Genomic DNA, 124520 nt, shown 5'->3' with positions numbered 1-124520 from the left:
GCCACCAGTCTTAATTTCTCCATCGCCAGATCTGCATACTTCGCGATTATCGAGTCGCACCTTCGATATGGAATTTGCTTTTGGGGCTTTTAGTTCAGTGTTTATACTCCAGAAAAGGGCCATTAGATATCTATGTGGGGCCAAGCCTCGTGACTCATGTCGCCCGCTTTTTGTAAGTCATAATATTTTAACCCTGTGTTGTATTTTTATTTTGGAAACAGTTTGCTTAGTTTTTAGAAAATATAAACAGGAACTCCACTTAGGAAGCCACTATAATACGCGACAAAATTATTTGCTGAGGCTAACCATTCCTCATTTTGAACTTGTCCGTAGCTCTATCATATAATGGAGGTAGAAAGCTGTTTAATAAACTTCCACTAGAAATAAGACAACTTAAGACTGAAAAAAGCCTACGTACGAAAATATTTCTTGCTAGTAAAACGTACTATAGTTTAGGTAAATTTTTTAATGAATAGCATTTCAAAGTTTTATATAATTTTATTTTATTTTAAATTAGTTTCTCGTTTTTATTCCTTTAATGTACAGTCTATTGGCTTTGTCTACAACTTCTATATTTATATTGACAATAAAGCATTTTTGAGTTTGAGTTTGAGATTAAAAAACTTTCATTTACCTTTAATTATTTCCAAGATAAAAAAAACAACAATGAATAAAGTGTCACGAAACTTCGTCGCGAATTGATCCTAACTAGTTAACCTAAACTTAGTTTTAACTTAGTTTAAGGCTAAGTTAAGACTAAGTTTAAACTTAGTTAAGTTCAAAACAATATAAAACTATTCAAATATTAACATTTTACAGTTTTATAGAAATGTTAATAATAGTAGCTTTTTCCATTCAGTAATAATTTAATTTGCATTTCAGGTCACATATCACCGATATCTTAGTATCGAATGAAGTTAAATATCGTAATATCGAACCCATCTGCGGAGTAAAACTATCCATCATGGAGTAACTGCGACTGAATATTATCCCTTAAATCCCTGTATTATGTAGTGTTACATGGTGAAGCGTACACGATACCATCATTAAGGGAGAAAGTGTATGTATACTTTTTCTAGTCCTAATATTAGATTATATATGGGACCGTTTGTGGAGTCACCACCTTTTCTACTGTTCTTCCATCTCATTTTTATTTAACGCTATATCTGAATGGTTTGACCATATATTGCTTACCGCGTAGTATGTAATATTACTTACTGAACATAACTATTTGACACCGACAAATACATGGTGTTTAGAAGGGATAGAAACTATAAAACCCTCAATTGTGAACGAGGTGGTGGCGCCCTTCTCGCAGTTAATTCTTGCTACTCGACCAAGGTTGTAGAGGGTAGTTCTACAAATGTCTTCGAGGATCTGTGGGTGCACTGTTCGACTCATGGTGGTAATTTACTAATTAGTGTCGTCTACTTTCCACCTCAGTCTAGTTTTGAAGCCTATAAGATCTTCTGTGCGACTGCCGAAAAAGTTCGGCGAAACAATCGAAATGCCAACATCATAATATTTGAAGACTTCAATTTACCCAATATACCATGGGAAATTGACAATGAAGATATGGTTCCGAAGAACTTTAACTCTGCAGAGGATGAGCTGCTCTTAAATACAACTTTAGATTTGGAAATGATTCAGGTCAACTTTATCAAGAACCATATGGGTAAACTTTTGGATCTGATCTTTACAGACACGGCCCACAACACCAAGGTATCTCTTGTCGATCAAGCATTGTGTAGGCTTGATTGCTATCATCCAGCTTTGGAAGTGCAGGTTATCATGGAAAATATTCCCACATGTAAAAATAAAGCTAAGACCAAAATCGATTTATTTGAGCGTGCAAATTATCAGTAAGTTACTCAATATTTTGCTTCAGTCGATTGGGATCAAGTGTTTCATCGTAATACTGTTGATGAATTTTATAAGCATATAACATTTGTTGTTGATAAGTTTGTGCCCAGCAAGACTATTGAGCAAGAAAAGTTTCCATTATGGTACAGTCAAGAACTAAAAAACAATTGCTTATAAGAACAGGCTTCATAGAAAATATAAAAGGTCAGGTCTACAAGAGGACTACGATAATTATTCTGTGGTTAGATTACAGACAAAGTATCTCATGGATTTGTGTTACCTTCTCTTTGTCACTAATACAGAACAAATGATACCAGCTAATATGAAGTATTTTTGGTCATATGTTAACAATCTGCGTAAAGATAAAGGAATACCAAAATCTATGGAATACAAGGGGATGACTATGGAGACTCCCGAAGACGTATCTGAGGGTTTTGCTGAAGTGGATCGATTTATATTTGAATAGTCGTACTCAACAATTCAAGCTAAGGGGAGCAATTTCAAGGCAAATTCGAGTGACTTCTGGAGTGCCTCAGGGATCACATCTTGGGCCAATTTTGTTCATTTTATATATAAATGAAGCTGTATCTGTTTTTTAAACACTGTGAATGTCTTTTATATGCTGACGATCTAAAATTTTTTCGAACTATTGACTGTGATGAAGACTGTTCCTTAGTGCAACTAGATTTAAATAATTTTAATCAAGTGGTGTGTAGAACATTTTTTGAACCTTAATGTTAAAAAATGTAAAGTTATGTCCTTTCACCGGAAGAAAGTTCCTTATAGTTTTACATATACATTAGACGAATGTTTTCTGGAAAGTGTAGACACTTTTAATGATTTAGGCGTTATTTTTGACCATCAATTGACTTTTAATGCTCATGTTGATAACATCAGGATGAAGGGTTTTAGAATGCTAGGTTTTATTAGGAGACATTGTGATCAAATCAGTGATATTAGAACCATAAAATGTTTATACAATAGTTTAGTTCGTAGTGTTTTAGAATACAAATGTATTGTCTGGTCACCATTTTATAACATAAATATTAATCGTATAGAAAGAGTTCAAAATAGGTTTTGCAAATTTTTACTTTATAAACATAGGTTCCCTTACGAAACTATTTGTTATAACATTAGATGTCAGCTAGTTGGGCTGCAAACTTTGGAAATTAGAAGAAATAATGCCAGAATCTTAAAATAGGATATTATTAAAAGTCCCAAATAGGGTTACGCGTCAAAGGATCCTTTTCTATGAACGATCTCACCGTACCAATTATGGATTTAGAGGGGTAACAGACCAACTCATAAAATTGTATAATACGCACTATAGTTCGTAATACTTTTAAAAATAAGGTTATAAGAGGAACAGGGGGATAAGTTAGATAATATATGTATACTTTTTATATGTTACTTTATTTTCTTGCTTTTTTGTTTGATTTGTGTATGTTGATTTATAAGCTTATTGCATATTACCTGTTAAGGTGTTTGTAATTGAATATATAAATAAATATAAATACATTTTTCCCTTCATGTATAATACATTGTGGCAAAAGGTGTCGCGATTATAAAAGCCTCGTATTATGCTGGTAACTGGATCTAAGGAATAGATCTGGATTGGGATAAATATCGGGGCTTTAGAATATTGAAAATAAAATTGTACATCTGATATTTTCTACTATTACTCATCTTTAATATCTGATGCTTACTTAAAAATTGGGTTATATGTGACCTGATATGATATTATAAGAAAATCTCATACAACTGCTTTGTAGTTTTTGAATTTTTCAGAAATATCAGAAGTTAAACTGTCAGAATAAAGTATATCGCTGTAATCAAGTAGAGAGAGAAGAATATGGTTACACAAGTAGTATTTTGCTCTATTAGGTAATATGTGTTCTAATTAATTAACTATTTTTTAGGTTTAGTTAGTATTTTAATTATAATTTTTTTAATCGCATGTAATTTATTTTTAAATTGTTATCTCTATAAAATAAAGCAATTCTCTTAATATTAGAATTTGACCTAGTATATCCCGCATATCCGACAATGACAATGGAATATGCGTTTGAGAGTCATCAGTATATTATATAATAATACAGTATAATATATGATAAAACAGTTTTTTATGCCTCATTTGGAAGCTATTGATCTTGACGTTATGTGGTCCTGCTGAAGGACGGTGCCACATGTCATACCGCCCGTGAAACATTTATCTTGCACGAGTTTGCTCCTGGTCCTGTCGTGTGGGGCTTCTGCTGTGGGGTTATCTGACGTTATAGGTAAAATCCACCATATGTATATAATAACGTTATTAAAAATTTCGTAAAAGGGGACGCAAATGCCAGAAAAGCAGTGGCGGCTCTTATTGAAACACCCTTTGGAACCCGAGAATATCAAAGCAGCTTTTGTGAGTGAAGATTTTATCCAGTTAGGTGTTCTATTAATGGCCCACAGTTCGGCCGAACATATGGAATATCTATTCGGAATTTTCTCTTGTATCCCTTCTGAATGACTCTGTATAAACACTAAAACAGAGGTGTCAGCGGCGATCCCTTGGTAAACCTGTGTTGATTTCTTGTCTCTGAGGAAGATATGTTTAACATTAAAAATAAAACACAAATAAGCTACTTTATGAGAGCTTTTCGTTCTTACCAAATGTTAATTTAAAAGGTATCGAACGTCAAGTAAAGACATAAGGATAAATTTCTTTTTAGTATTCAAACAAAAAGTTTCGGAAGAATGCTTTGTTAGTAGCTACTACGATCGTTTTTCGAAAATATACCGTTTGACTTTTCCCGCTTGTAAATGATGCACTTATATTGAAATAATTCCAAGTTAAAATTTTCCAGTTCTTTGGAAGGCTTATGGCGTGTTTTTGTACAATTTTTAGTCCGATTATCTGTCGTGAATGGTAACGATTTCCTTGTTCCGTTTCCTTTTAGAAGGTGGATGATCTGTTGTTTTGAATTAATCTTGTTTTTCAGTAAGTGGAGATGGTTTACTGCCCAGGACTGGCTTTTCTTGTGCTTAAAGTTTTTTTGAAATTCTCTTTTTCTAGAAATTCTATAAATCCACTAATCTTTGCACCAATCTTATTTTTTTCTTGATTTCCATCTTTCTTCTGCACGGCAGCAGCAGTTTTAGTATCTTTTCTGATTAAATTTAACATTTTCGGTTTGGATTTAAGCGCAAAAAATATTTAGTTTTTAATACTGTTTAATAGTTCCCTTTTAGAAGAAAAACATATTTCTTTTGGAGAGGAGATCTTTTTATAGTGGCTATCATTTACTAATAAATTCATATTGTCTAGAACAGTGTTACTCAAACTTTTTCGTGGCGGAAACCTTTCAAAAAACTAAATTTTTAACGGAACCCTAAATTCTAAACTAAAAGCAAAAGCAGTTATATGTGAATAGTTTATTAATAATCATACAAAAAAAGACAGATACAGTAAATAGTGAGTTAGTAAGCAAATGATAACACTAACTTCATTTAATGCGAGGCATGTAATTGTTTTTTATTCCTCATCAACTGGGTAATGTCAGGCTTGATTGAAGAAAGTTGAATTCTCATGTCTGGTTCGGCATCCAGTCTATTGCGGTATTTTGTTTTTGTAGCTGTATGCTGAAAATCCCGTTTCACACAAATACGTTGTTGGGAACGGCAGAAGAACATTCAAAGCTTCTGTGGCAAGTTGTGGATATTCATCACGAACCCTGTACCAAAAATCATTTAGTGAAATTGTTTTGAACAATGATTCCATGCTTGTATCCGATGTCATTTCTATAAATGATTCATAGATCTGATTTGACATATTTTCAGGCTTCTGCAATTTAGATGAAAAAGGGTTTTGAATCCATGAGTTTATTTTCAGTTTTGTATTCTGTTCTTCAGGAAAGTAAGATTCAAAAGTCCCTTGCAGATCATTGAGATATTGCACCAATTCAACAAATATTTCATTTTTAAATATTTCTGTATCACTAAGACTATGGTGACTAAGGAACTCACTTAGCAATGAAAAGCTTTCGATTACTCTCTTACCAAAACAAGTAATCCAAAAATCTAATTTTCTTTTAAAGGCAGTTATTTTGTTGTTAGCATTAAAAACTGTTGTATGTTTTCTTTGTAGTGACAGGTTTAATTCTTTAAGTTTTCCAAACATGTCTGCTAAAAATGCTAGTCTAAATAACCAGCTTTTATCGGATAAACGGTCTTTTAAATTAAAAGGAACATCTGTAAGAAAAGCTTCTAATTCTGTTCTTAGTTCAAAAAGCCTTGTCAAAGTTTTACCTCAAGACAACCATCTCACTTCAGTATGGAGGAATAGTGTTTTATGATCGCTATCATAATCTTCACATAATAAGAGAATTGAGAATAATCGGGATTGTAGTGGACGTGACTTGACAAAATTAATTATTTTTACTGACTCATCAAGAATCAATTTTAGATTCGGTGGCATTTTCTTAACCGCGAGTGATTCTCTATGCAGGATACAGTGGCTGAAACTACAATTTGGCGCTTTCATTTTTATTCGTGATTTTGCTCCTGCTGTTCTACCTGTCATTGCCTTGGCTCTATCGGTACAAATATCAATGCAATCATTCCAATCGAGTTGGTTTTCTTAAAAAATATGTTAATCGTGTTAAAAATTTCCGGTTGTGTTAGTAGGCAGAGCACATAAGCAAGTCTTCTTCGAGTGAATGTTTATATGGATATCGCACAATTACTAGCAAGATGGCCAGTCCAGCAACATCAGTCGACTCATCCATTGGCAAGACGAATTTGTTATTTTGAAGCCATGAAACCAGTTCTTGTTTTGTTTGCTGCGATATCCCCAATTCGGCGCGTAACTGTATCGTTCGAAAGCGGCACTGTAGAAAGATGCTATACAGATTTTTCGTCGAGCATACATTTTGTTATGTCTACCACACATGGTTTTATTAGCTTTTCAGCAATAGTGTGCGCTTCTCCTGCTTAGGCAATGCGGTAACTAACCAAATACGATGCCTCCGTGGCTTTTTCATTTACAGTCTGAAAAAACTCTTTACTTTTGTTTTTAAAATCGGAATGTACATTATGTACAGTTTCTAAATGTCGGCGCATCTTAGTAGGTACCATCGAACTATTAGGAAGGAGTTTGCTGCACAACATACAAAGGAAAACTAACCGTTCCAACTAAGCCGTTGGAATCAACAAATCCGAGATTAATGTATGATTCGTCATACTTCCGTTTTTTCACCTTCAGTGTGTCATTAGATGTTTTACTACTTGAACTTGAAACCATAAAACTAGAACTTCTAGAAAACTAGAAGCCGTCATATCACCTTGATCTGAATTTGACGCATCATCCAAGCGAACCACATTTTTTACAAAACCTTTAAGCCAGCGCTCCATTCTTCTTTAACACTAATTTGATTTGGTCAATTTTAAGACAAATAGTATCTATTAACGCACGAAATACAAGATTTTACAACCACTACGAACAACAACAAGACAAGCGAACATAAAATACTGAGCGCGGTGTGAGTAAATTTTGCGGTACGTTGCTTGATTAATAAATTCTCCGCGCCAAACAATCCTCCTTTATATTATATCAGCAACCATCGAATCATGTCGAATTCCTCAGAAACTTCGGAGAGCCAGACGATTTTCTCCGAAATACGCGTCGACGCACGAGCACGAGAAACAGCGGGACGAACCAAGGTCATTCGATTGTTTATAGTCCGGGGGCAAATGGCGGCGTACGAGTAATCGATGTAATAGGTCGGGCCACCGTCTATAGATTACAACAAGTCAGACCACTCGAGCGGCCCTGAAATCGATTGCCCCACCCCCCGTTCCTCACCTCGCCATGCATCGGCTGGGTAGAACCCAGGTTTAGTTTTCGCAAGTACGTTAACTTGTGTGCATCCGTTTCGCGAGAGAGTTTTTGCTTGTAGCGTTTTAGACAATGATTACATACTGCTTGTATAAATATAATTACCCAATAATAAAGTAGTATGTATTTCATCCCTATATGTTAAATATTTTGTTCTGTATTTTGTGTTTTACATAAAAGCATTACAATCTTAAAAAATAGTTTATTATTTATTTTCTCCCCCTAATGTTACTGGAATAGTTTTAGCCGATTTTACAACCTATTATCCCAAACCAACACACCCCACTTCTTTTTGTCGGCCACCAATGTCGGCGTTTAAGACCCGGTAAATTTTGATATTTTAACATATTTTATATAAACTCCTGGACAAAATTATCGCACCACTTGATTTTTAGAGATTTTTTTTTAATAAAGATAAAAAAATAAGCAAACTTATAAACTTAAGCATTGTTAACTATGCATTATTAATTAACAAAAACAATTATATTCTATTTAACAAAACGAGATTTAAGTAACTAAATTCAATACAAGGAAAAGCATCGATTTTCACTAACTTCAATTTTGATACAAAAATAAAACAATAGACCCATAATGAATTCTTAATAACGTGTATTGCCACCTCTAGCTGCAATGACCGCTTGAAGTCTTCGCAGCATTCCTCGTATCAATTTATGAAAACTTTCCTGCGGATGTATTCTCACTCCTCACGAGCAGCATGTTCCATGATAAAGCATAAACATAGTTTTTGTCCAGTTCTGCTTTTTATACGAGAAAAGATATTATAACTGTTTTAACTGATATTTATTTTTATTTAAATTTTCTTGACAAAATAATTAGTGGTGCGATAATTTTGTCCAGGAGTTTATTTAAAACCATTTTTTACTTTTTCATGTCATTTATTGGAAAAACAATAATAATCCCATCTTAAGCAGTTAAAAAACAATGGTTTTAATTTTCCAATGCAGCTAAGAAAAATTTGAAATGAATCGTTGGGTAGTTGATATATTTTTGGACTATTTTAATTCAGGTCATATTTCAGTACCAAATTTCCAAGCAATAAAAAAGGGAGATATATTTTAGGAATTTTCTTAAATAAGTTGAACAAAAAACACGAAAAAAAAATCAGTCGAGAAACAAGAGGATAGTTTTAAATAATAATATTAAAAAAATATATTTATTTTATTTTTTACTTTTTGTCCAAGAAAAGTTATTGTCAAAAATTGCCTTGACTGTCTGAAAGAAATGGAAAGAAACGCTATGTAGTGTAATTTTTTAACTTTAAAAAAATTGTTTGGACTGCCTAAAATTATGATTATAAACTACTTCATAAACTAATGCTTGCAATAACTTAAATTGCCTGCAATAATTAAGAAATGACTTTTTAACTATCTAAAGTAAAAACCAACAAAAATTCAGGCAGGAATAATTTCTTACTTTTTCCAAGCAATTGCATCAATTTTATCTAAGAAAAAAAGTGATTTTTATAAATTGACCAGACTGCTTGAAAGAAATAAAAATTTCACCAAAAATTTACTTTAAACTGCCTGAAGACTGTTTTTCCTATGTGACTTTTTTAAAATCGAATTTGCAAGAAAACTGACTTCAAGTGCCTAAAATAAAAACAAATCAGGTAAGTCAAAGTAATTTTTCATTTTTTCTAGGCAATTGCAGTGGTTTTTTCCATGAGAAAAATTATTTAAAAAGTTACCTTGGCTACCTGAAAAACTAAAAAATTAGTGCCTGGAAAAAAAATTACACTGAACTAAAAATTACGTTTCTTTACTTCTGACCGTAATTTTCAATAAAAAATAGCTTCTACTGCCTGAGATTAAATTTATTTTCTATGAAGCCATTACACTCTGAACATGTTTTTTTTCCTTCCAAATTGCTCAGTTTTAAACTCAATTGTGCAAAAACAAACTTGAACCTCAATTGCCTGAAATAAATAAAAGTGGCACGTATTTCAAAGTCATTTCTTACTTTTTCCAGGCAATCGAAGCAGTTTTATCTTTAAAAAAAAGAGATTTTCAAAAACTGCCTTGGTAGTCTAAAAGAAACAAGAAATTCCACTAAATTGCCTGAAAATAGCTTCAAGTGCCTGGAAAAAAATAAAAATTATCACTCTTATGAGATCCTATATGAAAAAATGACTTTAAGTGCCTTTAAGAAAAAAAAAATTAAAAAAGACTGTTTTTTTCCCTCGAGATATATTTTTTTAAGTAAATTTTACAAGAAAAAACTCACTTCAAATGCCTGGAATTAAAAAAAAGTTTCAGGTAGGTCAAAATATTTTTTTTATTTGTTCCAGGCAATTGCACCAATTATAACTGTTTTAACTGATATTTATTTTTATTTAAATTTTTTTGACAAAATAATTAGTGGTGCGATAATTTTGTCCAGGAGTTTATATTTACTAGGTATATCCACAAATGAATACAAAGTATATAATTTACAAAACTACTTATTTAGCGCTTATTATAATAATTGTTTGTTATTCTTTTGCGCTTTTGTATTTTTAAAACGACTTAATTTAAAAATTAAAATAACCCATGCCGTATTAAAATTATTTTATATTTTTTAGTGCGTTTAAATGTGTTTTTTAATTGTTTATTTATTTTAACTTTAGATTTATTTTTTGAATATTTATCTCTAAAATTTCAACAAATATTAAGCAAAAACTTGTATTTTTTGATAAGACTCCTAAAAATGTAGCAAATTTAAACAATTCAACAAGTAAGGTTTTTTCAAATTCACTTTTTATATATTATATTTGACTTAAAAGGCAGCCATTTTGAATCCGCCATATTAAACGCTTCCAATTTATTTAAAAGTTCAAATTCATTGAACTGATCAAAACTTCTAGATACACCAATTTTAGAAAAGGGAAACTCAAAAACATTTTAAAAACTGTCCTTGTTATCGAAAGACAAGCACCTACAAAATTTGAAAACAATCTGACAAGTAGAAGTTATAGTTTAAATAGAATTCTTAGATTTGTTATATACATACATATAAACATTGCTACATAAAGGCAAAGAAGTGAAGCTAATATAAAAAATGTGTAAAAACGTTAATAATTAGGAAACACTGTCATATAAACACATTCTATTCCAGTCCTATAAAAAAAATGCTTTTTTTATGACTTAAAATACTTCTTATGAATACTCCTCGTATAAAAATAATCAGCGCGCCTCAGAATTTGCTTTCATCGATATTTACGATAAACCCTGGTAAACGCTCGTACGCAGCAAATAGCGGGATTCAAGGTCAATTTTGCTTTAACACGGGCGGTATAGGAAGTGGTCTGACTTGTTGTAATCTATAGACGGTGGTCGGGCATTTACTCAATAATACATATATTTAATTTTCGTATACATATATGATCATTCTAACTTCGTCTATAGGACTTATATATCGCGGTAGGTCTGGCAACGTTGTGACAACATACTCGAAGCAGCGGACCCCGCCGAAGCCCGAAACCGAAACCTCTTTTATCTATGCCTTTCAGTATTCTTAAGGCGTTCAAGTAGGGATGCACTGTTCTGTAGTAAATTTTAAAAAAAATTGTTTCGTTTGAGTCTTTGCTGCTGCCTGTCCTAACAGCGAAAAATAAACTAAAAACCGACTGCAACAATGTTGTAAACATAAATTAACTAAATATTGGACAGGAAATAAAAAAATTAATTCAAAATAAAGCAAAAAATTAAGTTAATTTGATAATATTAAATAAAAATTAAAATTATCTTATGTCAGGTTCAAAAAGGCCACCCTGTTTAGCAGTGCAGTACGTCAATCGATCATAAAACGACCTTCTCGTGTTCGACAACATTTCAATGGAGATACTATTAAATGCTTGCCTAATTTTAACACAAAGCTCTTCTAAATTAGTAGCCCGTTCATTTTCGTGCCTATTAATTTGTTCTTTTAGGTATTCCCAAAGAAAAAAATCATTGGGGGCTAAATAGGAGCTTCTGGCGGGCCATTTAATAGTACCGTTTCCACTGATTATTCGATCAGGGAAAGACGTTTCGAGAAATTGACGTACCACTAATTCGTTATGAGCGGGACAACCATCCTGTTGAAACCAAACTTGTTCTAAATTCATATTGAGCCCTCGAATAGAAGGCAGAACTTCATCCCTCAAAAGATTAAGGTATTTGTTGGTATTAAGGTTTCCATCGATAAAAAAGGGCCTGTAATTGAATCACCTAAAATGCCAGCCCATACATTAATCTTTTGAGGGTATTATGTACGTGTTGGTATGCTTATGTGCTTATTTTCCCTCGAATAACCCACTGTAATGGACGGATTATGTTTACCACAAATAGAGAAAGAGGACTCATCTGAAAACAAAATGTTACTAATAAACATTTCGTCCCGATTTGCCCTTTCCAATACGTCATGGCAAAATTCCATTCGCCTCTCATGGTCCTGTGGGAAAATTTCTTGAGTTTTTTGCAACTTATAGCACTTGTACTTATTTCTTTTTAAAATTCTTCTAACCCTTAAAGGCTCAATACCCGTTTCTTTGGCAATGGTTGTACTGTTGCAAGGAAAGTTCATTTCAGCAACAGCACAAACATTAACCTCTCGAAGCTCCTTTTCTTCGCCTAGCGGTCTAACAATAGGTGGTTGCTCATTTGCGTAGCATTTCCAGCAATTTTGCAAGCACCCAAAGGTCTCAAACCTATGGATAATTGCAAAAATTGTGCTGCGTACGGGAATGGGTCGATTTTCGAACGTGAATGCAATTCTGCCTGATATTTCATCGACAGAACTGCCGGCATAATACCACTTAATAATTTGCTTTTTTCCTCAAGAGAACACATTTTAACAAGAAAATGGCGAGCGGTTTTAAATTTAATCTTTGCTGATTAAGCAGGAAGCTAGGAATAAAAATAACGTTAAACGTTTAAAATGCAATCTCATATTGGCGGTGCAGTGTGGTGGGGATAAGAATAGTCTCGTTTTTCGATGAACCAGCGGAGAGCCGTGCGGCAGAAATATGACGGCAATGGCAATGACAAAAACGGCATGTATTGTGCCCTCTGTTTGTCTCATGCGGACTCCATATGTCCCCTCTCGCTTACGCTCATAGACTATTTTCTATAGGCGAGGTTTGAATGATTATATCTGCGTTTTTAAGCGTTTCATTTTGGTTGTTTATTTTTATTTTAGGTAACTTTATTCTTATAGGGTCCACTTTAATGCATGCATTCATTTATTATGACTGCTGGCGGAGCCCTACCGGAGGTTTCGCGAAGCAACGGGGCTCCGCGGAGCACACTTTAAGTAACGCTGGTCTAGAGCGTTTAGACGTCCATAAAACGATAGGAAACTCACGGCCGCTTAAAGTTGCACTTTTCATTTTCGCTTAAGCACACTGACCGGTTGCATCTTGTCTTGCTATTAAATCGAAATTTTGGAGGATAGACTTTTTTGGAATAGAATTTCTTAAAGCGATAGATGCTTATGCATTTTCAGCAAAACAATGGTTTTTATTAAGAGCATAAAATTAGATAATAAAAAATCTTTTAAAATTAACTAAAAAACTTATTTTTTTTAATCGAAAGTACCTACTTTTCAAAAAAATATGTTCTCTAGAGCTAAAAGTTATTTCCAGTATTTCTCATGGTCGCCCCCAAATTAATAGATAGATTAAGTAAACATGTAGTTGCTGACCTATATAATAATAGACAAAAGTTTATAAAAAATATGTATTACTCTATCTATACTTACTCAATAGATATTTTCTATCTTCGTCCAACCCCTTTCAAATTTTCTTTCATTAGCATGAGACATACATATACTTATACATATACTTATGTATATACTCCTAGATGATATGTATCGAGAAAATAATACAATACTGTAAAGCTACATTTTTTAAGGCATTACAGTGTTTACTCCGGAAAAAATAACCGATATTAATAAAAAAAAGTCATCAAATTAATTCAATTTGTACACAATATATGATATATTTAATGTAGAGCAATCATTGCACTAAAAAATGTAATCTAATTAACTTTAAAATAGTATAGTCAGTAAAAGTCTTGTGTTGATCATACACATCTTACAAAATATCACTTTCACAAGTCTTTGATCCCATTTTATTTCAAATAATTTTAAAATGTTCGTTAAAAAATTTTAAAAAATCGTCATTTAAATATCTATCCTAGGTCTATACTGTAGAGTCAAAGGTGGATTTTGAAATCTCCAGCGAGTAACATAAACAAATTTTAAAGTATGATCTTTACCAAGCAACTCATCATTGCACAATATATCAATGTCTCTATACTTGTCCATGCCATTTAGCACTTTCATTGCAACAAATTTCTTCAAATGGAGAATAGTAGCTTGAGCAGAACATCTTATAAACCTCCTTTTTAAAGTTTTTAGACTTGAACTAATACATTCAAGGCACACGTTCACTTGTTCATCCTGTCTGTGATAATCCGATTCTGCATGAGGATCTGGTTCATGATCTCCATTATTATCACCATTAGTGAGGGGTATGTCTTTTGGATTGGGTAACCTTCTCAATCTGTAGAATTCTCTTTCACTTTCTAATTCATCTATTAAAATATAAAACTTGTTTGCAAATACTTTAAACATAAAACATTTTTATTATTTTTGAAATAATTCTTAGTTTAGCTAGAGAAAATTCATTTACACATCCAGTTTTTAAACTAAGTTAGCTTTAACGCTAACAAAATGTTACCTACTATAAATGTTATCTACCTAAATCCGATTTAAACAAACAACATGATTTTGTAGTTTATAAATGTGTTGTTACTATGGGACAAAACTTAAGCTGTATACATTTTAAATTTCGGTGATTTATAAAATTCTAATACTTATAGTAATTTTTTATAAAAATATTTATGAATTTTTATGTTACTTCTAGCAGGAAATATTAATTTTCAATTATATTACTTTTATCTTTGACGCTAGAGCAACTTATAACTAAGATGTCAAATTTTTTAATTCACAAAGATATCAATTTATCTTTTAGCATGTACCGCAGACAAACATGTTTTCATCTATACATTTTGAAATTTATGCCTATTGACGAGAGAGCTATATTATTCTCTAGAGTTATATTATCTCATTTAAGTGATGTTTTCTTTTATTTGTGTTATGCAAGCTAACAGGATATTAGGTAGCAAAATGATTAGTAAAAAAAATCTAACAATACATATTGATTTGAAAGAAATAACACATGAGAATAACAACTATATTCGCCAATAAAATTATGGCCCGGATTTTAAAGACTCTGTGGGCTTAAGAAACATAAAATGTAGACTAATTATAAGTTAAAAGAGCAACTAAATTATTTACTGTACTACTAAGAAACAGATGAGGCATATTAAGCGTTGCGAAATTTAATAGGTACTTGTCAGAATAATTCATGAAATTTAATGTATTACTATATTATGAGTTACAAATTTTAAATGACGATATCACTGCCTTTAGTGTAATCTACGTAAATGGTTTTTAATAGTATCTTAGACGCCAAAGGACAATATCCTTTCACGTTTAACGATAAGATCTTCCCAACTAAACCACCAAATAATAAGAAAACCTCCGTCTCATGCATGTATGACTGACTATTTGCCGAATATTGGCTATCAAACGAAATTTATGCAGCCTAAAATTCAACAAAATACTAGTATCGCATTAGAACTTCGGTTATCATTAAGGCATATACTCGTATTATCAAATTTCATGCTGGTGTCAAACACCACCCTTGATTTAGTTGATACCGAAAAAGCTATTTCTTGAAAAATGTACAGAACTACACGAACGGCGACATTCATCTACTAGGTATATCAATTTCTTAGATTTTTTTATAATATGTATACAGAGTGTTGTTTGTTTGTCATAATTTGAAGATGATTTACTGGACCGATATTAAGTCGAAAAGCTTATACAGTGACCGCCTAAAGTTCCGCATAAATTCGATAAAAATTAGAGACATGATTTTTTGAGAAAACGCTCGGACCCGTCGATTTTTATTTTAAGTTGCGCATTATTTCACATAAATTTTTGTATACAGGGTGGAACACAAAAAAGATATGACGTCATCGGTCATTTTTTTAAATGGAATGCTATATTTTTTATTGCATTTATGAAATATAGGCGAAATTCCAAGCAAGTTTCGTATAACACACCTTATCTCAGTATGTTATATAACAGTTGAGGGTTTCCAGGCTACATATTTCATCGCATCAGCTGACGATGTTTCCGCTGGCATGTAGCCAGGTGATATATTTTTATTTCCAGTATTATGTTAACTATGATAAAATTTATTTTGGATGAGGATGAAGTCACTAAATTTTCATTTTTCGTGGATCAAGATCAAGTGAGATCCGGTATCCGGGCTACATCTTGCCCTACAGACACTATTTAAAAATAAACAATAAAATAATTTTTTTTAAATATATATATATAGATTTCCATCAAAAGATATATTCAAGTAAATGAAAAAAAAATAGATACACAGTGAATGCAGAATATGCACTGAGAGTGTATCGAATCATTTTATTAACCACAATCAATGAATATTATCCTAAAATTAGCAACTGGCAGAAAACAAAATTATTTAGTTCAGATTTTGTTAACTTGAATGTATATTTTTAATGTTTGAGATTCCATCAGAGAACATTAAATATTCTGGGAACAGTGAATAATTGACTTTAAATAGCTGAAAAACTTATGCTTGGCCTTATCAATGATGGATTTGTCACAAATCTGGTCATATGTATCATACGTATGTATACAGGGAGTATATATTCGGGAGGAAAGGGAAATATTTTGGGAACATATTCAGAAGGTCAAAATAAGATAAATTAACCCATAAGTTTTAATCCGATTCTTAACCGTTTCTGAAATAATCGGCTCTAAAGTTTATTTGTAAATTTTTGGAATAATTACGTTCTCTGTATTTCAAACTCACGTTGCAGGTATTTCATCATTGTTTGTTAATACATATTTTAATTGACTGGTAGTTTTGACAAGCATGGTTGTCAGTTTGATTGATTCTGAGCGTTTCAATTTGAAAAGAGCAAAGTTTCCATTAGGTAATGCCTCACACATTCTCCCATAGGGAGTATGCTGACATGATATTCGTGTATGGTTTCTGTAATGGTAGCGCATGACGCGCTGTTGATGAATACCGACGTCGTTTTACAAATCGAAGACTTTCTAATCGGAAAGTTTTTCAGACAGTTTTTGCAAATGCTCAGGAAACAGGAATATTTCCAAGCTTAAGAATTAATTCTCAACGAGAGGCGGGACTAAATGTGGAAAATGTTCTGGATATGGCTGAAGAGAACTCGGGTGTTAGTACGAGGCGGATTAGCATTAGGATTAGCGATTAGCATCACATGTGGACGTTGGGAGGCACTTAGGAAAAACGGTTTTAAGCCTTTACATATTCAACCGGTTCAACATCTTCAAGAGGCTGATTATGGCTTAAGGGTTCAATTTTGCGAATGGATCCAACAAGATCGAAGCCTACATAAATACATTTTATTTAGCGATGAAGCTCATTTTACCCGAAATGGAATTAATAACCGACAAAACAAACATCGGTGGCCAGATGAAAATCCTCATGTCACATTTGAACGAAACATCTATTCAGTGTTAACGTGTGGTGTGGAATGCTGAAGCCAGTTGTTTGGTCCTTTTGTATTAGATGAGCGTCTTACTGGAGAAGCATATTTACGCTTTTTCCAAGACCATTTAATACACATGTTGGATGATGTTCCGCTAATTGTTCGACACCGAATGTATTTTCAACACGTTTGGCCACCGAGGTCACCAGACTTAAATCCACTGGATTATTGCCTCCTTACACCAGTAGAAACCGTAAAGGGACTCCACAATCAAATTTTGAATGCTTCAAATATTATTAAAAACAATCCCCAAGCAATTAAACAACACGTGCAACACGAGCGCTTAAAGTGCTGCAGCTTGCCTTGAAGTTGATGGGGGTATTTTCGAAAACATTTTAAATTGGTGAAATTTTGTTTTTTTACTACTATGTATTTGTTTGTGTTGCTTTTAAAATAAAAAAACTTCAGAACCGATTATCTCCGAAACGGTTGATAATCGGATTAAAACATATGGGTTAATTTATCGTATTTTGACCTTCTCAACATGTACCCAAAATATTTCCCTTTTCTCCCATAGTAAACGAATTATTGATGCCTTTGAAACAATAAGAAATACTCCCGGAATTTTAGAGCGAGTAAGACAATTTATGAGAAGACGAATGGAGGCTTGTACTGCACCGGGGAGTGCGCATTTCGAGCACTTTTTATAAAAAAAAATATTTGTTTCTCAGAAGTTTATTGTTTATTTAAAAAATAATTAATTATTATGTTAATAAATGTTAAATAATTTTTTAACCAATTTTTGTATTTTTATAAACCGTCATTCTTTAATGTAAATAATTGCTCATCAATTTATTGAAAAAACCTCAATAACAAAGTTTCAACAATAGCAAAACCAGTCTACCCATGCCGCTTAAAAAATGTCCTAAAACAAATAGTCACAGCCTACTACTTAATATTATCTGTTTAAATTTTAATTATTACGTTATTGGTAGCCTTTTATTAATCGGTGATTTTCTCAAAAACTATTCGTATTATCAAAAAAATGCAAGAGACATAAAATTTTCTTGTGATGGCTGTAGCTTGAAGGGGGTGCCTTTTAAGACCCATGTTTATAGGAAAAAAAGTCTTATTTTGACTTCAGGAATACGCCCTTAAAATATATGTAGTGAATTTTGAAACACCCTGTATAGTCACAAGTTTTAGCTCCATATCCTAAGATATGATCGCAAACTTTATTAGGAGCCATAACAGGTATAGGTGACAAAAAATAAGCAAAAGCAGAAAGCAAATAACTTTTGGCATTTTTAATAAATTCTTTGAGTTGACTTAAGCTATGGATTTGAAGAGTAATAGCTCCTTCCTTTTCTTTAGAGTAAATGGAACCATTGCGAGACCAAATAAAAGAAAAATATATTTTTAAGTTGATTTCCATCTTCTTAATATATTTAAAGATATAGGTATAAATTCTTCATTCAAATATATGTATATTTCCACATTCACATGAAAGTACATAATAGTAATCCACTCCATTAATATTGTATACATTTTTAAGCAGCAAGCTTTGTTAGGAATCTTTTACCCAGAGAATAGAAATAAATTCAAGACAGCAAACAAGTACACAGCAATCATTCTAAGGCTGTGCCTAACATCCCTGCTGATGATGTTAATTAATAATTTTTATACCGAAATTGCTGAGAAAATCCACAAAGATCTGGGTCCGCCATCAGTAGATCCCATTAGTTATTTTTTTTACCTGATAATGGGGTTCATGGTTAATTTTTCTTTAGACCTACAGACCTGGCTGAGCTTAAACAAATATTACTTTCTATGAAATATAAAAAATCAGGTGGAGAGGATGGGCTATAACTTTAGACCCATACCGCTCTTGTCCACACTTTCAAAAATCATTGAGAAGATGGTCAGGAGTCAGAAGTGTGGTGTATTTTTTAGAATCCAAGAATATTCTTAGTGCTTCTCAGTTTGGCTTTCAGGAGAATAAAAGCACTCAAGATGCAATGTACAATCTTTTGAACGATCTTTACTGTCAGATTAACAGTGGAGCAGATTCTGCTGCCGCGTTTTGTGACTTGTGTGTGGGGTCAAAGTTTTCTAAATATAAAACTGTCGACTGAGAGTCCCTCAGGGGTCTGTATTGGGACCGATACTCTTTCTCCTATATATAAATGACTTTACCCAACTCTGTATCCAGGGAAAATTTACATTGCTTGCGGATGACACGACCATTCTCTAGCATGGTTTTGATATCGACTCCCTACGGAGAGCCATAATAACTGATCTTAAACTTATATTTCAGTGTTTTAGGGCAAATTTACTATCTTTAAATCCACAAAAGACTAAGCTATTATGTTTTACAAATTACCATAGCCTTGATAACATTCTTGTTGCCAACTGTCCTGTACAGCAGTACTGTGTCAATAAATTTCTGGGTCTAGTTATTGAAAAGGTTCTTAAGTTTGGGGAACATTTACTGTCCCTCAGCAATTGAGTTTCTGCAGGCTGTTTTGCTGTTAGAGTGGCTTGTGAAGAGCTTGGAGGGAACATTGGAAGGACAGTATATTTTTCCCTGGTTAAATCCCATCTCAGGTATGGCCTCTGCTTTTCGGGGAGGGCTAGTAACTACCTTCTGCAGATTTTGTTTGTTCTTCAGAAACGTGCTGTGAGATATATATGCGGGATATCGCCTAGAGAGTTTTGTCGGCCATGCTTTATCAAAGATAGTATTCTTACTATCTACTGCCTCTACATACAGGAAGTAGCATGCCTGATTTTACTAAATCAACACAATTTTATCACCCAAAATCCGAGATATGTTACTCGCCAACATGGTAATTTACGTCTTCCTATACCAACATCTGCTTTAGTGAAGAGACTAAAGCACCATGGCGTACTTTGCTCAAAACTTGAATGATGTGGTATCAGGGGGGTGGCATTGGACTTGATTGTGTCATACCTCCGGGGACGGGAGCAACGGGTCATGGAAACAAATAGCGCTGGAGTGACATTTGCATCAGAAACGAAGTGTTTAAAAAGGGGTGTTCCTCAGGGGTCTATCCTGGAACCACTCCTTTTTTTAATATATACAAATGACCTTGTTTGCGCCACTGATGTCGATGTGGTGCAGTATGCTGATAACACCTCCTTGAACTTCAGTGAGAACAATCGGGAAGCATGTATTGCTAGAATGAAAGAAGCCTTGGATGGACTGGGAGGCTGGTTTATTGAAAATAACCTTATTTTAAATGTTGCAAAGACACAGATTGTTCATTTTTCACAACAGGAAACAGACTTAATAATATTGGGCAACTCTGTGGATTCGAACAGAATTTTTATTTTGCAAAAGAAGTGCATCCGTATTGTGTTTGGTATGGACTATCGTGATAGCTGTAGAGGAGTATTTAAAGATACTGGCATTCTTACAATGTACAGTCTTTATATTCTGGAATCTATTAAGTTTCTAATTAATAACATTTAATTTTTTTCTGATAGAAAAAGAAAACATCAATATGAAACCAGGTTTAAGGACAATCTAATAATTGAGAAACCAAACTTTACATTTATACAAAAAAACGTTGTCTTTAACATTCTAAAGATCTGGAATGTACTCCCTCTATCCTTTAGGCAGTTACCTCCCAGTAAGCTTGTTTGTAGGCTCAGGGCATTTTTGAGGGACAGGGCATACTATGGTATTGATGAGTTCTTTCAGGATGGTGACATGCATGAAGCACTAAGGAAAGATCTAAAATAGGCTTACTTTATTCTAGATTATTATACTAGATTCAGTTTCAGTTTTTATTCTGTTCTGTTTGTGGTTGTATTGCTGTCAATGATGTTTCAAAATTGTAATTGTCATTTTCTATTTTATTTATTTAAATGTATTTTTTTTTGCAAAGTTTTAAATTTTTCTAAGCTATTATAGCTAATATTTTAGGACACGGTCCATATCCCATCTGGGGTCTTGTAATGTTACGATTATTTATTTATTTATTTATTTAGCAGTTTATTTCCAACGGGTAAAGCCCAGTTACAGGAAAATCTACAATTAATGTTTTGAAAGTGTAAACAAGTATTAAATTACTATAAATTAAATAACAAAAAGAAAGAAAAAAAAAGATAAATAAGGAAAACTTAAATTACTATAGTAACATCATGTATATATCAAAATTAAAGGAGATGTAAATTAACATTAGAATGAACAAAGAAAGGGATTCATGGGACAAGGGAAAAAAGGAAGAGAAAAGGAATTATGGTAACTGTTGGTTTGTCAGAGACAAAACTAGATCCTTTATGGAGCATACAAATATGTCACAGGTTGATGATACTGAATTAAAAATTCTGCACATTTGATATACGGGATCCTGAAACCTAATGTTAGTTCTGGCGCGATCTAAAGTAAAATTGCTCTAGAGGCAAATCGTGGTACATGAAATAGAATATCGTTCAAGAGAGGAGGAGAATTTATTTGATTATTGACCAACTTCCATAAGAATGTTACAAAATGAATTGTTCTCATGGCCAGAGATTGCAGATTAAATCTACCTAACATCAGATCATGATCATGTCCCCTAACAGGATATATTCCATCCTCACGAATATAAGAAACTTTAAGACCCTTCTCTGAACACTCTCGATGTAGCCAACATGGCATTCATAGAAAAGACACCACACCAAGGAACCGTATTCCAGTCTTGATCTAACAAAGGAAACGTACAATAGTTTTATTGAGTTTGAGTTGTTAAAGAGTCGGCTATTTCGAATGACAAAACTTAGAAGTTTCAACGAGGAGGTCACTGTCCAATATGTGGCATAAATGTGAGCCTATCGTCGAATACAATCCCTAGATCTTTAATAGAAGTACTTCTACAGAGGATTTGATTGTCTATATTGTAATTAAACAAAACAGGATCCTTGGTTCGGTGAAAGGAGATCACACAGCATTTCGAGATATTAAGACATAACTGATTTCGACTGCACCACCCCCTAATTAGGTCCAAGTTACTCTGTAAGAACAAGCAGTCCAAGATACTATTGATACACCAGAATATTTTCAGATCATCAGCATAGGTTAGTCTAAGGCAGGAAATCGATTCTATAAGATCATTAATATAAAAGATAAAAAGAAGTGGGCCGAGATTGGATCCCTGTGGGACTCCAGAAGTTGAAACAAGGGTATTAGATCTGCAACCTTCCACCTCAACAAACTGTAGACGGTCAATAAGGTATGACGAAAGCAACGAAATTAGCCTTTCTGAGAAGTTGAATTGCTTGTTCAATTTTTCCAGCAGAATGCTATGATTTATCTGATCGAAAGCCTTACTGAAATCAGTATACATCACATCAACCTGACTTTTTCTATCGAGGGCCGAAGAAATAAAATGAGTCACATTACAGAGGTTAGTGATGCACGACCTTTTAGGAATAAAACCGTGCTGATCTATAGAGAGTAGTGATTGAACTTGGGGAAGAATTCTGTTATAAACAATAGTTTCAAAAGTTTTGGAAAAATTGCAAAGTATGGAGATAGGTCGGTAGTTGTCGATTCTGTTTATATCATCTTTTTTGTGAATTGGTATTACTTTAGCACATTTCCAGACGCCTGGAAATTTGCCAGTTTTCAAAATAAGGTTAAAAATATGACATAAAGGCCGACAAACATGCAGTCTTTAGCCACAAAACTTGGAACCTGGAAACTTGGAAATTATTTTATGTAACATTGTAATATTATGTTTTTGGGCTGAATAAAGAAGTAAGTGAGATCAGTTTTGTATGAGGGTATGAAAATTTTTAACCATGTGGCGAGAAGCATTAGAGAGGCAAAATCTACTAAACAATTAAAATTACTATTAAAAAAATTCTTATGTACTCGGGCTTACCATTCAGTGCTTGAATATTTCAATGACACTCATAATGTAGCTAACTATGTGGAGAGATGCTAATGTTAAAAAGAATAGTATTAGGTATATATGTGCATATTTAATGTTCAATGTTATAAGACTTTTGTATATTGTGACTTTTTTTAATTGTAGTATTATATTATTCTATTTTGTTAGACACAATAAGGCTTTGTTTATAACATTTTTTTGTTGAGAACAATAAAGCATATTTGAATTTGCTAGTGAGTTTTTTTTATAGGCACAGCTTAATGCGACAACGGTTTTTTGCTTATATTAAGTATAATCATAAAATAATATGACTAAATTGACTTGTTAAACTGTGTGGTAAGACAGTGTGGTATAAAATTAAGAATTAAATCGTAGTAGAACACACATGAAACTGCAGTTTAAATTGAAGAAAATTCAATTTGATATACTTAGTTTAAGCATTTTGCATATCTGGAATACACCGAGCTGAAATTACCAAAAATTAATTAAACTGCTATCAAAGTTCCAAAATAAAATTGACGATTAATATCATATAATCTTTTTTGTATTAATAACAAAAGCAATTCACCTATCGATAATATGATTAGTACATGCAACGAATGCTATCATATAAAGAGTAAAATCTCTGATTTTTTCAGTGGGTATGAAATTTTTGCAGGTTGAGTGCAACTTAAATCAGCATCATTATCGAAGTCCTATTTAATTGCGATATTTTGGTTTAATCACTTTTTATTTTGTTACTTGTTATTTTTCCTTTGCATATTATTACCATTTTAGAAATCAAATCAAATAAAGCTTAATTATCCTGAAAGCAAAATCTCTTTGGCAAAGCTGGGAAATTAATATCACACAAAATGCCGATTAAAAGGCACAAAAAGCATTAATACAAGAGATAAAACATGAATAAAAATATAGCAATGAATCAAATTAAAATGAAGTAAAAATTTAGATGGAGCAAAGGACAAAAGATAAAATCTCAATAAATTAAATTTCTACATGTTACATAACACATACATAAACTGTGATAAGTTCTTAACTCTTCTAAATTTAACATAATTTTTTTGAATTATAAAAAGTTCAGTTTTTAGTTAATGTAAATAAGGGAATGGGTAGTGGAAAAAAGCGTGAATTCCTAGTATTAACTATGTCTGATTTTTGTGGTGGACCAAAGATGCTGGGCCTGTATTTTCTAAATATTAAACATACTGACTCCCAAAAGTCCCAATGTAACTGCCCCAGAAAGCAATATTATATCACAAAAAAATTGAGATGGTCAGTGCCTGAAGAGCTGGAAGCATAGGAAAATCATTATGGAAATTTGATACTGACCGCAGTGTTTTAATTCTTAATATCTAGACAACTGATAGTAACTCATTAGCTGTAACAGATGTGAAAGAAAAAGAATATAAATACTGAACATAGGAAGATTAATTAGGAGTATTATTAGCAGAGATATTTGGATTGTATGTAACAAAATCACTTTTCACTTGAAGTGACTCCTTGAAAGTCATTTCAGATTTCCCTCTGCTTATTAGAAGATTTATTTAGGGAATTTCTAGTACATACATAAATACATAGCTTCGTTAATTTAATAGTTTTCCTGGATATATTCCTGTAGTGCTCTATTCCTGTTATAAAAAAAATATTATTTTAGAAGAGATCTCATATTATGAGCTGGCACTTTTAATCCTTTAGAAATCCAAGCAAAATGAATCATTGAATCAAGAAATCAGACAAAAAATAAATAATTTTCCCATAACTTTTTCATAAAGACATAGTAAAAAAAAAGCAAAACCTACAGTATCACAGGTGCAATATTTAAAATATGTTTTAAATATTATATATATATGACACTGTATTTAATGTCTATACTGTAATAAATTAGAAAATAAACAATATTAACAGGCTTTACTTTACAGTTTATAAAGTCAAATCAGAGCATATAACATTAAAGCCTGTGAATGACCTGAAACAGGAATAAGGCCAAATGAAATTAAAAGATGTTTTGGAGCCTGTACATTAGGATTAGTGTCATCATTAAAGTCTAAATTAAGATGATAACAGCTAAAATAACTGTTGCATTTACTAGTAAATTATGCACAAGCATATCCAGTCCATTACAAAAATAACATTAGCGTTAGGGGAACAATAAAAACATATATATAATAATTTTACAATACACAGTAGGAAATTCCAAATTTGTCTTGATGCCCAAAAAAATTAAATTTATTTTAATACTAGAAAATCATGCTGGTTAGTTATTATATAGTTGATTAATAGTAAGCACCCCCCCTTGTTTAAAGCTTGATATACAGAATTTTAAAGCTACACTATCATTATTAATAAAAAATTAGTTCAGCTTGTTTATTCAAATTCAAGTTCATTATAATAATTTTATATTATTTCTATTCACTGACTTTTGATCTTAAATATTGAATATTAAGAAGAGGCTTCAACAAGCGTTTTTCTTTCTAAAAATCCCCATCTAAAGTGCTATTTCATTAGCAGATCTGCTTATATCAGAAAAACATTTATACAGGGTGTCCCATTAATACTGGTAAATATTTTAACAGCAGATTCCTCTCATAAAAATAATGAGGTTAGGTTAAATTTTCCTAGACCGAAAATGAAATGCAACCAAGATACAGGGTGATAAACATTAAGTTTTTTTTTTTTAATTTTGCTCATAACTTAAGCATTTGTTCTTTGTTTTTAATGAAATTTGGTCTGTGGGGGTTTCTTTATATGCCAAATATAAAATTTTATTTTTTTTAAATTCTCATCATAGAGAGCGCCACCAGCCTTATTTTAGTCTTTTTTAAACTCCATAACTTTTTTACACTTTGTATAATTTTTATTATAAATTTCTATTCTGCAAGTGTTTTTCCTTAACAAAGGTATACCTTAAAAATGTCGCTAGGATTTACCATTCTCGAGATATTTGGACTTAAAACTTGCAATGCGCTCAAGAAAAAATGAATATTTTTCTACTTTAAGTTGAAAAAAAAATAAGTAGGCTGTGTCTAACAAAAAAATGAAAACAAACAAAGTCACTGTCACTGTCACGATTTATGTTTTTTTAGTTGCTGTGGCGCGTTATACCTCACACGATTAGTTACTTTATTACCCTTTATTGCGTTATTTTTGTTAGTTATTAATAGTTCTGTTATTAATTGTTACTTGTTGCGTTAGTGTTAGTTCCAGTAGTCTTTATTAATTACTTTAGGTTAAGATGCCTAGACATCAATATTTTTCTAATTCGGAAATGCGAGATATGGTTTGTGTTTATGCCCAAGCAAATTACAGCGGTCTAAGAGCTTGTCGACGTTATGCGCAATTGTATCCAAATAGGAGGCAGCCAAATTTTAAACTCTTTAAAAACGTTTACCAGAGACTTGGGGAAACGGGTTCATTCAGGCCAAAGCGAGATGTTGGGCGTCCAAATAGGCGTAATGTGGATCAAGAAGAAGAAGTGTTAGTCCAGGTTGCTAAAGATTCAGAAATAAGTGTAAGGCGTATGGCGGCAAGAACTGGAATTAGTAAGTCCTTAGTTTTAAGAATTTTTCATAGCGAGCGTCTTTATCCATACCATTTTACGCCAGTACAAAATTGGAGACAGATCTTCCAGCGAGATTAGATGTCGCTCGCTATATCCAGGAACAACAAAATCAAGATCCCCTATTTAATAATAAAATTATGTTTACGGATAAAGCGACTTTTACCGACAGGGAATTTTTAATTTTAGAAACAAACATTCATGGGATATTGCAAATCCAAACCTCATTACCAAAAGACACTTTGAACACAAATTTAAAGTTAATATTTGTTGTGGTGTTATAGACAATTTTTTTTAGGACCTTACGAGTTACCTCCAAATCTAAACGGTGAATTATATTTAAACTTTTTAGAAACAAAACTCATTGATTATTCTCATTTTGCTAGACCCGTGAGAGAATATCTTAATGCTAATTTCAACTGGATAGGACGTGGAAGTCAAAGACCTTGGCCCGCACGAAGTCCTGATTTTAACCCATTGGATTTTTGCGTATGGGGATACATGAAATCCATTGTTTTCGAAAATCAAATAAACACAAGGGAACAATTATTAGAAAAAATTCAAGCCGCTGCTGAGTCATTTCGAAATGAGCAATTATTTTTTAAGATTCTGAGGTCTTTTAATAAAAGAATTTTAAAATGTCTTGAGACAAATGGAGGCCATGTGGAACATTTATTGGCAAATATTAATAATTTTTATTTTTAAGTAATTATTTAAAATGTAATATAGCAATTTAAATAGTTTAAAATATGGTTTTCATGGATGTCTTTAAAATCTTTAAATGTAAATATCTAGAAAAAGAGTAATCCTAGAGACTTTTTAAGGTATACCTTTTGTAAGCAAAAATGCTTGCAGAATGCATATTTAAAATAAAAAATAAAATTATACAGGGCGTAAAAAAGCTATGGAGTTCAAAAAACCACTAAAATGTGGCTGGGGGCTCCCTCTATGAGATAATTAGAAAAACCTAATAAACTTAGATTTGGCATATAAAAAACTCCCAAATGCCAAATTTAGTTATAAACAAAAAACAACTGCTAAAGTTATAGATAAAATTAAAAAAAAAATACTTAATGTTTATCACCCTGTATCTTGGTTGAATTTCATTTTCGGACTAATGAGAGGAATCTGCTATTAAAATATTTACCATTATTAATGGGACACCCTGTAATTCATACAGGTTAAATTCAAAATGTTAAATTAAGTAGGTCTATGTTCCAAACACCAGTATTTCTTCAAATATCATAAATATTACATAAACTTAAATTAAATGTTGATTTTTATTAATAGAACTTATATGGCATTTGCCAGAAATATTAGAAAATAAAGGATTGACAAAACCGAACTTTGCAATTACTTTTTTTATTAAATTTGAGTTGAAAAAGTTGTCATCAAAATCTCAAAAAAGATTGGATCTAGAGTTGGACCGAAGTATTTAAATATTTGTTGCACTTGTAAAAAAACATGCTGTAGATTGGATTTTTGATATTTGTTTAAACTGTTTGTAAAACTATATTAAAAGTATTTAATTAAATATTTTTCATCTTTCATTGCTTTTATCTAATTACATTTCAAATATTTTAATAAATTGAGGTGGTTTTTGGTAGATACCCTTCAAGTTTTAGTTGTACTAGTGTATTATGTTAGCAAAATAAAAAAAAAGAATAACTAATGATGAAGCTATAGGGGCTTTTTATTAATGCAAAATTAAGAAAACCACCCTGCACAATTCACAATTTATTCATATCATAAGTGATCAATTCTGGAACACCTTAGTTTTCCCTATCACCACCTTATGTATATACAGTGAGTCCTGGAATGCCCTGTATTAAATCAGTAATAAGATCTATGCCTCCACATGAAGAGTGCACAGGAAGAGAGATCAGAGCGATAAAAACTAGTTTTTACAAAATAATGAAAACAAAGTACAGTTTACAGAGTTTAGAAACCTAGTCTACAGATTCCTATTTCATAAATACAGCTACTTCATAAATACATCCACTTCTGTAAGTTGTGGTGATCTTGAGAAACACTTGGCATGGTAGTGAATGGACATGGTTTCTTATAATAAGTATTCAGGTATTTTTTCCCAGTTTTTGAACATCACCAACTTACAGAATGGATCATTTTTTTTTAAATAACTACTCGAACTCTGATTGTTCTTATTCTACATTTATAAACTCGCTTAAATGCTATGACTGTGATCTTAGTATGTCAAAAACAGGGCCGAGCCGTGCCGGGGGTGCAAGGGATGCGCCGCACCCGGGCGGCGCTCATTTGGGGCGGCAAAATATCCAAAAAATAAAATAAAAAAGCGCCAAGTAATGAAAAAAAAATTATGAATAACAAAAATTTATAAAATTTTATTTTATAAAACCTTTAATTAAGGCGCCAACAGAATACAATGTTTACTGAAACCGAGCATTGTTCCCCGAATCGTTGCTATAATAATAATAATCTATATAGATAAATAAATAGGTACCAGGACCAGGTAATAAAAACAATAGCACCGCAATTATGGTGGGTTCAGCCAGGGCGGCGCCGGTGCTGATGATGTTATAAGGGCGGCGTAATTAAAAGAGCCGCGTAAAGTACCACCAATAGTAATTCCTCGATATTTATTTCTTGCGGAATTTCAATATATTCCATATATCCATATATAATACTTTTGGGTAATAAATAATATGTAATTTGGAGCTGCAGAAATAAGCGGGGGTGTAATGTTTAGAAATTCCCACCCTTTTATTTTTAATTTATTTTAATTTGCCAGTTTTAAAGCGACTTGTCGATTAGTGTTTATTTTTAATACATTTTATATAAAAATTGTGTTTGTGTTGTTTAAAAAAACGGTAAGTTTAAAATATTTTATTAATATCTTCTAAATATTTAGAACTTCATGCCTTAAGCAATTTTTCATTGAAAAAAGTAATGTCTGATTTTTGTGCCAATTCTAAAAAAAATATTTGTTGATTTAGATGGCTGATGGTCGAAAGAGGCTTTCTGGTTCCCAATACCGAAAAAGGAAGCTAGAAAAGGAGGAAGATGACAGGCGGTTAGCAGGTTCGTTAAAAAAGTTTTTTGCGTCATCAACGAACACACAACCGGCACAACCTCAACCTTCAACAAACCAAAGGCCCGGATGTTCAACCTTTGACGTCAACTGAAGCCGATGCCGATGTAGAACAACCAAATGATGGAGATCAACAACCATCAGGAGATGAACTGAAACCAGATGATCACTCGACGAATACGCCAGCAAATACGCAAACTGAGAACATTGAAGCTATTCAGGTAAATGAAGAACGATTTAAAGATCCAGCATATTGGCCCGAAATATTAACGGATAATATTAGATTATTGATTTTAGGAATAGGACCTGTTCAAATTAAAAATATTAATTATCTCATTAATAATTTAAATAGATGTTTTAGCGCTGCTTACTTTGAAAAAAAATTAACTAACAATGAAAAAGTTCCTAGAACCTGGCTTATTTACTCAAAATCTAAAGATTCAGTGTACTGTTTTCCTTGTAAATTATTTAAAGTTTCTGATAATAGTTTTAATGAGGGGAATGGCTATAGTGACTCGCGACATTTATCTCGGACTTTAGAAAGACACGAAACCAGTAAGGGGCATTTTGAAAGTGTTAGGAAATGGCTTGAATTTAAAAAATCAATAGAAAAAGGTTTAACTGTGGACTCTATCAATCAAAATTTATTTCAAATGGAAAAAAAAAGATGGACTTCGATTTTAGAGAGAATAATATCTGTTATCCAGTTTTTAGCTGGACAAAATTTAGCTTTTAGGGGTAATAGTCAAAAACTATTTGATAAGGATAACGGTAATTTTCTGAAATTAATTGAGACGATTGCAAAATTTGATTCTGTAATGGCCGAACATATTGATAGAGTCCAAAAAGATGGGAACAAAATGCCGCATTATTTGGGAGATAAAATACAAAATGAATTGATTTTTTTAATAGGAGAAAAAGTAAAAAAGTTTATTGGTGAATGTTTAAAATTATGCAAATATTTCTCAATCATTCTTGACTGTACACCTGACGTTAGTCACCAAGAACAAATTACCATTATTGTTAGATTCGTTTTTATTGATGATTGTTCTAAAAGTATAGAAATTCGTTCGAAAAACATTTTTTAGGATTTTGTAAAGTTACAAACACTACTGGTCAGGGGTTAACAGATTTTTTATTAAATTATTTAAAAGAACTGAATATTGATATTGCCGATATGAGAGGTCAGGGCTATGACAACGGAGCAAACATGAAAGGCAAGCACAATGGCCTACAAAAAAAAATTTAATATTAATCCTAGAGCCTTTTTTGTACCCTGTGCCGCCCATAGTTAGTAAATTTAGTAGTTAATGATGCAGCAAAAAGCTCTCTAGAAGCAACTAATTTTTTTAGCATTATTCAGGAAATATATGTCTTTTTTTCAACCTCAACTTACAGATGGAATGCTCTCTTAAAAGAGCTGCCCAGACTAACACTAAAGCCCTTATCGGATACCCTCTGGGAAAGCTGTATTGAGGCAATAAAAACTCTTAGATTTGAGTTAGAAAAAGTGTATGATGCTCTGTTTACGCTTTTTAATGATGAAAGCAGAGATAATGAAACAAAGAATATTGCAATGTCCCTAATAAATAAAATAAAATCATTTAAATTTATTTGTTCGTTAGTTATTTGGTACAACATTTTGGCAAAAATTAATATAGTAAGCAAAACACTGCAAAAGTCTAATGTTATTTTACCAGAAGCTGTACAGATGCTAAAAGAAATCAAATTATTTTTGACACAAATGAGATCGGAAAACGGGTTTTTTGACATGATAAATGAATCTAAGAAAATTGCGGAAGAAGTAGACGCCGAAATTTCCTTGCCAGCCAGTCACTCAATAAGACCAAGGAAAAAAAAAATGTTTTTTAAACAATTTGAAAGCATTTTCCAAACCCGAAATAATGACCTATTGTAAGAATTTAGAAGCTAGATTAACTGACCCTGAAACAAAAAATATGGACATAAATAGATTGGACCTCTATAATGAAATCGACATATTATTAATTTACATTAATGATAGAAATATTTTCTCGGCCAAAGAAATATTAATATATCTGGTTGCTAACGATTTAAAAGGCATATTTCCAAATTTATTCGTAGCTTTAAGAATATTTTTAACAATGCCAGTCACTGTAGCTCATGGGGAACGCTCATTTTCCAAACTAAAATTAATAAAAAACTACTTAAGATCCACAATGAGCCAATCAAGACTATCAAATTTATCAATAATAAGTATTGAGGAAGACATTGTTTCTAATTTACAGTAGCGGCCAGCAAATTAAAAACGATACAATTTTTAATATTTTATGCTAAAATCATACGGTATATTTTCTATTTGCACATAAATGTTTTTATCACTTCATGCTAAGCTTGCACATGCATAAATATTTGGATTTGAAACAGGTTTGGAATCTGATATTTTAACAATTTAGAAATACCTTGGGCAGCTAAATACGACAACAATTCATCTTTTGTTTTTTTTTATCAATTTTTATCGAATGTGAATGTGTAGCATTTATTTATCATTTAGTTGGTGTCTCACTTAAGTAATACAAGGTCAATATAAAACAAACGTTATGGGTAAAAAAAAGAGTTGTGACCCTGAAAAAAGACAAGTAATTTTAAATTTGATTCAAGAAGGTCATTCATACAGTAAAGTTGCAGCAATGCTAAAATGTTCCAAATTTATGGTTCATAATGCTATTAAACATTATAAAACTCACGGCACGGTTAGACATGTACCTAGGAAGAAAAGGCCTAGAATAACAACCGCAAGAGAGGATAAAATTATGGTACGTTTAGCAAAAAAGTCGCCCCATTTAACAGCAGTAGATATCAGACGTGAAATGTATGCACAAAACGATCCGAAGCCATCAGTAAGAACAATTCGCCGCCGACTTAATGAGTTTCAACTATTTGGAAGAGTTTCCCGAAAGAAGCCACTTGTCTCAAAGAAGAATCGTAAACTCCGATTGCAGTTCGCACGCGATCATTTGAGTTGGACCCTTACCCAATGGAAAAATATACTTTGGTCGGATAAAACAAAACTTAATCGCATCGGATCGGATGGTCGTACTTACGTACGAAGACCACCTGGTGAGGAATTAAATCCAAGATTCACAAAATTAACTGTTAAACATGGAGGTGGTTCAATCATGATGTGGGGCTGCATGTCATGGTATGGAGTTGGACCAATTTATAAAATAGATGGAATTATGGATCAGGAAAAATACAAATCTATATTAGAAAATGTGATGCTTCCATATGCAGAAGAAAAATTACCTATTACCTGGAAATTTCAACAGGATAATGACTCCAAGCATACAGCACATTCAGTAAAAAGGTGGTTTGAACAAAACGTCGTTGATGTAATTGAATGGCCCTCGTGTAGTCCAGACCTCAACCCGAAAGAGAATCTGTGGAATGATCTTAAAAGAATAATTCAGCCAAAGCAATTTAAAAACATGGACGAACTAGTGAAAGGTGTTCAAGAAGCTTGGTATTCCATCCCAATTACTCGCTGTCAAACTTTAATAGAATCTATGCAAAGAAGATGTCTAGCAATAAAAGAAGCTAAAGGATATCCTACCAAATACTGATTTTTTTTTGGTGTAAAATTAAAATATTGAATTCGTTTTTAATTTGTTGTCCATTAATTTTGTAAACATTTTTTTTCCCTAGATTTTTGAATAGATTACTATTGATTTATGATAGAATGTGTTTAATATGTCTAACTAATAACTATAACTAATAACTGTCTAATTAGGTAACATCTACAGTGGCGTAAAAAGGCAAGAAAAGTAAATGTTAGCATTTAAACCAGGGTTCTAATTACTTTTTTTTAATTTCTTTAAATTAGTATGTAAGTAAAATATATTTTCTTTAGGTGTTTATATCGATGTAATTACATATTAATATAGAAATACTTATATAAGTAAATTATATATGCTTTTATGTATATTTTTTGAATAGATAATATTGATATATTGATTAATATATGTGTGTTTCAAATTTAATTCAATATGATTTTTTATAACACCCTTTTTTTTAAACGTTGTACTTTGGTAAGAGCATTTTTTAAAACACTTTTTATAAAAATCACTGCAGAAGGGGCGGCAAAAGTAGCTCTTGCACCCGAGCGGCAAATACCCTAGGCTCGGCCCTGGTCAAAAAAATCAAACCAGTACAGATAATGAGTCAGTACAGACAGGATAAATAGCATTTACTTTTTTTTTTGTGAAAATGCACTCTGATCTCTTGTATTCTTCCCTGTATTCTTCTGATATTTAAAAAAAGATGTAACACATGGTCTGAACACTAAATATGAAAGATAGGAAAATGCAGAATTAGAAAATCCAAAACATACTGAATGTAGGAACCATATTTATTATCTGAGCCCAAGAATATTTAATAATCTTCCAAGAAATATTTTTTGCTTTTTTCTTTTTCTGTTTTTTGTGATATATTTAAATATATGATAACCTTCAGTGAACACATAAATAAATCTTTGAGAACTGGAGTTGAATGAAATGAATTTTCTCCAACTAAATAGAATGCACACACACTCGTAAACATTAAAAACAGTTTAGTTTTTTAAAATTTACTACCTACATTTAGTCTGAAATACTTACTTTTTTGCAAATCAGGCACTAGCTTATAGACAATATCTTGCATTGTTCGATCAAAGCTGATGTATTGCAAGGGATGTGATTGATGTATAATTATCTTGCATGTTGGGCAAGTGTTGTTTTCCTCCAAGTGCTTAACCAAACAACTTTTACAAACTACAAAAAAACACAAATTAAAAAATATTAAAAAAATATTTTATATGTATTTTCAACTTACATGTATGCAAACATTCAGTTACAGTAGTAGCATCAATTAAATAGCCTCTGCAAATCTTACATGTAATGTGATTGTTTAAAGTTTTTAATTTGATTTTTCTTTCCATCATAATAAAATTAAAAACATTATTAAAAAGATGAACAACCTTACTATCCAAGAGACCTGAAGCTGAAAACAAAACTACCATACCACATACCATAACAAAACTCACATCATCAAATAAATATATGATACTATGTATTGTATTTTATATTATATTGTTTATATATCATATAATAAAAATTATAACATAAATAGATACATGTCAATAAGGCTATTACGGGAGACGTATTATTGACGTAGATGCGTACGCCATAAGAATACGTATATATATGCTTAAACAAGGTAAGAGAGAAAATCCGACATACCTGTCAACGAGATGAAGCCAAAATACTACTTTTGGTGACAGCATGAGGACCCTTATATTTTAGTATTCTTCTCGCTATTTCTTAGGTTTTTTTTAAATGGTACTATCAGAAAAATCAAAATACAAGTGTATTTAACAAACCAACGTTATTCTAGGTTACACTATCCTTTAATAGAGATACTTTCATTTCTGTCAGAAGGCATATCAAAAATCTAGGACAGGCCAGAAAACCGTGTAACTCCACTTTTTGTCGAAAATTACATTTTAGTGCCAACTTGTAGAGAACGCTTAAATCTTTATACTAGCAAAATTTTAAAATTAATTTGGACGCCCAGATTTCTGTATTTTGTATTTAGAATTGTGTGTAAATCCAGCGTTGGTTAGATTGACGGGAAAAAAGTGTAAGTCCGTAAAGTACCGTTATCAACAAGGTTATATGGTAGGAGCTCAGTAGAAACTTAAAGTTTTTACCAAGAAAAAAGTTAATTTAATTATTTATTTGTGAGAATTGTGACAAAAGGTAAGTTTCTGCATTAGTTATTTACTTTTTCTTCAACAGTGCCGCTAATGATTTGGAAATAAATTAAAATTTTGTCAGGGTGTGGAGATACATTTTATTCTAAAAACTGGTTTAATGGATATAGACGATTTTCTCATAGGTCATTTTAATCGTCGTTGTTATGGTTGGAAAAGGTTTATTAGGACAAAAATACTCTAATCTTTAATTCTTAGAATAAAGAAGTAGCCCATACTTTCAGTAGCGTTTTATTGAAAATACAGTCTTCTCTACTTATATTGAATTGATATTAATCAATAAAATTATTTTTGCCTACATGTTTCGCACACAGAGGTGTTCATCTTCAGGGCTATATTATTCTGTTCCATTTTATTTATAAAATTTTGATTCTTTATTATAGCCCTGAAGATGAACACCTGTGTGTTCGAAACATGCCGGCAAAAATAATTTTATTGATTAATACCAATTTAATATGAGTAGAGAAGACTGTATTTTCAATTTTTCCAATTTTACTTTAATTTTTGTTAGTTTCATTTTTGTTAAATCTTTCAATTTTATTTACGTATACCATAATATTTGACGTATATCACACTTTTCTTTTTAGTTCTTACCATAATGTCACGCGGACGTAAAATATTGGAACTCCTAAAAATTGAAACACAAGATCCAAATCGACTATTACATGAAGCACTCCAAAATGATGTATTATTTGAGGATAATATAGAAATCCAAATAGACATAAATGCTTCAAATAATAATGTTCAAATAAAGAAATAGTCAGTTTTATTAACAATGATAACTTGCAACTTGATGAAAGTATGGATTATAATGTACCATTTGAAGAAAATTCTACTAATACTTTGGTTACAACTGATGCGCAAATTTGGGAGGAAAATAAAGAAAACTGTTTTACGAGCTCTCCCGTGCAGAACAAGAAACCTAAGGTTCAAGTTGGAGTTTCAGATATTGGATTGAATAAGAGAAATTGTGATGAGAAATTGAGTGACGAAAGCGAATTTTCACCATCAGAGACAGAAGACGATATCAGTTTTATGAACAAAGAAAATAATACTGACAAAGAAATAGTTGAAGCCGAAATGGAAAATGAAGGCACTGATGAAGATGAGGAGAACAAAACGTCTAGTAAACGAAGAAAGAAAAGAAAACTTCCTATTAAGAAAATAGATTCTTCTTATCAAAAAAATAAGAAAAAGCGAGAATTGGGATTACCTTATTTAGGGAAAAAGAAAATGGAAGGGAAATGGAAATATAATGTTAGTAAACCCGGCAAATTTTTATCCAATCCTTGCAATTGCAAAATATCAGATAAAAAAAATGTTTTTGCATGTAAAAAGCTCGCCGAACATAAGAGAGGCGAAACTTGAAAGTTTTTGGAAAAAATCATGGCCAGAAAAAAAAAGAGTTTGTGAAAGGTCTTATTGATTTTGAACCTGTGAAAAGGCGGAGAGGTCTTAAAGAAACATCGCGACGAGATTTTTTTGCTAGGTACTACTTGGTGCAAGATTTGGTAAAATATAGAGTTTGCAAGAAAATGTTTTAATGCTAGCCTTGGTTTAAAGCATAACTGTGCTTTACACTGGCTTAAATTGGAAGAGAAAACTATGAATATAGAGCGCCAGACAATGATAGATAATCCAGAACTTTTAAAGATGAGTAGCAGAAGAACAAAAGCATCTAGAATCATTAAGGAAAAACTTAAATCCTTTTTTTATTCTTTACCAAATGTGGAGTCCCATTATTGCCGAGCTTCTACACAAAAATTATATCTAGAACCCATGTGGACTAGTAAACAAGAGCTTTACCGCTTTTATTGTGAGAAGTACTGCAACGATGAAAACATTAAGCCATTTTTAAGAACGATTTTTAACGATGTGTTTCAGGAATTAAATCTTTCAATGTACTACCCGAAAAAAGATCAATGTGAGGTTTGTGTTGCATCTAAAAACAAGAATATTTCTGAAGAGGAATATCAGCAACACCTTTTACTAAAAAACCAAGCAAGAGAAGAAAAAGCAAGAGATGAAGAGAGAGCCGATGACACCGAATTCATTTTCACCAGGGACTTACAATCTGTCTTGTTGGCTCCAAAAAATAATGTTAGCACTATGTACTACAAGACTAAATTGGCAGTGCACAATTTTACGTTATTTAACGTAAAAACCAAAGATGGGTTCTGCTTCTTATGGAGTGAGGTGGAGGGCGCTCTTACAGCGAACGAGTTTTCTTCTATTTTAGTGAATTTCATAGAAAAGGAAGTTGTCAAGACCAATTCCGGATTGGACCAAAAAAAATAATTTTTTGGAGTGATGGGTGCAATGCACAAAATCGGAATTCGGTGTTGGCAAATGCTTTGCTAAACATTGCTATGCAGTACAACTTGATCATAATACAAAAATATTTATTTAAAGGGCATACGCAAATGCAAGCTGATTCTATGCATTCTACAATTGAAAGACGTCTTAGAGGTAAGGACATTAATGTGCCAGCAGACTACGTGTCTCATTGTAAAAGTGCAAGAATTACTCCATTTCCTTATAACGTGTCGTACTTAAATCATACATTTTTTAAAGACTTTTCTGGCTTAGATTATTATGCATCAATAAGACCTGGTCGAAAAGTTGGCGATCCCACAGTTAATGACCTTAATGACCTTAAGCAATTAAAATACACTGACGACGGCATTATTCAGTACAAACTAAAACACTCAGATGCTGCCTGGGAAAACTTCATAGTTAGAAAAAAAAAGCAAATTATTACTCAATTATTTGTTCCATTCGAATCTCTTCCGTGTTTGTACAATGAAAGGCGAAAAATTAAATTAGATAAATTTCATGACTTACAAGTTCTAAAAAAAAGTTTGTTACCAGACTATCATGAGTATTATGATAACATTCCCCATACATAATTCGATTTATAAGATGTCTTCGCTATATCCCTATTCAAAGAATTTTTTGGTTCTGTTTTTTACTAAGGTTATACTGTACTAAAGTTATTTGTGAATGGCATACAATATTAAATTATTATTAGTTTTAAACCAAAGTTACGCTATTGTAGTGCCATCTACTTTAAGTTTTGTTAAGTTAATGTTTTTGCAATAATAAAAATATTTGTAATAATGCTGTATTATTTTGAATTAACTTTTTAGTAAGCCAAAGTACAAAGAAAAAAGTGTATGTACAGCAACATTTTGTGGAAATAAGTGTATGTCCTATTAAAAAATATGTAAGAGCTTTTAAGAGAAGATATAAAATTCAAGCAAAACAAGACATATCCCAATGAAACCTGAAAATAAACAAAACGAGACAGGTCCCATTTTGTGTTTTTTTTTTCAAAACCACATATTTCCACGCGATTTAAATGAGTTGAATGTTTTTTACATTACCGACTTTATTAGGCAGGCGATGTCCATATATGGTTTGTTCATTTTCGTCAGAAATCAGTGATAAGTAACCGTATTGGTGTGTGTGCCCTGTTTAATTGGTATACTAGTCAACAGCAAAAAATGAAAACTTCAGTGAGCACTATCAACGTCGGCAGTAGAAAGAAAAAGCCAAAAGTTTTAAAACGAGATGAGAAAAAAAGAGAAAGGTATGAGTGTCTTATTAAAAAATATATAGTATCCTATTAAAAAATCTATTCTAGATATTTAAAAAGTGATCCCAATATTCCCAATTTAAGATACATTAAGCGGCCCTGCAACCACAGGACCAAGGCTTACATGTGTAGTTTGGTAAAAACCGCTGATGTAAAAAAAACTGGGGACAATTTTTACTGAAAGGCTTTTTCGGTCAAAGATCAAAAGTTGTGTCAATTAATATCAGTTTTGGAGCTAAAGAAGCATCGACCTAAGGAAAAGGTAATACCAGAAGATGAAATCTAAATCAGTTCGCGTTGTATACTTTTTTCGTATATACAAGGGGAAAATAGGCAAAAATTTGACAGTGTGCAAAAATTTTTTCATGGCAGTGTTTGATATTACAAAAAATCGGTTAACTGCTACTCATAAGGTTATTAAAGAAGGTAAAATACCAAAAGAAATGCGAAGTGGTATTAAAAAAAAACCTAAACTTCAAAATTCTGTTGTTTTTTTTTCATTTTGTTAATTTTAGGCTTACTATATTTTATCGGGTAGTATCACCGCCTTTCTCTTTGAGTAAGGTGGTATCGGTTTTAATAATCGTGATTCGATCTTTTTTGACTTAAATCCACATAGTTTTTCCTAAACGTAATAAGGATTGTATTTTTTATAGGCAAATATAACGTTTTGAATTTGAATTTGAAAAACGTTCAGAAAAAACAAAAAAATCGAAAATTTTCGAAAAAAATCGAAAGCCACTATAACAGAAATAAATACTGTCTTGTTTTTTTCTTGTGCATTTAATACAGTGGTTTCATTTAAAAACGAACCACCCTGTTAAGTTTGTGGTTAACGAGCACCATTTATTTATATACTTTGTCCTTAGTGCTGTGCGGTGGTGACGCAAGAAACAAAATATCGGTTCCCGCCCGCCATGTTTTTAACACTTGCTTCTTGACTTTAGAATCGCCCGTAACTCTATGTCGGGGCTTTTTGTAATTTGTCGTTTTTAAGTTGTTTATGAGAATTAAATTATTAAAATTACCAGTATTTCATTCTATACAGTCCACTTACACGGAAACATGGTCCTTCGAGCCGGATATTAATCAATCCCGAGCAACGTCATTTACAGAAAATATTTTGGCGTTCCGATCCCAATGAGGATGTTAAAATATTTGAATTAAATACGGTTACCTATGGTACTACTGCCGCTAGTTTTTTAGCCATACGTTCCCTTTTTGAGGTTGCAAATGAATGCGAACGCGATTTCCCCTTAATTGCTAATATAATTCGTAATGATATGTACGTTGATGATTTATTGACAACAGCTCACTTGATATTTTAAAATACAACATTAATCAACCCAGCCTTTCGAAAAAACTAATAACCAAGCGTGTTATTCTTTCCAGTATCGCTACCACAGCATAAGGAAGACTTATTGTAATTATTTAAGCTGTGTCGCTACTACCTTCGATCCCTTAGGTCTAGTCAGCCCTTGTATTATTATAGCCAAGGTGCTTTTACAGAAACTATGGTGTGAAAATTTAGGCTGGGATCAACCGGTTCCTGATCATATAAGTAATTCTTGGTTAGAATGGCACTCGAATCTTGAAGCCATAAATAGTATAAATATCGAACGGAAGGTTGTTTGTGAAAATCCAGTTAAAATCAGTTTACACGGTTTTGCTGATGCTTGTCAGACTAGTTACGGTGCATGCGTATACGTTATATCTGAAAATAATTTAGAAGAGCGGTTTTCTAATTTACTATGCGCCAAATCAAAGGTAGCTCCAGTTAAACATCTAACAATGCCACAGTTAGAGCTATGTGCGGCACTAACACTGGCTCAGTTATTAGAAAAGGTGTTAAAATCACTAAATATTAAAATTGAACAAACATTTTGTTGGTCTGACTCCACTATAGTGATGGGGTGGTTGTGCGCATCCCCACATTTATTAAAACCGTTTGTAGCCAATCGCGTGGACATTCAGAAGTTAACGGCTAACATTGAGTGGAGACATGTACTATCTTTGGATAATGCAGCCGACATAGTTTCGAGAGGATTACCTCCTCAACAGCTGTGCTCTTCTCGTATGTGGTTTCATGGCCCCGATTGGCTAGACAAAGATATGATTCATTGGCCTAATAAACAGACCTCAGTTATCGATTTACCAGAAATTCGTACTACATTAACTTCCTCAGTAAGCAAAATAGAGTCCTACTCATTTGAGCGTTTTTCTGATTTTTTAAAATTAAAAAGGACTTTTGCTTGGGATCTAAGATTTTCAAAAAAAATTGTAAAAATAAGCCCTAAAACCGAATATTACTTCTGTACTTGACATTGGATGAACTTGAAAATAGTCTTTACTTTGTAATTAGGATAGCTCAAAGGGAGTCCTTTCCGGAGGAATATCTTACTCTCACCGAAGGTAACGATTTGCCTTCTAATAGCCGTGTTTTAAGCTTGCACCCATTCATTGATAAGAACGGTTTGATAAGGGTAGGCGGCAGATTGTCCAATTCAGACTTTTCATACTCAAAAAAGCATCCTTTGTTACTTTGCACTAAACATTATATTACTAAATTAATTTTTGAAAGCACCCATAAAAGATTATTTTATGCAGGGCCTCAGTACTTATTGTCTTCAATAAGAAACACCTTTTGGCCCATATCAGGTCGTAGTTATTCGCGAAAAATTGTGAAAGATTGCGTAACGTGTGCCAGATTTAGCGGTGCCAAAATTCAGCCGCTTATAGGTGATTTACCAGCGGTAAGAGTTCGGCCTTCGAAATGGGCCTCATTTAGCGTTATAGGAGTTGACTATGCCGGACCTTTCTGGATGAAAGATAGGCGAGGTCGCGGTTGCAGACCAATTAAATGTTGGGTAGCCCTTTTTATTTGCTTCACGACCCGGGCTATACACTTAGAAATTGTCTTGTCTCTTAGTACCGATGACTTTATGCAATCCTTTTATCGTTTTATAAGCCATCGTGGTAAGCCGGCCCAGGTATTCTCCGATAACGGAACCAACTTTGTCAGAGCTAATCACGAAATGTTAGAATTGAGTGTTTTTTTTTAAGACTCATATAGCCTGGATATCATCGAAAAGGCTTCCCATTTAGATATTGATTGGCATTTCATCCCGGCCAATTCGCCACACTTTGGGAGTATTCTTTGGGAAGCGGGGGTAAAGAGCTTGAAATATCCTGTTAAGCGTACAAAAGGCGAGCATAAGTTGTTTTTTTATGATTTTCAAACGTTACTTATTAGGATCGAGGCAGTGCTCAATTCTAGACCCCTTACTCCATTAACCACTGATCTCGACGATGTAACCTGTCTCTCTCCCTCCCACTTTTTAATTGGAAGACCAATGGAAACCATACCCGAATTACCAATCTCGCTGATTAAACTCAGTCAATATCAACTTTTGCAAAAATTGAACGAGCACTTTTGGATCAGATGGAGTCGCGAATACATCCATGAGTTGCAGCAAAGACACAAATGGAAAAGGTCATCAGGAAACGTTGATATTGGACAGCTGGTCTTAATAAGGGATGAAAATCTACCGCCTACCAGATGGCGCTTGGGACGAGTTCTTAAGTTAATACCAGGCAAGGATGGTATTAACCGTGTTGCTTTTGTGAAGACGGCAGACAGTGAACTTTCTCGTGCGGTAACTAGACTTTGCCCACTTCCCAATGAAAGTTAGCCCAGGACTTTCAACGCCGGGGGCATGTTCAGTTTGTGGTTGACGAGCATTATTTATTTATATACTTTGTCCTTAGTGCGGGCCTGTGCTATGCGTGACGCAAGAAAGAAAATATCGGTTTTCGCCCCCCATGTTTTTAACACTTGCTTCTTGACTTTAGAATCGCCCGTAACTCTATGTCGGGGCTCTTTGTAATTTGTCGTTTTTAAGTTGTTTATGACAATTAAATTATTAAAATTACCAGTATTTCATTCTATACAGTCCACTCACACGGAAACACAACCTTAATAGCTTTTTAAAACAAAAAAAAAACACGTCAATTTAGATAAACGGGAGGAGGTTATATTTGAAAAAGTTTTGTCAATCACCTCCTCACCTCCAGCTAACCTCACTTTGAAATGTCAAATGGGAATCCGATCGTGTGATACATCATTGTAAGCAGCTTTAAAATGTATATTTAACAGTATCAACAAAAATTAAATCGGTTGACGTACCAGCGACTAGTGGGCTAAAATGGTAATATTCAATATTTTATTAACGTCATACTTTGATATGTCAAATGGCTATGCTATAGTGAAACACGGGGTATAAAGAATATTTTAAATTTAAATTTAAGTTTCTAGACTTATAAACAGTAAGGGTGTAAGAGGATGTTTAAAAATAAACAATTTAATCAGTTCACAGAATTTATTTTATTAAGTGCTTAAAATGTGCTCTATTATTCGCGAGACAATAATAAAGTCTGTTTCAAAATTCCTCGCGAACATTGGCAAGTGTATGTCTGCTAATATCTCTACATTTGTGAGTAATTCGATCCTTAAAATAATTTTTATTTTCAGGTGGAAGAAGAAGAAATCAGAGGAAGTTATTAAGGGAGGTTCGTTTTTAAATGAAAGCACTGTATAAATAAACACTTCGTTCTATATAATGCAAAAAACCCAGATTTTAAAACCTCAAAACCTATGTTTAATAGGATTTTTTACTATTTGAAGAGAGTTTAACATACGATTTTCTTCGCCAGCTGCAGATATAGGCGGAACGTGTCTTTATTTTAAAAATACTATAAAAGAAGGAAACAAAAGTAAATCCGAATTATTAACAGAGTTAAGAATACATAATATTAAAGCAAACGTTTCATTCTATTTTGATCTACAGCAAAATCATCCCTTACCGAAGACGCCTATTCAGAACGCATTTTATTTGGGTCAAATAGGTTTTTACACCTTTTGTTGCGTGGATGTTAATTTAAAAAAAATACATTTTTCTATACTTTTTCTATACAAAACAAAAAATTGCATATAACGTGTATTTTTAAAACATTGGTTAAAAAATGATTCCCCACAAAATGAGAAGGATATCATAAAACAAATTTGCCAGTAAGAGGTTACTCCTACTTACCTAGATCGTGTTTTTGGTCGTTCTAAGGAAGTTCTTAAAAAGCATGTCGTAACTCAGATCTAGTAATCATTTGTCCGGGAAAAGACGCCGCCACAATTAACGCTCGATGAAAAGAATCCTAGTATAGTGTAAAAATGGTGCTTCTCGGAGGGCCTAAGGATCAACCCAAAAAAAAGTAGAGCTCCGAGGAGACCTTACTTTGACACACCACAATCTGTGTCTCTGTTCAATTCCAGAACGATTCGATTTCTGGGAATCACATTAAATTTCAAAGTCTGCTGGTGCGATCACGCAGACATGAGAATTAAGAAGGCTACCTTTGTGCGCTTTGGGCTTGCAGTGGACCATCCCATCGTTCGTCGTCCGTTGCTACCGCAGCAAGCTGCGTTGCTCTTTCGTCGATGCGATTCTAACGCATCGTGTATCGCCTCCTATTTAAACCTATGTATTGTCGTACCAATGCGGTACCGCTGCGTTTCTACCGCATCGGTTGAAACCGGATCGTATATACCCGCACTTACGAAGCCACATGTGCAGATGTTGCTTTTACAATCCATACTACTATTTAGACTTTCAATGCAATAGGTTTTTTATGTTTAAAATCTTGCTACCATGATATCAAAAACATTTTCTGAAATTCTATATACTCGAGAAAACTTACAGTTAAAAACACATTGCTGCAAAAAGAGAGAGAGGCACATATTGGTTTAAGAAGATTTGTCCGCAATGACAAAGCGTTATCACCTAGGAAAATGCTGTTAGGCGGATCGTAAGTAAATTACGTTCCCTAACTTCAGAGAAAGAGGATTATGAAAATTCCGTAGCAACACTGTTCGGGAAATAAAAAGTTAATAATAAGTTGATTAGCCCTAGGCTTGACTTTGCCATTGTACATTTCTTATAATAAAGACTTTAATTATTTATTTTATTTATTTAATAAACACCTATATTATAATTAAACTTACCTTAGTAAATTCATCTAGGCTTTTGTATATTGCTTTACATATATCAGGCAGAAACTATGATATAGTAGTTTTGGGCAGCCGCACAGTAGCACCCAGAGATAAAAAAGAATCTGCAGTAGTTAAATCTCTCAATGTAACTTGAGTTTTACTGAAAGAGATTCTCTTAATAAAGTACTTTATTTCAGAAACTTTGTTGTAACTGAAAGTTTTTCAAATTTATCTTCAGATATTATTAAATAATTTTAATAGGCATCTAGGTTACGTTCACGCAGCTAAGTCACGTGCTGAAGCTTTTAGATCTACGTTTTAGGATTTACTCTCTGGCCCATCATTGCAAGCAAAGGATAGCGCTCTGCGTATAATCTTAAAGCAGCAGCCGCATTCTGCAGGTACTCCCATAAATACTCCCGACATGAATATGTCGCTTATGGATACGTCGATACGATGTGGATACAAGTTTTATGACTCGGAGAAAACAAGAAAAAGTGAAAGTGACTATTGCACTAACTGATCGGTATAATGCTTGGCCTACAAGACAAAAATATTAGCAAAAAACATAAACAGTCATACAAACAGACTATATGTCTTGATACATAAGCCCAAATATACTTCTTTTCATTCCGTATCTCGCTTATTTTTTAAAATTGTTTAAAAAAGCTGTTTATTTTAATGAGTTCTAGTTACCTACACAACATTAAGAATAAATTTTAACTTAAAAATACTATGTACTTTTTAAGAAATGAGCTATTAAAATTGGTTATAGGACATCAATTATTGCCTAAGAACTAATAATATTGGTATGTTTGAAACAACAAAAAATATATAGGATGTTGCACCGTCAGGCGGGACATAGGAAATCCCACGTAATTTTTAATAGGCTCTCCTATTTATTTTAGAGAAAATTGCCCGTTTAGAAGTTATTGGCGAAAATCTTGGTGAAAATTTTGTCTTTTTTGTCGCGTCGGACTTACAGGTATCGCTCAAGGTAAGAAAGTTAGGTGAGGGTAAACTGCCAAGTAAAGTTGTAATAATAAAATTGTGGTTTTAATTAAATTATTATTGAATATTCGTACAATCGTACACATGCACACAAATTATTAAAATATAAACCATGAAATATTTTAAAAAACTTGTAAACTTTATGTCTTTACTTTTTTATTAAACCTAAAATAACTAACTTAAAAAAAATGTTATAACAAATGTTCAAATATTCCTTCGTAAGCTGCTAAGCAATGACCCAAACAGTGGTAAAATTCATTTCTAACATTCGCTAATTGATATTCGCTGATCTGATGACTGATCTGATGATTGATGATCGAAATCGCATTTTTTTAATTCTTCGAGGTTTAAATAATTCTTATATTTTATTTTTTAAATGGCCCCACAGAAAAAAATCGTTGGGAGAGAGATTAGGAGACCTTGATGCCCGATTTATTACGTGTCACAGGTAAATAACATTCCCGCTGAAAGCGTAGCAAGCGTAGTATGCGCCAGGCAACCATCTTTGACACCAAACCTGTTGATTTTCCCCGGCAAGATCATTAATACTCGGCAAAATTTGTTCCTCAAGTAGTTATAAGTAATAATTTCCATTTAAATTTCGATTGAGAAAGAATGGTCCTAAAATGTAGTGTCCGAAAATCCCCGCCCGAACATTAACTTTCTGTGGATACTGAGATCGTGTTGTTATATACCTATGCTGATTTTCTTTAACCCAATACCAATAATTTTAAACTTTTAAATTTTAAAGTTCATTGTTTAAAGTAAAAGTGCATTCATTTGTGAAGCAAAAATTTGTTATAAATCCCTATCCAAGTTTGCCCTTTCCATCATATCCAAACAACTCCTGCTGCCGTAATTCACCCCCCTCTCTAAGCTCCTGATGCCTTCCATATTTGTATGAAAAATATGTTTTTTTTTAAAGCCAGTTTTATGATCAATGCATGATCTCCAAGATTTCTTGTACTTATTTTTCTTTCATTTTCTTCCACATGTAAAAAAACCTGCAAGTCTCTATCATTTTCTTCATTTTCTTGCTTTTAATGATAGTTTCGTTTATTATTTACCTTACATTTGCAATTATTTACTACAGTGCCCTCTTGCTCAAATTTTCTAACAGTTCTATTCACTGTTGATTTTCTTGGTATCGGCCTATGTGGAAAAAAAGCTGCAAACGAGTCTGACATTTCTCAGTAACTATTGCCTTAAATGGTAAAACCATTTAATCATTAGTACTTTTTCGTACTTCATAGCTGAGCTATGAGCTAGCATAGCTATGACAAATTATTTGATGTTTATCACCAGTCAAGGTAGCAAATTCCATACCTGTGAATACGAGGCAATAAAAAAAGACAAATGTTCGTAAAGATTTTTGGGTGTTTGACAAACCAAAAATAAATAAACTTATTTTGTTGGCTGCAGATTTTGGTGCTCTTTAAATTATTCTCATACATTTTTTCTCTAAAATAATTAGGGAAGCCAATATTTGACCCTATTAAAAATTACATGGGATTTCCTATGTCCCGCCCTGTATATTTAAATGAATACATACGTCCAAGTACAAAACACAAAAATGTGCCCAGGCTTTAACTCCTTGTTTTTTCCTTTATGCAGCTGTCACAAGTCAGCTGTTCTGTGTGTCACGCTGTCAAAGTCAGATGTTGATGGTTGTTATTGACATATCGATATTGACTAATTCAGAGACCAAATTAAATATTTATGTGCTATACCTCGAAATTTCTGTGCTGAAATACTTAATTCATTCTTACTCATGGCAGAGACAACCAACGTTGGTTGTCTCTGCTCATGGCTTCGAAATTAGCTTGTGTACTACCTAATAACTGGAGTTATGAAATTAGAAGAAAAATTGTGCGGGTTAAAGTATAAATGATTAAAAAGGCAAGCCTAATAGCAGTTTGGGCTTGTAGGTAATTGTAGAATAGATGGAGGACACCATTGAAAACAATGGAATTAAATCGCGGGCTCGCTCCAATTCTGCTAGGGTTTTAGTTTTTGATGAACCCCGGGCTTATTTAGAGCAAAAACAGCGATGCAGTGTTGGTCCTGTACACCAAGAATCTCTTGGCACAAAGAGAAACCAAACAGGTACATACTAAATAGCTTATTTAGACTTTTTGCCTTAGCTTCTAATTTATAATGTATATTTTGTTCTACTAAAGTTATTTGAGTACCTCTTTTTTCTTCATTACTGTTGCCTTTCTCTAGCTAACCAGAGTAGTTGACACCAAGGCATAAATAGAAAGAATTTATATATTTTTTTCATTACAATCAAAATCATTAAAACACAATTTATTTCAAGACACCTTTTATTTAAATTTTAAAAAATTATTGGCAAAATATACTGCAAATTAGAAATTTCAGCAATTTCATATCTCTTTAGTAAATAAACTTTTATGAACATGCTGACACAACAGCTTGAACAACACCATAGAACTGATATCTAGAGCACCAAATAAACAGTTACCCTATGTAAAAAGTTAGGTGCTTATTAAGTACTTTTTATTAATAATGATTTTATTTGTCTTTGGAAAATTTTATAGATATTTTAAAAGAAGCATTTTCATGAAGTATTAATAGTCATAAAATAAAAAAATAAAACATTTAACTTAAATTATGAAACATGAGGGGAATAAAAGTTTTATGTGATGGATATTTTCATAACAAATTTTACCATAATACCAGCTTGTTGGATAATGGTAAAATGATATTTCTCATTGGAGGAAATGACAATTGTTAAGGAGGGCATTTATTATTTTTTGTATATTTTTCTACATATAAAGATATTCATTGTAAGTGATATAACTTATACATATGACTAAATAAATTTAAAACTTTAATAATAGGAAGATCCTACTTAAACTCAACATTTGGAGTCGTTCAATTATCAAGACAAAATTACAAAAACAGAGCACATGAAGTATGTCATGACTTCATAAATTGAACTGAGGAATTCTAATAGAAAATAACTTAATGCATTTAGTATTATAAACAATATAGTTAAGAATTTAAAAAATTAAAAAATTGTAAGCTCTTCTACTTGCAAGAGTAGATAGGCCTAAATATGACACAGGATTCATGAGATAAATGTATGTTGTTTTTTCCTAATATGGCTTCACAAATTATTAAAAATTCATTCTGAATGACTTAGAACTTATCAGTGTGACAGAAATATTGCTGTTATCATATCTCAACCCTACTGAAAATTTATCTCAGCAGTCATCATTGATTTAATTTAAAAGCCACTTCTTATTTGCTAAAAAAAACCCGTTTTACCCAAGATTGCCTCAAAAACATATCTGTTTGTTTGCACATCTGATACTAAAGAATGTATGAAAGAATGTATGAATGTGTTATTCGATTAATAATAGTATAAATAAATCCTCATAAATACTACATTACAAACTAAATTTCTAATATAATTAAAAAAAACTTATATACTTCTATGCAAGTACCAAATATCACAAATACATAATACTAAAATGGTTTCAAAGTCTGCCTTTCAATTATTGCTTTAATTAAGAAGTACTAATTTTAAATACTAAATACTACCCAACATCAACACTGTTTGCACTTTGCATGATTCTGCTGACAGACCCACCCTCCCCATATTGGGTTCTGTGGAATTGGACCTCAAAGATTCTTATCATCTTTAAGTCACATAGAGGTACATAGATATTAAATTTTTGAAGGAGTTTGGGGTAGTGAATGGTACTATGCAGAATCTTATGCGATATAACAATATCTGCTTTAAGCCTTCTATGCTCAAGATTTTGCAGGTTTCTTTTAATTTTAGCATAATTAATGTTCTCATAACATGCCCATCTTAAAAGCAACATAATGAAGAAACTTTCTTTGTACCTTTCTTTGTTAATTTAGTGTCAAATGAGGCACCCAAATCCCTAATTAAATCAGTTTTTTGAATAGGATTACCTTCAAAATGATATGCCTTGGGTAGTGCAGTATTTGATTTACTAAACTGTATATATTTACATTTATTGATATTCAGATGCATTTTCTTAGTTTTATAGCACAAATAAAATCTGCTTAAATCACTTTAAAAATTGGATATACATTTATCATTCTTAATCGATTTAAAACTTTTCAAGTCTGCATACATTGTACATCAGGCTGATAAATCATTAATAAATAAGTTTTAAAATAAAGGTGCAAGGTGTGCACCCTGCGGCACTCCAAATGTCCAAATGTTAGTGATATTACGTATATGCTTGTTTACTCTCATGACCTACCACACAAATAAGATTTTATTTGTTCCAATGTTGTCCCATGCACATCATATCCTGCTAGTTTTACTAGCAAAAGCCCATGGTCCACATTGTGAAAGGCCTGGGAGTATACTGAGTCAACAGTGTACCCCTTCTCCAAGGCTCCAATAATAGTCATGGTATTATACCAACAGGTTATTTGAGACAGAATGATTTTTGTGAACCGCATGCTCATTCTCATCTATAACATTCTTAAATTTTTATTTAAATTATCAGAAATTAATAACTGAAATAATTTTGGGATATTGTATATTAAACACAATGGCCGATAATTCTCTGGCAAATCTATAATATAAATACGAATAGTAGGAATGCTTCCATACATCAGGGAAAATTCCTGAAGATAGTGAGAGATTAAACAAAAGGCATAGAGATCTACTTAAAGCAAAAGGATGGTTTTTATGAAATATAGCTTGTTAATCTGAAGAAAAATTTCAAAAATATCTGTAAGTTGAACTCCAAACTTGATGATCCAATACCTGCACTACATAAATCACAAGCATCATCAGGAAGTTGAAAAGGCTGAGAATAAACATATACAGAAGCAAATTGAGTTGCAAATATATTTGCTATTCTATTTGTATATTAGGGATACCATGATCCTTAATTTTGGAGTGGATCTATTTCCAAAAAAATGTTGGATTGCCTATTAGGCTTTGTTAAACATGAATATGTACACATCAAAACATTCTCGAATTTGAGAGTTACAGAGTTGTCTAATATTTGAATTACCCTTATATACAAATAATAATTTTTCTTATATTTTATCTTCTAATTACCCTAATTGCGGTAGTAAAAATTATTGAAGGTGAGATTCTTTCAATAACGATAGGTATGAATCTATTGTTTGCTCCACATAAAATATCATAATCTAATATTGACTTACTAAGTTTGTATTGCTTGTGGGCTTTCTTTTTCATTAAGATATTAGACTTAAGCTCACTGTTATACTGGAAACTTATAGCTATGTTTTATGAAAACCTTTGGTACATAGAGTTTTATACAGTAGTTTAAAATAATTGAATAAAATAATAACACAGCATTACTTGAATATCACGTACAATCATCTGACCAAACATGAAGTAAATAACTTTTTATAATACTATCAAAATCCACATTTTTTAAATTATATACATGGTGTCCCCTTTCAAATAGTAAAATATGCTTGAGTATATACAGGCGCCGTTTCTAAAACACAGGCTGTTGAAATTTAAAAAAAAAGCAGATTTTTTTCCCTTTGTATTAAAAACGCTTATAGTGATTTAAATGAAACTTTTAGGTTTTAAATGATAGGTGGTGAGACAACTTTTTGAGGAATTGCAGGGGATTTGACCTGTCCAGGGACGGAGTTGCAGCACATGTATGTTAATTTTTTTTATAGAAAAAAAGGGCCACCGTTTAAAAAAAAAATTGTTTTGAAATATTTTTTAAATTTTTAATAAAACAAATCCTTCCAAATCCGGATCCTTCAAAACTTTTTTGTCACAACGAAAATTTTAATATCATTACATTAAAAAATAAATATAGTTTAAAACAATTTAAATTAAAAAAAAAATTTAAAACAGCTGAAAAAGAAGAATTTAAGCAATAAACAATAAAAAATTTAAACCAAATGCTCAAAGTGTTCTCCATGCATTTCCACACATTTTCTGCACCTGTTGACCCAAGATGTACTCGCGAGCAAAGATCCCTGGATCGTTTCTCAGAAAGTCCGCAGCCACCACAACTCTAGCAACTAGGTCTTCTCCATTGGTTATAAGTGTTGCGTAGATAAGCTATTCCATGACGCCCCAGACAAAAAAGTCTAGAGGCGTCAGATCAGGTGACCTTGCTGGCCAAGGGACTGAACCACCCAATCCACCTGTTGTTGTAGTTCTGATCTAAAAAAGCCCTTACAGTATGAGCGAAAGGCGCTTCTTTCTGATCTCTAATATTCTGTTTGACAACATTATTTGCAATTGGGTATGGTATCTCGATCTGCAAAAATTGACTTATGATCCGATCTCCTAAAAAAAGTGACTCCCATACCGTAAAAATATGAAGGTATGCACCGACACTAAACATAAGAAAAACATGTACACACTTTGTTGTTATTATTCTTATTATTATTATTAATTTTACCAAGAAAAGCAATTTTATTTTTTTGCACCAAAACGGTGTGTCGGACCGCAAAAATGCAAGGGCTGTTTTGTTAAAAATAAACAAAATATTCAGAAAAAAATTATTAAAACAGTGGTGTACTTGTTTTTTTTTATTAAAAATTTAACGTGCATGTGTTGCAAGTCCGTCCCTGGACAAGTCAAATTACTTGCAATTCTTTAAAAAGTTGCCTCTCCACCTATAATTTAAAACGTAAAAAATTCATTTAAATGGCTGAAAGCGTTTTTAATACAGAGAATTTTTTGAATCATTTCAACGATTGTGTTTCCGACGATCAGTGTCCTATCTCAAACTACTTTTTTATGATTATTGTATTTACTGTAGCATTTTTGACTGTTTGAACAGGGACACCCTGTATACATTGCTCATATTCTAATAGTTTAAATTTGATATTTGTATTAAAACTGAGCTCCAAAGGGGGATGATGAGAATCACATGGAATAAGACTCTTATCTGGACATACAATAGTAATTTTATTATCATTTGATAATATCAGGTTTAAAAAAAACATTATTAGCATTAGGAATTTAATTTATTTGCCAGAAGTCCAAAAAAGATATAGGCTCTCTACAAACCATAGAATATTCTGGGTCTTCCAAAAGCATTAAGTGGACATTTGTTAATTTATAGTCACATGACAAATTTATTATTTTCCTCATATGTGTTAGCAACCTATTCAATAGGCAAGCAGTGATCAGCATATTTGGTAACATTGCTATTAGGCAGGAAGTAGATAGCACAAAAAACAAACACTCTCCTTTCCATGGTAATCTATATCTCCTTATATTTCTTATTGGTGTGCCTAGATACCTACAGCTTGGTAGCACGAAATTTGCTTGAGACTGCAATAAGAATCTCCCCTCCTCTGGTTTTTCCAGTTATAATACTATCTCTATCCCTAAGGAAAACAGTATATCCATTCAAGCTCTTCATTTGAAAAGTCTGAGGTGAGTCAAGTTTCAAACAAAATGATTACATCATATTCGTATAGTAATATGGAATTCTAGTTGAGTTGGTTTTAAAATTGCATTTCCTAAAAATCACCCCTTGAGGCCACCATGACTTTTTAGCCAGTTAAAAACCATAGATATAGAGACACTATCAGCAATCTTACCGACTCAGACACATTTTTTACGAGCACTTACAAATCCAACATTTTCACGTTTTTCGACCGGATTATGTCCCGTAAAACGGGACAAAATAGTTTTATTTAAGGGCATAGAAACTTGTTATTGAGCTTCCGATGAGAAGCCAGGAATTTGTTCATTTCTTGACAAAATGCAAAATACAGGTGCAACTACCTTAGGTTATGGACCTGCGATTCGAAATGCATGGCAGATTGGTTACTCATACACGTTGGATACACTAGGATTAATAAACACTCGGTGATTCGCAGTAAACGTGCAATAAACAGCCGTTAAAACTGGCCACACTTAATATTTTCCGTCAAAGTTGGATATGTTAAATCGTCGACAACTATAACGCAGTCACGACAAAACGCCGTAAGAAAAAAACCTTTTTTTTTCCGATTTGCGATCAATGGACGAAGTCACACAAACCCCGCACGACACTATTGGACACCCTCGAATGGACCAATATGGCGGATGAGAATCGTATCTATAAAGCTTTAGTAGAACTTTTATCCTGTATGAAAACATCATTTCGGTCTTTGTTATTGTTTGGTGCACGAATTTTTTCAAGATTTCTCTCTAAATATTCACTTTTTCACATAGCAATAATATACAGGGTGTTTCAGAACTATGGGATCAAACTTCTGGGGGTTGTTCAGTGCAACAGAAGAATCCATTTGAGTATAGGAACCCATGTCCGGAAATGCGCCACTACGGGCCTAAGACATGTTAAAATTTATAAAAAAACATTAATTACCTAAATAGGATCTGCTGCATTTATTTTTACCTTTTGTACATGATACCATAACAACAATTGTTTAAAATCAACGCTTATCAATGTCATGTTTAAAAATTTTATACCTTACAATTTTTAAACATTTATTGCTAATGGAAAACTTTACACCAATCAAGAATTGGCGGATATGCATTTGGCATACGGAACAACAAACTGCAATGCACGAGCAGCATCGCGGTTGTATCATGAACGTTATCCCGAACGACAGCATTCTGGATACAAAAAGTTTATTGCGGTTCATCGGCGGCTCGCTGAGACAGGCATGTTTAAGACCAAGATGCATGATACTGGTGTTGCTCGAACCGTAAGAACGGTCGAATTTGAAGAAGAGGTGCTTCAGCGAGTTGCCGATGAACCGTCAAATAGCACACGTGACGTCGCTAAGAATATGAATACGAGTAACGCTTCTGTCTGGCGGGTACTACACGAGCAACAACTCCATCCTTACCACTTCCAGAAAGTTCAAGGTATGACTGCAGCCGATTAGCATCCTAGAGTTCAATTTTGTCGATGGCTTCTGGATCAAATCATTGCACAACAATTTTTTACGATATGTTTTGTGGACCGATGAAGCCTCTTTCACAAGAGACGGTATTTTTAATAGTAGAAATAGCCATGTTTGGGACGAAGAAAATCCTTATGCAATTTTTCCAAGAAAACATCAGAATCGTTGGTCTGTCAACGTATGGGCAGGCATTGTTGATGATTATTTAATTGGGTCATACCTTCTACCGGAACGGTTAACAGGACCTATTTATCTGCGTTTCTTGGAGAAAGTTCTCCCAGAACTCCTTGAAAATGTTCCACTAAACGTTAGACAGCAAATGTGGTTTCAGCATGGTGAAGCGCCGGCTCACTTTGCTGTACAAGTACGTGAGTATTTGGCTCAGCGGTTTGGGCACCGTTGGATTGCCAGAGGTGGAGCAGTTTCTTGGCATCCTAGGTCACCGGTTTACCGTCGCTTGATTTTTTTCTTGTGGGGACATGTAAAGTCTTTAGTCTACGAAACTCAGTAGAATCAGAGCTAGACTTGATTGGACGAATAACAGCAGCATTCGAAATCATTCAAAACGAGGATCAAAATTTTTAGTGTAGTCCGCCGAAATCATGTGCGGCGTTTAAATCGGTTAAGTTTTAACCGATTTTACCGAGTTAAGGTTGGAGGAAGACATTTTGAACAATTGTTGTGATGGTATCATATACAAAAGGTAAAAATAAATGCATCAGATCCTATTTAGGTAATTATTATTTTTTCTAAATTTAAACGCGTATTAGGGCCGTAGTGGCGTAGTGACACATTTCCGGACATGGGGGGTTCCTATACTCAAATGGATTCTGCTGTTGCACTGAACAACCTCTAGAAGTTTGATCCCATAGTTCTGAAACACCCTGTATTTTCAGAGAGCTTGGTTTTTATCGTGCAACTTGAGCACTAGGGTAGTGAGTAGGCTATTATATTTACGTAAAGACTAATGACCCATCAGTATGAAATCGCAAATCACAATAAGGGCAAATTATGCTGTTTGTCGCATAGAGCAATTAATAAAAACAGAGGGTTCAATTTCGTGCGCGCTAATTAACACAGTTTGCTTATAGCGATTGCAGCGATCCCTGAGCGTGTTCTTGAACCAACAAGACTTGACGCCAACTTCAAAAAATGAGCGGGGATTCAAATTTATTCATTGGCAGGATATTTAAATGTAACCAATAAATATTGCTAAAATTTGTATTTTTGACGGAATATTTCTAAATGTTTAAAAGCAAACAGAAAATTCGTTTTAAAAGGTTGTAAAAACAAACTGAAATCAAAAAAATTGTTTCAAATTAAGTAAATTGCAAATGAGAAGTTAAAAATTAATCTTAATGTATTATTTACGTTTTACAAAAGCAATAATATGTTTTAAATGACGCCAATGGATCTTGGAGTACCAATTGTTTTTTTTTTAATCTCTCTTAATATTTTTGGGCACCAAATTAGTAAAATCATTTTTTTTTAAATAAAAATTATAGATTTTTTTAAATTTTATTTTAAAATTTGCAAAAAAAAATACAATTTTAATGTTTAATAATGTGTATTGCCTCTCCTAGCCCTGATAGGGTCAATTGTCCAGTTAAGGAAAACTTTGAGAAATAGATAATTAATGTATTTTCGCTTTACCATTTTATACAAGTTTAGTAATTTTTCTCAGCTTTTCGCACTATTAGGATTCATGCTAAGTAAAAAAAAATCGGTCTTGCTTTGTAAAGTGAAAAGAAAAAAATAATAGATTGAAAAGACCCACAATTTCTAGTAATTGACCAATTGATGCTAATACTTGACCACTATATTTTCCAGTAATTGACCATTTTTTTATTGAATAATTATTGAACAAATTCATACAAGCCAAACGGCACTTGCAATAAAACACAAGAGAAATTTCGAAGATTTTTATTAAAGGTGATTATAAATAATTAAGTTTTGTTTTAAACAGAAATAGGTTTAGAAAACTTATATTTAATTCTATCCCCAGTACCAATTAGTTCTGGGGTTTCCGATACACATACTATTTGAGACTTATCAATAGCACTCACATCATTTTCAATAACAGAAAAAATAGTTTTACAATCCCCGGTGGGTCTGAAGGCCTGAACCTCTATTTCTTCTTCCCTAAAAAAGTTCTGTATTATACAAACATAATTATATGTTTGCTTCTTTCCAGGAAAAGCAGCAATAATAAATTCTCCTTTATTTCTTAGGTCATTGAAGTCTTCTGGCAAATCCTCATTACTTAAACCCGAAGAACTGTTCTTCATTTTTACTTTCTGAATCTGAGCTTACTTTTTTAATTTTTTTTGGTTTTGGTAGTGCTTTTACTGCTTTTTCTAATTTTTTTCCTTTTTTTCTTTTTCTTATAAGTGCTCTTTGTGTCTTTGCTTCCTCCTTTTCTCTTTTAAGTTTCTCATTTTCTTCATGAAATGAAATCCATTTTTTTGATGTCGCAGCATATGGCAACCTTTCTCTATATTTTGTTTTAGCCATGGACTCTTTTTTTCAGGAGTTTCCTCGGGCCATAAAATATAATCTAAAAATGCCGAACTAATATTGCGTGAATCGACATCAATAGTACCGCTTAAATCTGAACCTAAAACAGGACTTTGAGGTTTTACCAGAGACAAGTTGTTAGGTGTTGAAGAACTAGGCTGAGAAGGAGAGAAATAACAGGATGACTCCTTATATCCATCAGAATTGATTTTATTGAGAGTTCTATTTTGAGAATGTGATGTACTTGGTGTTGCACTAGTTGAATGTGGAGAAGAATCTCTTTGATGTTGATGTAAATTTGGTTGTTTCATTGGAGTTTTTTGTTGAATTTTAACTATTTTAGCAATGGGGGAAGATGGCAATGGTAAGGTATTTTGGTTACCGTTTTTGTTTTCTTTGATTTCAGCATTTTTACAACGCAATCTCAGTTTTTTCCAAATATAAAATAACTCCTTAGCAGATTTTTCACCTCTCCACTTTCCTGTGGCAGCTAAAGCTTCTCTAAATTCATTAGCTCTTTTAGGTAACATTGTTGATTCTAATATAATAAATGCGGCACGTCGAATTCAGAAGCTTTACTAGCTTTATCAGGTTCTTCATTTGAATCCATTATTTTCTGGCTTCGTGATTCATCGTTCATGCATTTTGCAAAATCAATTGCATTAGCATTAAATGGGAACAGCCCACATTTTCTAAACCCATTTTTGATTGTTTTTTCAGCGGAGATGTCAGCCACTGCAACATTCAACAAAGCTGGAAAGACTGCCTTTGTAACTGGACTGTTATAGTTTTTTTGTTTCCAGCTAATAACAGTATTTTTTCAATTATTTTTGAAAGGCCTATATAAGGAGACATCTGCCGGCTGTAAAATGTGAGTTGCATTAGGGCATGAAGTAAATAACAAAATACCATTATCCTTACAGAATTTGGAAAGGTTATAAGTAAAGTGCGATTTGTGATCATCAACTAGATAGAGTACTGGTAATTTAACCCCCATTTCTTTTAGTTTTGGTAACAAATTGTTACATACATAATTGTGAAACGCCTTGGAAGTCATCCAACCTTTTTTTGACCGTCCAATTATCCAGTCTGGTGGTGTGTTGCGACAAACTTCGGCCGGTATCCTTTCATAAGGAAGAACCAACATTGGGAAATAAAGGTTACCATCTGCTGATATCGTAAAAAGGACTGTTATTTGTTCCTTCTCAGAACCCGATTTTATTTGATAAAAATTTTTTATTCCTCTAGGTCCAAGCAGTAGTCTGGACTTGGGATTTGACTCGAAACCGGATTCATCGGAATTAAGGACTCTTCTTGGATCTTCAAATATATCCAGGCAATTTTCTGTTTCTAGGCACTCTTTTATTTCATTGTGCCACTTTCTAATGCTTTGCTCGGTGACAGCTGCCCTAGCAAGATTCATAGATTCAGCATGTCGTTGACTCAGTTGAGAGTGACGTTTAAGAAAAAGCTGGAACCATTTATCGCCTGGAACACCATCCTTAAATGGAGTTTCGCGCCCATCCGCGCGAACAATATCGGCAACTGTTTGACAAAGAGCATTTTTATTTAACGGAATTTCTTTTTTTGAATTGCTTATAACCCATTTAACAATAAGTGTTTCTTCATCAGTGGTTAAACATGGTTGTGGACCCATTTTTCTTGTATCAGAAATGTTGTTATTCTTAAGTTTATTTATAATTGTGGAATGGGGCACATTATATTTTCTTCCCGCCTCACGTACACCAAATATTTTTAGTTTTACATCAGATATAGCTTTAGTTAGGTCTTCCTCGCTATATTTGAAAAAGACCTTTTTTGACTTGGCAGCCATGTTCTGAAAAAAAAAATATGTTGGCGTTTTCTATCAAGTGATATGAATCACTATTTGTTGACCACCCACTAGTTGACCACTATAGAAAAGTGGTTAAATACTGGAAATCATCAACAAAAAGACATGTTTTTAATAGCAATCTATTTCTATAAAAATCTTTTATTTTTTTAAATAGAGAAGCAATGAATTTCCTTGTTTTACGTAAAATTCTAGTTTTTGACCACTTGGTCAACAACTGGTAAAACAAGTATTTTTAAAAAGCAGTAGTTGACCAGTCTTTTTTTCTATATTTAATAATAATAAAAAATAGAACTATACACATAGAGCTAATCACTAATCTTTACTGAGCATGTTAATACTAAAAATGTTTTTACACCTAGCGTGATGGCGAAGATATGAAGAGATTTTAAGGTCAGTGTCTACTTACCTTGCTTCTTATTTAAGTCAGAATATCCACACGCGCAAAACACCCTTACTTTGTAAAATTATAAACACACTAGAAACTGGTCACTGCTAGAAAATTGCGGTTGGCAATAAGAGTTGTATGATAAAATGAACTGCGTTTTCGTATTTTAGGCGGTAAATTATAAAAATGGTCAAGCACTGGCTTCTGGTCAATTAACCTAACTGCCTTACATCTTCTTGGCATACTTAAGATCAGGTTTCTGATTGTATCTGATCCCATATTTCAATCAGCCTTAATGACAGTTTCTTTAGGCCTCGGGGTGGAGGCTGTAAAGCTCGAACACTTCGACCCATATTGTCTCATAAATGCTTGATGAGATTAAGGTCAGGACTTCTTGCTGGTCAAGGTAAAGTTGCAATTTCTACTTCCTGGAGATAAGTTTGTACCACTCTCGCTACGTGTGAGCGTGCATTAACGTGCTTATTTATAAAATAAAAAATCCTGCCCAACAAAGGGGGCGTATGGTACTTCATGCGATTCTAATATGTCTCTAATGTACCGAACAGCTGTGCAATGTCTTGACATTCACACGCTACTCAATTTAAATGACCTTGGGGCAAAGTGAAGACGCTGCCTTCGATGGTCTGTGGTTAAAAGGGGACCAGTTGCAGCACGATAGGGTGTAATTTCGCCTTCTGCCAACCTTCTTAGGCACTGTGTCTTGACTAATATGAAAATTATATCTATAGAAAAATGCCTGCTTGTCAAGTTCAAAACAAATCGAGTTCGGGTTCTAATCGACTTTAGGCATCTCTGATTTTTAACATTTTTGAATATGAAATAGTAAGCTAATTTTCTTTGGACAATTTTAAGCAACAAAAATTGAAGGATGAATAATATTTTCTTTAATAAAATAATAATAAAAGAAAAAAAATAATGACAATGTGTATCTTCGTACATAGACTTTTTTTCAAATATTCGGTGCAAGCGCTTCATGGCTTAATGGTAATGAGAGTGAACTATAGGCCGAGCGGCCTGGGTTCGGATTTGAACTGTGCCAGTTCTGGCCAGTTTTGGAAAGGTGATTTAATTTTAATGAAATTATGCATAAAATATGACCAAAAAATCTTGTAAGTAAAGTAAGTCCCTTATTTTCGTGTTTATTGTTTTGGTACTTTTTTAGGTTTCGGTCCGAATTAAAAATAATATGAAATATAGGCATATTTTATTTACAATTGAGTCTAAAGAAAATTTATTTTTCATATAAATAACAAAAACAAAATTCCCTTCCATCTTCCTTCATTATTCTTTTTTATTGACGTTTGACATAAGGCCGCGAGGTGACAGAGTTGCCATACATGTTTTGAATTAATAATTTTTTATTTCTTCCATATGCATTTTTTTAGTGTTTTGGGCTCGGCTGCATTGCATTGGGTTGATTTTGGGTTACATTAGATGGAGTAGAACACATAACACACAGTGTGCCTGTCTGTTGGGTTGGGATGGGATGAGATAAGATGGGTCGGGTTGGGTTGGGATAAATTGTTTTGAGTTAGGATGTTGAGCACATGGCGGCGTAAGCTCCAAACATTTACCAGCCCTCTAAATATTTTTTCATATGAATAGTCAAAATGTTATAGTAAAATATAGAAAAAGAATAGTAAAATATGGAGGCTACGAACCTCTGCATAAGGGTATCGTTTTTTTTTGCGCTGGGTATTAGCTTGTGTAAAAATAGTGAACCCAATTCACTATTATAATGTAAAAACACTGCTATCATTTTGGCAGATAGATTTAGATGAGTGTAGACGTGTTTTCTTTTCTTATATAGGATACGCTTTTAGATGTGCTTGTTTCTTATTACTTACATTGAGCTTTAGCGGAATAATTATGTTTATTATAGAAAATATACACAATTTGGCAACTGCGAGATCATATGTCAAAACTTTGATAATGTAGTTATCAATAGCAATGAGTTTCGATCATCAAATAGACTAGAGTAGGCCTCTTTTTGACATAATTTAAAGGAATTAAATATTATTTTTTAGCGTCCTATGTGAATAATCCGCAAATTTTTTCTCTTAATTTATTCTTTTCAAAGTACCCTTTCTGCTCAGATATTGCAAAATCGGAGATACTTAAAGTCGACAAGACTCCGAACTCGTAACCCCTACAATCGCAAAAATCGGTCTTCATTATCGGTTATCAACCGATTACAGCCCTGTCCAGGTCTTCTTTGGTTGGTGTCAGTCTCCCGATATCGTGCCAGTGTTCTGGATACCGTAGATTGTGCCGCTTCGAGTCGAAGAGCTACTGCAAGTATATGTAAAAAAGTTAAATGTTTTCAGTACCACGTACAACTGAAACTACACACATTTAAATGGCAAAAATGCGCTTTACCGAAATTAGGTTTATTTACCAATTTTTTTTATAACCATGCACTAATGGAAGTATTTATTTATTGCATACCTAAAAAATGTTTCAAAATTTATAAAACGATGTAAAGAAATATTTTAAAGGCATTGGTGTAGATTTAAAAAATTTTGTCTGGCCGAAATTCAGATTTTTAGAATTATGCGGTAATTTTGCGGTGTATTGTATATTTATGTAAGTTATAATGGAAAGCGAACATTTTGTTCAATTCTTTATTAGTCACAAAGCACAAATCATTTTTTTGTAATATCTTTTTTTTCTATTTAATATATGTATTTTTATAGGTAGCCTGTGTATGAGAACAAAAGATTAGAGATTGGGTAAGAACAGAAGATCCTTAATAAAACAAGTTTCAGATATAACAGGAGAATATTTATTTCAGAAAGAATAAATAAAATATTATATATATAATGCACCAATAAACTTGTAATCCATATTTTTCACATGAAGGTATAGATCTATACAAATACAATATATCCTATAAGTTTTACAAAGTCTGTTCAACATTAAAACAAGAGCTTGGTTGGCATACTCACTTTTTCTCCCTAAAGGACCTAAATCAACATACACATCTATTATATCAGTCAAATTATTATACATGTTTTGAATTAATGAGAGATTCTTATACAGGGTGAAGCACAAAGAGCGAACGTTTTTAGGACTGGACATTAGAGAAGGGGTGTGCGTTAGATTACATTCGGTGTCTTGACTCGAAGCATTTCAATTCAATTGAAATTCGGCTTGATAGGTCCCTATTTTTTTGAAGGAAATGAGGTTAACGTTTCACTGACGTCTGAACGTTACGTTGATATGGTAAACACCTTCTTTATCCCCGAACTAGAAAGAAGACGTATTGACCGTGACCGTTTGTGGTTTCAGCAAGATGAAGCCACAGCACATACCGCCAGGGCATTCATGGCTGTCCTTCGTCCTTTGTTTGCCAACCATTTAATTTCAAGATTCGGTGACGTTTTATGGCCTACTGCGTCTATAAACATAATCCTCGTATATTAGATGAATTGAAAGATGCAATCTGCCAGGAAATTAGTGAAATCAATAGAGATGTTGCAAAAAGTCGAGGATAGTTTCCGCGAACGAACGCCTTCAAAAATGCATCAATGGAAACGGTCACCACATGCCTGATATTCTTTTCCACAACTGAAAATCCATCCGAGTATTATCAAATGTCTTTGTGTATGTTGGTCTACCAATAAATTTTCCCTAAAGCAAAAAGTAATTATTCCTTTGCCGCACCCTGTACATGAGCTGTTTGTTAGAAAAATTTCATCAAATATGAATGAATAATTTTTATCTGTGGATTTCATTTTAGCCATTTTTAATTTTAATTTCTCACACAGATCATTGTCAACACCAGGATTAAAAGATATACCTCCTAAACGTTTCTTTAGACTGCTTTTACTTGGCATTGGCAAGTTGTAAAAACTTATGTGTCCTAGCTCCTCATTTTGTAGAGGGCTATGGCATATACTTTATTGTTAGTAGTTTACTTTTCAATTTACATAATTTATTTTTTTTAAATCCTATTCAGGTTATATAGTTTTTTCTTTCTTGGAGCCTGGTTTCATTGATTTCTCCTAAAACACCCAATTTACTTCTTTTTTATTTGAGCTCTCAGTACTCTTATGTGCCCTACTTTGTTTTTGTTTTCATGCAATATATTATGAAAAAAAGATAATGGATTTTTTAGAGTTGCTGATATTTCATGATTCTGTTCATCACAATGGATTATGTGCATTTAGTTCAGCTTTATTTTGGAGGCTTGAAGCAGCAATTTCTACATTATTTAAAATTTGAACTACTTACTCCCTACATTTTTTGTTCCTAATGAATATTTAATAAGCCTTTTGTGAAAAGTATTTGTAAATGCACTGTCCAAAGTATCCAAGTTCAAACCATTTCTTTTCTTTTTTATGATCAAATTTGAAAAAAGCTTTTTTATTTCTGTAATTTTTTGGATCACCATGGTAATAAATATTAGGGCAATTTGGAGCCACACACCTTCTGTTTACTGCTGATATATCAGACATGATCTTATCCCCAGAGACACATCGAGATAGAAATATAAGAACTAGAGAGTAGTTTTATATCTCATAAAAAGTACATATCCTACTTGAAAAGATTTCGTAAAAAGCTGTTGTTTTCTTACCTGGCTAGTAGTTCCTCACCTATGAAGTTCATGGCTCGTATCAGGAATACAAAGTCCATCAACACCAGGTTGATTTGCTGTAACTAGAACTAAAAAAGGATTTATTATTTAATTTATAATGATTAATGAACCAAAAACCAAAAGCATAAATTCTATCTGAAGAAGGAAGAAACTGTAGGTCCTGAAACCCATATGTATTTCCAAATAACCTTCATGAATGGGTGAAAATTGTACATAGCAAAATGTCACCCTTGCATTATATATTTCACCTTATTTTTATTTCTTTATGAACCAGATACAGGTACAATAAGTAGGTAGGTAGCTTATAAATATATACCTACTACATATTTATAATCTTATAGATCCAAGTTGCCAGACATTTACGTGTTATAAAATTAAAACACACAAAAAAGTCACAAGAGACACGACACAAATCAGAAAGAAAAGCGAAAACACTGAAAACTAATAGGAGAAAAGCAGCAAGTGTTTTACCAAAATTTCCCTCCCCTTTTCCACTTTTGCTAATGTCAATGTGAAGTTAATTGTCATAATCATTTGTGAACTGTCACCTGGTGGCGCCCTCGAAACTAAGTTTTGAAGTAACATAACTGTCAAATATATCAAAATTACTGTGTCCAAGCTGGGTATCCTGATAAAACCTCTCTTATTATTTCTTTATGGTTTGTCGCTATTATTTTTATTCCTTTTATACGCATTACACAAGAGGGAATGTAGACACCCTCAGACTTTTTCCAGCTTTTTCCGTAATGTCTTGTGGTCTGCATGTTTATGCATTTGCTTTTGTTGTTCCTTAAATTTATCTAGGAATCACTGTTCTATTAATGGTTCTAGAGTCATTCAGTGCTATTAAGGATTTGCCAATTACGGTATGCATAACCATGGGTGTGTTGTGTGCAATTCTAGTCATCTGTATTCTGCCTGAAAATACTCTACTTTTCGTTGGTTTCACAAAATGTTTAATGGCATATATTATTGTCTTGGCTCTTATTTAATATCAGTTATAGACATTATAACCCTTATGTTTCATATATGCCTTTATAATACTCATTATCGTTTCTTTTCACCATTAACAAGAACGATGAGAATGTAAATTAAGGTTGATCTTGACCATTTTGCAGGCAACCTAATTTAAATCTAAAATTTATAAAGAAAATAATATCTGATGTGGATTATTACAGCAAACACCAAATATATCCATAGTTATGGTGATAATACTAATTTCTTACAAATATCTAATTTACAACAATCCTGTATTTTGTTAAACCTTAGGATTTTACTGATGAAAAAACATTGAACTTGTTTTTGTCCATTATAATGATGTTTTAATATTTCATTGTTTACAGTATGAAAACATTTTATATATTTTTATTTACAATTTGCTTTGATAATTACCATTCTTTATTGACTGTATTATGTATTTTCAAATATAATGACACAGTGTAAGCATTATGACCGTGATTTTAAACAGAAAATACTTGCATTATGTCAATATGAAGCTAATTGATATTTCTAGGTAGCTTGACATAAGAACGCGTGCAAGATTTTTAACCATTATGTATAAAGAGGAACTGTAGACATTTTAAAAGTTATAGATTGTGAAACACTTTTAAAATGTTTCTGATGATGTGTACAATTTTTAAGAAAAGTCAAAAGTGAGTGACAAAAAAAAAATTGTATCAATGAGGAATGATACTCAGATGTAAACTTTTCTTGCATGACAGATAAATGCTTAATAATGGTCAATCACTTTATGGTAGATGCACTGATGATAGCACATAGATGCACAGCAATAATAATAAAGCAATAAATAAATATTACAAATCTGTAATAAAGGCAGATCATCTTTGTATAGATCTGCCTTTATCATGGATTCTCCAATTTCTGATGTAGTCAGAAAGTTTAAAGTAGTCAGAAGAATTGGGTTTAAAACGAAATTATTGATTGAATAGGAATTTTTGTTGATATTGTAGCGTTTTTATCATTTGATATGATGTGAATTAAAACGCTTAATGCACAAAAATAGTTAACTGATTTATTATACAGATTGGCGAATAGATCACTACACATATAAAGTTCCTAACAGGCGAGATGTTGCAACGCCGCCGCCGCGACAGTGCGCTGGTGTTCTAGGTTCGACCTCGATTATTTTAAATTTCATTTTAGTAAGCGTCTGACGTCGGAGGGGGCTGTTTCTCTTGCGGCAAAATTTAAAAACATATTATGTGGCATTGGAATAATATTTTTCTAGTGCTGGAACTACATGTGTAAAACCAACACAGATTCATAATTACAATTTTTTATGCCCATTTTTTTTCCTTTTTTAAGTCTTCGAAATGTAGCCCATTTACAATTTGACAATGCCATAAAGGTACGTCATGAGCAATTGCAACGCAAAGCCGCCTTGCCATAAATGCAAGGGCGATCACTTTTACTCAAACTGTGATAAAACAGAGCAGCCCCGGCGGAGGGTTGTGATTGCGGTGGCGATCATCCGGCGAGTTTTTGGCGCCACTGAAAAAACCCAAACCTAAAAAACATAAACAAACAAAAAAACAGCTTCGCGGAAGTTTGCCTGATGCAATGTTAGAAAAAAATAGACAACTTGATGACAAAGTTAGAAAAACTAAACTCAAACCCAAAAATCAAGTTTCTTCTAGGAGTCGAGGTATAAGTCCTAACAGGGTCCATTTCTTTTTTTTTTCTTAGTATCTTCTAAACCCAAATCCCACAGTCCCAATCCTTACTATACACTCCAAACACAAATCCCACATAAAACCCAAATCATACGCCAAATAACCATAAACAATCCTAAAACACCGTAAAAGACCAGTTACGTTCACATCTCCGTCCCACCGTTTCTTATCAGCCAAAAGTTCCGCATACTAAAGGGACTTCAAAAGACCGGTAAGAACCATGTTATGCTAGTCCGGAAGAAATCCAGTGTATAACAAGCAAGCCCTAAAGGTATTTGTAATTTGCCTTGAAACGTTTCTTATAACTCCTTGAGAAATTGATCTACACTCATGCTTTATTCTGGTTTTCAACTCCTCAATGTTTGCGGGCTTGGATACATAAACTTTTCATTTAAAATACCCCTATAGGTAAAAATCTAATGGATTTTATTTGTAATTAGTCCACTCTTGAAGTGGAGTCGCTGTAATAAGTATAATCTAAGTCTTCCCGCCCTCCCTAATCCGCTATAAATCGAGGAGTTTAGGACGATCAGGAGGTCTTGGTGGCCATTCAAAAGGTCCACTTTTAATAATTCATCTGCCTGGAAATATAGTATCCAGATAGTTTCGAACAGGACGTGCAAAATGGAGAGGCTGTTAAAATCAGATGTTCTTATTTTGCATATCAGCTCCCATTTGACTTTATCATCTTGCAGAATAAGACTCTACTTAAAGGCGAGGTTCGGCATTATAATATGCATGAAAGTACTGATCATCAGGTTATTTGCTGCGAGTTAAATTGCAATGTTCCCCGTCGGGCACCCAAAGTTGTGGAAGTAAGTGGGATTATTATTTATCAGACTTCTTTTAATAAATTTTTCCATAATTTTCGAGATGTTTAAAGTCTTATTTTTTTTAAATAAAATTGACAAATAAATGAACCAACCTTTTACCGAATAAGAAAAAAATATGCAGTAGAACATTCGGAAGAAATAATCATTGCACAGATAATACTGTTTATCAATCTAACAATAATTTACATTAATTTACTCAGATAAGATACTATTTGAATTTTATTAGATACTAATTACTTATTTATTACTTTTAGATATGGGATATCTAAAGGCAAAAAAAAGCTAAAGGAATTTAAATATACTGTAGCATTTTTATTATTGGTTTAGGGGTGAATTAAAACACTTAATACACAAAAATAGTCAACTGATTTATTACACACGTACACAATAAACACAGTGACTTTAGACTACGAAAAACATTTATTTGTACAGTTTTTATTTCCTACTATTATTTCTATTTAAAAGTTGCCGTAATATTCAGACTTGTTACTATCCACTCCTCAGTACTCCTAGCAGCGAGGGATCTTTATATATTGTGTAGACCATTGTTTCGAAACATTCTTAACTTTTCTTATGTGTCCTGAAATTTCGCGAGGTGTGCCTGCAGATCGCTTCATCCTTGTCACACCTTCGGGAATATGCGACGGACTAGATGATTTCCGAATGCCGAAGAATAGCTTTTTGCACATTAAAAAGTCAACCTCTAACAGGTTTTTTGTGCACAACATTTAATTCTATCTAGGATAGTAATTCTAGACAGTCGATTAATTCATTTAAAATTTTGAAGAATGTCCGCATATCAATGTACGTTTTTGTTCATTGCTAAGAGGACTTGAATTAAGGAAATGAACTAATTTATCATAGGCAATATCCTCTCTTTATATTCCCATCTTAAAGGCCATGAATTTAATAAACTTTTTTTGCGCTCTTTTAATTTATCTTCAAAAATTCAATTTTTCTATTTTGATCGGTAAACGATCACTAACGCTTAAACCATAAAAACATTTTATCCCGCATCCATTTGTGAAAACGAAAATAAAACTGCAAAAAACAAAATGAAACCGCAATTTGTATTTCCATTTTAAAGGCAATAAATCTAATAAACTTCTTTTGCGTTTTTTGAATTTTTCTTCAAATATTAAATTTCTCGGATCGCGAGATGAGAAGCCTTCGATTCGTTAGGAAATCATCCATCGGTCTTTCAGACAGAAAAATTTAAAGAGAGAGAAACTAATACAACCTATAATGACAACCAGATCCAAATAATATCTGACAGCCAGTATAGAACTGCCTACTGCACCTAAAAAAAAAACATGGAAATTAGTATAGCTTGCAAGGCACTGTGTTGCAGAAGGTAACAATTAATATTTACCATCACCCAATACATAACCCAGAAGAACTAAATACCAAAGCAGCAAAAGACCGATACAGGCTAGTGTAGGCCAGTGAGCTACTATGGTAACTAGGACGAGCAAAAATTGTAAGGAGAAAAAATACGCCTGCGTAGCTGGCAGAAATGTGATTTCGGTTCTTATATTTTCGCTATTTGAAATGCTATTTATATGAAAAAAATTAATAAGTAGTATTTATTATGAAGTTCCAATCATGAGAAGAAACAGAGTGAAGTCGTCAAACGCCCAAGCTAGTCAAAATGCCGAAATTCATGGTGCAATGGTCACAGCAGCACTACTTAACCTTAAAAAGTTAGTAGGTCTTTGTCCTCACCAATAAAATGCTAATCCTCTAATTTCAGAAGTGATGCATTTCGCCAAGTGTTCTTGCCATCATCAGACTAGAAAGTTACTTAACACACACACAAATTATAAACAATAACAAATAATGTTGATGAAACTGATGACACCACGATTTTAGGGGCAACAATAAAAGCACTTTAACAAGAACAATTTCTGAAGACTTATTAATTGTTAAACAGTGCTTATCTGTTGTCCTTAAATATAGATAAGACCAGTTAATGATTTACAACAAAGAATTGGAAGTGAATAATTTTAGCAGATTTCCTGGCATTGTTATTGATGAATGAAGTTTTGTGACCATACATCGGCATTGAGGCAAAAACTGGGTAGAGATTGTTATGCTGTTAGAGTTGGTTCAAATCAACTGGGATTGGAATCTGCAGAATCGGTCTATTTTTTACTTTGACTGAAAGTGACCTTTGGTACGGAATTTCGTTTTGGGGTTGCGGTAGTTAAGGGCTTTTTAAATCTGTGTTTGTTTTGCAAAAAAGAGCCATTAGATACATGTGTCATAAATCTCCACAATATCCATGTAGACCCCTATTTAAAGATTTAAAGATACTTACCTTGTGTTGCTTGTTTATTGTTGAGTCTGCTTGCCTAATATATAAAAAATATAAATCGTATCTTACACACACACTAACATAGAATTCCCTTATATACTTGAGCATAAACATTTTTAACCATCTTCCAAATTGCATAAAGGCCTCTAAAAGTCCTCCTCAATTTAAAAAGTCCTTAACGGAATTTCTTAAAAGCAAGTTTTTTATAGCCTAGCAGAGTTTTTGGAAGATAATTGGGAATAGGACAGTAGGATATAATTCGTTTTTAATAAAGGTGTGAAGGTCAGACTTTGTGACATTACTTTAATAAAATTTTAACTTGTTTCGTCCTGAATTTTAAATTAAATTTTCTGTTATTATTATTTAAACTAGTATGTTGAACCCACTATTGTGTATTTTTTTAAAATTATGTGTTAGTAATATGTCGATTTATGTTTCTGTTTTAAATTAGAAGAAGCTGTCTCCACAAATACTATGTATTTATGATAATAAAGCATATTTTGAATTTTGAATTTGAGTAGATTTTGAACTGTTTCGGGATTTCAAGGATGCATAATTTTGGTTTATTCATTTGTATCTGCGTTTAATTTGCATGTGAGTTCTTTCTCTTTCTTGATCCAAAAACCATATTCACAATTGCCATTTAAACACATATAAAGAATTCAACTTTTTGTTTTTTTTCTGGTAAAGCAAAGTGAAGATGGGGACTGATGTAGAGAAAGAACGTTTGAGCTAATGATATTTTTACTTTCGAAAGGGTGCCTGTTAGATGTTTATGTTAGATATAGATGTTAATGTATCTTTTTTTAATATTTTGCTTGAAACTTATTTTTAGTATAAAAACTGCTTTATGTCTAACTATCTTTAGATCTCTAGATCTTTTCCAATGCTTGAAGATGTCCTGACCTTCCAATCTATGCAAAAAAGTGAAGTTGACCTTCATTTGAGCTTGAAGACATCCACTCAAGGTCAAACCAATAACGTCATTTTATGGCCCCCTGGAAACCATTCAAACTTCACATAAAACATTTTGTGGATACATGTTTAGTTTTCGAGATATTGCGATGTGTCAAGTTAAATGGACCACCCTGTAATCAGTTTTTTTATGGTGTGTCACTAAATGAAAAAAAAATCACAATTTCTTCGGTTGGATATTATTTGCTGATAGATGCGCTTTATGATGCGTATTAAAATTTTTCAGTTATGCAAATATTTTTCACAGGAAAAATTTTTGAAATTGCAATATCGGATTTTTTTTTCTTTTCAAAAAGTTTGAAGTCCTATGACGCAATAAAATAATAATAGAATCTTGGTGCTCATTAGCGTAAAAACTTATTTATCCCATGTCGTATTAAAGACAAAAACTTTTTGAATTTTTTGTTAACCTCAAAAAAAAAAATGGTTGTTTTAATGCCGAATTTCTTTCAACGTTCTCCAACTATTTACCTGCTAAAATATCGCGAAATCATCAGCGAAACATGTCAATTCTCCACAGGATTCAATATGAAACAGATTATTAATCTAGAAAACAAATGGTATGGGACCTAATAACATTCCCTATGGTACACTACGAGTAACTTCGGTTTCTGTATTAATAATATACTCAGATTGGAGCCTTTGCGTCGATCGTTTGACCAATAAAACTTACATAGGTGAAAAGCAACCCTTCTAACACCGGTTCTTTCGACTAGTTCCAATAGTTTGGCACGGTCTACAGTGTCAAATACCTTGGTATAGTTCAGTTCAGAGATCTATTAGATTCTTTGATGTACCGCAAATAGTCCATGTGCCGGTGTTGCTTGTATTGCCACATGACATGCATGTTTAAATCGCAAAATTTTATGTGGAAAGAGTCATAAAGTAATATTCTAAGCGATATTTAATCATTTCATTAAATAAATAAATGTTTTAAGCATTTTTTTAAGAATTTATACATTTGATTCGTAAAATTTGACTACATGCGCCCACGTACTATTTTGTTAAACGCCTGACCTTAATCACAGCCACTCAAGCGTGAAAAGTTGCACAGGTCCGGCCTTAAAATTTATTTGTATTTCAAAATTTATTATTCGGGATTTTCGGTTTAGTTTTATTAAGTTAGAAATTCAGGATAGTTGATAGCAAGATAATATTTAATTTAAATATAAGATTTAAGTACGTGAGTAAATTAAGTAAATGAGTTTAACCAAAAATTTTAATTTCATAAGTTTAGTTTTTAGCGCCATCAGTCTCTTATAACAAGTCAAGTCTCTTTGCTTTGCAATATGTCAAGTTGGAATAATGTATTGACTACTGACTACTGTTAACCCACTGCATAGCTTTCATCAAATAGTATTAAACAATTTTAACACTGCTTTTCCTGTTGTCAATATTAAGTCTTGGCCGAGTCAATTAACTTTTCATTTATGTCTGGAGTTTTCCCAGAGTGCTTAAAAAGAGCAATGATTGTTCCTCTTTACAAGGGTGGCGATCGCGACTGTCCTTCTAACTTTAGACCTATAGCGTTATTGCCTACTTTAGCCAAGATAGTGGAACGGCTCGTTAAGGTGAGGATGGTTTCATTTTTAAATAGGTTTGGCCTATTGAGTCTTCAGCAGTTTGGCTTTCGTGAGTCTGTGAGCACAAATGATGCTATTTTTAGCTTTCTAGAGCACCTGTACAACCGACTGAATGTTGCAGCAGCGGTATTCTGTGAGTTGTCCAAGGTATTTGACTGCGTGAGTCACAGAGTGCTGCTGATGAAACTGGAGCTCTATAGTTTCAGAGGAACTGCCCTTGAGTGGTTTCGTTCCTACTTATCAAATCGTGTCCAAACTGTCAAATTTAATGGTGGTATCTCTAAGGAACTTAATATAAATCCGCAAGGATCAGTACTTGGTCCTTTACTTTTTCTCATTTATGTAAACGATCTGCCACAACTGCAGGTAACTGGCAAATTTACATTGTTTGCCGATGATACCACCATCCTCTGGCACGACTCTAATGTTTCTCAAATGGAGGCCAATATACGTGCTGATTTGTTAAAAATAAAAGAGTGGTGTGATGCAAATTTTTTGACATTTAATGTTTCCAAAACAAATATCCTTAATTTTAAATGTAATACAAATGATATATGTTTAAATAATGAAGCCATCACCATGCCACCGTTCAGTAAGTTTTTGGGTCTTTCCATAGACAAGTTCCTTAAATTTGAAGACCATATTGTGAATGTATGTAGAAAAGTCTCATCAGGCTGCTACGCCCTAAGGGTTATTGCCACCAGTCTTAATTTCTCCATCGCCAGATCTGCATACTTCGCGATTATCAAGTGGCACCTTCGATATGGAATTTGCTTTTGGGGTTCATGTTCAAATTCACTTTTTAGTTCAGTGTTTGTACTCCAGAAAAGGGCCATTAGATATCTATGTGGGGCCAAGCCTCGTGACTCATGTCGCCCGCTTTTTGTAAGTCATAATATTTTAACCCTGTGTTGTATTTTTATTTTGGAAACAGTTTGCTTAGTTTTTAGAAAATATAAACAGGAACTCCACTTAGGAAGCCACTATAATACGCGACAAAATTATTTGTTAAGGCTACATATTCCTCATTTTGAACTTGTCCGTAGCTCTATCATATATGGAGGTAGAAAGCTGTTTAATAAACTTCCACTAGAAATAAGACAACTTAAGACTGAAAAAAGCCTACGTACAAGGACGAAAATATTTCTTGCTAGTAAAGCGTACTATAGTTTAGGTGAATTTTTTAATGATTAGCATTTAAGTATTTTTCAAAGTTTTATATAATTTTATTTAATTTTAAATTAGTTTCTCGTTTTTATTCCTTTAATGTGTTTTTATACCTGTATTGAGTTTGATGAGAGAATAGGTGATACGAATTACTTAGGTCCATTGATTCTGTGGATTAAGGCATTAAACAGTTACTTTTTGACACAAAAGTGTAAAATGTTTGTCTTCAAATTTTATATATTTCCTTTTTTTGGGAATTGAGATTTATTTTTACTTGGTGGTGATTATTAATGGGGATTGTGGCTGCCATATTCAATGTCCTTTATTATAGTTTTTTTTTTATTAATACATATTATGATATATTATTATAATAATATACTCATGAAAACCCCCCATCTCTATATTTAGTACCAACTTCTTTTGATAAAAAGTAATTATGTAGTCAGAAAATTGGAAGTATATTTTTTAAAATAAACTTTTACAATAAAAATCATCTAGTTGTCTATACTTTATGTTTTAAAAGACACAAGTTTTACTTATAAAAAAAAACACACTTTACACCCTGAATGTAATATTTATTAATTTGTTTGCCTCGTATTTAGTTATTATGCATATTAGGAGAGATTAGATAAAAATTAACAAAAATTAATGCTTATACTAAAAACTAAAAATCCTATACAAAACACTACATTTTAAGTATACTGGATCCTAAAACTACAGTGAGGATATTAAATACTTTTATAAATTTACCCACTCTTTTGAATCTGGCCCAAAAAGTTAATACAATTTTTTAAATTCTGTTTTTTTGCCATTGTTCTTTAGCAGTTTCTTCCATTAAGGAAGGAAACAGTTTCTCTGTTGCCGCCATGGATTCCAACTTCATCTCGCACATCAGCATATGGATACTAAAGCATTACATCATATATACTTTATTGTGTCGCTGAAAGACAAACAGGGGCAGTAAGCTGAAAAAAACAAAACTTTAAACTTTTTTAATTAATAAAAATTGGATTTTCTTACTATGGCAAAAAAGGGACTTTTTTCCAGAGAATGGAGGAAGAAGCAGTCTTCATTGTGTCGCTGAAGAACAACAGGGGTAGTAAGCTGTAAAAAACAAAATTTTAGACTTGTTTTCTTTTTAAAAACAGTGTTTTTCTTACCATAGCAAAAAAGGGTTTTTCCCAGAGAATGGTGGAAGAAGCAGTCTTTATTGTGTCACTGAAGGACAACAGGGGCAGTAAGCTGTAAAAACACAAAATTTTAGACTTGTTTTCTTAATAAAAACAGTGTTTTTCTTACCATATCAAAAAAGAGACTTTCCAGAGAATGGTGGAAGAAGCAGTCTTTATTGTGTCACTGAAGGACAAACAGGGGCACTAAGCTGTGAAGAACAAAATTTTAAACTTGTTTTATTAATAAAAATATGGTTTTCTTACTATGGCAAAAAAGGGACTTTTTTCCCAGAGAATGGAAATCATACATCAATCATAAATGGTTTCGGCTAAATAATATATGGATCTTTCTTCCTCCCGAATTTTTTTAATTTTCCTCAAATATTCTATACACCACCTGACAATTCCATTACAGCAGCTCTTTTGTTAACCATCTTAAGCTTAAATCCAAGTTTTATCAGGTATCTCCGCAAGGTTGAGACTGAGAAATGTTTGTCCCTTGCCGATAAGATGTCTCTATGGTCAGAACCTCATTGTTTTTGTATTTAGAATACACACCTTTCCTTAGCAATTTGGCAATGTCCGTGTCAAGTCCCTTTGATTGTCCTGCATCTTTCCTTTTTATTCTGTCTTTAATCTTTTTTTTTACAGGCATATTGTACTATAGGGAACCCCTGTTAAAAATGCTGTTTTTTGCAAAGCACTACAATCATTTGTGAACTGAGGATCATTCCTTAGATTGGTATAGATATTTAGATAAATTTGTTTGGCGTCTGTACTTAAACAATTACGTTTTAAAACTGCTTGATTTCCTCTGTAGCTTCTACTTCCCTTGCTTCTTTTTGCTTCCTCAATACTAGAAAATGAACTATCAGAACTATGTAAGTCTAAATCACTCTCCAGATCACTCTTATTGTTTTTATCACAAATGTTATTGTCTTTCTTTTACACCCACGGTCTCCATAAGCCCGCACAAACACTTTCCTCTTCATTTGCCAAATTTTCCTGCCTATTTTCCCAGGGTCGAAACATTTTAAGGTCTTTAGGTATAATACCAAAACAAATCCACAAACACAAATAAAAAAACACACTTCCTCACAGTAAAAACTACAACAAATTTAGACGAATACAGGCCAAATTCTAAATTCTTTTTCATAAACGTGTAAGAAGCATAATCGGCAAAACACAAAATCATCAAATAATAACCTCACATGGCCCCCCTCCCAACTATTAAAGGTGATAGACCCATCCAACAACTATTTTAAAGGCGATAGACCCATCCTTAAAGGTCTCTTTAAAAACACGTAGAAAGTAATACAAAAACTGCCCAAAAATTTATTTGGGTACGGCCCCGTAATTCTTAAAATCAGTGGGATAGAGAGAGATACACAATCACTTGCACAGCCTAAAGTAGGAATCGTCAGAACGCAGGTGTTTTATCTTTGTTTAATAGACTGGCTAAAAAGAGGTGACAAGTCGGTGAGTGCTGGAAGTGTTTAAAATATTTTGTAAGATGCTTGGATTTTAGTCCGCGGTCAATTTTTTGATATTATTTTCTTGTGATATTATTTTCTTTCTAAAAATTGACTGAAATAAATTTGAAATAAAAAATAGTATAAAACATGGGGTTTTACGTATATTTAAAATGATTTCATAGATAGGCAATATAAAATTTTGCCATTTAAACATATATATCATGCAACAATAAATATGACATAGGCGCACGGACTAGTTAGTGCGGCATCTGCGACACATCAAAGATTCTAATAGATCTCTGAACTGGACTTGAAAATCAACAAAGACCCATAAAGTTTGTTCGCCATTATCGCGGGCTTCGACAGGCTTGCTTAAAATTATTGGAAGTTTTTCTTTTTCAAAACAACTAATTTATTACATGTACAAGAGATTCAGATATAAAAACCGATTCCAAGCGATCTATTTTAACCGCGGCTAAGCCCTTGGTTGACCTTGAACAGTCCCTTTATAACATAACCAATCGTGTCCGCTTGGACATGTTTGGTTGAAATAACTTCGTAACTTGTCAGCTCTCGCTCTCATCATTTTGTTTGTTTGTAAATAATACCCCAGACGCCAGTAATGTTATATGTAATTAGTTCTTAAACATAAATATCAAAAAAGAAAACTAGCCATGATAAATTTTGTGTCATCTTTAAAAAGGAAATAATTTGTTGTTTGTTTTTATTATTTCCCGCACTTATTTCAATATTTTTGACATTTGACGTTTAGAAAATAGCTCCGGACGTGGGTAATTACTATTCCAAATGATGACGTAAAAGGGCTAATTGGTGACGTCACGTATCTCAACACGGTTATAACTATAACCGCTTGGAATCGGTTAAAGTCTTTATATTCTTTAGATATTTTCATTATTTCATCATTTTTAGAAAACTTATACTTTTGCTAGAGTTCATTGGTGATAAGAATAATGAAAATGGATTTAATGCTACTTTGAACGAATCATTTGGATCTTTTGTAATCAGTTTTGCTATATTTTTAAAGTACTCATTGAAGTACTGAGCTATATTATTTCTGCTTGAAACATTTTATTTGTCCCACTCCATTTCACAAAACTCTTGTCTTCTGTCTTATTTAATACATGTATATGTATCCATCTTAGCTTCATGGTATATAATACAGGCTGGATCTAAAACCCTATTTAGTTTATTTCTATAATCCTTATATTGGTATACAAATTCTGAATTTCTAGGAAACTTCATTTTGGTTTTAATCAAACCAGGCGTAATCCAAGGATTTTTGCTTATTTTTATCCTATTTATTTTTTTAATTATTGTTACGGCTTCACTCGATTTATTACTTACTTTTTCATCTTAGAAATATATGATCCAGGTAGGTTGATGTTTCTAGCCTTGTAATATCGTTTTTTGCAGAGACAAATCTATTATACAGTGCATCCGTAAAGTAGCGGATAAATTCAATAAAAATGAAATGGACCGTTTCTGAAGAAAATGTCCAAACCCGTCGATTTTAAGATTGGGCTTAGTTTTCTACGTGGAAATTAAATATACAGGGTGACTAAAAGAAAGATTTGACGTCATCAGTATGTTTTTTAAATGGAAACCACCATTTTTCAATGCAGAATTAGAAAGAACGCATTATTTTACAAAAAGGATATATGGTACAAATGAATAGTGGTTACATAAGCAATTTTGAACGAATAATAATGGTAAAATGTAAAATAAAGAATTACCTATCTAAATTAAATGTTGGTATTTTGGTTTTTTAGTTGTTAGTGTCAAAAAGTGAATGTATTTTGGTGCAACTATTTGAAGTATTTTTGCATTTGCAAGTGGTGTTTATTCTTTTTGAGAGGCGAAAGCAGTGATATCCTTCCTTTTATTAGTAACTACATTTTATTACCTACTGTTATTGTATGAAATATGAGAAAATTAACCGAACGTGAAAGAATCGAAATCTTGTGCATGATTGGTTTCGGCGATATGTCGCGTACTCAAAAGTCGCAGAGTTGAAGCAAAGTTTCGTGAATTCGGGATACTCAAAAAGCTGGTCGGGGTTGAATAACTGAAGAAGATGAGCTTAACGTTCTGTTAACGATCTAAGATAATCTGAGCCCCAATCACAGACACGGCTTCAAATGTTAGTTTATTGCGATCTACTGTGCATAAAGTATTGAAAACAGCAAAGTCCCCATTATAAAATATTCTTACTTCAAGAGCTATCGGAAGATGATTTTGACCGCCGAAATGAATTTTGTGAGCAAATGCAGCGATTATGTGATAACAATAATTTTTTAAAAAGGGATAATATTTTCTAACAAAGCAACGTTTACTCTAAACGGCAATATGAATAAACAGAATTGTCGATACTGGGTGACCAAAAACCCTCATTGGTTCACAAAATGTCATAAACACCCTCAAAAAGTCAATGTCTGGTGCGGTATAGTAGAAGGAAGAGTTTTAGGACCTTACTTTTTTGATGACACTCCCACTGGTGAGAGGTATTGGGACTTTCTTCAAAATGATCTTATCCCCGCTCTGATAACTTTGTATCCGGATCTGGAAGAACCCGACATGCACCAACGTAATCTTTTTTTTCAGCAAGATGAAGCCCTGCCACACTATGCTTTACCCGTTCGCAATTATCTAGATGAAGTTTTTCCAAATCTTTGGATAGGTAGACGAGGGTTCATTGAATGGCCACCCAGATCGCCAGATTTAACTCCCCTGTCATTGACAACGTTCAAAAAGAATTCTTAAATCGCCTTGGTTATTGTCAGGTTGTTAACGGTGCTCAATTCGAACATTTAATTTAGATAGTTATTTTTTAATTTTACATCTTACCATAATTTTTCTTTCAAAATTGCTTAGGTAACCACTATTCATTTGTAAAAAAATGCGTTCTTTCTGATTCTGCATTAAAAAATCTATCGCTAAATCAAAGGTAAACACCTTTTTGTGTGACTGTTTTTTTCACGCTTGTGTAGCTTGTTAAACACTTTAATAATAGTCATTTAAAATACTAATTGACTTGTTCAAGCATATTTCCAAACAAAAAGAACACTTTCGATTTAGTGAATTTATTTCAAGTTAGAGAATCGCACTGTCTATGAATATATTTTCACTTTGATGATAAACGTATAAATTTATAACTTTGATGTCTATAAATTCAATACTAAATTCAAAATTTATATTTTTTTCATATATTGTATACCAATCTACAGGGTGTCATTAAAATGGTCTAAAAAAATCGGGGAGTGATAGTAAAAAAGTTGCTATAAGTATAGGGCAGAAAATCCATATTAAGGGAGTTTGGGGCACTGAAAGGGTGAATTCAATAGTTCAATACTAAATTCAAAATTTATATTTTTTTCATATATTGTATACCAATTTACAGGGTGTCATTAAAATGGTCTAAAAAAATCGGAGAGTGATAGTAAAAAAGGTTGCTATAAGTATAGGGCAGAAAATGCATATTAAGCGAATTAGGGGCACTGAAAGGGTGAATTTAAAAAAATTATATTTTTAAATTTACCTTATTTTCACCTAAATTTTGACCCTAAATTAAATGGTCACACTGAAAAATTATTTGGAAAATCTGAAAGGGTAGGATGTTCTTAGGTGAATATTCTTTTTGAGGTTATTTTTTATGCAACGTGGGTTCATTTTTTGGAAACTCCATACTTCTTCCTACAAAAAAGATTTATACAGAAAGACTTGTTGCATTCGCCCAGAGCGATGGTTTTCGAGAAAATTGAAGGCAAAGCATTTGCTCTGATGGGTTGCTAACTGGTTAATCAATACATTCATATTTTATATTTGTACCACGTCTATATACCCATTCTTATAAAGTCTTCTTATAAATTTTAACACTTTTTTATTTATATAATTTATATAAAAAATAAGCAGTAACATCTACTTGCATAGTTTCATACAATAATACAAATCGCTAAATATCTTTAAATTATGCGCATACAAAAGGTTCTTAGAGTATTTCAAAATTTTCGTCACATCATTAATAAAAACCTTAAATAATAGTGGGTCACCTCTCTTACCAAATCTTACCTGTTGTTTGAGCAGTCAATTTCTTTAAGAATAGTAGTGATCCATTGTTTTCATTCATTTATTTCTTTTTCACTTAATTTTTTTATTTTTTCGCAGATTTGTCTATTCTCGTTTGTTTTCTATTTCTTTTGTATGCTTGAAGGTATCATCATTATCATTCAGCCCTCTGTATCCAGTGTTGATCATAGGCCTCCTCAATCACTAAACAAAACAAAGGTAAAAACACAAAGTCGCGGTCTCATCAAATCCATATAATTTTTAAAGCTACACGTGTTTCGCTCCTATCGGAGCATCATCAGGCCTAAAAAATACATTAAGATAATTTTTCACAAAAAGAACGTTTATAAAATTCATTACCTAGACCTACACAGATCACATTACAACTAACAACAAAAGAAAAGCTAGGTTAAGTTAACAATTCCCACCATAGATAAAAATATATGCTTAAAAAAATAAAAAAGTAAAAATGTAAAATGTCACCAGTGGGGAACGATCCAGCAACCTTTAGATTCACAGGCGCGCGTCTAACCCATAGGCCACCAAGTAACATGATCAAAAAAGGGGAACAATCCGAACTATACTAATATGTGTGAATATAAACAAACAATCTTAACAATAAAAACTAAAAATAGGATCTAAAATCGAAAAAGAAAAAAAGAAAAGATTTTTTAAGAGAGTTTGTTATAAATGAGGTGAGGTTCAAACGTGAAAATATCGTTCACACACAGAAGGACAGGGCTCTTCTTAGCTTTAGTTATTTCCATTTTCTCTAACAAGTCCAGTTTTTTCACTTCTCAATCACTTTCCATTCTAATGGATATTGTGCTGTTTATATCCAGTTGCTGCGGATCTTCCTCATATCGTCCGAGCAACGTGTAGGTGGTCTTCCTCTACTGCGCTTGTCCGGTTTAGATCTCCATTTGAGAAGCCTTTTTCCCATTAATCATTTCTTATCTGTGCAACGTTACCAGCCCAGTTCCACTAAAGCTTCCCAACAGCTCCAACGACATCGCTGAAATCGGTTTTTCTGTACAAATCCTCGTTTCCTATGTGCTCCCTTAAGGTCACACCAAGCATGGATTTCTCCGTCTTTCTCTGTATAACTAAGTTTTTTAGTTGTTGCTGTTATTAGTGTTAGGGTTTCGAGGTATTCATTTATTTAAATATTAATGTTCTCCAATCGTATATTGTTTAACATAATGTTGTTTGATTGGTTATATTATAATGAAAGATTAATACAGTTGTTCAAAATATGGATGACAGAAATGTTTTTGTTACAGATCTTCAAAATGCTTCTTCAAACTTGGTGAAATTTCATAATTCTACACTTGGAAAGTCTGCTCCATCCCTGTCTGTGAACATGGTAATAATTATCAATTTAAATTTAATTTAAATTGTTAAATGGATTGTCTAAAATTATATTGTTAATTTTACAGAAAGACATTAATGTAAACCGAAGAAACAGCCGCCCTGCTATTAATAGATTAAGTCTTATAGCCAACACATCTCCTATTCTCCCTCGATCTCACTCCCCAATATGTGGGAGTCCCATCGACAGCCCTAGAACTTATCAAAATTTTATGAATTTTTCCTTTGCTCCTATTAAGAGGTAAGTAGCTTTTTAACTTAAAAAAACTATCATGTTTTGTGACAACTAATTTTTTAGAATCGTCGCTGGATATCGTGGAGATGGACGACGTTGGTCCGTAGCATCTCTTCCGTCATCTGGGTATGGTACTACCCCTGGCAGTTCAAATATTTCTGTAAGTAGTAACCTGTTATGCAACAAACTTTTTTTTATCATCCCTTTATAATTTAATATTATTAGTATGATTTCATTCCTTTATAATTCTTAGTTATCGCTAAAATATTTATATATCACCTGTAGCTTAACGTTCCGTTATAAAACTATTACCGGCGAGCGTTTAATGGTATATCTATTAAATTATAAAACCGATAAACTTGTATATTTCTTAACAGAAAATATGGCACGTCGTCAATACAATTACTGTAATTATTGTATCATTTTTTATTTGCTGCAATGTATCCATTTTTGTAAAATAAGATATTAATCAATATTTCCCTGAAATAGACATGAAATATTAATTAAATGATAATTTTTTGCATACGTAAACCAGTTCAGGAGCCCGTGACACATATGATCTCGTCATTTGCGGAGAGCAAGTGAGTGATAAAAAATAATAGGGTTGTACTGGCTAAATACGAAACCCTTTGCTGCAAATCCAAATCGGTGGCAGTTTTTTGCAAATAATTTTTGAATATGGTTTTGCAATATGCTAGATTAATAAACAAATAGGTTACAAAGCGTTTGTTGCAAGCTAACAGTTGTCGCAAAATATGGCTGACAATCTTATTTCAGCCATATTTTTATATATAAAATAATTAATAAAACAAATCATGACCTAATAATTTTACAAATCCCTCTCTAGGGTTACTGTATTACTTGTTGCTACCATACAACACAACAAAGCTGAAGCAGTTTTCTTCCGTGATCTATAGGTTTTGGAAATAGGTTACCTTTTTTGTCACGAGATGGGTCGAGATCGAGTTGACCATTACACTAAGTCATAATCCCAGACAGTGAACGCTCAAGCCATCTTTTTTTCATTTAGTGGGTTAACGTATGTTTCTTTTCAATTTATAGTGACCCAGCTTTGTTGATGTTGTTTTTTCTAATGTTTACTTTCTACTTGGGAATAAAATCCTTTGGTAGTAGTAATAATAATAATAAATGTCTTATATTTCGTAAATTTACAATATATTTTGTATACAATTAATGACTCATCAAAGTAATTACCAGAAAAGTAAGGTGCAGTTTAGCTGAATGGCAGTTACTCTACTGAACCTCACTTGTCCGGCTGAATCAAACCAAATAGTAACAAAAAGAAAAAAAAAACAAAAAATTAACAAAGAAGATATTATATTCCACAGAATCCATATCACAGGTTCAATAGATATAGCTTAAACTTCATTTTAAAGGATTTTTCACTAAGTATTGTTAATTCCATAGGCGATGAGCTGTATAGCTGAATGGCATTAAAAGTAAATGAGCGCTGAACCGTAGCAGTCTGATGATGAGGCATTGTTATCCTACTAGAACATCTGATATCCCTGGCGTGAATATTGAAGCGTGTTACAAATTTTGATTTAGAGACTAGCGGAAACGACGAGTTTAATAGAATCCTGAACAAAAAGTTACGCATATGCAAACAGTTAAGTTCTTTAAAAGTATGAAAAATGTGATCATATTTTCGAAATCCAAATAATATCGACATCGAAGCATGGACCAAAAATAAAATCACAATAATTGAAATTGGAGAGGACCAAAGATTCACAAAGCATCCTGCAAACATGAAAATTAAAAGTATGACGATTATTGTAAAAAAATTTCAATGATAAAATAACTTTTTAATTAATAATCTTACATATACACGAAATCTCAATTCAGTATCCAGAACAACACCCAAAGTCTTTACGCTATCAACCTTACTAAGAGACACACCATCAAGGTTAATATCCATATTGATTTTAAGAAAATTTTTCTTAGGACCAAATATCATAACATCAGATTTCAAAGGGTTAAATTCAAAATTATGTTCAAACGAGACTTGCATGAGACGTTTTATATCCTTATTCAATAAATAGGATGCATTTAAATAATCCTGATGCTGAAAATGAAATTAAAATGAGAAAAAGTCAATTTAGATATACAGGGCAGGGGAGTAATTTGATCCTTTAAATCATGAATATTTTCGGGTGGGGTTTTATAAATTTTGCTTTTTAAATACCCCCAAAGGAAAAATCTAGTGGTGTTAAGTCTGGCGACCATTCAATTGCACCACGCCTGCCAACTGTTTCCCCCTGGAAAATCTCTGGAAACTGTTCATTAAGCCTCTCTTGAACTTTTAAAGCGTAGTGCCTGAGAGCTCCATCTTGTAAAACCACTCTATCAAAAAACTTTGATAAAACTGGCAAAATATTTATTACTCTCAGATCACTAAAGTTCTGGGGATTTCTTACTTTTGGTAAGGGTTTATCTATCGAGATTTTTCACTGATTAGCGAAGTAATTTTATACCCTGTTTTATACGGGAATTTAAAAAACAATTGGACAAAGATGCTTTGAATATTTGAGCTCTAACGTTTATCAGAGAGTTGCTCATATCATTGGAACTGCGCAGTGAATTTTTACTTTTAAAAGGGCACTTCGATTCTTCTTCATAAGTGAAATCACTAGGAATGAAGTATATGCCTTTTTAGACGAAAAGAATACCTCAAACTATTGACAACTATTATCTGCAAAAGTATTCATCCTGGTTTTATATTGTTTTTTGTGGTTGATTAGGTATATTTTTTAGTTTATTAGCGTCTAGCGATAGATACTTAGTATATGTTCATTCTTCCACGCGCGAGTTTTCTCTCGTGGCTATGCTTTGTGTTTATTGTAATGTTGAAAAATTATAGTAAGAAAATTATTTGTATATTTACTATATTGCAATAAATACCAGATTATTATTATTATTATGATTTTTGCCTTGCGGCAATCACACTCCCGTTTTACGGGGAACATTCACTTATCCCAGATATCTAAGATATCAAAAGGATTAAGCTCTGAGGGGACCCTTTCCAGGTTGTCGGGCCCTGGATGGTGTTCGGTCTTCTGTACCCATGAACTTTCTGACGACCCGTGCTGTCCCCAGTAGCACCGCTTTTTGCATGTTTTTGTAGTGGTGCTCACTTAGTCCCAGTTGTTTGAGGTTCTCTACAAGGGTTTTTGGTATAAGTCCAGTTGACGAGATTATTATCGGAATTGTTTGAACATGCTCCATCTCCCATTGCCGTCTGATTTGCCCTTCAAGATCTCGATATTTGATGATCTTTTCGTTGTATTTTTCTTGGAGGTTATTGTTATTAGGTATATCAACGTCAAACAGCGTGGTTCTCCTTAGTCGCTTATCCACCAGGATAAGATCTGGTCTATTGTTGACAGTTCTTTGGTCGGTGAGAACAGTTCGGCCCCAGTACAATTTATACTCGCCATTTTCAAGAACTGGCTCTGGAGTATAATTGTTATATGGAACTTTGTCCGTCCTTAAGAGGTTCAGTTTAACGGCATGTTCTTGGTGCAGTATTTTTCCCACGCAGTCATGACGTGCCTTATACTCAGTTTGGGCAAACGTTTGACATCCTCCCGTTATGTGTTGGATGGATTCTGTCACTTGGCATCCATATCGACATTTGTCACTGTGTACTGAAGGATCCGAGATAATGCACTTCAAGTAGTTTCTAGTTGGAATAACTTGGTCTTGTATGGCCAAGAGGAAACCTTCCGTTTCGGGAAACAGTTGTCCCGAAGTTAGCCAGTAGTTCGACGCGTTGGTGTACAATATTATTATTATTATTATTATTATTATTATTATTATTATTAATTATTATAGTGTGAGTGACAAAAATTTCAGAACATAAACTGCAATACTTTAACATTTTCGCATTAATTCCATCCACCCCTGACGTATTGGTAGCAATATTATGAATTATTTTATTAATTTCAGTTATAGAAGTTAAATTAAAAGAAAATTAAGTTGCATAATTTAAAATATTTTGCTCAGAGAAGCTTATTTTACAAGAGCAATTAGAAGTATTTTGCAAAATTCGCTAAAAAATTTGCTTTTATCATTAGGATCAAATGAATTATTAGCAACGTTTAAGTTTTTTTTTATACACACGTTAAAAGATCTTAGCATCTTGCAAGTTTTTATATACTTACTTCTTTGGATTTCTTCAATCCTCTTTCTTCTCAATCATAAAATTAATTTATTATTTCAACAAGCTAACAATCAAAATAATGAACAAATGTATAAACGACAACGCATTGATTTATCTGAATCTTATAGACTAATTTTAAAAGAATAAGTGCCTGTGACATTTTGATTTTTCTCTAAATCTGTCTAGAACTGTAAAAAGAATTAAGTGTTTTTTTTTTAAGAAATACTATGGCTCAGGATACTCAGCTTAGGCTCAGGCTTAGGAAGACTTAATACTTGCTATTCTTTCAATAGAAAAAAATTTGTACAGAAAATTTTAGATTTTGATAATAAAGTGATTGAAGTATTTGCTGCCTAAAAAAGAAGAGTAGATTTTAAATATAAATTTGAAAAAAATCTGCATCTTTCTTTTTTTTAACACTCGATTTCATCCGGATTGATAGTGAGAGGGTTTAAACAGATGAATTCTACCTTGTGCAAAACCATAATTTTTAAGAAGCATGCGAATGCTCCAAAAATGTTCTTTTTTTTTTAATAACTGTTTGGAGGCGGAATCTTCAGTTTTTTTAGCCTCCGGCGAATCGCCTTCGCCACCTCTTTTTTATTCTTCATTTCATATTTCCATTAACTTCCTTGCACCACCCAAATTCAAAAGTCACGAATCGCCACTGGAAAAAGTAGGCACTTATTTGATGTGTTCGGAATGTTTTCCATCATTCTGAATACAAATCTGTAGAACGGTAATGAATAATAAAAAAATCCTTTAATTGACGATTTAAATTGCTTTTCAATTCTAACGATTTTATCAGCTGTAAAAAACTCGGTGAATACTGAAATACTTCTTCCAATGAAAACTATGAAAAATAAAAATCTGAGTCTCTCATATATTTAAGTTATGAATCATGTTAACAATTATTGTGTTTCTAAACGTAAGTGTAGTTAATATACAAGTGTGTTAACAATGCAGTAGTCCGAGCAAAGACCTCAACATTTTTGTGCTGTTGGAAAAAAGTTTCGCTGATTTGTCTAGATCTCTTAGATGGAAAAGAGTTAATTAGAATATTTTTTTGATCCAACAATTCAGGATACTCAGTACTCAGTAAATCACGATAGAACAAATATATATGTGGTAAAATTTCATACATCCTCCTTAAATTAGTACTTCAGCCAAATCTAAACTAAACACCAAATATTTATTTTATAAACTTAAAAAACGAAGCGCAATTTCAAAACAACTATACATCTGTTCATTTAATAATTAAATGGTAAATGCCGCCCCCGCTAAAGGATTGAAGTTATAGTGATTTGTTAGATTCAACTACGGGAAAATAAAAATTAAACGATAAACTCAAAAACACAGTCTAACTGGAACGTTATTATTTGCGTAAATGGGGATTAGACTTTTACTTCTCGTTGGCTTCAGCAAAAGAGCCGAAGAATATAGAAAAATCTTGGTTGCATGCAAACATCAGTTAAAAACAAATTATCGTTTGTACAGTTTCTAAAAACTTTATAGAGATATAGGCTTTTTTTTACGTTATTTGTTTGTGTGCAGTCTTGTTTTAGTGCAGGTTGTGAGTTTTATTGCTCCCCCGTGTTGGGTATAAACAAGGGTATATTTTTTTTTATTGTGAACACTTTTCTTTATATTATGTCATCTTTACATTATTTTTCTTATTATTATTATTATGTATTGTATGATTACCGACATTAATTTATTAGGGTTAAGTTTTAGTAGCTTGATCTAGACTTTGCCCTTTTTTCATTTGTAATATTTCTTTATTTGTCAATTTTTTAATAAAAGACGATTATTTTTATTATTATTATTATTATTATGTTCATAATGACAGATGTTGCATCATTCGACATAAAAAATACAACAAGGGTGATAAAGACGACAATATAAACATGCTGCAGGGTGTGGTGACGCGGATGAGTTTGGGGCTATAAATGCTAATTTGACGGTTTGATATTTAGTTGTGGTTAATTTGAGCAATCAAAAAAGGCACTAAAATCAAATTTCTATTTTCAAATTATTTCACTTTGTAAACCAAGGCATTCACAATCGTTCAGAAAAAAAAAACATATATAATCTTAAATTATATTAAGGCAAAACAAAGTACCGGGTGGCAAAATAAGCGAGGCAAGCGGCTGTATCTCAGGACCTGTACATGGCAATAATGGATTTTTTTTTATTATTATAAAAGTGACAATGGGAAAATTGTGGAAATTATTTTTAAGTTCCGTATTTCACCGCAAGAGGGCGCAACTAAAAATTAAATAAAAGAAACGTCTTTTTCTCCGAAAACTTAAATATTAACCTATACTTTTGATATTATTTTTAGTAAGCCTAGATAATTTGCTATAATTTTGGTTTATGAATTATTGACGTACGAACGATAGTAGGGGTGGGGGAAGCTATTGAAAGTGGAATCATTAAAATCGGTGTAAATTCTAAACCACTTATTCGATTTGAGCAATTCAAAATTTATTTGCAAGATAAATGTAGCTGCTTTAAAAGTCTGATCTCATTGCTACCCTGTAGTTCCTAATAAAACCGCCAGAGGGCGCAATTTGTTATAATTCCAGTTTTTTTCATTTTGCTCTAAAAATTCAAATTGAATGGTATATTTTTGACATTCTATTTAAAAAGTAAATAAAATTTGCAAAAGTACTGTAAAAACCGCACGATAATATCTTTGCTCGTTTAAACTTATAGCGAATTAAAATGTCCCGCATCAAAATCTCTAATTAGTATTACCACAACTAGAATACCATGATGTTGTCATAATTAATAAATTATTATAGTAATAATTGATTGATAAATAATAAATTAATAATACCTATGTATCACAGAATAACTGGAAGTTTATGTGACTTTCTTAAGGCGAATAATTTTATTAACGAATTTCTTTTTATATTTAAATTATGGTCCTGAAAAGGACCGATTTTAAACCCAATCATATTTGGTATTTAATGCCTTGATAGCTGTTCAAACTGCCTTTCATCACATTCCAAACAAGCTTCCAATCTTCTTTGTGTGGATAAAAACTGGTGTTTCGATTTCAGCAGCTGATATTTCATTTATTGCACCACGGATTCAGTTTTCCATATCCTGTCTTGTAGGTGGAGTTTGGTACACCATATCTTTTAGTAGTAAAAGTCTAGGCATGTTAAATCGGGTGACCTGGCCGGCCAAGGATATAGACTCCCCCTTCCGATCCAGCGCCCTTGAAAGTAATTATTTATATGATGCCGCACCAAACGAGAAAAATGTGCTGGGCACCCGTCCAATTGGAAATACATGATCCGTCTTACTTCCAATAAAATAGGCAACGAATTTGTTAAAAAATGCAAAAAAAAACATTACCGGTTAATGTGCCATCAAAAAAATAAGGACTAATAATTTTCATTCTGATAATGCCACACCACACGTTTACACTCCAGCTTGGTGCTGGACTTCTCGCATCCAGCGAGGATTTTCAACCGACCAATAATGCATATTATGCCTGTTGACTTTCCCATCGCTACAAAAAGTGGCTTCATCGGTCCACAGAATCTGTGACAAAAAATCCCTGTTTTCGCGAATCATTGCTAGTATCCATTGGCAAAAATCAATTCGGCGCTCAAAATCATGTTTAGAGCTTGATGTAGGATTATATGGAAAGGGTGTAGCCTTAAAATAAAAAGAAATGCCTATATTCGAGAAGAAAATTATAATAAAAAGATGTATTACCTGTGGTCTTTAAGTATATTTTGAACAGTAGTTCGAGCTATTCCCAAATCTAAAGATAACGCACGAGTTCCAATATGCCTATTAAACTCTACGTAGGCCAACACATTAATAATGTTTTCTTCAGTTCTTTTAGTAGCGCGACGCCTTCTAAATTTGGGCCGACTAAAACTCCCAGTATCGCGTAGTCGCTGTACCAACCGTGGAAAAATTCTTCTGCCATAATGGCGGCGATCTGGATACCGAAGGGCATCCTGTCTTTCAGCTATTGCTGCATTTTAAAAGCACTCAAAGAAAACCGCAATCAAATCCACAGCTTCATTATTTGTCAAAGGCATTTACAAAAAATCGAGCAAAGAAAATTGAAAACAGATTTAAACTGGCCGTCTAATAAATATTTGACATTTCCATACAATCCTTTTTAAAAGTTTCTTTTGTTTTTGCCGCCTACTATACGTTAACTAGAGGCCGAGCGCTAGATGGCGGTACATAAGTTTGGACTCGGTGCGTAAAAGAATTTAATTCGCTATAACTTTAAAACAAGCAAATATATCATGGTGCGGTTTTCACAGTATTTTTGCAAATTTTATCTACTTTTTAAAAATGATGTCAAAAATATACCATTCAATTTGAATTTTTGGACCAAAATGAAAAAAACTGGAATTATAACAAATTGCGCCCTCTGGTGGTTTTATTAGGAAGTATAGGGTAGTGATGAGATCAAACTTTTAAAGCAGCTACATTTATCTTGCAAATAAGTCATTTGAATTGCTCAAATGGAATAAGTGGTTTAGAATTTACACCGATTTTAATGATTCCACTTTCAATAGCTTCCCCCATCCCTACTATCGTTCGTACGTCAATAATTCATAAACCAAAATTATAGCAAATTATCTAGGCTTACTAAAAATAATATCAAAAGTATAGGTTAATATTTAAGTTTTCGGAGAAAAAGACATTTCGTTTATTTCATTTTTAGTTGCGTCCTCTTGCGGTGAAATACGGTACTTAAAAATAATTTCCAGAATTTTCTCATGGCCACTTTTATAATAATAAAAAAAATTCCATTGTTGTCAGATGTACAGGTCCTGAGATACAACCGCTTACCTCGCTTATTTGTCCACCCTGTACAATAAATTAAATTACTATTAAAGACAATACTTTAGCTACTAAAAATATAATACTAAAAAGAACACTTAAAAATTTTATTGAGGAAATATATTAGTCACAAAATTTTTGAGTTTCATTTAAAAATTCTTGGTGCTTATAATATGATTTATTTATTAGTTATTATTTATAAGCTATTATTTAATAGATTTATAAAGAAATCCCGTTATTGTATTTAATGATAATATTTAATTAAATTAATATTGAAATAATAATATTCTTTTTTATTAATAGAAACATGTTCATAAGAAAACAAGTAATTTTTTTTTCAGATAACGGTGAAGTACAGATAAAAAGCTCTGGTGCGCACCTTCTTCAGCGTAATTAACCGTTATAACCTGAATCCATAAAAAAAATATTCAAGATAATACAACTGTGGTACACCTTTTTACAAATGACATTTGACCTCTAAGATATATGACTTACTGCAATATATCTATTTCCAGGGGTTATTGTAATCATATTATAAACACTACCATACATAATACCTAAATTAGGTTAGTTATAAAAACATATTAATTAACTAATCGAAACATAGATTCGGTAGAGGATAGATTATTTTTTGTAAAAATTACTTCATATGTACATGCATAATACATAAATAACATTTAGTAATAAACATAACATATATGTTAGTCTCTCATAATAATAAAATATCTTTAGGAATATGATATTCAAAAAAACTCGAGTATAACTAAAAGAATAACATCTATGAAAACAAAAATAAATTCTTTAAAAACAAAACAAGATATAACAAAAATATCCATTTCTTTTTATTACAAAAGAACCATTTTAAAAATATAAGATGTTGCAACATTGCTAAAATATTTTCACAGCCAATCCAAGCCTAAATTGACAAACAAAAGCAAATGATATTCTATCAGACGTCAAAAATTTCAGGGTTGCCAAACAATATAGCGGATATAACGATTGATTTCGTTTTTGGCCATTTAAGCTTGATGTCGCTAGTTATCGCTAGGAAATATTTAATATCCTCTGTGGTCCTGCACGGTGTGTTTTCGGTTATGGCAGATTGACCATATTATGACTAGTTTTGGCCAAGAGTATGGTGTAAGATTTGGCTTGATATCCAGGAAATCACATATTATGTTATATGTTATTCCAACTAGGCCAAATACACCTGACGATAGTCGACCTCGGCTTCTCTTTGTTGGTGGAAATTGTAGCAGAGTGTTCCTAAAACATTTACGTTTAAAGTTTGAAGCTTACTACAAGGTCCAGTGTTTCCTGAAGCCGGGCAGTTCAAGCAGTGAGGTGATTAGGACAGCATCAAATTTAGTTATGGACTTTACGAAAGAAGATTTTTTAATAGTAATGTTAAATGGAATTTGTTCTTCATCTGATGTTTTAAAAAATTTAATTCAAAATCATGTTGATACAAACACTTTAATGATGACAAGCCCTTATACTTATTTAAACCATAATGTTATCTATAATAGTAATAAGGCCCTTTATCGTGCTTTTCATGAGAATAATATTAATCTGTGTGGGATTTTGGAGTCTAACCACGCCAGTAACTTTGGTTCAGACTTGGCATCATTATTACATGCACATATTTTCAAATATTTTAAAATTAATATTTCATCGAATAAATTGTCTTTGAATCATCAAATTAATGAGTCTGAACTAGTTACTGATCGTGAATTGGATCCTTCTTTTTTATAGACATGTCCACGAAAGTTGAATCTCATTCATGTTCATATTCTACTAGTAAAATTGAAATTAGCTCTTCGAAAAACTTAAGTATTTTTATTCTTAATATACAATCCCTAAGAAACAAGATGGATGATCTTCATCTTTTGCTGGACACATGTAATTTTCCTGATATTGTACTTCTGACTGAGCACTGGTTGAGGCCTAGTGAATGTTTTTTAATATCTGATTATCTTCCTATATCAAATTTTTGTCGTCAACAATCTATACATGGAGGAACCATGATCTTGGCTAGGCAAACAATTGAAACGATTTTTTGTAATATTGATAAGTATGATAATCTTCTGTTAGAGAATGTTTTTGAATTCTCTCTTTCTTTTTGTAAGCGTTTTAATTTATATATTCTTTGTGTTTATAGGCCACCTACAGGAGATATTGCTATGTTTCTGGACAAACTTGATTCTATTTTATCCCAGTTGTCCCTACACTCTAAGGTTATATTGGCTGGTGACTTTAATATCAACTACACTGATGAAACCTTGCCACGTACTTCTCTTATAAGTATTTTAAATTCTTACGACTTGAAAATGCACGTTCTTTCTCCCACACGAATAACTTCTTCATCTGCAACTACAATTGACTATTTCTGTACAAATTTTGATGACGTTTTATGCACAGTACTCCCATCTTGTATTTCCGACCATGAAGCTATTCTTGCTAAAATGCCATATAATACTGTATCATCTTCATCTCATTATATGGGAAGAATTTTCAGCAGGAGAAATTTCAATGCTTTTTCTGCTGCTACAGCTTCGGTAAATTGGGATGCACTTGAAACGGCTTCTGACCCACTTACTTTATTTTTTCAAGTTCTGTGTGATAAGATCAATCAGTGCTGGTCAGTGCTAAAAACCTCCGTTTTTTGACTAAATTGTGCAAATATACCACAAATGAAAATATCCTTGTATATCATCAGAAATACCGTAGTCTGTACAGAAAGACAATTAAAGCAGCAAAATCTAATTATTATAGGGATCGCTTAAATATGTCATCAAATAGGCAAAGAGAGTGTTGGTCGATTATTAATGATTTTAGACAATGCCATAGAAAAGTATCGGAACCGGAGTTAAGACCTGACATTTTAAACGACTATTATTGTGATATACCTAATATCTTGCTCAAGGGCATTCGTAGTAACATTGATCCCTTACACTATCTTCAACAAGTGTCGGTTGAGCATTCATTTTTCTTTCATCCTGTCGAACTTACCGAAGTAAAAAATGAAATCAAACGCCTAAAAAACCATAAATCATCTGGAGCTGATGGGATATCTTCGAGGTTGTTACTCTTTTTGCCTGATTCAGCCTTAAATGCTTTAGTTTCTGCCATAAACAATTCTTTACATAATGGCATTTTTCCTTCATGTTTAAAAGAGGCAGTGGTTATCCCTCTTCATAAGGGTGGAGATTTGGATCAGCCTTGTAATTTCCGTCCCATTTCTATTTTGTCTACCCTCTCTAAGATAGTTTAAAAACTTGCAAAAAGCAGAATTTTGTCCTTTTTACATCATAATGGCATTTTGTCTGCAAATCAGTTTGGATTTCAAGCCGGTAAAGGGACTCATGATGCTGTTTTTAGCTTTTTGGAGAGCGTCTATATGTCCTTGAATTCTGGAGAGTCATCGGCGGCAGTGTTTTGTGATCTATCCAAAGCATTTGACTGTGTGGATCATGGAATACTATTATCTAAGCTCGATAAATATGGTTTTAGAGGCGTAGCATTGCGATGGCTTGAGTCCTATCTATCAAATCGTACTCAGAAGGTTTCAGTGTCTGGGCGTTTGTCTGCTTCTAGATCCCTAAAATGCGGCGTTCCCCAGGGTTCAGTGTTGGGACCACTGTTATTTTTACTGTATGTGGATGACTTGAGTTCATTGAAACTGCAGGGCAAGGTGGTTCAGTTTGCTGATGATACCACCATACTATGGAGCCATAAAAATTCTGACTATATTAAGACTTGTATCCTTGAAGACCTTCAGATTTTATCAGGGTGGTGTGCTTCCAACAGGCTCGTGTTTAATGTAAGAAAGACGTCTATTATGGGGTTTAAGTGCGATGTTCAGGGTCTGATGTTTGACGAAAATTCCCTCTTGCAGAATAAAGAGTGCTGCAAGTTCCAAGGAATTACCATTGATAGTCGCCTTCGGTTTGAAGATCATATTTTACATTTAGCTGGGAAATTATCTTCTGGATGTTTCGCAGTAAGAATGGCAAAACAAGAGCTGGGAGGGGTGGTTGCACGTTCAGTGTACTTTTCACTTATTGAATCTCATATTCGGTATGGCTTGCCTTTTTGGGGTTTAACCAATAAGGGGCTACTTAACATTATCTTTGTTATTCAAAAAAAAGCAGTTAGATACCTGTGTTCTGCTAAGTTAAAAGATTCTTGCAAACCCCTCTTCATTTCTGAAAAAATCCTAACTCTTTTTTCACTCTTTATCTTAGAAACAGCTGCTCTTATTCACAAAATTCCCAAACTACCCTCTGACACTGGTCATTTGACTCGTCGTGTAAATGATGTTCCCCTACCTATTCCTACGTCTTCCCTTACCAAAAACTCATTAATTTACATAAGTAAAAAAATTTACAATCATGTTCCTCTGTGTGTTAGACATATATCGGATGTTAAGAAATTTAAAAGAGAATTAAAGTCGCTTTTATTGGCTAAGGCATATTATAACCTGGACGTTTTTTTTAATGATAGGTTTTAACCTTGGACATGTTGGAAAGTTTTCTTTTTTTCCTTTTTTCTTTTCTAGTTTTGTCAACAAGTTTACCTTTATTTAGTAATTGATTGTTTTATTTAGTTATCTTTAATTTAAGTATGTTCAAAAAGTTTTGTCTTCTTGTGTTTAATTTTGTTCATTGTTTTGTCAATTTTTGAAATTGTATTTGTGTTTTGTTTTTTTAGCTTGTAGGATGCTTGTACACAAGATTATTCTTACGTAATATAGCACATTTTCTTTCTTTCTTTCTTTCTAACTAACTTGTATCACCTGAGATAGGAAGTGAACACCGTTGTCAGAGATTATGCTTCGTGGTAGTGTGATGATATGAAAACCTTCATTAAGAAACAGTTAGTCATCAATTAGAGTCTTAGCTAATCCTTTTGCTGTTGGTTTTAGTAGCAGGAAGATTGTAATGATTTTATTGAGCTATCTTCAATGCAAATACCAAATCCTCCAAATGTTTAGGAAAAGGGCTAAATAGACTTTGAATATTTAGTTATAGGCTTTAATGGTATGGTACTGTGTATATTTCATTATTATTCATCAATTCTTATTTATTATATCGTTTTCTCATCTTATCTATATAGCATAGAGGATGATACAATCCCAGGCTATTAATGAGACACATGATTAAAAAAAAAATTACATAATAATATTATGTTAATTATATAACATTATTAGTTAGTTCTGAATTTGACTTGTATATATTATATCTAATAGTAACTTAATTGTATCAATTAACTTGAATAGCTGAATTTTTACAATCAATTTAAAATATTTTTACAATTTTCATTTTACGCACGCCGTGCACTAAAAAATATTATTGTCAGCAACGAGCAGATCCAGTTCCGTTAACCGCGCAACATAAAAAACTATTAACAAAAATAAATCAGTGGTATTTATCAGAAATGCCAATATGGACTACATAATTCAGTGATCGGATTGAAATAAAATTATCAATAAAGTCCAAATAAACTAAACTTAAACCAGGCATTTTATTTCTCCAACATCAAGTTATTTGCAGGAACTTTTAGGAATTTTAAATTAACATTGTTTTGTTTTATATTTTAGTCAAAGTGTTCTAGTCAAGAGAGGCTTCATCAATTACCCCATATCCCAACTTATGAAGATATTAAAATGCTCACCCATCATTTCTCTAGCAATGAGAGTAATCCGTCTTTACCTGGGAGCAGTTTTGATGATACCTCTATTAGCCATAAATCTCCTTTGCACAGACCAAGGTCTAGAAGTCTTAGGTAAGAAACAGATATTTATACTATTTTACTATTATATTTAATAAGTTTCTTATTAGTTTATTGAAAATAAGTCACTTTTCTGAAGGATTTTTTCTTACTATTATTTATTACTAAATTTATGTAAATTGTGGCGGTGAGTTAATATTTTAAATTTGTCTCTTATTATATTACAGTCATTTTGCACGTACTTCATTTATCTATAACCAATATATAAAATTAATTTCTAAAAGTTAATATTTTGGTGACAAGGCTAAGTATAATTTATAAGTCAATATTCAGGAGTATTTTTTAAGTATTTTTTCCGTACAGTTAAAGATTATGGGCAAGTACATACCCATACATTAGGGTGGGTCGTTTTTATACTTTTTCTTTAATTTTGACAGACCTGTGGTTTAAAAACTTGCTATTGGGTAAAATAATCTCGTGCAAATTAAAAAAAAAAAATCATCAGCGTTTGCACCCCCCCGCTACCCCCCCCCCCCCCCCCCAAAAATACAAAAAAAAATATAAAAAGAAAATAATTTGCCTGTGCTATAAAATAATGTAATATAGTCCTCTAATTACGCAAAAAAAATTATTAAATTGTAGACATATTTAGGCCCCCCGCCAGCTCTTAAACCTAAAAAAAATCAAGCATTTTTCAACTTTTCCACTTACGAGCAGCTCTTTGCCTATTTTGTATATAAACAGATACAAAATAACCCAGAACTCACCACGGGGAGGTGGCTCCCATCGAGTTCCATCCCTGCCACCCAACCATATGAGCAATTTCTAAATTCCTACTTCATAGTCTGATTTGGTATTAAACTTTGGCATCTGGCTTCTAGGTGCTATCGTTGTACGTATCCAACCATCTCTGTTAGTAAACCCACATACGGCCGACGATGCCTCTGTCACTAATTTGACACATCTTTCAACAGCCTGCGTATGGCAGGGTAACTTCCATAAATCTCCCTCTGGATAGCTGCTAGTTTTAATAAATTCTTCAATTTCTTCATCAGACAGATGCTTCGTCATTAGTGGCTCTGTTACTTTGCACTCTTGCCAATTTATTAAATCAATATATGATTCCGCTTCAAAATTGAACTTGGGAATTTGAATTTTTCTTATCATGCTATTCAAATTTACAGGAATTTTTTTCTCATTCGACCTGCAAGTTAATATTTTTCTGTACCCTAATTCTCTTATATGACGACGTGAGTCAAAGATCATCTTTAGTATAATATTTTCAGGATGGCCATAAAAGCCATTTTGTTGAATGACAGGATCAACTACAGCTTTAAGTTCTTCACTTAAATATCTTGAATATTGAATTAGCTGCCAAAGGTGAAGAGCTCCAAATGTGCACAATGGTACAGTTTTTTCTCGAAACCAAATCTTTACATATACTCGCAGAATATATTCTGTCAACACTTTTAATTTAGGCGGGGGATTTCTTACCGCAATGTAAGCCCGCAAGATACGATTTGCTGTTGTTAGCCATCTTGCGTGAGATAACTTGCCAGGAGATTTATTCGCTAAATTAGATGGACAGTTTCCAGTAGATATGGCAGTGCAAATCTCGTATAAATATTTTTGATCGTTACTTAATTCTTTTAAATTTACCTCAGGCAAATTAGCTTTGATTGTGTCGTAGCACACGACAGCTAATCGGTCACATGTTTTAATAAATTTGCCGATAGAATCCGAGAATGATAATGGTCCTGTGGTATTTCCGTCCAAATGTCGAACCAAATGTTGCAATGGCAACTCGTTTGCATGTAGTTGACATATTAGCCATTGCAAAGGTCGTTTAAGATGTAATTCCAACAAATGTATTACACCGCCGTGAGGCCCAGTGTTAATGACAGTACCAACGCAGCCAACCGCAACTAACTCGCTAACTAATACTTTATTTTCGGTTAAATATTTTAGAATCGTTGAAGCTATGGTCTTTGCAGTACCGTCTTCAGGTGTTACGTGTCCTATATAGTCGCTACCTGGTTCCTATAATAACACTATATGTTCTTCGACAATGATTTTCCTAGATGACGATTCACCCTATTTTTTAATGTGAAGAGTTCTATCTTTGCGTCCATCAAAATAGAGAGCTTGAAGACTAGTACCATCTTTTATTATATTTTTTTGTAGATCAAGTCGTTGCCTTTTTCTTTGTCGATCTAATTTGGACTTGTCTATTACATAAGATTGATCAGTTTTGGATATCAATCCAACATCTTCCAGAACTGCACTGGCGATCATTGCTCCTTTTCTACTTGCTAATCCAGCTCGGTCTGTTGCTTTTGCTAATGCAGGAAAGTCGAGGGTTATGCCCGTAGAAGTTGACGGCTCTGGTTCGAAGTCTGGATCACAGTCTGGTTCGCTTTGCACTGATATATCTGATAGATTGCCTTATTCAATTTTTTTTCTGATACATTACGCGAAATGTTTTGTTGACTTTTGTCCTCCGGAATATTACGCGAGAGGTCCCTGCTTTTTCTTTTTTGTTTTTGCTGCAAAATTTTACTTGTTTTGGCATCTACTTGCCCTATAGACATTAATCGTGTAGTTCTCTGGTCGTTTAGGAAAGCTTGTTCCATTTTTGGAACTTTGTATGACTTCTCACAAATACACAAGTTAAAATCGGTACATTTGCACAAGTTATGGAAAAAACTAATCGGAATTTTAAATATTTAAACTACCATATTCCTTTATTTGTCTTATGTTTCCTAGTTTTGACTTGTAACATTTAAAAAGGTTGTTTTGTTGGAAAACGAAAAAAGCAAGCTTTGTTTAAACTATTTAAATTAATGCACTGTGAAGAACAACAGCTATTTAATTGAACAATTTATTTTTCACATGTTTGGTGCAAAGTTTGAAAAGTCTGTATTATAGTGATGTTTAAGGTGTGTTGTGGAAAATTAAAAAAATCCGATAAAATTGATAATATTAGAGATATGATCTCTAATGTTATTAATCTGTATTATTTTTAAGAGAAAAAAGTTTATTTAGAAGTAACTAAACTTGATTTATTAAGTCCATTGACGTCCCAGGGGACATCTTAAATATATTTTTTACATTTCTTGATTTTTCGTATCTTATTTCGTTTTGGAGAAAAAGGCTATAGAAAAAATATATTGTATGTTACTGGATATATTTTTTTCAAATTAAATCAAACAAGTTTTGACGGAGATCTAAAAAAAATCATAATCAGCATCATTAAAATTAAACCCAAATAAATGGAAAATGCAAATACTTTTATAACATTTTAAAATGGAGGGTTGAAAATATGACCTTCAAGGAAATAAAATCAAATATGATTTCACTCTTGTAGAACGATATAATATTTTTCTAGACTATCTATATTATTAATTTAACAATTATTAATCAATAGTAATAATTGTTTTATTTTACACTTGTAGCAGCCCTAGTAGATCTCCAGTAATTGACAACGAAATATGTATGATGAACGTCTTGTATAAAGAAAGATTTCCGAAAGCGACTCAACAGATGGAAGAAAGGTTAAATAATTATATCGAAGAAAATAAAACTTTCGATTTTGGTGAAGATTGCGATTACCTGCCAATAGTCCGATTCGTACATCATCAGGTTCTAGAAATGGCTAGGGACTGTCTTCATAAGTCCCAACATAAGCTGATCACTAGTCGCTACTTTTACGAAATGTCTGAGAATTTAGAAAGGTTACTTACCGAGGTATAAAATATGTTATTAACAGTTCAGTACACAGAAGAGCTCAAAGCATTTTTTTTAGACTAAAGAGAAATCTGATGATGCTGCATCCATGGTAACAGGGTTTATCAAAAAACTTCTCCTAATTATCTCCAGACCTGCTCGCCTTTTAGAATGTCTTGAATTTGATCCTGAAGAGTTTTACCATTTTCTCGAAGTCGCCGAGGGTCAGGTGAAAGGAATCCAAGGAGTTAAGGCTGATATACCTCAGTATATTATTCAAAAGCTCGGCTTAAATAGAGATCCGATAGCCGAATTGCAACAGGAACTAAAAGACTACAACTGGTCTAATAATTCTTCAAGATCTTCTCTCTGTTTACCTACTTCCACGCCCACAGCTAAAAAGAACTTGAATAATCCCAACGAACAGGATTTTGAAGTGAGTAGTGAGTAAAAAACATTTATTTTTGGTCATAGAATTTCCATTGGACTAGAAATTTGCCAGGGAAAAAATAAAATAATTTGTCTGTAACTATTCCTTCATACGGCTAAAATAACTTTTGCTCCCCAGGTGATTTAAACCTAAAGAATATAGTATTTTTACATCCTTCAAGTATGCAGCGAATCCAATTTTCGATGTGTTGAAATTCGGTGATGCGAATCATTTACTTTCACGCCATGCATCAACAATATACTATTTTGGAATACTGGCTTGTTATTTTACCAGTATTTAGTATACAGTGTTTTAGTTTTTTCTACGTTTAATACAGGTTTATATTTATTCACGGAAACTATAACAGACACAAAAAACAAGCAAAAAATGGCAGGTCTGTGGGTACAATTCAGACTTGGTTCAAAAAATTAATACATGCCAATAAATGTTTAAAGAAAAACTGATTTAAGACTATCTTTTAAAATGCTTCTTACGTCGTAAAATTTTAGATTGATACAAAAGTTATAGCGAATTATAGTTTTTATAAAACGGCATAAATAGTTTTCTCATGTAATATTTATGATATATTTTTGTAATTTTTCCTATTAAAGTACAGAATTCTTGGATTGTAAGAAGCACCCCTGTTTATTGCCACCAAGATTTCTTTGTTTGATTATCTTTAATTATCAATTTTTTTAAGGCTAACAAATGTGAGGAGATTTTAAAAAATAGACATAAATAAGTTTTTTAAAATACCTATCGACAGCTGTTAAATTTTGAAAAACTAAAATTTGTTATTAATAATACTCACAAAACTACAATTCTTGGTCGATGGAAATTTTCGCTGTTTAAATCTATAGTTATAATTTATCAAATCAAGTTTTTAACTTTAATTTATCAAGTTTAAATCTATAGTTTACCAGATCCTTGTATTAAACAAAGAAACTCCCTCAAAAAATTCATCCATTATCTCAAAGATGCTGGTCATAGACTTTTATAAAAGGTAAAAACACAAAATCTGCAGCATCACAAATACATTTAATAAAACGACAAGGTTAGATGTTTCGCTCGACTAGCATCATCAGACCATAACATACACAAAACACCTAATATATGTATAAAATATACAGGGTGTTTGGCGGAGGGTTAGCCAAACTTGGTGTGCATATAGATAGGCTCAGATAGAAGATATTTTCTTAATATTAACTTGTGTTCTAAAAGTCTCGGGTTTTTTTATATCATTGATTTTGTGTTATTTTCAGGATTTTCAAAAAAATATGCATTTTGACATCTTTAAATTTTTTCAGCATATTTTTCACGTTTTTTTTACATTTGCATTTAGTCTGTAATGTATCCTGAATCTAAAAAAATCAATATCAAGTACAAATAATAACGAAATAATTCGTTCTGAGCTCAAAAAGTTAATACAAGTAGCAAAAAAAGTTATGAAAGGTAACTTTAACTTGTCACAAAAAAAAACTAAATGATGTTCAGGTAGTTTTAAAAACATCTCCAGTTAATACTCTTTTCAATGATATACGATGTGTAACACAAAGCCGACTAACCTGCCACAATTCATGACTTTAAAGGAAAATAAAGTAAAAAAAAATATATTTTTTAAATTTTATGTATTTATTTCAAAATTACAAATTTTGTTGAAACTGCGCTCCCCTGGCGCTTATACATGCCCTACATCGCCGTCGCATTTCTACTGTCGTAAGGCGAAGTCGCATCTCTTCTCTGACGGTTAGAAAAGCGGCATTGATTCTTTGAATTAAGTGGCCTAGATTATCAACTTCCACCTCGTTCACGAGTTCTTTCGCACGTCCCCATACGTAAAAATCGAGAGGGATTAAATCAGGGGACCGTGGAGGCCATGCGATGGGACAATGCGATGCGATGGAAAAGTATTGTCCAGAAATTCTCTAACGGCGACCCGATAGTGTGCAGGACACCCGTTATTCTGGAAGACGATTTCCCGTCTTCATTAAATATGGGTATATCAGCCAATAATTGTGGGAGATCATTTTGTAAAAAATGTAAGTAATTGTCCCCGTTGAGGTTTCTCGGCAAGTAGTGTGGACCGATGAGGTGTCTCCCAATCACACCTGCCCAAATATTAACACTGAATCTTGTTTGGAAAGATTTGGCTCTGGTCAAATGCGGATTTACGTTTTTGTTTTCCCAATAATGTAAATTATGTTGGTTAAATATCCCCGCACGTGTAAATGTTGATTCATCTGTCCATAAGATGCTTTTTAAAAAGTGTCCATTTTCAACTTCTGCGTAAAGAAAGAAGCGGCAAAATTGTACCCGTCGCTCATAGTCGGCTTGTAGAAGATCTAGAATAGAATATCACGATGCCAGTAAAAATTGCGGAATTAAGTTGTTGATGTAGTATGAAATTACCTTGCACTGGGGTGTAATGGAAATGTTGCCTTCCTTCTGCCTGGACAACTGACCATGCTTTTCATGTAGAAATGTTCAGATCTGTAGCTACTTTCCTTGTACTAGTGGTGGGATCCTCATCGAATGCGTGAATTACGTTTTCATCTACAGCAACAACATACTGCCACCGATTGATCCTCGGTTCTTGAAAATTTAGATTGCCTGTTTCCCTTAATCGACGAAAAGTGTTAGCAAAAGTGTTGTGGTGAGGCACACGCCTATTGGGGTATTGCTCTTCATAAATTCTTTGTGCTTCTCGCATATTACCATTGGCTCTTCCATAAGCAAAGACAATATCGGCGTATTCTTCGGTAGTGTATGCAGCCATTGTGGCGATAATGATACGAAAATAAGGAAAGTCACAAAAACAATATAAAAACTCAATTAACAGCAACAATAACAACAGTATTAACAATAGCAATAACAACTACAGAAACGATACAATACTAAATTAACGACTTGGGTACGTAAGAAAGCTAAAAAGTTACACCACGACAAATGTCAAACGACAACAACAATATGTAGCACATATTGTTGTTATCACAAAAACAATCCCATAGCATGTTCCACGATCTCCTCATTTGACCATTCAAAGAATCGATGCCGCTCTTCGAACTATCAGAAAAGAGATGCGGCTTCGTCTTACGACAGTGGAAATGCGACGGCGACGTAGGGCATGTATTAGAGCCAGGGGAGCGCAGTTTTAATAAAATTTGTAATTTTGAAATAAATACATAAAATTAAAAAAATATTTTTTTTACTTTATTGTCCTTTCAAGTCATGAATTGTGGCAGGTTAGTCGGCTTTGTGTTACACATCGTATATCATTGAAAAGAGTATTAACCGGAGATGTTTTTAAAACTACCTGAACATCATTTAGTTTTTTTTTGTGTCAAGTTAAAGTTACCTTTCATAACTTTTTTTGCTACTTGTATTAACTTTTTGAGCTCAAAACGAATTATTTCGGTATTATTTGTGCCTTATTTGTACTTTTTTTTAGATTCAGGATACATTACAGACTAAATACAAATGTAAAAAAAAAACGTGAAAAATATACTGAAAAAATTTAAAGATGTCAAAAGGCATAATTTTTGAAAATCCTGAAAATAACAAAAAATCAATGATATAAAAAAACCCGAGACTTTTAGAACACAAGTTTATTAAGAAAATATCTTCTATCTGAGCCTATCTATATGCCCACCAAGTTTGGCTAACTCTCCGCCAAACACCCTGTATATATATGTATGTTTCACCAATCGTTTAATAAATGGCCTTAATAAGTAGCTAGAATTAATAGATATTATCTTCTAGGTTGCAAAATTAATATCTAATGGTGCTTATGGAGCAGTTTACCTAGTCAAACATAAGCAAACAAGACAAAGGTTTGCTATGAAAAAAATTAATAAAAATAATTTAATGCTGCGCAACCAAGTGGAGCAAGTCTTCGCTGAACGAGATATATTAAGTTTTGCAGATAATCCCTTTGTTGTTAGTATGTACTGCAGTTTTGAAACCAAGAAACATTTATGTTTAGTAATGGAGTATGTTGAAGGGGGAGATTGTGCAAGTTTATTAAAAAATATTGGTCCTTTGCCTCCGGATATGGCTAGGTTTTATTTTGCCGAGACTGTACTCGCTGTAGAATATCTTCATTCTTACGGAATCGTCCATAGAGACCTTAAACCTGATAAGTAAGTTATTGGAATCAAAAAATTGGCGTTTTATATTTTTTGTTTTATTTTAGCTTGTTAATTACTGCACTAGGTCATATAAAATTGACAGATTTTGGACTTAGTAAAATGGGTCTTATGTCATGTAAGTTGACTTTTTGCTGTATTAAATTTACTTATATTCTATATATATTTACTCTACTTTTAGTGGCAACAAACCTCTACGAGGGGTACATAGATACCGAAGCAAAGTTTTCGGATAAGCAGGTTTTTGGAACTCCCGAGTATATTGCTCCGGAGGTAATTCTTAGACAGGGTTATGGCAAGCCAGTGGATTGGTGGTCTATGGGAATCATTTTATACGAGTTTCTCATTGGTTGCGTTCCATTTTTTGGAGATACCCCCGAGGAGTTATTTGCACACACAGTTCAAGGTATGTTATATGTTAATTCAATATAAATATTCGGTAATCAGTTATATCGATTTACTTTTAAGACAAGTTGAATTAAATATAAGAAATGTTCAGCATTATTTTTTACGCATCGAATTTATCGGCGATTTAAAAGAAAATATAATGTCATTCAAAATACCAATTGCGACAATCGGACTTTATTATTATTTTTTTTAAATAATAACGACGATATATCACCTACTTACTTACTTGGGCTTAATTCCACTGTATTTTCATATAGACGACATAGAATGGCCCGAAACTCAAGACTGGTCAGTACAAGAAGAGGCTAAAAATCTTATAACGGCTCTCCTGCAGCATTCTGCAAGAGATAGACTGGGTACTGGTGGTGCCCATGAAGTTAAGGAGCATACTTATTTTCATGGATTGGATTGGAATTCCTTGTTAAGGCAAAAAGCAGAATTCGTTCCTCAGTTGGAGCATGATGAAGATACTAGCTATTTTGATAGTAAGTAATGATTAACAGACACTTTGAGGTTGGTGAAGGCTTGTATGTTCTACAACAGACGGAAAGTAAATTTAATAAACACTAGCAAGTCGATTTGTAATTTTATAATTTTTTTAGAATGATTGTCTAATATTAATAACAATAGTAACGGAGACAATACTAGCGAATAATAAAATGATAACATAATAATAATAATAATAATAATAATAATAATAATAATAATAAATATTTTTTATTTGCATAGAAGAAACAAAAAAAAATACAAGTTTACAAAATCTAGCAATAAATTTACGCAAATAAAAGGCCTACAAATTCAGAATTCTGCCATGGCAGATTCTGGTCTTTAACATTGTGGCCCCACACTTCATTAAAAAAAAAATGGTAATTTCAGTAACGCTCATTACCAGTAACGCTTAACTAATAACTGATTAAATACAGTTTTTTCTTTAATCATATACCTAATAAACCTACATATAAGAGTTCTAAATTCTAAATTTGACAGTTTAACATCAAGCAAAACAATACACATTGCAAATACCCAAAAAAACAGATTAAATTTTTTGTTAAATAACAAAAAATAGAAAAATTATTGCAGACAATAAATAAATAAATAAAATGATATCAATACCAAAAATTGTAATAAATTACTCAAGAAAACAACCATTCAAAAAGTTAAAAAAGAAGAACTTAAATTATATACCCTGCTGATTCATTAGATGTACAATCATCCTATTATGAAAAGTATTACAAGAAATTGATAATTGGTCCGGATCCAAATTTAAAGAATTTATTTGATAAGCAAAATTCTTCGATTATGCATATTAAGCCATCCAAGTTCGTGAAGTTTATGGGAAATGCGGTTTCTCCTGCGAATGCCAAATATTAGTCGAATGCAAGAGTTTTGGAGCTTTTGCAGTCTACCCCTATTCTCATAATCAAGACACCAGCCATACACTACATCACAGTAATTACATTGTGAAAGGACCAATGAATCATATAAAAGCTTCTTAATATCTTTACTTAAATAGTGTCTATGCAAATAAATTAATTTCAAAGCAAGATATGCCTTTTTAAGAATATTAGACACGTGATGTTTAAAACGAATATTATTATCTACTATAAGGCCCAAACTCTTATATTTGTCAACAACTGGAATTCTTTCGTCCTCCAATTTAATGTTTACACCATTTAAAATATTATTTACATTAGTTCGATTACCTATGAACATTATAGATGACTCCGAAGGATTTAATTTTTATAAATGCCTTGAAGAAACATCACAAATAGCTTGTAAATCTTGATTAATTTTAAACTTAGCCATTTTAAAAACTCCTGGTAAAAATGAATAATATAACTGCGTGTCGTCTGCGTAAAAATGATGGGCACAATGCTTTAATTGAAGATAAAATCTAGACGTGTAAATGATAAAAAACAAGGGTCCTAAAATACTACCCTGAGGCACACCACTTTCAACTTCCAAAGGATCAGATATGTCGTTATCTATTTTAACACGTTGAATCCGATTATTTAAATAAGAGGCAATTAAATTAATAGCAGCATCAGAAAAACCAATATATAAAAGACTTTAAAATTGAGTGGCTAATGAAATCAAAAGCTTTAGTATAATCCAACAACACCAGAGCAGAAATTTTACCATCATTCCTAGCCCGAATTACGTCAATAACGTCCGCCATAGCCGAAGTACAACTATAATTTGTTCTAAATCCAGATTGCTTAGGTGGTAAAATATCATTATTATTAAGAAAACTACGAATTTGAGAGTCTAGAATGCGTTCGAGAATTTTTGAAAACGTTGGTAAAATACTGATAGACCTAAATTGACTAAAATCTGTTGGATTATGCACTTTCGGCAATGGCAACACAAAGGCTTCTTTCCAGCATTTGGGAAAGTAGTCCACAATTCAGTTGAAGATATTGGTTACATTTACTGCATTTCAGCTTTACCAGAATTATTTTTACAAACCTTGCAATTTTTAAAATTTGTCATAGCTCTAATGTAAGTTACCAGAGAAGGGAGATATCTGCCATTGAGGCAATGGTTCAAACATTTTATTCTGCTAGTTTTGCGATACCGCTTTACAAGTTTTTGAATTAAAATGTATTCTAGATTCAGATTTTTCTACTGAGTAAATAACAAGCCATCCTTGGGCATAAATTATTGTCATAAATATATTTTGTAAAAAATATCTTTACAAACTTTAGATAAATTTTTAAGAATGCACGGAGTAAGAAAGAAAAAAAATAGCTCAAAAGGATGAATAGTCATCAATCAAAACTTGTAAATCTTTAATAAATATGTCTAAAACTTTTTTGATTCAATTGAATCATGTAAATCCCTAGTATTCTTCGAAATTCTATGAATTTTTGGAGACTATAAGGTGTTTGAAATGTTAAATCAAAATAAGTGAAGTAAATATTTTATTGTTAATGTTTAGGTTATGTTATCTTGTGTTTCATAATTGCTAGATTGTGATATATTCTTAAAAAGGTAAACTGTATAAATTAAAAAAGTATGCCGAATCAGCCGAAAAAAAGAAGAAAGTGTCGGTACTTTGCATTAAAATTAAATATAAAATTTCCGTTGCAGTCATCGTTTCGAAACAAATTCATGTTTAAAATTGTAAAAACAAAACGTTTTAGAGAAACGGAAAATACAACCTGTTTTAGTTACGATTCTTTTATTTTAGGTCGCATGGATAGATACAGTCATGAGATTGAAGACGATACTGATGATACCGATGATTCTCCAGTGTTTGGATTATTTTCTTCATGCTCTCCTCAATATAGGAAAACACATCCATCAAAACTAAGTCTTACATTAGATTCAACTAATAATAAGTCTGCTTCATCTACAGACAATACATCTGATCCATCTATAGCCGAATCTAAGCCGAAGTTAAAGAGTTCTATTAGCGGGATTTCAACGGCATCACATGAACTTGTTAGCTTATCTAAACCGGAGACTAGAAAGGTAAAGGCCCATGGCTCTAATAATTCGCCATTTTTTGTTTTTGTTGGCTTTAAACTTATTAATTTATCACATAGTATTGCGATCATTCAAGCTTTTTTTTTTGTAGATTTCTTTAGATCTCTCACTTTGCACCATCACGACACCAGAATCCTCTCAAACTGATAGTGATGACGTATCTCCTCAGATTCCTCGTAGAAGAAGAGCGGGTCATGGGCGTGACATCTTACCTAAATTTTCAATATCCGTCGAAGACGAGCAAAATTTCCTAGGAGGGGGTAATTCTTCCTCTGAAAATAGAGAATCGTCTCCTTTAAGAAGGGTTCCACTGCCTACATCTTCTCCTGGCAAACACAAATCTAGATCGGTTGTTAAAAGTGCTTCCGCTTCTGGATTATCCTTAATGATTCCGTCAGGTAGGTATTTATAAATTGAATAATATCTGTTAAATGATAAGCAACAATTAAAGAAATAAACTCAATTCTATAGATTTAATATTTAACGAGTTAATTTATACACTGCAAGACTGAGTTTAGAATTAAAACATTTTGTTAACTGTTAATTATTGATAATATGAGTGTAATTGCTGTCTAGAAATTTGTTTGATTTCTTTCATTTTAGATTTTTTTTCAAACTTCTTAAAAAAATTACAAAATCAATTACAATTGGTGATAATTTTATTTTCCTAAAATACTTTTAAAATTTGTGAACAAGAAAGGATATAGACATGTGCTACTGTATCGATATTTTTTTAGCCCTAATTAGGTGCTACTGGGGCGTCAAACATTTTATCTTTCGCGTTTTTTTTAAATCGTACCTAAACAGTACAAAAACTTTTATTTGTTTTAATAAAAACGCCAAAAACCAAGAACTTACGAAGAAAGGAAATGATTTTTTCTCTAAAATTGCTTTATATTTTTTAGGAAGAGATTAAAAGAATTACTTTAAATTTTTTTAAGAAGATAAGAAAGCGACCGGTCACGCCCTATAGCAGTGTCATTACCATATTACTTTTATGTTATAGATACCTTAGTGGGGTGCTCTAACTTATTTCTATGTCAAAAAAAAATACAATTCACTCAAGTTTCTCTTCTAAATTTTTGGACGAAATTTCGCGCCGTTTAAATTTAAAAGTAATATTTTTACACTTTTTGATTCTAAATTTATATTAATATTTCCTTATAAATTTCAAAAACGTTTTATTTTTACTTTGTATTTTTTTTATTTTTAGTATTTATGTAGCTATAGACACCGATTAATTTTTTTCCGTAAATAGAGGGAAGTTTTGGAAATATTTAATAAATATATTTTCTAAATTGGCTCTGTAATAAAGTTTATTTTTTAGATGACTTCCAAACACCAACATGTAGTATTCACTCTCCTAGTGGTGGAGGCGGATCAAGTACTGCCAGTTCTCGCGATGCGTCTCCTTGTCGTGAATTGTCTCCTTTAGTTACAAGTCTTAAACCTCCTGTCATTATCCGACGTGGTCCTAAAGGTTTTGGTTTTACTGTACATACTATCAGAGTTTACTATGGAGATACGGATATATATACAATGCATCATTTAGTCATGGTATGTTTGTACAATTATAATATTGCAGCTTACAGGCAAACAAATTATCAAGCATATTATCATTTAATAACAAGAAGAGAACTTAGAGAGAACTTACAGAGAATTTAATAACAACAGTTATTAAGTTCTGTAAGTTATAATTATGGATTAAATATATGTCCTAAATATTTAAACAAAATTAGCCTATAACAATTATACTCATAATAATTAGACGTGGATCTCAATAAGTCAAATAATTTGTTTTAACCTATTTAAGTAAATATCCTGTAATATTTACAAAAGTTTTCTTAAATATTTTGTTTAAACATTTTTAAGGATTTCCTACAGTAAGCAGGCAAACAGCTGGAAAAGCTTATACGGCTGCTGTAGCACTCTTATTAAAATAAGACCGAAATAAAAATTGTTTTTTTTTGCACATTCTGGAGTAAGGTGATTAATCTTGAGTAATAATTAAAATCTTATTTTTGAAACTTATACACAGTGTTAGTTATTATAATTAGGATTTTCTATCATCTTATTCTATATTTTAATATTTGGTATAGAATAGGAAGGTAGTATTAGAATTTAGATTAATTCACGATTAATAACATAATAATAAACATTTTACAGTCTTCGCCATTCACCTTTTTTTTTTAGTTGCTAAGGGGTTACCTCACTTAGTTAGATTTTATAAATAATCAAAGGTTGAGAGTTCGAAATTCACTTTTTCACTCAGGTCCATTTTCTAATATTTAAATATCATTACAGAGCCTTAACAAATAACACTTAAATATCTAAAACACTTATTAAAATTAATTTATATATAATAATTTTATTGTCAGTCTTGTATTTAACTTTTAGGCAGTAGACGAGGGAAGTCCTGCATTCGAAGCGGGCCTTCGTCCAGCAGACTTGATCACTCATATTAATGGAGAAGCTGTTCAAGGGTTGTACCACACTCAGGTGCTTCAGCTGCTTTTAGGAGGTGCTGAACACGTTAGCCTTAGGGCAACACCATTAGACCAAACATCCATCAAAACTGGAGGAAGGAAAAGGGAGCCAGGCCAAAGCAAGTTGGCCAAAAGAAGTTTGCACAGACAGAAAAAGCAAAAAAGAGAGGGGGATAAAAAGAGAAAAAATTCTTTATTTAGGAGAATAAGCTCTAAAAGAGCTAGCGTTGAAATGCAACAGGTAATATACTTTACTTCGCTGAATTCATTTTATTAAATCTTTATGTTTTTAGTTGGCGGCAAATATTCAGTCTCCAGTTACCGTAACGCCAAGCAGAAGCTTCCAATCATTTCCCCGCACTGATTCAAGTTTTCCTACTAGCACTGTCAGAGGCGTAGGAACAAATAGATCCAGCCTTTCACCTTCTGATTCATTCAGTCAGCATTCAGGAAATTCAACTCCTGTATCAACATCCTCAAGTACTACATCTCCTACATCAGGAGGGAATGGAAGAAATAGTAAACAACATTACCAAAGGCCTTCTACTTTGCATGGCTTGAAGCATAAGCTGCACTCTAGTGGATGTCCGAAAACATTGCACGCTACTGGACCTACTTGTGCTTCAGCTGTTCCTAATAGGAGAAAGTCCGTGGGGCATATTCCTTTGTCTCCACTTGCTAGGACTCCTTCTCCATCTCCTTTGCCTGCATCTCCTACGAGATCTCCTAGCCCATTAGCTTTTCCCATTGGACATCAACCAGGTATGCAATAAGGTCTGCTTTTTTAGTTGCTTCTGTTTTAGCGATTTTTTAACGGTTTAAATACAATAAATATACCTTAAATTAAAAAGGATTTTGCAGATTAAAAAAAAGATTTTTAAGTAGTAAAAAGTAGATTAAAAAAAAGATTTTTTAGTATTGGCAAAAAAAAAAGATTTAACACAGAGACTTGATAAGTTTGATAAAGCGGCTTATATATATAGGTTCTAGATTTAATTTAGGTACGCAAATGTGAAAATAGACTGTAAGGGTGAACTGTTAAACAAAGATTGCTTCTGCTGCTATTCCTTCTTTCATTTTCTTTAACAAAAGCCTGGAATTGACGGAGTCTGTATGGTTTGGGAAAAAAATTTATCAAATATTCCGTGAGAGTCGAACTATTTCTAAAACGATTTTCCTGATCCATCACCTAAGAGTAATTGGCTTTGCAATTATTCTAATACATAGTTTTCTCGATTCGTTTAAAGATAAACTGACTGAAAAAAATATATTCAACCTGTTTTATTATCAGTAGTTTATAATCCAGATTTTGTGAAGAATGTCGATATTTTTTGTACTATGAAATGGGATAATAACGACTCTTAATGCGTTATTTAGTTTTCCATTGGAAAATACTTATTCACATCTTGTGTATTTATCTAACAATAGATTAAATCTTTATTTAAACTTAGAATTACCTTAAAAGTAGTCAAATAAAACAGCCTTATTAGCAGCCCATCTTTTCAATATTTTGTCTTCATTGTTCTAAAAAACAATTTATTTTCTTTGGAAGCTGCATGTCAACATTGTGGTGAGAAAAATAGCTGTAGAGTGCATACATTTATAGAACATGCCAATGACGTAAGTGCGCTAAGAAATATGTTAAACCAAAAAATCGATAAGAAGACATTATGATCTTTAATTTGTTTAACTGCAACTATATGCATATGACGTTTTTCCCGCTCTTTCATAGAAAAAAAAAACAGAGACTTTACATATTATTTAAAAATATGCAAATATATATACATATAATTTTTTTTTATTTTCTTTTTACCAATTACTAAATACTTCAAGAAAAAATAGGAAAAGTTTAAGGTAGGCTCAGGTTTGAATTCTGGACCACACGTCTGCACCGCCTGTATTTTACCCACCGCGTTGGTGGTTCACATGTCAAATAAACTTGTTTTATTTTTGTTTTGATTTTTTTTTAAAGTATTTTTAACTGAGCAAAACCACAAAAAATTTCACTGATAAGTACGAGCCTACGAAAATGAGGAACCTCTCATAAAATCATGATGTTTTGTTATAGGAAGCTCTAATACAACCCAATCGTATAGCCCAAGTGCGGGTTCTGCTCCAATCACAGTAACTGCGCAATCGAAAAAGAACTTTGTTCGTCCTAAAGGTTCAGAGCCAGGATCGCCACTTTTGAGACGAGCTTTATCTCCCGATCGCTTACATCCCAGAAGCGCTGAAAGTAAATGTTCAATATCTCCGCTTTGTTCGGTAGGAACTGTCACTCCCTCTACTAAAAGTCAAAACAGAAGCGGAAATTCCTCGGTATGGAGGCCAGGAAGTTCAATTGAAAAGGAAAAAGATGGAGGCGAAGGTGAATTGCAGCAGAATATTGAACCTACAACTGGTAAGTACAGAGCGTCCGAGACAAAACAGTCCATCCTGAAAATCTTGAAAAATAACTTATTTATCAAAAAACGGCTGAACACGTCAAATTTAATATTGAGGGTGACATTTATTGCCAGAAATTGGGTTTCTCCGACGTCCTCCTCTCACCCCCCAGAGCACCATGTCAATTTTGTTAAACGGCAGTAGAGGTCGAATGATACCTTGAATTAAAGGTAATTTTATTCTCTACATAAGCCTATTTTTTATTTTAATTTTTTTAAATTTTATTCGTTTTATTTTTATTATATTATAAGTCAATAAATATGATTAAATGTGAAAAAAAATCAAACATTATTTTAAATGAAAATAAAAAAGTTTGTGGAAAATATTTTGGTTTTTAAATGATCCCATAAAAAAATTCAAAGGGATAAAATCGGGAGATCTAGTAAGTCATTCTACGGTACTTCTCCGGCCAATCCATCGTCCAGGAAATACGTTGTTCAAAAAATGACGAATGGCATTTGTTCGACAATTTTTTTGTGGTGGTTGCCTTATCTTGTTAAAACATCAGTTCATTTTCTAGAAGATTATCATCTTGTTCAAGTAACTCAGATTTTCTGAAATTAATGGCTTTTTGCAGAAGTTCCCAGTGATTTTCAGCATTAAGATTTGTATTAATAAAAAAAGGGCCAATAATATGATCTCCCAAGATACCGGCCTGTATATTAAATTTTTGAGGTTACTGAGTATTTGTTTCTTGAAATAAATGAGGATTAGTGTCGTTCCAGTATCGACAGTTGTGTCTATTGACTTCACCATGTAAATAAAAAGAGCCTTCGTCTGAGAAACAGACAAGTTTGATTTTGTAGGCATGATATTCGTGTAATTTTAGAATTTTGTGAATGGTACTTTTAGACACGTAAGATGCGGTAGCAATTTTTCGAGCAGATAGGTTCCATCTCAACATGGCCCAGCACTGCAATTTCTACACTTCTCACTGGATGCTGAACTTTTGTTCTGTTTTCTACTGGCTCACTATCAATATCACGGAAGTAGATTCAACAAATACTTCGTGCTACTGTTGTTATTGCTCACTTCATCAAAACACCGAGCCCAAAATAAAAACAACTAAGCCAACAAAAGCGTCGAAATATGCAGATATTTACTGCATATTTTGACGTTTTTATCAAAGTAACTTTTCGGATTTTTTTTTTTTTGAAGTAACACGTGGATAATTTAAAAAAAAAGGAAATGTATGCAGGCAACAAAATTGCAGGATGTAAACTTTAGCCACGTTTATTCATATTTCTTGAGAACGAATCAATAAAATAAAAAAAATAGGGCTATGTAGAGAATAAAATGAGGACTGTGGGTGCAAAACCGGATATATCCACTTTTCACCGAAAATCGTTTTTTGACGGTTTTTAGTTCATTGTTATAATTTCTATAGGTTCATATATCTGTTTGTAAGCAAAACCGGTTATATCCAAATTTTGATAACAAAAACCGAAAATATATTAAAATAAACAGTTGTGCGTATTCTATTGCACTTTTTATTATCTATTCTAGTAGTTGTTTGAACGTTGAGTTGTGATTCCACGCTTTTAACTCCTGCCAAAAGACCAGTCAAATAAAAGTGTTCTTTTAGTGTTTTAAGTTCATATAAGACATCCATTAAGACATCCAGTCATTACAACAAAAGAAAAATACCTTGATATATATTCGGAAGTGTGTTTGGTAAAAATACTGGGCCTTGACTGGCAAATGTATAATGTTAAAGAACTGGAAAAGGTATATAAAAAAATAAAGGGAATTTCAAAATGCAAAAGAATTCACTTAAAAAAAATTGAGAATGAATATAACAAAACCACTGTTCACACATCGGTTTACATCATTGGGTGACACAGTTTGGGAATCACTTCTTAAGAAGGGAAAATCAGAAGACAACATGCTTAGCACGCTACCACTAGGTAATTCCATACTAGAAAAAAAGTTTAAATCATTTGATGGGTTTTTTGTGGTACAAAAACCTATTACATAGTAACAATACCGGAGCCAATGTGGATACTTCGGTAAATTTGTAAACCCAAGAAAAAAATGAGCTATGCGATTGCTTGCATGAACAAAATGCATTACATATTTAATTTTCCTTTTATAACTTTTGTCAAATTAATTAACTTGATCCCGTTTGTTTGAAGAGAAATAAATATATATTTTTGCTTACTATGTCTCATTTTTGTGCAAAAACGGATATATACAAACTCTTATTTCTAATAATGACGAATTGTTAATTTTTTTTTGTTTCTTTTTATGTTAATAAATTGGTCAACTCCGCTTAATTAAAGCTATTTTCTTAAAATATTACTATTTTTAAATATAAATATACAGAGTGTTTTTCGTGTTTCCTGAAAGTGGATATATCTGGTGATGCACGCGAACTCCTCAAATTACCTTTAATCCAAAATATACCCGTTTAATTGACATGGGTGCTCTGGAGAATGAGGAAATGACGTCTGAGAAATTCTGTGTTCCGCCGTTTTTGGATAAATAATAAGTGTCCATCTTGTAACTTTTTAGAGAGCTTTCGTTTATACACAAATATGTAAAATAGAGTTTTAAAATATGACATAAATACGCAAAAATTAAGTAACAACAAATTAAAAGCAAATTAAAAAAAATTGTTAATAATTGTGTTTTATTATTTTTCATTTTTATTTTAGTTGTTAATGTTTCCGAAAACCGTCTATCTTTGACGTTGCCAGGACCTGGGGAATTTCTTCCAAGAATCGCCGAGGAAAAAGATTCTCCTACAGGAGCACAAGAAAATAAAGATAGAAATCAAGAGTTAAGAGAGCAAAATCCGGACCGGAATTTTCCTTTGGAAAATATTTCGCCTTATGGGTTGAAGATCACGCAAGATTCGAAAAAAGAAGGCAAATTTAAAGAAACTTACGTAATAAACAAAGAACTAAAGAGTGAAAAAGAAGAGGCTCGCCCGGAAAATGATCTTATTGAAATTGAAGGAATAAAAGACAAAAAAACTTCAACATTTGAAATAGCCAAGGAAAATCTAAGAATGGCTGAAGTTTTAGAAAAATCTAAAAGCACCAAGTTGCCTGAACAAAGCACTGAATGTTCTGCTGCTGAAAATTCATCGAATCAGTGCCAAGGTAGGTTGGTACAAAGTACATTAGTTAATAAAACCTTTAATAAAATGGAAGGAATTGCGGCCTCTTCAATTAAAGCTGAGCAACAAAGAGATAAAAAAGAAAAGGATTTAGAAAGAAAAGAAAAAGTTAAAGAAACAAAAAAGAGTGAAAAATTGGTTGACTCGTCCGTCTCATCAAAGACAAAGAAAGAATATAAGTGTAGTAAAGAAAAAGGCTGCAAAGCAGATGAAAAGGAAAAAAGTAAAAATTCAAAAAAATAATTTTGTTGGTTGGATTTGGTAAATAGTGTTTAATGTTGTTTGTCTGCATAACGTGGAAGCCGTTAAAGAGCAAAATTTTAATTTATTTTTAATTTTTAAGACTGAGTTTTTATTCTATTATTTACCAGTCTGTTACATTTCAGTAATTATTTTTGTTGCTTTTGGATACAATCGCACGATTTTAAAGTACATTATTTACTTGTTATGTTTTACATCGATATTTTGCATGCTCTTTAACTCATTTTGTTATTATTATCGAATATTTTTGTGGTACTTTAAATTTTAGAAATGAAATGTTATCATTGATTGGTTTGATGTAATCCACTTTAAGTGTTTATTTAATATGAATAATTCTGATGTGATGTTAGATATAAAATTTTAAAATATCGGTAAGAGTTAGGCGTCTTTTTACTTTCACAAGAAGGCTATTTATCAGCCATATTTATTTATTGTACATACTTTTATGCTTACGGATGGAGCTAAAAAAAACAAGGTGATTTTTTCTGGTTGTATTATCATAATTATATTAGTTATGTCGGATCAGTATTATTAGTTTCCTCGCCAGGAACAAGATATTTTTTTCAAGCTTAAATATATAGAAATCAAGAAAGGGGAAGCTTCAGTCCGTAATCAAAATAACTTCCTTCTGCTTGTAGAATTGTTGTGTAGATTAAGTTATTACATCAACTAGAAAAATATTGTTTGTTGGACCTAACGACTCTACGTAGTGGAATTTCTTGGCGTTTTGCCAGTACACGTGGTTTCTTAGACGTGCTAGCATCTCGAATATAGAAAACAGATTGATACTTTTTTGTTAACGAAAATGTTGTGATCTCTTTGCACCACTGCCGATTTATCCATTTAGTTCAATTCGGTGCTCCCATATCTTAGAATTCAAGGATATCTTTGTTGCTCTAGACGTGTTTTACTACAGGAGCATGGTATCCTATACTATATTTTAGCATATAGTTGCTTCTTGTGACTTAAGTAATCCTAGGAAACTTAAATTTGTCGTTTCTATTAAGTAATGTCATTTGGTTTTTCTTCTCTTCTTCTATCGTTTAATTCCTTTTATACACGACTTTTTCACAGTATCTTTGGTTGAAAAAATTTAGTAATGTTTTCGCTTCGTAGTTTTGATTTATTTTCGAGAAAAAATATCTTTTTATTATTATTATTTATCTTAGTTTTTATCACAAAAGTAATTTAAAACTTAATTAACCACGGGATATTTGATACAAATAATCTTAAAAAATATAATTTTATTTGTTACCTATGTATCTTAGTTACAGTAAAGTTTATACGACGGTTTTAAGTAGGAAGATCGCAGTTTTTTTTTTAAAGATTTGTCATTGATTCAAAAAATTTTATCATGGAAAAAATTCGATAATTCATAACTGTATCTATCAAAACCACATTTGCATATTATTGCAAAAAAAGTATTGAGTAATTATGTTTTTTTTGAGATCATTAAAGAAAATATTGATCCTTCCCCTTGCAACACACTATAACATTGTGTCTGACTCCACCATCACTTAGAACAATATAATGATTTTCATCTCCGATCTTGTTTTTGCTGGTTCCATCCAAATGTGTTAGTATTTTAAATTGGAAAGTATGTTTTGGAAATAAAATACGGGATCTCTTTGGGTCAAATTCAACCTGATATAATTTTTTTATGAATTTACTTTTAAATTGATTTTTAACATAATATCTAAGATAGATAGATCAATCTACCCCAGTTTTATTTTTTTTAGGATAAAAAAGTTAAACATTTTAGTTGCAGTTTTTATATAAATATTTTATTTATGTGGTGTATGGTACCTTTCCTGAGGATAATAGCGTCTTTTCAGTTCTAGAGTGTGGTTATGATATGTGTGTATGATAATATAGTAAAAACCAAAGAGAACGTCCATTTTTTTCTTTATTTTTTTAAGGTATTTTTAACCACATAAAAGTGACAAAACATGTTAGCGTATTTTTTCTTAGAGAATAGAGGAAACGCGAAGTTTTACTTTTATTCCTGCATGATTATTGTGTGTAAATTTAACAATATAGGTTCTACAGTTATGTAAAACATGGTACAAATTTTTTATTTAACCAATTAAATTTTTTAACGGATGAAGTACTGGGCCTAGTTATAAAAATTCTTTCTGTTCGTCATAATATGCCAAGCATGCGTTCTTAATTTTATAAGAAATTCGATTTTTTTGGATACCAAAAATTAGAGGTATAGAGGAATTTGCCACTTTTTGTATACGTTTAAATACGTACCATTCAAAATTTGAAGAATTCTAAATTTCTGTTCTTTTTTGTTGTGTTAATAGAAGTCAATTTTCGAGATTAGCCCATTCTCCAAGGAAAAATAGGCTAACCTGTATCTTGCAGTCGTACCACTACTTGAATTAGTTCTGCTACTACCAGCTATATGTCCTTAATGGATTGAAAAAAAAACATTTATGGGTAAATTAGTTTCTATGTTATTGCGTGTATGTGTAAAAACAAACATAAATATAATAATTTGACAATTTATTAACATATTTTAGGATGAAAAAATTCTGATAACGCAAAATATGCCGTAAATAATTATTCCAGATGCACCACCATTGATGAAATATTTTTTTATCTTTTTTACTACTCTGAATGGATTTCGATTCTGGTTGGTTCATTTCTTTTACTCTCCAAACGGTTAAAGAAAATATTTCAAAAAATCTGCACAAAGTTTGAATTTGACCCAAAAATATTAAAGGTCCCGATTTGTATTAGATGCAGTTTTGAATTGACAAAATCACACTCGCCAAGAATTAACTTTATTTACTATATTTAATAAGTTTCATCATGTTTATGATAGTTATGTTTATGATTTTATAATTTTATTTTTTTTTTAGTTTTACATACAACAGGTATTATTAGTTATTGTTTGGTCATTATTAAAATCCGCAAATCAAAAAAAAATCGCTACCTACATATTTTCTGTGGCCAGATAATAAAAGGTTATACTTGTATTAGGTCTTATTATATATATTCTCTGCATACTTGACCTGAATATTTCGATCTCATATTTAAACTTATCCTAAAATATTTAACCTTTCTTCCTTTATAACAAATGTATTTATTTATTTTTTGTAACCCATAGGTGTATCTTACTAAGGCAAAAGTAATCATTACTGTCATTTATATATCCGATTAATTAAATAAATATCAGCGTTAAAACACGATACACGAAAACACGGTATGTCATCGCGCATACCTAATGCATTTGCTGATTAGCGTAACGTCACGTGTGTAACAGAATAATATGCCATCACACTAGATGCGGATAAGAATTTATTTTATTTGCTATTATGTTATATGGGGAGCAAAATATTATATTTTGAGTTTTATTTTTTTTTTATTGAATAGGCGGAAAATTCCGAATATAAAAATATAATAAATATTTTTTTTAGCTTTAGTAAATATTTACAATTTACGTTCCAATCGTTTTTTTAATATTTAAGTGGCTAATGGCAAATTTAATGTTGGCAAGGCGTCTTTTTTTTAATTCTAGTATTCTTTGGGATATAATTCAGTAAGCGCTGTCTTAAAGGGAGTTCGAAACTAGGAGTTATTCAGGGGGCAAACTTGTAATATTAATTGAAAGTATAATACGAGGTGGTAACTACTCAAAACAATTGCGTACATCAAATTATAAACATTATACAGTCATAAAAATCATAGCAAATGTGTACATCAAAACAAACACTAAATTAGTAGTGCGCAGAACGAAAATATCTACTCAAGCCGCTGACATAACGTGTTTTCGTGTATCGTGCGTTAAAATAGAAAGCAAACCATTTGTTGTGCGTATCATGTTTGCAAATGTATAGCATTGAGATGTGATTAAATATGTGATGTATTTTAAAAAATATAGATGCTATAAGTCGAAACAGTAATGCATAATCTTTAATAATGTCATGATGGACATTTACTTGAGTTTCTTAACGTCTACCAAAAAAGTTTGATAACATATCAGTTAAAAATTTGAATTGGTGAACTTACCCTGGGGCGAGTCGCCTTCAAAAGAAAGAACAACATATTTTCTACATGTCTGTGTGTGGGGAAATCTTCATGAAGTTCTTCTGGCCTCATCCCGAGATAGTCTCTGAAAGTTTGATTATTACGCACAAACCAGGGAGTGTTGCGGCGGTCTTTATCAAGCGGTTCTCCCATTTGCCCTATACTATACAGGGGGCTACGAGCCCCTACACTAAGAATACAAAGGAGAAATATGAGTGCTTCGGCCCGATGACCTTTATTAGTGAGAGTCCTTAAATCCTCGGGCGGGTCCGGGATATAGTGGCTTGAATAATACTTTCCAGGTCACTTGTAGCTTTTTTCATGTCATTGTCACACTCTATCCATTTGCCGGAGCCGGGATCGAAAACAAAACCAATGAGAGATCTCCGAAGTACCGAGATATTTCATTGGTTTTTGTCTTGATCATCGCGGTCTAGCAAAAGGTGTTTGCTTCCTGTAAATCACTTGCAATTGCGCAGCTTACCCTTGATTATCTCTGCTTGGTGGCGGGAGTTTTGGTTAGTGGTAAAACTGTCTCGTAATTTGAGCATCACACCAAAGGTTCCAACCATAGGACTATGTAGGTGATTGTACAAATTAAGTGTTAGATGCTGAATTTCAGAATTCATTAAATAATTCTATGTACCTTAACATCAATTACTACTTACTCTATTGTGAAATCATTTAAATAAAGATGATTGACAAAAACTAATGACATTTGAAAAAATTATACAATATACAGCACTTAATCACATCTCAAGCTTTTTTCATTTTAACGTGTAGTTCTGTAAGTGGGTGTACAGGGTGGTGCCCTAAGCTGTGGCTCTGGCAGTAATAGGCATCGTATGGCACTAGACTAAACTAGTTGGAAACGACAAAATCGTTGGAATTTCCGAATTAAAAAAATATTTCTATGTAAAAAAATCTTATTGTAAAGACTAATTTAAAAACGAAAAAAAATATGTTTTAAAAAAAGTTAAAAAAAAGCTGTGAAAACTAATCACTACGCCTTTTAAAAATTAAAATGAGGTTACTGTACCTAATAATAAAGCTCACTATTTATTGTTTTGTAGAAATTTATTAACGTAAGGTTTCCTACATCAAAATCCATAAGTTTTTAAATGCTGTCTTACATAATTGCAAAATAGTTTGTTACTAAAATCAATGTTGGAAAGAATATTAGTTCTTATATTCGTATTAGGCACACATGTATTTTTTTAATAATACGTGTCAAGTATATTAAAATACGAAATTTCGTCTTCTCAGTAACACTTCACTTTAAGTCATAAAATTATCATTCAAGAACCCTTATTTCTGGTGGTTGTACTAAATTTTTCTCAAATTTTCTTTAATTGTTAAGATTCCTTTTCGGCATTAAAATTGCAATAAACAATAAATACCGATAAATATATTACTTAAACTAAAGTTTTTTACACTTTATTTCTTTGATGTTTCCAATTTGAAAAGTTTGTAAATACTTGTAAAACGATGGAAATTAGCTATAAAAATTCTTACTAAAAAAATTAGGTTTCTTTCTATCCTTAAATAATTCTAAAATACTAACAAATTATTTTTAATATGCAGCTCTGTCTTCATTTTTCTCTGGCAATACTTCGTTATGGCTAGGTCTCCCTGTACACATCACAATTTTGGCTCATATTATCACTTTAATATATTGTGTAGATTATATTTTTATCTATTTTATACATTTCTATATAGTGTACATATATATTTTACACTTTTAAGAATTTTATTTTTATGGATAATACCAGCGAAGAATGTTCTTTTTTTTAATTTTGCATGTATATACATTTTAAACAACCTTATACAAAATATTTCAGAGTTGATGTGAAACTCATTTTTGTTTCGTTCGCAGAAAAAATGTCTCGTATTTTTTTTTGTAACCTAGCATTATGACGTTTTCAACAAATTCGACGGCCAAAATGTTTTTAAGGCAAACATGCATGAAATGTCGTTGGAATTTTATCACTGCAATTCTAAACCCCTGTTTAGAATTGCAATGTTCTACGCTCTTACGTAAGATGCACCCTTTTTTACAATAGTTTTTTTTAGTTCTGGCTGTACTTATTACATAGTAAGTAATGGTTTTAACATAGTTTAACAATGTGATTCTAAGATTTTGTAATTTAAAAAATCTGTTATTGTCAAAAAATATATAGTATTTGAATTAAATTAAAATCCTTTAAAAGTATTACGTCTTTTTTTTGCAAATCTATTAAATATTAATTTGTAATAGATATTTTTTGTATCGTGTGATTAAATTGGCACAAAAATCGTGAGAAAAAAATTTGGCTTTATGACCGAGCTCTTATTGGTCTATAATAATTCTGGCGGCATATCACTAACTCCATTAACCAAATGGTATTTTACTCAATTTAACTATAATATTTTCTAAGTCTTCGTTTTCAGTGCTATGAAAAACTAGTAAAATTAAGATACATTTTATTCCGATAAATAGTTATTGTCTTTACGTAGATTTATAAGTGGGATAAAATTATTTAAAAAATTGCTAAGTAACTAGATTTTTTTTTTGTAATTTACAGATTTAATGAGTTTGACATTTTGTCAGTGCAAAATCTTGGATTGCTTTGTCCGGGACTCCACAAACTGCATTCACTGATAATAACATAAATGTTTACCAAATGGTGCTAAACGACTTTCGAATTAAAGTGATAATATCATAGGACGTTT

The 124520-nt window shown here is 32.4% G+C and overlaps 2 protein-coding genes across 2 annotated transcripts; one reads left to right on the top strand and one right to left on the bottom strand.

Annotated features, from left to right (window-relative positions):
- Window positions 1-13690: 13690 nt before the first annotated feature.
- Window positions 13691-35051, bottom strand: LOC126748779 (polycomb group RING finger protein 3-like). Its single transcript, XM_050458228.1, has 3 exons — window positions 34739-35051; window positions 34525-34677; window positions 13691-14316 (listed from the first exon to the last, which is right to left on the bottom strand). Exons 1-3 carry the CDS (start codon window positions 34935-34937, stop codon window positions 13904-13906), a joined length of 765 nt encoding a protein of 254 aa, XP_050314185.1. The 5' UTR covers window positions 34938-35051; the 3' UTR covers window positions 13691-13903.
- Window positions 35052-48041: 12990 nt separating this feature from the next.
- On the top strand, window positions 48042-124020 carry LOC126748212 (microtubule-associated serine/threonine-protein kinase 3). Its single transcript, XM_050457289.1, has 18 exons — window positions 48042-48436; window positions 82185-82267; window positions 82341-82513; window positions 82571-82667; window positions 97123-97307; window positions 100709-101000; window positions 101059-101415; window positions 105169-105548; window positions 105602-105672; window positions 105736-105960; window positions 106220-106447; window positions 109156-109439; window positions 109546-109852; window positions 110782-111011; window positions 111852-112181; window positions 112234-112702; window positions 114009-114341; window positions 117043-124020. Exons 1-18 carry the CDS (start codon window positions 48274-48276, stop codon window positions 117750-117752), a joined length of 4917 nt encoding a protein of 1638 aa, XP_050313246.1. The 5' UTR covers window positions 48042-48273; the 3' UTR covers window positions 117753-124020.
- The last annotated feature ends 500 nt before the right edge of the window (window positions 124021-124520 follow it).

This window comes from Anthonomus grandis, chromosome 22 (genome assembly GCF_022605725.1).
Source record: "Anthonomus grandis grandis chromosome 22, icAntGran1.3, whole genome shotgun sequence".
NCBI classification, from domain to species: domain Eukaryota; kingdom Metazoa; phylum Arthropoda; class Insecta; order Coleoptera; family Curculionidae; genus Anthonomus; species Anthonomus grandis.
Note: the sequence above shows the minus strand (reverse complement) of the source record. Positions and strands in the feature narration are given on the sequence as shown.

Bases quoted from the DNA above. Each gene is read 5' to 3' on its own strand.
- LOC126748779 (XM_050458228.1), bottom strand. From the start codon at position 34,937: ATGGTATGTGGTATGGTAGTTTTGTTTTCAGCTTCAGGTCTCTTGGAT. The intron at 34,678-34,738 runs GTAAGTTGAAAA...GTTTTTTTGTAG, and splicing joins AACTGAATGTTTGCATACAT to TTTGTAAAAGTTGTTTGGTT. The intron at 14,317-34,524 runs GTAAGTATTTCA...ATATTTTAATAG, and splicing joins AGTGCCTGATTTGCAAAAAA to ATGAATTAGAAAGTGAAAGA.
- LOC126748212 (XM_050457289.1), top strand. From the start codon at position 48,274: ATGGAGGACACCATTGAAAACAATGGAATTAAATCGCGGGCTCGCTCC. The intron at 105,961-106,219 runs GTATGTTATATG...ATTTTCATATAG, and splicing joins ATTTGCACACACAGTTCAAG to ACGACATAGAATGGCCCGAA. The intron at 114,342-117,042 runs GTAAGTACAGAG...TTTTTATTTTAG, and splicing joins GAATATTGAACCTACAACTG to TTGTTAATGTTTCCGAAAAC.